We start from the raw sequence: 144,179 nt of genomic DNA, 5'->3' as shown, positions 1-144,179 counted from the left end.
ACCTCGCCCCTGTGGATAAACCATGTATTTTCTCATCATCTTGCTAGACAGAAAACAGATTTTGATCATGACTCCATGCCCAATGGTTTTCCTCCTTTTCTCGTCAATAGATATCTAAAAACAAAATCCTTTTGAGCTTACTACCTAACCTAATATCCTATTTGTTGATTAAATTAAGTGAGAGAGCCCTCTCCAGGCTAGAAGGGCTAGATTCTAGCCTAAAGTGGTTTGTGGTTACCTCTGCAATATTCCTCCTTAACCTAGGAAAACTACGGAGTGCTAACAATGGGTTATAGTAGGTTATAATCAATTTATAATAGCTTATACAAGTTTTATGATAGGTATTACCACAAGTTGTAACAAATATGTAACACGCATATGATAGGTTTGTGATAGTAAGTGGCAAACTTATGACAGGTTATGACAGGGACACAACAGGGTTGTAAATAGGCCATAATGGTTGTTATGGCAAGATCATGACAGGTTGAACAAGTTTTATGGTAGGCCATAACATATATATACAACATGGATGTGATTAGGATATTCCAGGAATTACAACAAGTTGTGACAGTTTGTAATAGGATCAACAGGGTCATGATGTGTACTTAGCATTAGAGGAAATTTCAGCCTAAAAGTTCCCATGAAATTTTCACATAATTTCCATGTCATAATATGTAAACCAATCAAAATCCTTTAAATTTAAAAAATGGTACATGTAAATATTTTAGAGGGAAAATAAAAAAGAAAAAGTACTTTTTTTAATTGTTTTCTTCTTTTCCTTCCAAAATTCATAACTCTTATTTTATTATTTTTCCTTAGGAGACCACTTCTAGGCTAAAATTTCCTCTAATGCAGGATTATGATCACTCAAATAATGGACTTTGAGTAGAGTACAATGGTTAATTTGGAACAAAAATATATAAAGTGCCTTAATAAAGGCACTCTATTGAGATTGCAATATTGAACTAGAGAGTTCTGGTTTTTTGCACTGCTAGGGTGGATATGTATGTCTAGGTAATAGTGACAAGGATTTGTATGGTAAAGTAGTTCTTTATGTGAAATTCACATGGGTGCAATATTGTCAAGGACTGAGTTAAGATGATAGTTGGTGTAACATGTTGGGATGCATGAAGTCCATTAATTGTTTCCAATTGAATGTGATGAAGCCAGAGGAGAAATCCATAGGGACTCTTGGCTTATGGAGGGAGAATACGAAGTTCTTCAAGGTAACCCTGACAGGTACAAGAGAAAAGGAGGCAAATAGAAAAGTTATTGAGAGTTTAAATTATTTGATGTAGTTTATTTGGAGTAAATGATGAAAGAAAATATCTGTAAGTTGAATATTGATATAACTCTTGTTATGAGTAATAGGAGCAAGGTAAGAATGTATAAATACATATTTTTCAGAATACATATCTCTAAGCATAAAAGGAGGGTGTGTGACATAAACCCTCATGATTAATGCAAGATAGTTGAGGTATCGATAGGTTGTAGATATGCGAAAGTATGGTGACAACCACGTGAGATACACATAACTCATAAAGAAAAAGTGAAGTGATGAGACAAAACAGTTATGTTGTTGATTTCTATGACATGCAAGGGGATGAGAAGGAAAGCACTTTAAACCCTTCTCATGTTGATGATTATGAATGTTCAATGTGATGTATTTTCCAGTAAATGAATGTTGAAAATTCTCGAGATTAACGTGGATGAAATATGAATGGGTTGATATGTACACTAAGAAAGTATGTAGTGTGTGTATGTGGTATATTGAACAAGTGTATGTGGTTATCACTGTGACTAACAAGGTGGTATGCAATGATTTTTTGTTGCCATAGAAAGAAGCATAGGGATAATTAGGAGCATATTACTTAGCATTGGAAGGGCTCAGCATAACAGCCACTGACATTGCCAACAGTGGCATGTCATATTTCCAGTGGGTGTTTACAAGTATAAGTTAAGTATTAGAATTAATCTAGTGATAAGGTGATACTAGACTTTTAATTCTGTTTCTATGGGAATGAACATGTATGTTGATTAAGAGAAATAAGAATACATGAGATTTTACATGGCCCGTGAGGCAAGGGATGCAACTTATAGCTTTTGTCCAGGTTGAATGTAATAGAATGAAGTGGTAGGTTCCATATACTTTCTTTTAATTAGGCATGGAAAAGTGATGCCACAATGAAATTCATATTTATGTATGGTCATTGGAGCCCTTATCATTAATTGGACTAAAATCTTAACAATTTTTCAAGTTGCACATGATTTGGGAAGAAAATGACAAGAAAATATCTACAACAATGTGTCGAGTTAATATCAACAAAGGATTGTATTAATAAGTACCCTCGGTACTGGGTTATTTCTTTTTATCGCATGGAAAAGAATTATTATAGGATCAAGTTAATATAGATTGAACAGGTTGATTTTTATTTGAAATACAGATAGAGAAACAAGAGTAATGGTAGCTAGAGATGAAAAAATAGTAATAAAATACATTTATTTCATGTAAGAATTGTATACAGGAACAACAGTTAATGAGACTGTAATGGGATTGTATGTAATAATTATATGTAGAGATTGTATACATGAACGGTATATAGCATTTTCATGTAGGGATAGTGTTACACGATTGAGGCACGTGAAATTCAGCATTACATTAATTTTTCATATTTGTTGCACTGCATAAAAATTGTATTCCATATTTTATGAATGTTGCACATGTGTGGTTGTTGTTTCTTTCTGAAGGAAAGAATATATGTATGTATATGTCCTTATATATATTTATGTTGAATTTTCATTAGGCCCAAGATCTGTTCCAAGGCTAATCAACACATAAACACACTAGCAACCCTCAACCTTCTAGCACTTTGCATAGTGGAAATATTCAATAGTGAATACAATTTAGTGCACAGAGATTTGAGCCCAAAGCTTGATTATTTTATTAGTCAATCAATAAAAGAATCATGGGGCTCTCGTACCAGGGATCATGGCCCTCGGTCACTAGTACAGCAAGCATACATAGTATACAAATCTAGGGCTTGCAATCTGCTACTTCAGATCTGCAACCACACTAGAAAAATAGACAAGAAAAAATACATAACTTACTTGTTGATGTAGTCCTTCTAGATCAACTCTTTTATTACACTTTTGTATTAACACTTGGCAGGTCCTTTGCCTCCTTTGACTATAGAGAGACACCTCCTTGTACTCCTCTTGTTAAAAATATGTAGCAAGAAAGGCTCAATTTGACTTTAGCCTTAATCAAATTGAGTAAATCGAATTTCCATGTTAGCAAGACAACTTGGAGGAAATTAACTAGTGTGACATGGCTCTTGTCACTCATTTAGCTCAGTAAATTCAAGTTAGGGGCTTGGATTTCAGTCATGCATGTGTTGATTTATAAATTTTAGCAATCTAGTTTAGCTATTTTCAGTTGTATATTATTAACTGTCCTCTAACTATTGATAGAGTAAATTGAAGGTCAGTTGTGCAGTGGGTAAAAATCTAACTCAGAGATCTATCAGTTAACTCATCAATCAGCCCAAAATAGCTCATGCATGAATGGAATTAAAATTTCTCATCTGAGGTGGAGAAGATAAGGTCAGTGTAACATGAGTTGTATACTAGTTGAGTGTGCAGTTGTTGCATGAAGTTAGGATATCAATTCCTTGGGAATTGCGCAAGGAAATAGGGGGTTGGAAGAGCAGATAATTGGCTAAGTGTTGGCTAGAGTTCCTCATTCAGCAGAGAGAATAGTTATAGTTTTGCAGGTTGTGATTAGAGATGGAGAAAGAAATTGTAATAGTTTATCTATTCAACTAATTAAGGCAAAGAGGGTTGAGTGGTTTTTCCTACTTGGGTTCCCCCATAAATCATTGTGTACTTGTGGTCTTTCTTGTTGCATGTTTATGCATGTTGCTCTAAATTGTGATCTCTAATCCGTTGATTGGTAGAGTTGAATTGTGTCTCTTGCTTTTAGTTTGAAATCTTGGGTAGTTGCACTTTCAATCAAATTTCTACATGGTATCAAAGCCTTGAAATCACATTAGAACCATTATTTCGAACTTGTCCCTCCGGAATTTCAAATTGGCAGCTTCAGTGTAGCAATTTTTTCTTCAGGTCAGGAAAATGTCTTTCAACAGACTGAGATTGGAGTATGCCCTATAGGGTAGCTTGAATTTCATATCCTGTAATCATTGAATGGAAGCAGTGCTTGATGATAATGTTGTGTTAGAATATGTTAAAACCGACATTGTAAAACCCCAGCAGTCTGATGCACAACAATTAGCCGAATGGAAGAAGGATGTTGCAAAGGCTAGGAGAATTCTTCTGAAAGGTGTGGGAGACCATATGGTCACAAATATCCATGGAAAAAGGACACCATTTTTTATGTGGAAGACAATGAATGAGCTATTTGAAAATAGCAAAGACCATAGAAAATTGGCCCTGAAATACAAACTTTGAAACATTAGGATGCAGAAGAATGATACCATTCCATAGTCTCTCTCGAGATTTACTCAAGTTCGTGAAAATATTGGAGGGGTGGGGTGAATTTTGCAGAAGATAACTTGGTGAGCCTAGCTCTTCTACACCTTCCAAAATCCTGGCATAGTTACCATGACTCTATGAATGGAAGGGAAAAAATACCAAATTGGGAAAGGTTGTGGTCTTATTTGGTTCAAGAAGGGTTCAGGAGAAATACCATATATGGAACATCATCCAAAGCAGAGGATGAAGAAAATGTTGCATTGGTTGGAAAGGGGGAGAAGGGAAAAGGAAATGAGACCCAAAGAAAACCTAAATCCAGCCAAAATAATGGCAAGAAGAAAGACTTGAGCAAGATAAAATGCTTCCATTGCCACAAATAAAGGCACTATGCAACAAAATGTTTGCACAAGATTTCTAACAAGAATCCTTCAGGAGGAGGAGGTGAAGCATTGCCTTCACAATTCGAATTATACTTCACCCTAATAGAATGCATGGTCATCATTGTTATGGGGAGTGTGTGGTACCTTTATTATGGTGCCTCGTTCCATATGACAGGGTGCAAGGATTTTTTTAGTAGCCTAAAGGATAAGGATCTCCAGATGCATATTGAAATGGGGGATGATGAGAGGTACAATGATACAGGAATTTGTACTGTCACCTTTAAGAGGGAGAAAGCCTCTCCTCTTCACCTCAAATATGTTATGTTTGTACTTGGGCTAAAGAAGAACTTGATATTTGTAGCAGTATTGGAGGATAGAGGCTATGATGTTATTTTCAGTAAGGGAAATCCTTTCTAAGACATAGCTACTGTGAAAGTGAAGTGGATTGGAGTTCGAGTGAAGAACCTATACACACTTGAGGTGGTAGATTGCACTACATTGAGCATCAAGGCAAATGAGGTCCAGAGTCGAGATGTTGGAGAACTCTGGCACAAAATATTGGCTCGTCTACATCATGGTGCCTTAAAAATCATGAAGCAAATTACCATTGATCTTCCTAAAGGCTCCCTTGACCAGCAAGATGTATACAAGGGTTTCACTTTGGGAAAATATGTCATTTCCACTTTCCATGGTCAAGATAACATAGCAAATGCAATCTTGGAGTGATTTCACTTTGATGTTTGTGGAACCTTTTGTGCAACCTCCATAACAAAACATAAGTACTATGTTATTTTTGTTGATGATTTCTCTAGAAAATTTTGGATATTCTTCGTGCGGAAGAAGGATGAAATTTTCTCAAAAAAAATTGAATTCAAAGCATTGGTTGAGAAGGATACTCATAAGAAGGTGAAGGCTCTTAGGGGCGACAATGGAGGTGAATTTGTTTTGAATGCCTTCAAGGATTTATGTGCCAAAGAATGTATTCAAAGAGAACTGATAGCACCCCATAACCCACAGCAGAATGGGGTAGCTGAAAGGAATAACATGAGCATAGTGGGAGTAGCAAGAGCCATGTTGCATGATCAGGGGCTACCAGTACATCTATGGGAAGAAGCATGCAACACTGCAATCTACTTGCAGAACTGGAGTCTCATAGAATACTTGGTATGATCACACCAAAGGAAGATTTCTCTGGGATAAAGCCAGATGTGTCTCATTCCAGAATTTTTGGAGCTTCAGTTTATTGTCATTTCTCCAAGGATTTGAGGAAGAAACTTGAGCCTGCAGCAGAGTTGGGATTTTTTGTAGGATACACCGAAAATCCACACAATTACCGAGTGTGTTTACCTTCACTGAGGATGACAGTTGTGAGGATAGATGTCAAGTTCGATGAAGAGAAGGCTATGAGATGCTCTCTGGAACAAGAACTAAGTATCCCACTAGAGCAGTAGATTGTAGCTCCAAAGGAGGAGCTTCAAGAGGTTGTGGAGCAACCACATGCACTAAATCAGACAAGAAGCAGAGTGGACGCACCCATTCAACTACAATCTTCCAAAGAGGGAGAAAGAGAACTAGGGAAGTTGATAGATTGCTTTGAGATGCGAGGGAGAATGTGGGAGCCCCTACATCATAGCGCAAGCAGAGGATATCACTTGAGAGGTACATTCGTTACATGGCTCTCATGACAGAGCTCATTGAGTCAGATCCTTCTTGATTTGAGGAAGCAGATTCTCAACCTATTTAGGTTGATGTCATGGTGGAAGAATATGAATCCATCATGAAGAACATTGTACGAGAGGTGGTGCCAATACTACAAGGGAAATCAATGGTTGGTTCTATATGGATCTACAAAGTGAAGCATGCAGCTGATGGGAGCATTAAGAAGTACATGGCTATATTTGTGGCCAAAGGATTCTCACAGGTAAAGGGAGTGGACTATAACAAAATTTTGTACCAGTTGCAAGATATTCCTCAATCATATCCATTCTAGAATTGGCTATACATATGGGGTGGAAAATCCACCAGATGGATGTGAAGACTGCCTTTCTCAATGGCGTTGTTGAGGAGGAAATTTACATAGAGTAGCTAGAAGGATTTGAGGCATATGATCGGGAGTCACATGTGTGCAAAATCAGGAGAGTGTTGTATGGTCTCAAACAGGTGCCTTGAGCATGGTACACTTGGTTCGGAAGTTATCTCAATGGATTGGGCTTCACCAAAAGTGAAGCAGATGTGAACCTCTATCACATTATGGTATATTGTAACTTTCTTATTATTATTTTGTATGTTGATGATTTAATATTGACAGGTGATGCGCAGTTGATCCACTCTTTCAAAGAGGATCTTGCAAGGTAATTTGAGATGAAATACATGGGCTTAATGCATTACTTCCTTGGGTTGGAAGTATGGCAAGGTGATGGTGAATTGTTTGTCTCTCAGTAGAAGTATGCCTATGAAATACTTCATATATTTCACACGGAGAACTGTAATCCTATGGACACAACTCTAGCTATAAACTGGAGGAAGGAGAATGCCACTTCAGGTGAAGAGGTTGATGTTTCCATTTACAAGAAACTTATGGGATATTTGATGTATCTTGTGAACACAAGACCCAACATGTGTTATGCAGTAAACCAGCTTAGTCAAGCTATGGTGAGGCCTACCAAGCTATATTGCAAGGCAGCAAGGCATGTGTTATGGTAACTCAGAGTCACTACCAAGTATGGATTATGGTAGAGGAGGATAGAGGGAGTGAAGCTTCAAGGCTTCACCGACGCAGATTGGGCAGGGAGTCCATCAGACAGGAAAAGTACTTCACGTGTTATCTTTAGTGTTGGGTCTGCAGCAATTTCCTAGTACAGCAGGAAGCAGAGGTCAGCGGCACTCAACTCAGCATGGTTGAATACATGGTTTCAAGTCAAGCAGCATGTGAGGCCATATGGATGAGGAAAATACTTATGGGTATTTTCAATCAAGAGATGGATATGAAAGTGATATATTGTGATAATCGGAGTTGCATTTAGCTCTTTGAGAATCTAGTATTTCATGACAAGTCCAAGCACATTGATATATGGTATCATCATTTGCAGGACTGTGTGCAGAGGAGAATTATGTTTCTACATTACATTCCAACTAAGGAGCAAGATTTTGACATCTTGAAAAAGGAATTTTCAAGAGGTAAATTTGAATTCCACAAGTATAGGATAGGGGTGGTGAAAAATCCTATTCTTGCTAAGAGAGAGTGTTAAAAAAATGTAGCAAGAAAGGCTCAATTTGACTTTAGCCTTAGTCAAATTGAGTAAATAAAATTTCCACATTAGCATGACAACTTGGAGGCAGTTAACTAGTGTGACATGGCTCTTGTCACTCAGTTAGCTCAGTAAATTTGAATTAGGGGCTTGGAGTTCAGTCATTAATGTGTTGATTGTTAAATTTTAGGAATCTAGTTCAATTATTTTCAGTTGTATTTAGTCAACTGATCTTTAATTATTGACAGATTCAATTGAAGGTCAATTGTGCAATGGTACAACAATCTAACTCAAAGATATGTCAATTAACTAATCAATCAGCCCAAAATAGCTCATGTATGCATGGAATTCGAATTTATCATTGAGGTGGAGGAGATGAGGCCAGTGTAACATGAGTTGTATACTAGTTGAGTGTACAGTTGTTGCATGAAGTCAGGAGATCAATTCCTTGGGAATTGCACAAGGAAATAAGGACTTCCCTATTGTTTAGGAGCTCGAATTTTCTCATATTTGCTCAAGGAAATAGGATGCTGGAGGATCATATAATTGGCTAAGTTTTGGCCATAGTTTCTCAATCAATAGAGAGAACAAATATTATTTTGCAAGTTCTACTTAGAGATGGACCAAGCAATTGTAATAGTTTCTCTATTCATCTGATTAATGAAAATATGCTTGAGGGTTTTTACCCATTTGGGTTCCCCTAGAAATCACTGTGTACTTGTGGTTTTTCTTGTTGCATGTCTATGCATGTTGTTCTAAATTGTGATCTCTATTATGCAGATTGGTAGAGTAGAATTATGTCTCTTGTTTTCAATTTGAAATCTTGAGCAGTTGCAATTTCTATCAAATTTCTACACCTCAACTAGTTGCTCACTAAGTATTTGCTACTCCAAATACTCACATATATCATCTTCCAAGTAGATCTACTACTCAGTGGATTTTTCATTCAAAGTCATTGTACATTATCCCTTATAGCACATTGTTCACAACTTCTTTTGTGAGTGGACTTTGAGATAAAATGCTAAGTAATTATCTTCAGAAAATTACTGACCCTTAAACCCTTTGTTGACCTCTAATTAGGCCTAAACTAACTCAACCCTATGCATCCAATATTTTGAGGCCTCTCGACCTTGTAACAACCCTTCTTAATCCTCCTAATAAGCTTGCAACCCTCCTATCTCAGCCTGTGACCCTCTTTTTAGCTTTGTGTATGACCATAGGGAACTCAACCCTTTTTCCAGTAACATCACATCCTTACGGCCTCCCTATTCACACAGAAATAGGGCTACAAGCCTCTCCCAGAGAAAAATATTGCACTCAACCTAGGAAAAGATGCTTCATTACCTTTTTCTGATGCAAAAAATCATTCATTTAGCAAACCCATATTTTCTCAAATATGTGGCTTAGGGTTAGTAGTATTAAAAATATGAATTGAAATTAAGTTATCTCCATTCATGAAAACCCTTGCCCTCGGCCCCCTTCTTCAGCATTGTTTCATACTCGGCCTCCTTCAAGGTTTAGTAACATGGAAAACCTTGGCTTAGATGAGACCCTAAGAAAACTCGGCATGATCTCAGACCTTCATAACTTCAACTACCTACTTGCCTCTCCACCCTTGACTCGACCTTCCTAGAACATATGGTGGATCTGCTTCTTGGCCTAGATCAGGCCCTAAACAAGCTCGACCAAATATTAGCCCTCAAACCCTCAGCCCTATTGCTAATCTAGAAGTTGCAGCCTTCTCCATGAGCAGAACTCAGCCCTCCCAGGGCACTCTTAGCACAAGAGAGCTTACATCTCTCTTGCACACCATGTGTGAGACTTCACCTTAGGTGTCCTCTATTCATCCTTTTCCTTGAGTCACTTAGGAAACCTTCTAGATCTAGTTTTTTTTCCTCTTGACCCTTAGAATAAACAATTATTTTTATTTTCATCTTAAACCCACACTTTGGGTCCAAAACCCCACTTTTAGGTAAATCTCCCAACAAACTCCTTTTTGGTGGGTTTTCCTCTCTCAGAAATACCTTTTGAGCTACCAAAAATCTAACAACTTATATATGTGAGAATTGTTGCATATATTCATGTCATATGTTTGATGTCCTCTAGGTGTGATGATGATGGTGTTAGGAATGCATGCTCATCAACATGGGGAAAGGACATCCAAAAATTGTTCATGTGCAGATTGCACCAAAAGCATGGAGGATGCCCAAGGATGAAGCCATGGATGAGGACATGGAGTTGCAGCTACATATTGTGAACTCAAGTCACTTTGTAGCAGCGTATTCAAATTATGGACATATGATGCACTTAAGATAGTGCATAATTAAGGGGGGGGAGGAATGTAATACCCATGCTTGACCCATGTGTTGTACATGTACACATGTGGTTATTGAGTTTGGGGCACCATATACATATGATATAGGCTAGTGAGCCGAGTTATATTATGTGGCATGTATGCCCATGTAGATATATTAGATATATCTTGGGGCCATTATGCCTAGGTATATATGTCATTTTGATTGTGTGGCTAGAGGCTCGAGATTGTAAATGCGATGTAAAATTTTGTACATATATTTTAATAATAAAATAAGTTGGTTGTAAAGCCCACTCCATGCTCAATACTATGGGGGTTGTGCATCTCCACAGTGGCAAAGGAAATGGGATGATGTGACAGGTGTTGGTGAAAAGGACATAGGGGGCCCACGTGGCCTCAAGGGGTGCCACATGGCAGAGAGAGGTCGTGAAGATATAAAGGATGAATATTTTTCCTATGAGGAGTTAATAAAGCATTATTTTTAGGCCTTGGTGGCTCTTGTTCATGGCTCTATTGCCATGGAGTTCTAATGGAACTCGATTCTTGGTGACCAGTCGGTGAGTCTTGTGCTTGGACTTTGTAATTGAATGGGATTTGTTTCGGTTCTGGTAACCAATCGTTGAGCCATGTGCTTGGGTTTTGAAACTAATTCGGAGTGTTTCAGTTTAGCCTAGAAGGGATCCTGAAAGCCCAGATATCAACATGAGATCCTGGAAGCCCAAATTTGAGACCATACTTGGTTGGTCGTAAGGCACCTTGGAAGGTGGGAACCACTGAGGTATTGTTGGGTGCAGAGAAGGGGTGTGTCATTGGGGTGCAAGTCAAGGGTGAGCATGAGCCTTTGTTTAGAGTAGTGGCTATTCGATTGGTACCTTGGTTGATGATGTGTTAATGGTTATCTAGTTTGTATCATTTCCTGTGAAGTTGTAGCCCTATATCGGGAGTGACCCGTGGTTGATATTTATGAACCATGTGGTCTATCATTGGGTGGAAATTAAAGAGCCCAAGACCAATCAGCCATTTTATTTAAATAAGTGTTTAATGTGTATGATGTTATTCTTATGTGTATTTATGTGTCGTGATAATAGACCCTAATTTGGGTATTTGCTATATTTGTTGAGTACTATGCGATGCAATTGTATGTATGATTATGTTTACAAACCCTAGTTAGGGTTTAGTGGTTATGAGCATAATATTTTGCTTAGTGTATTCTCTTATGTGTATGTCACTGGTTCATTGCATGAATTTATAATTAAATTGCAAAGGGTACTCAAAGTTGGGTAGTGCATGTAAATTGTTTGTAATAATTGTAACCGAATTAATTAATACCAAGTACAAGATTTTTCCCTGACAGAGTTGGCACATATATGAGGACATATTTAGAATGTAGAATTGACTACAAAGTACCAGCAGTGAGCTAGTGGGGTCTTAGAGTCTATCAGGACATGCCATGGATTTCTAAGCTCGCATTGTATCTCACATTGTTCATGTGTTTTTTTGAATGATGACTTTATGTTGAAACCCTAGTTTCAAGGTTTTATGTTAATTGTTTTTAATTATATTGTATTTTAGTTGTAAATTTATGTGTATGTAATTTATATGTGATGAACACTGCATTGATGGAAATTTATCGCTACATACATGCTAACCAGGAACTACCAGTTGCAAGAACGACCATGGAAAGGTTATGGTTTTCTCGCTTCTGTAGTAGAATTATACAGTTTTAAGCAGTGCGAGTGTAGTAGCATAGCCCAATAGCAGGTTGGGGATGTGACAAATTTCCTATCACAAACCACATCAAGCAAGTGGGAAGCCATGTGGAATGAAGAAATTACAATTGGATTGTGGTTTTGTGCTTTCTAAATTCTAATACTGAGCTATTTGGAAATTATAGTTCCCCAACTAAATATATTTCCATGGACTACCACTATTTGAGACAAAGAAACCCATGCTTCAATAAATTGAGAGATAATTTTCTCCATATAACCTACATAACATGACCATGATGTATATGTAGGGTTCCTCTAAACCTATCAGAGTATACCAACCTCCAAAGTGATTGAAATATTTTTGTCTTCCTTTCACTAGTTGGCCAGAATTTTTCCTACATCATACTCATCATGAAACTTGATCACAAAATTAATGTTGAGTAGTACCCATGATTCTTGGAACTTCTAATATTTGGTAACCTCCTATAACACCTCCTGTTATGAAACCAGCTCACAAAAAGATAGAAAATATGGATCAACACCTTAGAATTCAGCCTCTTCAAGGGGGAAACCTCCTTTACATTACACAGATGAATGATTCTTTTATGATTCAAATGACAAAACCTCCTTTCTATGTATAGGAGTCTAAGGAGTCACAATATAACCTAGCCGACCTAGAAATAATAATATAAAGGCACAAAAATAACAATAGAGGGATTCTATGGGGCACAATAATAACAATAGGGGCACAACAATATTAATAAGGGATACACTTACAATAGTAATGAGGCAATCACTAGTATTATAGGGACCTAACATGCCCCTCTCCTTCAAAAAAGTGTTGTCCTCAACGCTTGAGTAGTTTTGGATGCTTCTGCATAAAATTCTCATCCTCCCATGTGGAATCTTCAGCGGATAAGTTCTTCCACTTGATGAGATACTCCGAAATTGATCGATTTCGTAGCTGTCAAGTTCTTGTTTCTATGACTGCTTCCGGTTCTAATATAATTTTTCCTTCCTCATCAAATTCTGGAAATATTGTTTGAACTGGGAGCTTGTCGCCTATAACCTTCTTTAAACAGGAAACATGGAAAACTGGGTGCACTCAAGAAGCTGCAGGAAGTTCCAATTTGTATGCCATAGTACCAATATTTTGCAACACCTTGTACGGACCATAACACTTTGGTGATAATTTATTATCCTTCTTAGCTTGCTTGAGGGACATTTGTTTATATGGTTGTAGCCGTAGGAATACCCAATCACCTACATCAAAACTTCTTTCGCTGCGATGTTGATCTACCTGTTGTTTCATTCTATTCTGCGCCAACACGAGGTTATCCTTTAAGAGTTGGAGGACTTGTTGTTGATGATCGATGTGATGTTCCACTGCTTGAACCTTAGAATTTTCTCTTAAATATGATGTGATGGATGGTGGCTGATATCCATAAAGTGCCATAAATGGGGTCATTTTTGTTGTTGTATGGAAGGAAGTGTTATACCACCATTCAGCCAAAGGCAACCATTTGACCATTGTGTTTTTTTATCAGATACAAAGCAACGAAGATATCCTTCCAAACATTTGTTTACTATCTCAGTTTGCCCATCAGATTGAGGATGATAAGATGATCTATGAGCTAACTGAGTACCGAGACAAGAAAATAATTTTGTCCAAAAATTTCCAGTGAAAATGGGATCCCTGTCACTTAAAATAATCTTTGGGTTTCCATGTAGCTTTTGAATTGTTTCCATAAATGCAGTAGAAACTGTACTGGCTTTAAATGGATGTGATAATGCACAAAAGTATGCATACTTGGTAAGCCTGTCAACTACCACCATGATGACACTCTTTCCCTCAGACTTGGGTAAGCCTGTGATAAAATCCATTGAAACCTCCTCCCAATGTTGGTTTGGAATGGATAAAGGTTGTAATAGACCTGGGGTCTTAATTGTTTCAACTTTATTTTGTTGGCAAACCAAACATTCCGCCACAAACTTTTGAATATCTGATTTAAGGCCATCCCAAAAAAATTCCTTCTTAACCCTGTGGTAAGTTTTTAAAAATCTTGAGTGCCCTCCTAAGGGAGAAGTGTGCAATTCCATAAGAATCTTTTGCTTGAGTTGGGAATTCTTACAGAGGTATAAGCGATCTTTGTACCATAACGAATCATTTTTCCAGCTAAATGTATCAGATGTATTGGAATCTTGTTGTAACTTTTGAATAAGTGCCCACACTTCTTAATCATTCTTCCATTCCTCCCTTGCTTCGTTTATCCAATATAGTTGGATAATAGAAATGGCGCACAACAATGCTTCCACATCCTCATCCTTTCTTGAGAGTGCATCTGCCACCACATTTTCTTCCCTTTTTTGTAGATGATTTCAAAGTCATAACGCAACATCTTTGTGACCCACTTTTTTTGCTCTTCAGAGGACAATCTTTGTTCTAAAAAGTATTTAAGGCTATCATGATATGTTTTTACCTTGAAGTGTCTTCCCATTAGGTAGGGTCGCCATTTCTTAAGTGCATGTAGTATTGAAAACATTTCCTTCTCATAAATAGCTTTGTGTAAAAACTTTCCCTTGATTGGACGAATTTCAAAAGCAATGGGTCTTTCATCTTGCATTAAAACAGCACCAATTCCATTTCCTGAAACATCACATTCCACAATAAAGGTTTTTGTGAAGTCCGGTGTAGCTAAGACCAGTGCTTGGCACATTGCGTCTTTAAGATGTTCAAAGGCCTTTGTTGCTTCTGGAGTCCATGAAAATGCATCTTTCTTCAATAATGTTGTTAGAGGTGCTGCTATTCTCCCATAATTCTTAATAAACTTGCGATAATACCCTGTCAACCCGAGAAATCCTCGCAGATGCTCTATGGATGTGGGGATTTTCCATTCCTTAATGGCTTTAATTTTTATAGGGTCTACCTTAACTCCTTCATGAGATACATTATGACCCAGATATTCCACCTCTTGTACTCCAAAGAAACATTTGGATCTTTTTGCATATAATTTTTTCTCCTCCAATAGTTGTAGCACCCTGTCAACATGTTCAACATGATCCTTCCAAGACTTACTGTAGATTAATATATCATCAAAAAATACTAACACAAATTTTCTAAGGAAGGGTTTGAAAATGGAATTCATCAAACCTTGAAATGTAGAGGGTGCATTGGTAAGGCCAAAAGGCATAACCAAAAATTCATAATGACCCTCATGAGTTCTAAATGTTGTTTTCGGAATGTCTTCAGTCTTCATTCAGATTTGATGATATCCTGAACGAAGGTCCAACTTGGTGAAGTAAATTGATCCATGCAATTCATCCAGTAATTCATCAATGACAGGAATGGGAAACTTATCTTTAATAGTGAGCTTGTTGAGCTCCCGATAATCTGGACACATGCGCCATGATCCATCCTTCTTGTGCACCTATACTACTGGAGCAGAGAAAGAACTTTGACTAGGTTGAATTATACCAGCCTCTAGCATTTCTGCAACCATACGTTCAATTTCACTCTTTTGGGCATAGGGATATCTGTACGGCCTGATGTTTGGAGGAACACTTCCTGAAATCAGATGAATAGCATGATCATGATCACGAATAGGTGGGAGACCTTTCGGAGTCTCAAATACCTTGGAATGATTGTCCAAAACTTTTTGGAGATCTGGAGAAATAGATGATTTCGATGTGGAAACATCTAGCGAACATAATTGTGAAATTACACCTCTTTGTTCCTTTTTTAGAAGCTTTTTCATACCGTTAGAGCTGATTATCTTTCTCGGTTTCCCTATAATACCCCTTAATTCAACTTCCTTTCCTTCCGCATAAAATTTCATGAAAAGTTCTTGAAAATTAAAATCTATTATACCCAAGGATTGTAGCCATTGGACTCATAGTACAACATCAGCACCTCCCATTGGAATGGAAAGCATTGGGCTAGTCAATACATATTCTCCCATGGATAGCTTGATATTATGGCACTTTCCAAAGCAATTTATTGTTCCTCCATTTCCAACCATCACTTGACACTCTAGTGCTGGATATAGGAAGCAATTCAATTATTTTGCTACCTTACAATGAATAAAATTGTGGGTACTTCCTGAATCAATCAACACTATTACATTTTTCTTCTTGATTTCTCCTTCTATCTTGATGGTTTGAGGAGTGGTAATTCCAGCGAATGCATTACAAGATATGGTCGGATTCATTTCTTCTTTATCTAAGCTTTGTTCCTAGAGTATATCCTCTTCTTTTAACTTTTCTTGCTCATTTTCTTCTTCCTCTTCACAATCTATGTAGAATACTTTCTTCTCAACACACTTATGACCTTTAGTGTATTTGCTATCACAATTGTAACAAAGCCCTTTTGCTATTTTTTATTCCAATTGTTGTGGTGTCAACCTTATAGGTTGTGGAAGACTAGGGACAAAAATGCTTCCATATTTATAGTTGTGAGTGGTATGCTTCCTGGTTGCCATAATTTTGCTTTCCATTTTTCTTGCTAACCTGAATGCCTTCTCTAATGAATCAGATTCCCAAAGGTGAACATCATGTTGGATATTATCCTTTAAAGTCCCTATGAACACATTAATCCTATGCTCCTCTGGAATATTTTTTACCCTTATGTTCAATTTTTGGAACTCCTCAATGTGCTCCATTATTGAACCCTTTTGTTTGAGACTTATCAATTGGATAAAAAAAATGTTTCTTTTTGTATCCTCATAATGTGCTGTCAAATCTTTCATAAAAATTGCCCAAGTGATAATTTGTTTACGACAGCAAAGCCATTGATACCATACAAACTGATTTGGTTCCAAATATAAAGTTGCAATACGTACCTTTTGTGTGTTTTGCACATTATTGAGATCGAAAAATTGCTCCATCTGTAATATCCATGTTGCGGGATCCTTGCCATCAAACTTCCTCATATCAATTTTTGGAATATGGTGGGTCTTCGATCCAACATTAGAGTCTATGAAATCATGATTAACATTTCTTTTGTTCGCATCATGAGCTTCCTTTACTACCCTTTCACCATTAGTAACTATTTCTTGTAGAAAATTTGTCAAATTTGTCTTCAAATCTATCTTCAAATCATCAATCTTAGCTTCCACGCCATTCATCTTAGCTTCCACGCTCTTTATCTTAGATTCCACGACATCTATCTTAGCTTCTGTTAGCTTTTGTGACAGTGAAATTTGTTGCACTTGGTCTTGTAATTTTGATATATCAGGTAGCATTTCTTCATCTTCTTCATGAGTCATGCTAGAGATTTCAGGTTGCTTACTAGATGTTTGCATTTTCTTTCCTCAGGGAATTAGTTACCAATAATAATTCTCTACTATGCCTTTTGAATTCCTTTAAAATGATTTTTCAAACCAAGATTAAGCAAAAATTTAAAAAAATTCTACACACATTTTTTCACTTTGTAGGAGCTCAATATTGCCTCTGATGTATCTCTGTAATTTCATATCATCCAATTCTAAAATTGTGACATGTAGTATCCCTCTGTGTCCTCTTTCCAATGCCACCAATCTGATCCCAATGGATTCTCCAAGGAAGAGTTATGCCAAATCTCTCACAGTGACCTGATTATAGACTAGTTCAGTAGAGCAAACTTGTACGACGTGCCATTTGTCCCTGTTACGACTTTTGGATCTGAAAAATATATAGAAGAAACTACAATTCGTTCTCTTCTTGTACCTTCTTATGAAATTTCAATCTGATGCTCAGAGAGAAAGTTATGATGATTTTCCCTAGGTCACCTGTTTGGAATGTAATTCAAGAGTCGGCAAAAAGACCAACTTCCTTAGATCATATCTATGCAAATATAGTGCGAAAAGCTTTGAATTTTGGACCCGAGCTTCAGTGCGATCTCGTCTCAAATGGGTTTTTTTTTAAGCTTCTGAAATGTCGCAGAAAAAAAGTTATACAGAAAATGCCACGATGACCTATTTGGAGCAGCGAAACCCTAGAATCCAAAGCTCTGATACCAAATGTTATGAAACGAACTCGTAAAAAGATAGAAAAAATAGATCAACGCCTTAGAATTCAGCATCTTCGAGGGGGAAACCTCATTTACATTACATAAATGAATGATTCTTTTATGATTCAAATGACAAAACCTCCTTTCTATATATAGGAGCCTAAGGAGTCACAATATAACCCAACCGACCTAACAATAATAATATAAAGGCACAAAAATAACAATAGAGGGATTCTATGGGGCACAGTAATAACAATATGGGGATAATAGGGGCACAACAATATTAATAAGGGATACAATTACAATAGTAATGAGGCAATCACTAGTATTATAGGGACCTAACACCTCCAACGCTTAACTGTAATATCCCTTTTTCTAATTCCCCAAGTTTTGTAATGTAATTAAAAGATGATGTTGTTGGAGAAACAGCATCGATATGTAGCCAAAATATTTGATGTAAATATTTGTTTTTATTTTAAATATAAACTGCTAAAGTTGAAGAAGAAGGATCAGCATATACATATCTTGATTTCTGGGAGGATAGCTTACTTAGGAATCATGTGAGGGAGATTGGGAATTTTTCCAATCTTCCATGAATTTAATGTTCAAACCCCCTGAGGTGTTTGTTGAGATACCATTTTCCCCAAACAATTATGAGGCATGGAAAAAATGTACAGTAGCTAACTAGGTAGGGGTTGTGTACCTCAAAGAAACCTAAGTTGAATCTAGACCCTAGGAAAGGAAATTAAACCCCCTACATGAAGCTAATGCTCGTGAGGAAGGTTTTCAATGCGGAAAGAGTTTGGAAGTAGACGAGTTAGTTTTCGAAGCCATAGAAAGGATCATTGCAGTGATTTTCGAGATAGATAGAAACCTTAATAGTGCATAACATGGATCATTGAGAACCCTATGAACCTATAACATGTGTGTGGAAAACTAGACTACATAGTCTAGGTTTGTCTAGTGATAGCTAGGGAAACTATTAGTAGAATCCCTCTGTCTAAGTCAGGTTGAGGAACTCAACTACGCGATTATGGTTTGCATGTGAAGCACTTGAAGAGGGAGGACTATTGAGGGACCATAGAAGCAGAGAAGAGAGAAGCTTATACATTTTGATAGGGAAACTTTTTCAAACATTAATGGATTCTCAAGAGCATGTGGAGTCTCCTAGGAGCACATTCAAGGAGAATAAGATTCTGAAGAAGGACAGTGCCAGGACAGAATGGACTACTAGTTTCAGGTGGTTCTTCAGGAAATACCTCCATCGCTATGAGGGACTGTTGAATTTTGTAACTAAAGCAAGTATCTTTTCATAGATCTAAGTGTCCAGGCATGCAAAAGTCTTCTAAATCACCCTTAACCTTAGCAAATTACTCTAGTGATTAAAGTAATTTTTTTTTATTAAAGAAAAGTGAGTTAATCCAATAAAATCCAAAGCTTTCTACATTAATAAATTACATGAATCTCAACTATCTATCTCAAGTGAGGTGAGATATAATCTCAATTGTCAGTCACTTTGGAGATTAGGGTTGTCGATTCAGTCATAACTCAATCTTATAAAAGAAAGGCTATGCCAACGAACAAGACACAACAATGAATTAACATAAGCATTAGGGGAACTTTGAGGTCAATAATGGGCCTCAAAAAAAACAAAAATGTACTAACAAAATTCAATGTAAAAGAACCAACAATATTCAACATGATGTTATCCCCAAAGGAAAATATTTTGGAGGGAAAAGAAGAAAATTATTATTTAGTGATGCAGGAGCATCGGAATAAGCCAGCGATGTGAAAAATCTGTTCACATGTTGTGGCTTGACAATTCATTTACTGTTTGGTCAATTTTAGTTACTGTGGGGTTTTATTTTGAAATAGTTTGTTATTATTATAATAAGGAGACTGTTTTATTTAGATTTAGTGATAAAATCTGTTTGAACAGGTGTAAGCGAGAGTTAGAGATAGGAGATTCTGTTAAGATCTTTATTAATAAATAGAATATTTCTGTTAAGCTATTATTAGAAAATTAATGTGATAGAGGAGAAGAGTTAGGCGAGGTTTTTGTGGAGCGAAAAGCTCAGATTAGTGGGGGTAGTTATGTTAAGAATCGAACAGATATCGGTCTCAAGGGATGGGTGAGCAAGACTCTGTTTTTTCATTTTGTAATAGCAAAACTTTGTTTCATTTTTTTATAAATACAAGTGTGGTTTGTGTAAAATCGAGGGACAGATTCTGTAAATTCGAATCTGGTTGATCAGATAATTTGAGTGAAGTGGATTTCGATTTGTGTTCTATTGAAAATTATATGAATTTTGTGTTTTATTCAGTCTCGGCACTGTCACATTTTGTGAGTTTGGAAAAGTCATTAACATAGAAATTGTGAGTGAGTGAATTCTTATTGGAACCGAGTGATAGCACAGAGTGATACGAAGATCATCAACGTGGAAATTGCTTCAGAATCTTGATCAAAGGAAAATAAATGGTGTTTACTGTATCGATTCTGGGTAATTGTCATCGGAGCGGGAGAAATTGCATATTCCATCATATTGCAATAAAACCGGAGGCGAAGATTATAATCAGTTTTGGAATGGAATCGATTCCAGAATTGTGGCATCGACGATGTGAACTATGTGAAATTTGTGTGAGATATCATTCCGGCAAGTGGTGATCCCAAATAGAAATTGCATCGGCGTTATGGTAAGAAATTGATATTTGAAGAGTTTGCCAAGAGCGATTTAAACCCACCGATTTATAATACAGCTGTGTAGATAAAACAGGGGAGAGTTGCGGTGTTTATGTATAGATCAACCTGTTATAAAAGCGTTTTAACGCTAATGTAATTGGTTGGGGACACTTATTTTTATTACGACTTGAATGAAATATATGTGCACCTCAACTGTGTTTTAACGTTGTTTCCATTTTGTTTAAAGTATTATATTGGCTGCGCTCTCCTTGAATACTCAAGAAATTTGATTATGGTGTTTTGAAAACGAAAGTTTCTATTTGTATTGTTAATCTTCTATTGTAATCTATTGGGTTGCGCCAAGCTGTTGCTGCATCATTTAGTTGTATTTTTTACTTATCTCGTTGTAGGTTCACTCAAATTTCAAGAGTAGACATTCATTGAATACGGAATTAAATTCCACATCCAACAAGTATCCACTCAACAAACTTCTAAGTGGATCCCCTTCAAAAAAAATGAAAATATATGAAAAGTGTGTTGAACACTTTTTGTATGCTTTTTCAATATTTTCGATGTAGATTTACTCAAAAGTATGCATAGTGGATACTCGTTAGATGTGGAATTTAATTATGCATCCAACAACTATCTACTCTTTTCATTTGACTAAACCTACAAGGAGATCAGCTGAAAATGCAATCAAAAGAAGTAGTTTCCTTTATTTTATTTTATTTTTATTTTTTTAGGAGTTGTTTTTAGTGCGACTTTTTGGATTTTCTAGTGTTGGAATCCAACGGAAAAAATTTGAGGTGAAATCCTTATTTGTGTTATTTAAACTGGGTTTTTTATTGTATATAAGGATTCAGCATCGTGAAAAATCCTTAGGGCACTTTGATTGTGCAAGAATTACCCATCAAGCTTGTGATTTCAATAGATTCTTGCCAGATTTTAGAGAAATTATACCAGAAAAAACCTACTGGAAAAGCTTCAAAAAAGTCGCACTAAAGACAACTCGATTTGTTTTTATTCCGTAAATCTTTTTTTATTATTTTAACTATTATTTTATTATTTTCCTTAGTAGGCCCATTTTAGGCCTTAAAATTCCCCTAATGATATTGAGAGGAGGACATCTTAGTGATGGGGTTGGGAAGAAATCTCATCCAAGTGTGTCGGATTCAAGAAAGGTGAAAGGAGAAGCAAGGGATATCCAAATCAACCAAGCTTGGTTTGATCAATTGGATCAGATCTAAGTTCTTATTCTAATTACTTTTCCTCAGTTGACCATATTCCTAGCAAGGGAGCCTAGGTAGGTTACGAAGTTATTTTAAATGAAGAACTATTTAGTTGGGTAGAGAACTTTTGTGTAATTTGTGAATGACATTTGTTGTGCGTCCACTGAATATCTTTGTTTATGTTTCGATCTCAGTCAGGCTTTTATTCATTATATTTGTGATAAATTTGCTAGGAATTTAAATTTCTAGGTTACTGGATTCAGTAATTAGCAAAGTCGACTTTCAAAAGCTACTCGTAGAAATCCCAATTTTAATACATTAAGGATAGCATAGAATATGCCCCTACAAAATGTACTAGTAGTGCAAAAAGTACCCGCAAAAGTTACATTGGCCTATAAAAATCACAATTTTGACTGTTTCTAACTAGAATTTTCCATAAAGTGAAAGCAGTTGAAAGTGGACATTTCTAAACTTTAATTTCTATTCTCAACCTTGATTTGGTTTTCATTAACAACTATTTTATGACTAAGTTGAGGTAATTTAACTACTATTTTCCCTATAAATAAAGGCTTTAGTTATATCCATCTATCCATCCATCCATAGTAGGTATTTACAACCAAAATCACACTAGATAACTTAAGGATCCCTCCCCCTTTATAATGCTTTGGATTTTCACATTACTTACGCACTCAACCAAGGAGGGGATTTTATTTATTAACAAGGTTCAACTTTGTACCAAGAAACTAATTCATTCTAAAGATTGATATGAGGAAGTTTTATGGTAAGTATCCTATAACATGGATATTCTAGATGGAGCAATACTTTGAGATACACTAGGTGTTAGCCTTACAATATATAACTATTATATCCTCGTATTATAGAGCAAGATAAATTTGTTTCATACCAATGGATTTGTGAAAGAAAAAGGATTATATTGTACCTTAGCCCATTTTTATGGAGGAATTAATATCACATCATGGGTATATTAAGAACAATATATTCTTTAGTCAATTAGTAAATCTTCGGGAAAAACTCCAATTACAGAGCACATTCAACAATTCCAAAACTTTTGTCTTAGAATAAAGAACATTACACAAGATAATTTGTTAGACATCTTTATGGAAACTTTAAAGGAAAGCATCCAACATGAGATGCATCTATTTGAACTTAAATCCCTATATAAAGCTTTCAGACTAGCAAGGAAAGTTGAAAGTAAAAATATGGCTACTAGAACAGTGGTCACTATAAATTATAGATAACATAATGTTCCCTCTCCTAACCTCGCTCAACCAACAAGGTTGACAGCTCAACAAAAAGATGAAATAAGAGAAAAGGGACTATGTGTAAATTTAGATACCAAGTATAATGAGGGGCATAAATGTGATAAGAATAAGTTATTCTACATAAACTATGAAGAGGAACAAGATCAAGAATTGGAAACATCACAACATCTAAAGCTAGAAGAGACTACTCCAACAATATTTTGTCATGTTTGGTTGGAATCAGTACTCCACAAACCCTAAAGATAGAAGCATATATCAAAAAGAAAAAGGTAACAATGTTGATCAATTCAAGTAGTGCCCATAGCTTCATCAATTACAAATTAGAAAAACTTCTCAATCATTTTGTATTTCTAGCACTAGAATTTCATGTAATGATTGCATATGACAGTACCATAAAAATGAAATATGGAGCAGTATTTCTTAGATAGACCCATGATAAAAATCCAAATGGGTGGTGTTGATGTTTTAGTAGGGATCCAATAGTTATAATAAATGGGAATAGTGGCCCTTAATTTTCAATATATTTTCCTCGAAAGGAAAGGAAATTCAGTTGAAGTATCCAAGGGAAACTCTATAAAGTGATAAGTTCTAACAATATGACACAATTACTCAAAAAGGGGCAACATGATGTAGTTGCACAATTGTATACATTAGATGTGCAATCCTCTATATCCTCTGGTCTAGTGGATCTTCAAACAGTTATCAACAATCATTCCAAGTTATTTGGAGATATTCCTAAGGGTATTCAACCTGCTCGATATCGTGACCATGCTATTAATTTTGAAACCATGAAGTGTATCACCTAACATCAGGGCTTACATGTATCCATAGGCATAGAAGACTGATATTGAGCATCTAATTCAAGAAATGTTGGAGCCAACTAGCTAAAGTGATTTCTTTCTCTTCACCAATGGTGATGGTTACAAAAGAGGATGGGTCAGGGCATATGTGTCCAAATTATAGACAGCTCGACAAAATGACCATGAAAGAAAAGTTTCATATTCCTTTCAATGATGAATTATTAGATGAATTGCATGGAGTAGTTTTATTTACTAAGTTTGGTCTTCGTTCAAGATATCATAAAATCATAATGAGATAAGAAGACATTCCCAAAATATCCTTTAGAACACATAAAGGTCATTATGAGTTTTTGGTTATTACATTTGCAATTACTAATGCACCTTGAACAAGTGTGCCTTTGGGGTTCAATTAGTGGAATACTTAGGTCATATTGTATCCCATGGTGGTGTCAAAATGGACCCTAACAAAACTAAAGCTAGGATGGAATGGCTAATCCCAAAAACCTTAAAGAAACTTAGAGGATTCTAAGGAATTCACAAGATATTACTTCAAGTTTGCTAAGAATTATGATCAAATAGGAACACCTCTAACAACATTATTTAAGGATGCATCTTCTTGAACTTAACATGGAAAAAAACTTCTAAAAACTTGACGAGATGTACAACTCCTATCCTAGCCACACCCAATTACACAAAAACCTTTGTCGTTAAGTGTGATGCTTCAGGACATGGCATTAGTGCAATTTTAATGGAAGAACAGGGGCCCCTTTCCTTTGAAAGCAACTAACTTAAAAGGAAAAACATGCTCAAACACACTTATGACAAAGAAAGGTTGGCCATACTACATGCGATTACATAATGGCACTCTTACCTAATAAGAAGACATTTCAAACTAAAAATAGCTCATGATAGTTTGAAGTACTTATCAGAGAAATGATTATCTTCATAAGCACAACAAAATGGGTTACAAAGATGTTATGTTATGACTTTAAAGTCATCTACAAAAAAGGAAAACATAATATGGTGGTAGATGCACTTTCAAGGAAAGACGGAGAAACAGAGGGTTTATTGTGTGTCATTTCTATTCCACAATTTGATTAGGTGGAAGAAGTAAGGAGATAATGGAAGCAATATTAGAAGACATGTTAGATCATTAAACAACTCCAACAAGATACAATTTCATTAGATAAAATTGTGTGGAAGGATGATGTGTTATGGTATCAAGATCACCCATATTTATGTAAGGATTCCCATATCGAAAAAAGGTCCTTTTGGAATTGCCACTTCTCCTATAAGACGACATTTAGGGTTCATGATTACCCTAGGATCAAGAAGGATATTTTCTAAGAATGTCCTAAAATTTATGTTCAAAATTTTGTAGCAAAATGTGTGGCATGCCAACAAAATAAGTAAGAGACAATCAATACCCCAAGTCTCCTACAACCATTAGCTATACCAAGTCAATGCTAACAAGAAGTTTCAATGGATTTTATTATAGGTTTAACCAAAGCAAAAGGAAAGAATGGCAGTGTGGTAGTAGTAGATAGAGTGAGAAGGTATACAATTTTTTTCTCTATTTCACGTCATTTTAAGGCAAGTATAGTGGCAAAAACATTCATGGAAACAGTCTAAAAGCTACATGGAATCCAAAGATTATTTTAAGTCACAAATCCAATTTTCACTAGAAATTTTTGAACTAAATTATTTCATTGTTTGGGTATTGAATTGGATCACAGAGCATCTTATAATCCTCAATTTAATGGGAAAACTAAGCTTGTGAATAAATGTTTAGAAGAATGTCTTCATTATATTGTATCTAATAAATAGATACAATGGATCAAGTAGTTTCCTTGGGAAGAATGGTTGTGTAATATCATTCCATATTTCATCAAAATTGTCCCCATTAATGGCACTTCATGGATATCATCTTCCATCCATCACATCACCCTTAAAAGTGGCTACAAAAGTTCAAGCAATGGAAGACCACATAGGGCACCGACAAGATTTTCTCAAACTATTGAAGGAAAACTTGGTTATAGTACAAAATATGATGAAACAATAAGCAAATCAACATCACAATGAAAGGGAATTTGAAGTGGTGTATTGGATATTTTTGAAGCTATAACCATATAAATAGATGTCCCTCAAGCAAAAAAAGGACAATAAATAGAACCCTTACATTATGGCCCTTGTAAAGTGTTGCAAGGGATTGGAAGCATGGCTTACAAATAAGGGCTTCCCCCGTATTTACGCATACATCTAATATTCTCTGTTTCTTTCGTAAAAAAGGTAATCGGTGACAAGATCTTATTTCAAACACCATTTTACCATAGATTAATGATGAAGAAAATGTCATACTATAACTAGAAACAATCTTTGAAATAAAGATTAAACCGTTGTGAAATTTAATAAAGATAATGCACCCTAAGGTTCCATTTGAGGTAATTAGAAATAATAATGTTCCATTTGTTGTAATTATAAATAATAAGGGATTAATCTCATCAACGAATACAAAAGCAGTTTATTTCCTTCAAAATAAATAAAAAATATGGAGTCTAATTCGAAAATAAAATAAGGAAGATTCTCCTATAAAGGTATTCCAATTGTAAATTATAAATTATTTACATTGCAAAGGTATATCCAAAGGAAAGAAATTAACATTGCCATTAATCCAAACATTGAAGATAATTACATTAATATTAGTTTGGCAAATCAACTATTAATTCTGGAGCCAAATATAGGCCAACGGGAAGGTTTTTTTGGCGGAAAAGAATATGAAATTAATGATTTACAAGTGACAATTGATCATTATGAGTACATATCTCAATTTTGTGTCGTAACTATGCTTGACAAAGAGGTTGACATAATTCTCGGTCGACCTTGGTTCAAGGAATTAGGTACGTTCATTCTAAACATAGAAAACAAATTCTTGATGTTCCCTTACAAAAAGAAGATGGTCATGTTCCAAGACATGACAACAAAATCAAAACTGATAATGCCTTCAGCGAAAGATCTTAAGGATATTTCAAAACTAATGTTTCAAGAGAATCCAAAAACAATATCAAAGAAGCAGAAAGGGTATGAAGTCATATCCAACAAAAATAAGGAAAATTCATGTTTGAAGGAGCATAATCAAAAGCTACTTACACAAGTAAGAAAATGTAAAGCTAAGAAACACCAGTGAGAACAAAAAAATGAAATTTCTGAAAAGAAACTCAACAAAAATCTATAGGAAAAGATGAGGAAAGTTTATGCCTAAAGAACCTTAACCAAAGGTTATTAGAACAAATCAAGTGTTTAAAAACTAAGAAGCTTGAATACCAAAATAAAGTTGACTCAGAAAATGAGGAACTTTTATGTCTCAGAAACCATAATCGAAGTCTACTCACTCAAATTAAAAAACTTAAGGATGATAGGAAATCATTGGAAAATAAGTTAGAAGAACTTATCACGAAAAAAATGTCGAAGTTGTCAGTCCAAGTCCGAGATAAAGGAACGAATACCTATCCAATGAATATCCTAACTCAAGAAAAATGCAAACTAGTTGAAAAAAAGACACACTTAGATGTTGCAGTTCAGATGATAAACACCCCAGGTGAAGATTCTGTAACCAACTCAACAACATCATCACCTAAAGTAAATAAAAAAAAAATCTCACACTTAATAAGGGAAAATCAAACCAAAAAAGTTCTCTATCGACATCTGAATCATGAGAGTAGACAACTCAACCATGCTACGTATCGAGACCATTCAGAACAGAAACAACAAACTGATGTTCCATAGAAGAGTAATGTAACCTCAATCCAGTCCTATGATGACAAGTCGTTACAATATTCCAGTGATCAGAATATTCCATAGAAGATTAATCTAGGATGGTCTGATCCCTTCTCAATGCGACAATTTTGTTTGTCACTAAGAAGATCATATCAACTTGTATCGACGAAGATGACTATTACGAAATGAAAAGACATTCGAACCTGAAAAAGAGATCAAGCCTTTTTCATCAACAAGCTTTGAGGACAAAGCTTTTTGAAAAAGAAGGCAATGTTTTGAATAAATATATAGGAAATAATGTAAAATAAAATAAATGATAATAACCATAAATAATTATTAGTTAATTGGTAATTAGGTGAAGAGTCATGTCTAAATAAGACATGACTCTCCATGAAGAGACACCTACTTGGTATATAAGCAAGCCTCTCTCTCATTGTATCATCATTCTTATTCATACATTTTAATATATAATATTTGAATCTTCATGGATATCTTTATATTCCAAGTCTTTTGAAGTAATTAATCTATAGAAGGAATTTTGTTCGCTTCAACGCATATCTATATTTTATATTCCTAAGAGTCATTTTCAAAGGAAAAAGATACTTAGCTCGCATGGCTCTGAATTGATAGTGAATGGTTGCACCATTAACGCACTCCCTGCGATAGGTCATCGATTCAAATCCCTGTGGATAATCCCACCTACCTAGCCTTACCTAAGGTTATAACCCAAAAGAAAGACTAAAAAAACTCAAAAATGCACATTTGCAATTTTCACTTTAAAAAATCTAAAAAGAAAGAAGTTTGTTTAAAATATCCTTTAGATATTTTCAACCTCAAATAAAATGTCAAACAATTAAGAAATAATCAAGATAAAAGTACAAGACTATAACACCTTTAATATTAGAAAATCAAATTAAAACAGATCAAATTTCAAGATTAAAGAATTTTATTTTCACCTATACAATAGGATCACTAGTTTTTATGTAGAAATTTATGAGCATATTGGTTATTGAGAATAATCATAAGAGAGGTAGAATAGGTAATAGAATTATTAGCTTAGCAATTCAAAAATTTATCAATAATAATGCAAGTGATGAACTAATGACACCGTGCATAAACTAAAACAAACTTCTTACTAGATAAATCTCAAAGGACCAAAAAAAACCCATAAAAGTAGAATTCAAAGAACTTAATAGTCACCATTCTTGTTGATGAGAATTTTACCTACCCTAAAGTAGATCCTTGGTGAGTGGATGGAGCTCATGGATAGAGGGAGAGACTGCTACTTATCTCTCCCTAGGGTTCACATTCATAAATTCAATGATGGAAGCTTGAAAGTAGGGACATCAATTAACTTGTTAAGCAAGATGGAGAGATGTTTCAAATTCGAGAATGTACAAGACCCTTGGAAAATGAAATTGCCAATAACCAAGTTGAAGGTAAAAGAGAGATTAGCATGCAGTGGCAATAAAACAAAATTTGGCACGGGATGAGGTGGCTGCAATGATAGATATGAAGATTCCATGCAGCAAGTAGAAGAAGACTCAAAGAAGACAAAAGAGAATATTCACTGCGTAAATATCAAGAGAGAAACTTAGAACGATACAGAGAACAAGGAAGACAAAATAGTGGTTCTAGAAATAGGATATACTGTTATACATGTCAAAATGGAGGAAATAAATCAATTGCGTGCACAAAGATAGGGCATGCACAAAAGTGAGCAAAGAATGCAGGGTAGACAATGGCTTGCAGCACCAAGAGATCATGGAGAGAATGCAATATGCCCAGAAGAAAGATCATGCTAGAGAAGCCGCAACAAGCACTGAAGGAAGATAGATGGTTGAGGAAAAATATCCTAAAGACAAAATGTAAATTTGGAAGTAAACGTTACAAAGTTATTACTGATTTTAAGTATCACAGAAAATACGATCATGGTAGAGATGGTCAAGAAACTTGACCTGGTACAATAGAAGCATTGCTCCTGCAAATAGTGTTTTGATTTTAGTGAGGGTACAAAGTCATGGTTACAAATCAATGTTGGTGTTATTTAATGCTCTAAAGAACAAAGATGGAAGTTTTCTACAATGTTATACCCATATGCTTCTCAATTGTTGTATGGAGACCATTATGGCAGTATGATAGAAGCATCATGCATGGAAGGACACCTACACCATCATGAAGAAGGGGTGGATATTTAAGTCGTTGCTGATGAAAGACAAGGAACCTCAGTATATATATCATTTTTGTATACACTGAAAGTAATGTGTCGAGATGCCGTAACATGCCAAGGTAAGAACAAAGTTGCATAAAGCAGGAGTGTTTTTGAGAGGCAAAGCTTCAGGAGCATCATTTTCAAAAAATCTTTGGAAGCTAAGCATCCCGAAAACATCTAATATATATATATACCGCATTTATATTCAAAAAAATAGAATGTCAAATTAGTTGCAGAATATATGAAAACAAGTATATATGTATATAAATCAAGATAGAAATGGCATCCATAGTACATTAATGATTAGTTATTCAAGCATCAGCCATCTAAATTATGGCAATTACAAACAAACATCAAATTTTTAAGCGAATAATAGAAAGTAGACCAATAAATCATTGGAATAGCTTATATACCTAGCAACTGTCAACATGACCAAACAGTGATTTTTAAAAAATAGAACATCTACACACTGAAGTAGGAAGACTGAAAAGACCAAATTCAAAACACTAATCTATCATCTATCACAAATAAAGTAGTGAATCTATCTACTATTCTACCAGAACCATGATAGAAGTGTGCCAAAACTATGTGCTAGACTGGCAAGCATGACAGAAACATGCTGAAACCATGTGCCCGACCATTATCCCACATGCCAGACCGTGTATGGAACCGTCGTGGCTCCACAGTGGCAAGAAACACAGAAAAAAATAGGAAGCACAGTTCCAAATTTTCAGACTACGAATTACATGTCACTTCATAAGCAGTCCTGTCAAAAGCAAGGTTCCAGCCACCCGACCGGGCAGGGGTGGGTGCTTCCTGCAACACTAGTTAAGGTCCTTGCAAATGTAAGGAAGTTAGAGCGCAAAAATGGCACATGAAGATTTGTCAAACGGATTACCACCACAGAAGAGGTATATTTCCAAAGAAAGAGACTTCATTGCAGGGGTGACATGCCAAATCAAATAGCACATATGTGGGGTCCGATGGAAAGCATGCACATAGAGTGGCAAAAGCAAAAGCCTAATAAGTTTGAGAGATCATGTTTGTGCTAGATAAGAGAGCATTCCTGAGGCAAGGAATAAATGTGAGCAATATTTAGCCAAATCAAAGGACAAGTCAGATGCAGAGAACACTTGGATTCTTTAGTGGGACTACTAGAAAATTTGGAAGTGGTAGGCAAAAGACAAATACATTGAAGATGAGGGAGCAACAACATATAATTCCCCTATTAGGATGAATAAGCGATTCCCCTATTAGGATGAATAAGTGATTGGGGGCCAAGTGCAAATCTTGGGTAATTCTGATGAAAGAAAGAGTAACCTCCTGTACTAGCAGATTAGCTGAACAACGTGAACGAGGGGCCACTTGTGGTGTTTGATCTCTTCAGGCCAACTGTAACACTTCTCCTAGATTTAAGGGAAGCACTTTCAGAAAATGAAAGTTTTATTTAGCTTGAGCTTTATTATTGCCACGTTAGTAAGATTAGTAAAATCAAAAACCTAGGGATCACAGAATATTATCTTTTAGTTATTTTGAATTTCAATTTTACTGTCAATTTACCTTTCAAAAGCTTCTGCATTTCATATTAGTCAGTAGCTAGTACTTCTGTATTTCAATTTTCAAAAGTGCACTTGGACCAATGTATTACAAAAGATTGTAATGATTTCCCACAAGCTGTTTGGTAGTAAACTCCAAACTTTTCACAAGGCTTCCACAACTGCGACTAAATAAGCCACCCATAACAAACAAGTTCAGCTCACGGGGACCCCTGCTTTAGCTCAAAATATATTTTTATAGGTATAACAGACAAGCAAATAAATTTTAATGTGGAAGGTACAAACAAATACATCATTATAGATAAGCCCTAGAAATGGTAATTGACCAACACTATACTACATTTTCTTATCCTAAATTCGGAATTTAATCCAGTTAAAATCCAAACAAGCAATAAAGAATATACAAACAAATAGTAGTTTAAAGCATAGTCACTAATCATACTTTATCAATTGTACCAGCCTCTTTGTGATGGTCCAGCAGTGCTGCTGTTCAATCTATCTAGCACAGTATTCATATCCACTGGCTGACCATTCTCAGTCAATTGTTGTATTACACCCCGTATTTGATCTCTTGGAAAACCCATCGTTGCTACCTGTTCAACGAACTGCTCATCATAAGCCAGACCAGATGGTAAATGACCTCCACCAGAATTAGACACCATATTCCCAGTTGTTTCTGCGTATTGTTGAGCTTGCTGAGCAGATGGAAATCTAGTGTAAGTTCCTGGAAAAGGATTCATTTGTGGGCCCGTAGAAAATGTTCCATATGGATTAGTAAGAGGCCTGGGAGGCAAATTATAGGTTGAAAATCCATGCATTGGATGAATAGGTGGGAGTGGCAATTGACTAGAACTAACACTGCTATTATCACTTGTTTGAGATCCACCTTGACTAAGCTGTGGACGTAGTGTCTGTGTATGAAGCGGCCCTTGTGAAGATGGCGGGATAGTCTGAGTAGGATTTCCATAATTATATATTGAAGGTTCAGATGGAATACCAGAAGTGACCCCCTGATAAGACAGCTGTGTCTGTCGGTGTGGAGTTGCAGGAGTATAAGAAAATGCTTCAGGAGAAACTCCATTAGTTTGGCCTTGATAAATATTCGGGCGCAACTGAGCCTGTTGTTGAAAATGTGGCTGTTGAGAAAGAGGCTGTGGTTGCATTTGTGTTTGTTGCTGTGGCAATTGTTGCCCTTGTGACCGTGGAATCTGTGGTTGTACACTTTGGTTTGGAATGTTATGAATATGTGGTGCTTGATTCATATATGGTAGATGCTGAGCTTGTTGTGGCGGCAGCTGTAGAGACTGCTGAATATGTGGCAACTGAGTAGTAGCCTGTGGAGCATGAGGAGACTGATGGATCTGCCCCTGCTGTTGTGGTGACTGTTGATAGTATGACTGCATCGGCATTACATTAGGTTGCTGTTGGAGTTGTCCTACTTGCTGCTGTGGTAAGGACGTAACCAGAGACTGCTGCGCCATATTTGCTTGAGAAGGTAGCTGCTGCTGTGGTGGAGTCTGACACTGATCAGAATTTGGCAGAGGAGGATGGGGGGTGGTCAGTTGCTGAGGTGAGGGTAGAGCAGGCAGAGCAGGAAGCGAAGGTCGAAGCTGTGACTGAATACTTTGAGGTTGAAAAGTGTGTTCCTGTTTTCCCTCAGATAGAGAACTAGATGCACGAGATTTATCTTCTGAACCATGCAAGTTGTTGGATGATTCTTTCCGTACAAGCTGAAGCTTCACTAATTCTGTCTGTGCCTCTGTAATCTCCTGCTTATCGCGCAGAATTTGTATTGCCCTGTGAACCTGCTTTCAGCATTATCATAGATAGTTTAACTAACAAGTTGAAGATCTAATAATGTGAAGCACATAGATAGCTAATAAAAATGAAATATCAAAAGAAAAGCATGTGCTTTTTAAGTCAACGAGAGATTAAAGCTAACAAGGAAAAGCATGTGCAGCCAGCGAAGGGCGGGTATACCCAAAGATTTATAAAATGAAACAAACTGTAAGACACGATTTGGTGAATATTTAAGAAACATTATCTGTAAAAAGCACCAAAAAATATCTCAATATGCCACTTGCTTCACTCGAAAACAAAATGAAACAAAACCTGAAACAGAGACTGCTTTAAAAACTTCAAAACAAAGAAAAAGGATTTGGGAGAAATCTCTCATGGATTGATAAAACACACCATGCAACATACAGTGAAAAGAGATATATGAAGCTTCACGGAATTGCCACTTAAACTCCATCCCTGAATAACAAAAGAATTAAACACAGATCAAAAGTTTTTATACTATCACATATGTCTTCCATTTGCAAAGAAATCAAAGCCCACTCTTTGCCATGAAATGGAGTGCCATCTAACTCACAAAATGCAGTCCCACATAACCTTATGACTTTGGCAGGTGAGAACTTGGGATGGAAGCACTAACTAGAAAAGCACATTGATGGGCTTCACGAGATTGCTAATAGAAGGGACTTTGAACTTGATGGCTTCCTTCATGAGTCATAAGTTCTATAAAATTATGAGAGACTGGACTTGACATATTTTTGTTCAAATTGTATAAGAGAGCTATCCAATCAGAACCTCCTGAAACATTATAGACCAAGAAAATCTCAAACCATGCCCTCACAAAGGAGAAAAATATTAAAGCATTGAGAAGAAATCTGTCAAATTTCCTAATATTTTGCATGGGAACATCTCAAAACCATGTTAAATGGACCTTAGATATAGTGGAACCATTACAAACAATACCTACTGAAGGAATATGTATCTTGAATAATTTGATTGAGTTGTATGAACATATGGAGTGGGCATAAACATTGCTCAAAACATTTTTTCATAAGGACAGACATCGCCAAAGCATACGATAGAGTAGAATAGAACTTCTAGCCTTTTGGCATTTACATGATTAAAACAGTAAAAGGCTAAAAGCAATCTTCTTTGATTCTTGTTCAATATTAATGGCCATCAGCATGCAATCTAACAGACTAGCACCTAGCACCAAATCTCTATTATTCTGTAATATAATGGTCTTTGACTATCTCATTGCTTACCAAGCTAGCATAAGAAATATGACAATTTTTTCTTCCAGGCAACATCAAACTACATTGAATCAGTGAGCTCTTTGTGGACTGCCTCCCCATCATCAAAATAATGAAGATTGGAATACAATCAGATGCAATCAAACTTTCTATAATACCTCAAGTATTTTCAGTGTGCAAGTTAACTTCCAAAAAAGCTGGCACTTGCAGAAAATACCATTTGGCTTGAACTTCTCACTCATGGTGCTGAATCACTCCACAGATATAAATAATCACTAATTAACGTATATTACAACAACGACAAAAAAAAATGGAACATGGCGTTAGGCTTGCAATCAACCACCCTTTTCTAAGTTTTAATTCCAATCTTTCCTTATTGATTGCTGGCCTGGATGGACCTGAAAAGTGGCAGCCCTTGTCATAAGACTTGACAGGGAGCCATTGTGGAAAACTCTCAGCCTGATAACTCTATAGTAAATACAGAAATCACAAAGGACTCTGGCAGTGATAATGGTACTTCGAAAGGCATAGAGGAAGTTTGTTCTAAAAGTCAATCGTGTAATGACTCTTACCCATTAAAAGTGGCTAACTCATAGCAGAAATAAAATTCTCCACATTGGTCAGCCAGCCAGCCACCAGCTCTATGATGATCCACAAATAGCTTTACTTCAGGGCTCTCCACATGTGCTCCAGTCAGTGCTCACTCCCATCCAGCATACTTTTTGAAGGAAGGTGAGTCATCTATAAGAAGTTACATTAACCATTTCTGTAATAGTGTGCTTTCATTTAATGTTTGGGGCATACTAATATGGATCACAGGCCAAGCTGTATGATTGACTGCTCTTGATTGTACCTTTGCTCACATACTTGGAAGATTATCCTTTGTCCCTAGTCCAATGTGACCTCTGTTAAGGCCCTTTTCTTCCACTATTAGGAGGGGCACTAATAGGAGGCATTGATTGATATAGCATGCCCAAGGTAATCTATACTTACTACCTTCCATTTCTCCCTTATATCCACTTCCATTATGTGGGTTGATTGTCATTGGTCATTGAGACCCGCACCCTATATCCTCATCTCTAAGACAAGGCCCAGAAAATTTGCCCTAAGAGGTCGATGCAGCTGAAAGAATGATAAAAGCATAAAGCCTCAAAATGAAAGAAAATGAAAAATGCAAAGGATGGTTGGAACATGTAACAAGCATGTGGGCAAAATCCTAACATGAGCTCTACCCCCCTCAATAGCCATCACCCAGATCTTAAGCATTTCATGCTCTCTCTAAATAAAGGAACTTATGAATGTCCCAACCCCAATAAATGATAAACTACTAGATCTTTAAGGGGTATTTGAAAAGCATAGACTAAGTTGGGTCACCTAATCTATGCATGAAAGAAAAACAAATCATTAAGTAAAACACGGACCAGAGGGGTGGAAAAAACAGGTTGAGAAAAGGGCTAACTCATGCCTCCATAATTGCTGCCTCTTATCATTATTATACTCGAAATGTTGGACCTCTTTCAGCTGATACCATGGCTATGGCCATCTTCCTTGAAGTCTTTCCTTTACCATGACTACATTATCATATGCATCTATGGATTGATGGGCTTAGCTAAGAAATGTCTCTCCCCTTAGGGGCCAGAAGTACCTAATAGACTAACTTCATAATCATCCCTAACATAAGTGTGATAACTTGCTTACAAATCATTAGATAGAAAGACATTTCAAGGAAAAGTTTGTGTGTGTGTTTTTTTGTGCCCCTAACATTGAATATGGTCCACTATGATTGTTTAAAGGTTTTTATACCTAATGAGATTTAATCTCACTTGATCTTGAGAGTATGTTTTACGAGGTTTCAAACAGATACATTGAATGTCCCTTGAGGGATGACTTGTCAATTCAAGCCTCACATGGATGTATAGCCCCCTTCTTCAACTCCAAATGCTGAAACACTGAGCCATAAATCAAAGATGTTAGCTTGATTGATGATGTCCCCAGAGGACCTAGGATGCCCCCAAGCTAGCCTTATACCTAATTGATGGGTGTTTCCATGTTTCAAAACCCAGAAGAAGATGGAAATCACTTGAGATGATTTGGGAGGGATGACACACTCCTTTTTTAGTCTAATTGATAAGCCCCATGTTAACCCAAAGACCCCTTACTAAGCCCCAACTATTAAGTGATTACATTTCTATTGTTATATTGTTATGTAGGCTAGGACCCCTCATGGTCCCATTTTATTATATTTGTACCATTTGTCTCCTATATATATAGTATATACCAGTGTTGATAGTATCGATATTGGCAAAATATCGGCGAGGGTCCAGAAAACATCTTATCAGCAATATCCGCGAAAATATCGGCAAGCACAAAAAATGCATAATATATTCATTTTTTTCAGATTTTTAAACATATAAAGCAATAACAACATGAACTAAACACATTGGCACATAAATATGAAGAAAGCACTGATATATATGATGTCAAATAGAAATCATACATCAAACTTCAAAGGCGATACCAAATCTTGTTGATCCCTAATAATTGTCCAATCAAGGACTCAAACAAAATAATGTCACATATCCTGTTGTTCCCTGATAATTGTCCAATCAACGACTCAAACAAAATAACATCACATATATAAAATTATCTCATCATCATGAGTTATAAACTTACATGTAGCAAAATAAATAAAACTAGCAACTATCTATCTAAGACCAATGCCCTCTACCTAGCAGTTATCTCTCTGTCTTGTTCAGCAATTGCTTCAAGAGCTTTTTGTATAACCTCCGCACTAGAAACCATACAAGGCATTACATCTGCATCATGTGCAGGGAGTCTAGCTAGATGGTATTTCAATTGCGTAACCCCTCCTGAAATCTTGGTCCCACACAATTTGCATGATATATATGCCCGATTTGCCCCACCAACAGGCTCCCCATACTCCCAATATGGGTCCAAGGCTTTTGGCATATTTGACATTTGTAGTGAACTAATTCAAACCTAGGGCACAAAAAAAAACAAAAAATTGGCATTAAACCCCCCAACACAAAAAATAATAAGTAATAACCACCTCAATTAAAAAAATTACTACATTTGCTTTTTGCAATGTGAATGAAAAATGGCAATAAAAGGGTGCATAAGAAAGTTGAAAAAAAAAATGAAGCTTCTTGTCCAAATATGGAGAAAACCCCTGCATTGGCTCATGGGCATGAAAATCATAGCAAATGGAAAAAAACAAAGAAACAAAATGTTGGTAGGCAAAGAGGCAAGCAAGCATAACCTTAAATCTATGAAAAAATCATTAACATAGGGGTTTTTAAGAACATACCCGTTAATGGAAGAAATGAAGTTTGTCTCATTGTTCTTCAATCTTTGATCCACAAAAAAATCTTACTTGGTGGTGAAAATCGTTGTTTGATCCTCAATTCCTCCTTGACAACCACTACAAAACTCTTCCCCTTCCTTCTCCAACACTCAGAAACAGAAATGAGAAAAAAAAGACAAATTTCCCATTTCCTAGCCACGGCTTAGCCTGCTCGGCGATATTTTTTATCGCCGCATGATATTTTGCCGAGATATCGGCGATATCTCGGAAATATCTCGATATTTTTGGGAGCCAAAATATCGCGATATTTTCTCAGCGATATTTTGGCTTGCCGAAAATATCGCGATATTTTCGATTATTAGCGATATCTCGCTAATATTATCATCACTGATATATACTAAGGAGATCTAGTCTTAGGAGCATCAAAAATTGTCGTATTCATTGTATTTATTGTAAAAGGAGGTTGCCCCTCGAAGTGGACTGTAATTATTGGTTTCATATCATTTTAAGGCACAAGGATCATAACTGTCAGGCCACGAGTAACTCCATGAATGAATTGATGTTTTGCATTAAGATAGAAGATGAATATATGCATGGAGAGAGAGACTATTAGGTTTCATCTCCTAAAGTCTCTTCGTCTTCCAATTCCCTTTATTTTGCTATTTACAACATTTAAATGGATTTACCTAATCCCAAAGATTAGGAGTCAACATTCCCCCCTTAATCCAAAGGGGTGTTGGTGAGTCCAAGCATCATTCTGAATCTTTCAAACTTTTCCCTTCCAAGCGCGTTGGTGAATATGTCTACAACCCGCTCATTTGTGGAACAATGTCGTAGGTGGATTGTTTTGGCCTCAACATGATGTCGAATCAGATGGTATTTTATATTGGTGTGCTTGGTTCAATCATGGAAGTTTGGGTTCTTGGCCAACTTTATTGCAGAATGTTTTCAATCATAGGAAGAGTTGAATGCACCTGTTTCTCCTGAAAATCTTCCTGAATTTTCATGACCCACACAATTTCCTTCGTTGCCTCAGTTGCTGCCACATATTCTGCCTCAGTTGTGAAGTCTGTTGGAACTAATTTTTTGTGTGGCCTCCAAGAGACAACTCCTAATCCAAGACTAATAACATAGCCTGTATTAGATACTCCAATTTCTTTATCTCCATCGAAATCTGAATCACAGTATCCAATGAAGTTGAAGTCACCCACCTGTGTATATTTGAGTCCAAGGTCTTGAGCTCCCTTCAAGTAATTTAGAACCCTTTTTGCAGTTGACAAATGACCCTCACAAGGCCTTTGCATAAACCTGGAGAGGATTCCAACAGCAAATGAAATCTTTGGTCTGGTGGTAATCAGGTAGTTGAGACTTCCTACTAGTTGTCTGCACTTTGTTGCATACTCAAATTATTTTCCTTCAAAGGATGTGAGCTTTAAATTTTGTTCCATTGGAGTAGTTAAAGGATTGCACTCAGCCATGCCAAACTTGTTTAACAAATCTCCAATGTACTTCTCCTGAGAGAGGAATATAAACATTGGATGTTGGATCACTTCAATACCAATATAGTAGTGAACATTGCCCAAATTTATCATTTCAAAACCTTTCCTCAGTTCCTTCTTTATGGATGCAATGTAGTTCTCATTGTTCTCTATCATCAAAGGATCATCTACATACACGACAAGATATACAACTTTTTTGACAAACAAATTTGCATCATCAACATCATAATGTTTGAAATTGAGTTTCAGAAGATGCTCAGTTAATTTCTCGTACCAAGCTTGCGGTGCTTGCTTGAGGCCACACAAGGATTTTACAAGCTTGCATACTTTGTGTTCCTGATGCTTCACAACAAATCCTTCTGGTTGAGACATAAAAACATTATCTTTCAAATCTCTATTCAAGAAAGCAATGTTTATATTCATTTGATGAACTTTCCAATCGTTCTGAGCTGCCAAGGCAAAGAGTGTCTGCATGGTAGCCCATTTTGTTGTGGGGGCAATGGTTCCTCGTAATCGACCCCTTCCTTCTGTGCAAAACCTTTTGGCACAAGCCTAGCTTTATGCTTGTCAAGTGAGTCATCTGCTTTATATGTGTTCTTGAAGACCCACTTGCAGCCTATTGGTTTGGTTCCCAATGGAGGATCAACCAGTGTCCAGGTGCCATTCTTTATCAAAGCATCATATTCTTTTTGCATCACTTCTTTCCATTCATCACGAAAAGTGGCTTCTTTGAAGGAAGTTGATAAGAAATCCGTAGACAAATTCAGTTCACAATTATAAGAAACATCCATATCAACAGGTGAATTAGGATAGTCTACATCACCTCCATTTTGTCTGGTTGAGCTTCTTTTACCTATCTTTCCAACCTCATCGAGAAGAACAATTTCCAGTGTCTTTGTCAGCCATTTTGGAGGACCTTTTTGAGATGGCCCAGGATGCTCTATTGACTGAGAGGGGGGCTAAATCAAGATTAGTCTCCCAATTATGTCAATCACATCACTCGAAGTGTCATTAGTGGTTGGAGCTTCATGCGGGGGAGAGAGTGCTTCAGAAGAAGATTCCACAGATTGATCCAGTATAGGGATCCCCCCTTCAAGATGTGGAATCTCATTATCAAACTCTTGAAAAGACTTTGCATGTCCGAATCTATCCAAGCGATTATAATTGTCAAGCCATGCGTAACTCCACGAATGAATTGATGTTTTGCATTAAGATAGAACATGAATATATCCACACACAGAGAGACTATTAGGTTTCATCTCACAAAGTCTCTTCGTCTTCCAATTCCCTTTATTTTGACTATTTACAATATTTACATGGATTTACCTAATCCCAAAGATTAAGAGTCAACATTCCCCCCCCCCCCTTAATCCAAAGTGATGTTGGTGAGTCCAAGCATCATTCTGAATCTTTCAAACTTTTCCCTTCCAAGCGCGTTGGTGAAGATGTCTGCAATCCGCTCAATTGTGGAACAATGTCGTAGGTGGATTGTTTTGGCCTCAACATGATGTCGAATCAGATGGTATTTTATATTGATGTGCTTGGTTTGATCATGGAACATTGGGTTCTTGGCCAACTTTATTGCAGAAGTGTTGTAAATCAAAAGAGGATTTGAATGCACCTATTTCTCCTGCAAATCTTCTTGAATTTTCATGAGCCACACAATTTCCTTCGTTGCTTCAACTGCTGCCACATATTCTGCCTCAGTTGTGAAGTCTGTTGGAACTAATTGTTTGCATGGCCTCCAGGAGAACTCCTAATCCAAAACTAATAACATAACTTGAAGTAGATACTCCAGTTTCTTTATCTCCATCGAAATCTGAATCAGAGTATCCAATGAAACTGAAGTCACCCACCTGTGTATATTTGAGTTCAAAGTCTTGAGCTCCCTTCAAGTACTTTAGAACTCTTTTTGCAACTGACAAATGACCCTCACAAGGCCTTTGCATAAACTTGGAGAGGATTCCAACAGAAAACGAAATCGTTGGTCTGGTAGTAATCAAGTAGTTGAGACTTCCTACTAGTTGTTTGTACTTTGTTGCATCCTCAAATTCCTTTCCTTCAAAGGATGTGAGCTTTAAATTTGTTCCATTGGAATAGTTAAAAGGATTGCACTCCACCATGCCAGACTTGTTTAACAGATCTCCAATGTACTTCTCCTGAGAGAGGAATATAAACTTTGGATGGTGGGTTACTTCAATACCAAGATAGTAGTGAACATTGCCCAAATCTATCATTTCAGAACCTTTCCTCAATTCCTTCTTTATGGATGCAATGTAGTTCTCATTGTTCCCTGTCATCAAAAGATCATCTACATACACCACAAGATATACAACTTTTTGCCAACTTTTTTGACAAACAAAGTTGCATCATCAAGATCATAATGTTTGAAATTGAGTTTCAGAAGATGCTCAGTTAATTTCTCGTACCAAGCTCGCGGTGCTTGCTTGAGGCCATACAAGGATTTTACACGCTTGCATACTTTGTGTTCCTGACACTTCACAACAAATCCTTCTGGTTAAGACATAAAAACATTATCTTTCAAATCTCTATTCAAGAAAGCAGTGTTTATATTCATTTGATGGACTTTCCAACCGTTTTGAGCTGTCAAGGCAAAGAGTGTCTGCATGGTAGCCCATTTTGCTGTGGGGGCAAAGGTTTCCTCATAATCGACCCCTTCGTTTTGTGCAAAACCTTTTGCCATAAGCCTGGATTTATGCTTGTCAAGTGAGCTATCTGCTTTATATGTGTTCTTGAAGACCCACTTGCAGCCTATTGGTTTGGTTTCCAATGGAGGATCAACCAACGTCCAGGTGCCAATCTTTATCAAAGCATCATATTCTTTCTGCATCGCTTCTTTCCATTCATCACGAAAAGTGGCTTCTTTGAAGGAAGTTGGTTTGAAATCCGTAGACAAATTCAGTTCACAATCATAAGAAACATCCATATCACCAAGTGAATTAGGATAGTCTACATCACCTCCATTCTATCTCGTTGAGCTTCTTGTTCCTATCTTTCCAACCTCATCAGGACAAACAATTTGCAGTGTCTTTGTCAGCCATTTTGGACGACCTTTTTGAAATGGCCTAGGCTGCTTTGTTGGCTGAGATGGGGCTGAATCAAGATTTAATCTCCCAATTATGTCAATCACATCACTCGAAATGTCACTAGTGGCTACAGCGTCATGTGGGGGAGAGAGTGCTTCAGAAGAAGATTCCACAGATTGATCTAGTATAGGGATCCCCCCTTCAAGATGTGGAATCTCATTATCAAACCCATGAAAAAACTTTACACGTCCAAATTTATCCAAGCGATCAAGTTGACGCTCAACAACATTGTTAGTCTTTGAAGACTCAAGAAATATCACATCACTAGATATTATAAACTTCATATTCACTTCATCATAGAGACGGTATGCTTTGGAGGTATTTGAGTACCCCAAGAAGATACATTTTCGACTCCTTCCACAGAGTTTGTTTCTATGTTCCTTAGGTATCAAGGCATAACAGGTAGAACCAAAAACCCTGAGATGCCTCACTGAAGGAATGTGGGCATACCACATTTCATAAGGAGTCTTGTTATTGATAGCCTGATATGGACACCTATTCTTTATATACACAGCACATAGAACTGCAACACAGCCCAAAACATCAACTTAACATTCTTGAAAAACATCATTGGACATACCATATTTAAGATTGTCTTGTTCATTCTTTCAGCTGCTCTGTTCTATTGGGGATTATAAGGCACACTTGTTTGATGTTTGATCCCATGTTGGCGAAGATGGTTTTCAAATTCATTTGAAGTACATTCTTTTCTATTATCAGTACGAATAGAGTCAATATGAGATTGTGCATCATTTTCAATCTATGCGTGAAAGTTTTTGAATGTTTCAAAAGCTTCAGATTTGTTCTTAAATAAATAGACCCAACACATTCTGGTGTAGTCATCAATAAATGTCATCATATGTTTATTACCATTTGCAGAAGGAACACACATTGGGCCACATAAATCAAAATGAATGAGTTCAAGTTTTCTATGTGCTCTAGAATGAGAATCATGAAAAGAATGTTTGTTGTGCTTTCCGAAGATACAAGCATCACATTGCTTAAGTTTCCTAGGAATAGTTGGCAAACTAGTAACGTCATTTTTCTTCAACAAACGAAGGTTGTCATAGTTCAAGTGTTCAAATCTAGCATGCCATAAAAGACTTTATGGAAATGTACCTTCATCATAGTGAGAACTGTATGAAAAATTTTGTGCACGAGCAGAGGTTCCTCGCATCTTCAGAAGTCTTTCTTCTTCTATCCCAGTCATGAATGGAGTGTCCTTGCTAGCAGATGTGGACCAAAGACAACAAGTTTATCCTTAGCTCCGTGAGGTATAGAACATCATGCAGAAGAAAATCTGGAAGACCAAGCAATTTGAGCCTGATGGTGCCAAGCCTTGATGGCTTGATTTTTGACTTGTCTACAAAGTAAACTGCTCCATCAACATTATCAATGAATTCTTCAAAGAAATCTCTTCTAAAGTCATGTGGCAAGTTGCTCCTGAATTAAGCAACCAAGCATCTTTCCATGAAGCAAGTGAAGCATTGAATAAGTCTTCAGTTACTCCAATGTTGTAATGTGCCACAACATAATGAGCAGACTCAGGTGCTTTTCCTTTCCCTTTACTAGGTGTTTTACCCTTTTCTTCATTTCTTTCCTGCTCGATTTTGTCCCAAGGTAGCTTACATGTGGAAGCATCATGTCCATCTCTATTGCATTGTATGCAATGAATATCAGACCTTTCTCCTTGGAAATGTCTGCCCCCCTGCCTCTAAAATTCTTCCTTCCTCTTCCTCTTCAACCACCTCTTCCTCTAGAAGAATTTTGTGCATGATTCTTCTCTTTTTGTGCAAGGCATACAACTTCTTCAGAAGACTGAGGCGTTGTCTTCTTCCCAGAATCCTTCTCTCTTTCAGTAAACTTCTTCTCAAGGAAGTAAAAGGAACTCTCGTTAAGTTTTCCACTTGCTTGCAATGACTCAAGATAATGTGAATAGGTGGGATATAGTGCCTTGACATAAGTTATAAGATATCTATTTCAACACCAATGGCTTTTATGTAATGCATAAAGGTTCTTACTTCTAATGCTAAGGCAAGAGCGTCATCATTTTCAACACAAGATTGAACAATTTGATCATCAATTGAACAAATTCAAGTTTAGAGTGTGAGTCATACAATTCCTTCAACTTCTTTAAGGTTTCAAAGGCATTTGAAAATGGAGAAATATAACGACTCACCTCTTCATTTACTGACGTTGCAATCAAGGCATAGGCCTTTGTTGTTCTTGTTTTCCCAAACGGCAAGCTCCTTATCTGAAGTAGGTTTTCCAGGTGCATTGCCTCCTCCTCCTTCACAAACCCCTCAGGTTTTTAATGAGCTTGTTTTCCACAGCTCATTAAAAATTAAGGTGTGTTTTATCTTTCAGGACCACTCATGATAGTTCTCTTTGCAGGAGAGAACCATTCCAACTATAGAGATTAATGAATGCATCTTCAACAAAAGTTTTCACTCAAGAAATTAGGAGAAAGTGATAAATTAAACCACAATTATTATTTTTTAATCCTGGAAGTGTATAATAATGCAGATACTCATGCTCTGGATGTTTTTAGTAGAATAATTTGTATATACAACCTCATTCTGACCCACTTCTAAATATAATATTAGCATATATAACTAAAACACAAAAACAACAGTGTGCTCTCTCTCTCTATATAAGATGGCATCAAATTATTTTTTATGAAATTCCATCACTTCATAGCACTGAAAAATGTGACTTCAATATCATTACAGAGTTCGTTTCACCTGTTGAAATCGTTGTGTCAAATGTAGTATTGAGGAAGCACTAAAACTTGGGCCTGAAACTAGTCACACCTCATAAACCAACGGTCAGACCAAAGGTAATTTCTTCCTCTCAAATCGCATCCAACGCTTCAATCATCCACACCAACTAAATCACCTCTCAGAAAATCCCACAATGTTTCAATCCTCTCAAACCGGAGGTGGATTACAAGTGTGTGTTCTCGAATCACTGCATTTCAGGTTGTAGACCTCTGTGTGGATTGATTACAGATGCCAATGACCACAAATGACTGCAAAATGTGGGAAGAGTATTGTGAGTCGAATGCATCTCCAGCTAAGTGTAGATATTGGATGCAAGATTAGAACTGTGGTAACATAATGTAAATATGCAATGGATGTGGAAGATGTAGTTGGGAAGAAAGTTCTTGTTACAGCAAATATAAGTTCAAGGGATTGTTCTTTATCGAAGATTAAATTCATTCAATGCAAAAAAAAGTGCAACACAAGCTCAGCGTAAGGAAAAGAAACTCTAGAGACGGTGCCTCGATTAGGAGTGGACTCCAACAGAAATATGACATTGACCAGTTTTCATGGAGGAGCAGCCAACATGCGTTGGGAAATACAGAGAAATGCTCATCAAAAAATACAGGGAAACGGTATCTAAAACCAACACACAAAGCTTTGGATACCAATTGACAATCTACATGGATTTACCTAATCCCAACGATTAGGTGTCAACAATAACACTTGGTATCAGAGTTCCTGATCTAAGGCCTTCGCTGTCTTCAAATAGGTCATCGAGGCATTTTCACTATAACCCTTTTTTGGAGGTTTCTGACAGTGAAACCTAGAGAAGATTGAGAAAACAACTCGGGAAATCTCTCGTTCAAGTTTCAGATCTTAGTTCGCTATATTTTCGGAGATATGGTCCAAGGAAGTTAGGGTCACTGAATCTCCTAAATTCTATCTCAATTAGTTCGCCATTTTCGCTATAACTATTTTTTGTGAGGCTTCATCCCATGAAACTTGGACCACATTGATACAAAATCGTGAGGAACATATGGTTTAAGTTACAGATCTTGGTTCGCTATATTTTCGGAGATATGCTCCAAGGAAGTTAGGGTTTTTTCTCTAGAAATCAGTCTCAAACAGGTCAGTTTGGCTTTTGTGATGTAACTTTTTTTCTTTAAAGATTCATAAAGTGAAAAATGGATCACGTTAAGAAGAAATCTCAACAAATAGTTGGTTCCATTTTTAGAATTTGGTTCGCAATATTTTTGGAGTTATACTCTATGGAAGTTATGATCATTTTTCTTAGGGCTATATTATTCTTTGCTTTGATAATTGCATTTCATTATTTCCATATTTAAATTTACCCCATAGCATCATATCATTATTCAGATTTACATCATTATTTGGCAACATATGCAACTATGTCAAAAGAACAATATCTTCATCAATGCAGCGGAACATAAAGGAACAATAGAAGAAAAACGTTCACATTGAGACACCAAGATTGGTCAGAGACTAGGGCAAACCCTTTCAAATTCTTCTTCTTATTAGATTGTCATTGAATGATTCAGCAAAAGAGAGTACAATGATCCATACCTTCATCCATACAACTATCTAGCATAATCAACTAAACAATATCCATAAGATGAACCCAACCATGTTAATAATCCAAAAACACTAATTCAGAAACCTATAGTCAATTGTCACTGTCAGTAGTCAACCACCAAACTATGCGGTCAATAAGCGAAAACTTCAGTCAACTGAAAAATTCAACCTTTAGGTTCCAGTCGTAGGGAAGATGTGTCATGCATGCAGCTAAAAGGCTTTGGTCGAAATTGCTCCATGACATGCATGTTGCTGCAGTGGAAATTTCTACATGACATGCTTGCAGCTGAGACCTAAAACCTTAAAAACAAAGATGCGAACTTCGGACCTTGCAATTTCAGACTTGTGCAAACCAATCTCCGCGAACTTACCTCAAACCTGTGCGAGCCAAACCAAAGAAGAGAATAGAAGAATGTTTCATGATCATGTCCAAATGAGGTTGAGTTCACTTGTATTTATAGCCTTCCAAGAATGTCCAATTTGCTTTAGGGCCAACCTGATCATATATGCACATGTGGGCTTTAATTCAAAAATACACCTTCCCTTGTCCAAATTGAGCACTTCAATATTCAAAATTAGTCCTTTCGAAAAGAAGAATCTCATCCCATGTGTTGAATTTGTCACTAAGCTACCAAATTAACACTCCCTCTCAGCTAGGAAGAAATTCCAATGCAATCATGTAATCATCGCAAGTATCTTGTCATCAAATCATATCCAATCTCAAGTATCTCATTATCAAATGTCGTCACTATTCATCTCGATTCATCTTTGTTTCTCCCTGCTTATCTCTTGATTGTCTTTGCTCACATGTTGAACATTCTCGAATCTAAAAGAAGAAGAATTTGACATTGGAGGGGAGCCTAAGCTACCACCCTCTATCACATCGGAGAACACACCTCAATCCGAAACAATATCAGGGAGCACATCTCAACCTGAAACTACATCGGGGAGCACAACTCAACCCGAAATCACTGCCAGCGGGGAGCTTAATGCTACCACCAAAGAAACATCAAAGATCTTATCATCAGAGAGCCTTGCTCAACCTGGAACCATATCAGGGAGATCAATCTCAACCCGGAATCTCATGGGGGAGTTAGACATCTTCAACTCTATATTGCGCAATAGGTGATGGGGAGCACATTTCAACCCATCCTATTGCCCACAGATCTTCCCAACAATGACCCTCAAGAGTCATGTGGTAAAACAATTGCATCATAATTCGAGCTTGGGTGAGATACCCGACTTACCAAAGGTAAGGATCACACAATCCCAAGCCTCCTCAACCTGTTGGCTAGACAGGAAGGGACAATCCCAACAAGCCCAGCTTGCGGGTATGATGCCAACTGGGATATACTCTGCATACACCAAGATAAGGGAAGATACTTGACTCATCAAAACGAACGAGGATCACACACACCCTATAGGTTACAATAGGGGAGATACCCGACCTACTACAAGAGTAGGGATCACGCACACCTATTGTCTAAAGTTCCCTCAACCCCGGGAGCCCTCCATCTCCATTCCTCACCGTGGGAGCTCAGACAGGGGGAAGAGTTGGCTCAGTGTTCTCGATCAGTCCTGCTCTCTGTAAATTAGAGACATATCGCCATATGCTCATATCTAGTAACCATCATGTCTAAATAGCAGCGGTCTCATGTTCATACAGGACATCAAATCAAATATTATATTAGAACAAAAATATATATATCACCTCTCATGGAAGCAACAACCACAAGCCTAATCTTGTCTCATACAGTAGCACAGTCTCAATATATGAAGGTATCTTGGTCCCAGCAATATACGAGATTCTCTGCCAATCAAATCCACCTCATTAGTATTGCAATGTATTCCTGTCATATCCAGAACATGCTCAAACAACTCTCCAAAGAGCTTCCTCATCCTGCCTCACAGTTAGCCACGCTAGCAACATCGTACTCAACCTTGGCGGCTTCTCATCCAAAATATCATGGCAGATCTCATAGTAAGGCAACACACAAATGTGCTTATATCATCAATCATGATCCTGATCAGCGTCAGTAAATCCATGTAGCCACATATCATATGAAGAATATCTCAGACCAAAAAATTGATCGTCCCATGCAAATATCTCGAAGTGTGCTTCGCAGTAACTCAATGCGTATGAAGCAGCTCAATCATGAATTGATTTAGATTCTATGCAAAACATATATACGGACGAGTGTTCACACGGAACATCAATGCTTCAATCAACTATCGGTTGCCAAATCAGGTTCAACAATATCTCTTCATAACTTCTTGAAAATCAAACGGAGTGTCCAAGGATTTGCATTTCCACTTTCCAAATACTCCTCAACAGCGTCACGATACAGATTTTCTTTTCCAAACTTCAGAAAGTGATTCATCATGCCATGATTCATTATTCTAAGCTTCAGAAGCCAACTCCCTCTTACTTTGATCATCAAAGGCTCATTACCTGTCAAGAGTAGACCAACATATAAAACCAAAATCAAAGTCATAACTTGGACCCCTTTTGAAGTAGAGGTTTGAATCGGCACATCTTCCTGGCTTCACCAAATGACTGTCAATGTGGGCATATCAAGCTCGGGGAGCTTACTTCATACAATGCTTTCTGCAAACATAACACTTTACCAAGCCAATATGCTCATCCTTACATAAATCAATATTATGCAACCAAATCAACTAAGTCAGCTTATCAAAGTTTAGATGTCAGATCAAAACTAATATCATTGTAACAAGTTCTTTGGACTAGGTGACAGGTAGAGTTGACATCCACATATCAAGTTATGACTTCATCTATTTTCATGCCAACAAATTGTCATTTACCAAGCAATATCAAACCAAACTTCATCAAGTCATCCTCATGATCATAATATAAATCATTTTTGTCACTAGATGCAAATGCATACACCAAGGATAAGTCATGCAAGTTCCATCCATTTATTGTGAGATTACTTCATACTAAATCACAATTGTTTATACTTCAACCATTGTGCCAAGGACAATGAGGCCAATACAAAACCATTATTGAATACCAATATTAGTCATTGAAAGTTACTATGCTCACATAGCACTGTCATCAAGGCAACTCATCAGATATCAAGTCAAAACCCTAATTTGTTATCACAATGAGTTCAATTAGTCCATAACCCAAAAACATATGAAGCATCATGTCAATGTTCTAAAGCATATTTATGAACTATCAAGCATCATGTCATTGTTCATCTATATTAATCAGCCAGATCTTGTCAAACCCTTGCAACTATTATCAAATATTGTCATACACTAGCTTCAATGATCAAATCAAAATAACATACTAATATGCATATTTCGGTCACCTGCAAACACAAGTTTAGTCAATACATTCACATTCTCTATAGTAAGTCAAACATTCAAACTTCCTGCTCATGGAATTTTTTGATGTCTGCTCCATATCTGAAGGATTGTCATACTATTGGTGCATTCTTGATTTTATGCATAAGGCTTTAGTTTTGTGACCTACAAGCATAACTGCACCCATAGGCTTTCTTCCGTGCGGTTGAGAGGTTACAACCGCACCCTCAAGCTTGCTTCCATGCGATTGAGGCTCGGAGTAAGGAAAACCCTCTCTTCTTAAACCAAAACTTGATGCAGACCACCAATATCATATATTTGTTTATTTATGTCCAGTAAACACACTTCAACAGTAAAAAATCTTCCGTATATTTAATGCAAATGATAATAGGTGAAAGGATCTTATGAAGAGTCTCCCTCTTAATGAGCAACCACTTTAGACTTCATCATTATCAACCTGTCTATAATATCGTCATGCATCAGTAGGAATGTTAGATCATGTAATCAAACTATATCAAGTTCTCAAACATATATCCATCATGGTCTTAACATTTTAACATCAGTTATCTCATATGAACATGACACCAAATTTTCATCAAGAGTTAGAGTCATGTGATTAGGGCAGCTAACAAGTTTATCATCATACTTCAAATATCATAATTCCTACATCACTTCTTTATTATATTATTCAATCATCGGGATAAGACATCTGGATTTATCACATTGTTCAATTCACTAAGCTTATCAAAACAAGGTCAACAAGAAGATCTCGAGCAACAATCTTATTGTTATACTTCTATCATCATGGTTATCATGCTTGTCACAAGCATTAACAATAGTATCAAGTCACCATATCAAAAACAATGTATCTAGCTTGCTTCATAAGATCTAGAAATTCATCATGTAAGATACTTTGCCAAGTATACCAATATATCAAAAATCAATGTTTCTAAGTAGTTTTACCATGACTTAATAGAATGTAAGATACTTGTTCAATACCAAGTGCATTGTCTCATCATAAGTACCATGAATCAAACTTTCATATGCATGAGCCATTTGTGAAGGTGACATTCCCATTATACCTTAGGGCTTACCTTGACATCCTATATTGCAGCTATAACCTTGAAATAAAGCACCATGCATACCTTGAGTGCTCAAATATCTATCCACCTTCTTATTTTACATGGGCAATTGTAGCACTTTGTCAACTTTTCATCATGTGTCTCTTTTCCTTTTCCAACGCTAGTTCTTCTTTTCCTGCACTAGCCATGATCTTTAAGAAGGATCCACTTATCACAACTCATCAGGAGGTTAGAAGCATCCAAATACTCAAATATGCATGCAAGAAGTATAATTTATAATCAAAGCAATAAACTCAAACAGGAATAGAATCACAAAGAGGTAACATAAATCTAAAAGGTACTTATCTTAATGAGAGGTGAGCTCTCCCTCTTGAACTAGCCTTCAAGAGTCATCACTATCCATTGACCATATAACATTGTAGCCTTGAATATTTCAACCAACTTCATCAGCGACCAGGCCTAATAAAGACTATCCCATCTAGGGCTTCATCAAATCTGACACAAGTGCTTGAACGTCTTCACATTAGTCATGCTAGGGTTTCTAGATTGCATATCGCAAATCTTTGCCATAAACTAGGGTTTGGAAGTTTATTCCAAACCCTAATCTCATAATATCCATCAAACCCTAATAACCAAATTGCCTAGAGTTTCCTCAAACCATAGTATTCTTTTAGGTCTCCTCCATCTCCTCTTACATCCATCAAGGGTGTCTTAATAGGGGCGATCTTCAGCCCAGCTCTAAAACCATGTTAATTTTTCTTAAGGCTATATTATTCTTTGCTTTGATAATTGCATTTCATTATTTCCATATTTAAATTCACCCCATAGCATCATATCATCATTCAGCAACATATGCAACTATGTAGAAAGAACAATATCATCATCAATGCAGCGGAACATAAAGGAACAATAAAAGAAAAACATTCACATATAGAAACACTAGGATTGGTCGGAGACTAGGGCAAAACCCACTACAGAGAAAACCCTTTCAAATTCTTCTTCTTATTAGATTGTCATTGAATGATTCAGCAAAAGAGAGTACAATGATCCATATCTTCATCCATACAACTATCCAACAAAATCAACTAAACAATATCCATAAGATGAACCCAACCATGCTAATAATCCAAAAACCCTGATTCAGGAACTTGTAGTCAATTGTCATTGTTAGTAGTCAACTACCAAACTCTGCAGTCAACAAGCGAAAACTTCGATCAACTGAAAAATTCAACCTTTAGGTTCCAGTCGTAGGGAAGACGTGTCATGCATGCGGTTGAAAGGCTTCGGTTGAAATTTCTCCATGACATGTTTGCTGCTGCAGTTGAAATTTCTCCATGACATGCCTACGACTAAGACCCAAAAACCTAAAAACAAAGATGCGACCTTCGAACCCCGCAATTTAGGACTTGTGCGAATCAATCTCTACAAACTTGCCACAGAACTGTGCAAGCCAAACCAAAGAAGAGAATAGAGGAATGTCTCATGATCATGTCCAAATGAGGTTCAGTTCACTTGTATTTATAGCCTTCCAAGGGTGTCCAATTGGGCCGACCTGATCAAATATGCACATGTGGGCTTTAATTCAAAAATACACTCTCTTGTCCAAATTGAGCACTTCAATAGTCAAAATTGGTCCTCTCGAAAAGAGGAATCTCATCCTACGGTTGGAATTTATCACTAAGCTACCAAATTAACAAGTTAGGGCTTGTAAACACACATGAATAAATTTTAAATAAGTCAGCTTGATATTTTTGATATATCTTCTTGTCTGGAAATTTTTGAAGTATGAAATTTTTAGTTATTTCAGGAGACATATAGAAGTACTTAAAGTGCAAGTTCTAGAATTATATTTCAAGAATTGGACGTGTGGCACGCTATACAAATTTGCTCATGGGTAGAAGCAAAAAAATCAACAAGTTTTGGGAAAGTTACTATAACTTTCAATTGGCATGTCAGATTCAATTCACACCTATGGAATTGCAAAAACCACATACCGAAGTATTACAAAACAAATTTTCAAATCCAGAAAGCCTCAAATCTCAAAAAGATATATCAACAAAGCTCTAGGCATTAGATATTCTCCAAATTAAGGTACGTAACTTACTAGTGACCTAGCTATTCATTACAAGATCCATTTTTTTGTTGTGATAAAGAGGTTGGCTATTATTATTTACAAACATGCCTCCAAAGAAAGCTACCACACTAAGTAAATCTACTAAAGGCCCATCCTTTACTCATGAAGAAAGTGAAGACTTACTTAGGTTATCTCAATTAGAGAAGAAAGTTAATGAAATGGATGGTAGTATGTTGAAAAAGGGGGATTTCCCAAGTTCTCAAGAAAAGCTTAAAAGAAAAATGGAAAAAAAGATGAACAAAAATAAGGGAGGGAGTTGGAGACCGAAGGAAATCATGAACATAAGAAGCATGTTGTTGAGAATCAATCTCAAGTATGCTATCACAATTGGGAAGAAAAATTTTGAATCGCAGAACCATAATCATGAATTTTCAATTCAAGATTCACAACATTAGAGCTTCAAGTCAGCATTAAGGAACCACTACATTCTGAAGATTGATATGAGGAACTTTGACGGTAATGATCCTGTAACATGGATATTTTAGATGGAGCATACACCAAGTGGCATCCTTAAAATAGGTAAATATTGCATCCATGTTTTTAGAACAAGACCAACATGTATGTTATCAATGGCTTTGTGAAAGAAAAACGGATTTTGTTATATCTTGGCCCATTTTTACAGAAGAATTGATAGCACATTATGGGGATATTAACAGCGACACATTCTTTAGTCGATTTACCAAAAAGGTCCAATTACATCTTTGACAAAAAGGCCCAGTTACAGAGCACATTCAACAATTCCAAAAGTTGGATATCAGAGTAAAGAATATTCCAAAGGATAACTTGTTAGCCCTATTTATGGGAACTTTAAAGTAAAGCATCCAACACAAAAGTTGAAAGTAGCTATAGAGAAAATCATGCTCCCTTTCCTAAACCAACAAGGTTGACTCCTCAACAAATGCATGAAAGAAGAGCAAAGCGACTATGTTTCAACTGTGACAAGTATAGTAAAGGCCATAAATGCAATTAGAAGAAATTATTCTACATAGACTGTGAAGATCAAGAAGATCAAGAACTAAGAGCTTCACAAGGTCTAGAGCTAGAAGAGGCTACTCCAAAAAATTTCTTGTCATGCATTAATCGGCATCAGTACTCCACAACCTCAGGATAGAAAGATATATCAAAAGGCAAAGGATAACAGTATTGATTGATTCAGGTAGTACCCATAACTTCATCAATTACAAATTGGCAAAACTTCTTAATTGCTTTATATATCCAACACAAGAATTTCAAGTGATGATTACAAATGGAGGTACCAAAAATTGTTTAATGATCTAAATTGGATCCAAAAAGAGTTATCAGAGAACCATGACTGTATCAGGTCGGGACAGACTTCAAAGAATTAAGAGCAGCAACCAGAAACACCTCTAAACAGTGGCAGTTAGCAGCCAGTGTGGAATGACGAGGACTTCGGTCAAATCACGTTGACCGAGGCCCATGGAGACTTCGCCGAAGGCGAAACTAGCCCCTGGGAAGCCCGGATTTGGAAAAGGAGGGAAAAACCCCTCAAGGAGAAGAGGCCCCGAATGCTCGGTCGCATGAAAGCCAGGAAAACCATGGGGTAAAGGCTAAAGGCAAAGGTGGGACCCGCGCTCCAAAAACCGGCAGTATTTATCGAGGGCACCCTTGGGCGGTAAGCAGTTTTGGCGAAAACGGAGCGATTCCACTCAGCGCCCGACGCGTGGCAAGTGGAGGAGAGAGAAAACCGCCACTCATCGCGCGCTAATAGTCGAGCAAGTCAACCGCGCGAAATGTGCAAATGGCGTCGAATCTGGAGGCCCTAGATCTAACGGCGGACATCACACCCAATAGGAAAGCCAGAATCGACAGGGGATTAAGCCACGATCTATAAGAATTTGATGTCCGATTTGACCGACAAGGTGGCAAATGACTCATTCCACGACGTAACGGAAAAACCAAACCGACGAAGCAAGTTGGCGCAATTGCAAGAGGACAAGTGGCCACTCCCTGTGAGCCTGATGATGATGCCGAGACAGGGAACTCCAAGCGAAGCTGTAGCAAGCGATCCGATGGGAAGTGGAAGGGGAATCAAACAGCCATGAGCTCGAATGGCTTTAAAGCCATGAACAGACGAAGCAGAAGACACCGAACACCGAGAGGAAGACGGAGAAGAAAAGGAAAAAGACAGAGAAAACAAAGAAAAGACAGTGAAGCAAAAAAAAAGCAGAAAGTAGACAAAGGGCCGAGCTGACCAAAGGCAACGTTGAGCACCAGAGAGCTTGAGAGATTCAAGCCATCCCTGAGATCTATCAGGACTGAGCACCACATTGGGCTCCTTCCATTAAAGACCAGAGAGGTCAAAGAGCTGGTAAGGAAAAGAGTATGTGCACTTTAGTGGCTTGGGGCATCCAAGAACCACCCTGCCAAGCAGATTCTGTTTCGGGAGACTCACATTGAGCTCCTTCATTGTAATTCTCTGCTTCAAGACACAATAAAAGAAGGCCACCACTGAGAGCTGGACCGGAGATGTAGCCCTGGAGGATAGAGTGAACTCCTTATTAAATTCTTGTGTTCTTGTATTTGCTTACTGTATTTCTCTGTTGTTTTCCATTTCAAGTGTCTGTGTATTTGCAATCTGATCGATCTGTTGCCTAAATAACATAGACACACACAAGCACATGAGTCTATAATACCTTCAATTAATACTTCTTAACTGAGATCACTCATAGGGGGATTTTCAGATCAAGTGGTATCAGAGCTTTAGGTTGTAAGGTTAGACAAGCTTGTGTTGGTTTAGCTGTTGAATGCTCACTAGATCAAAGCTCAAATTAGGAGAAGAGAGTTGGTCGAAACTAATCCTGAAATTGGGAGAGTCTATCCTCGGAAGACAATGTCAGAGGAAGGTTCTGTAGGACCAGACCCTCAATTCATAGAAAGTTTCCTAGCCATAAAGTCCATGGTAGAAGTAATGTATAAGGACTTTAGAAAGCATAAGGATGAAGGTTCATCGGGTTCTAATCAAGATAAATAAGAAGATGAGTCTCACTTCCAAAAGAAAAGGGAAAGAGGAAAACTTTCTCACACCTCCTAATAGCCGTGTGCATAATAAGAAAGCATATTTTATTAAGCTAGATGCTAAATTTGATTTGCCTATATATGATGAGAATTAAATGCTGAAAAGTTGGACAATTGGATTAGACAAATTGAGGTTTATTGCAGAGTACAAAACATCGACTCGGACAAGAGCAAAACTTAGCTAGCAAGCCTACGCCTAGGAGGCACTGCCTTGGTTTGGTGGGAAGACAAAACCCAAGCTAATAGGAAAAGACATGGTAAGACCATCTCTGACTGGAGTGAATTTATTTCTGCAATCAAAAAGCAGTTCTATCCATTGGCCTACATGCAACAAGCCATAATGAGTTGGCAGACTCTTCAGCAGTTGAAAGGGAAAAGTGTGCAAGGGTACACTCAAGAATTTAGAAAGAGAGCATTGATTCTAGGAATCTCATTAGATTCGCCAGAGACTCTTTTGAAGTACATTGGTGGTCTACACAGCTACATGAGGCATACCATCCTCATGTTTAATCCCACTATTATAGATGAGGTATCTGTACAAGCTACTCATCTAGAAGCTAGAGTTACGAATGGAAATCCAGAAGTTCACGGACCATCCCAACCCACTGCAAGCAAGAGCAAGGAGAAAAGAAAGCATAAGTGGAGAGCAAAGAAGGCTAACACTGCACAGAAAAGCAAAGGTTCATGCACTCACTATAAGGATGGGCATGATGATGAGCATTGTTGGATTCTACATCCAGAGCTGAGACCTAAGAAGTTTGAGGGCAAGAAGAACACTGTTGCAGCTATTTAGAAAGATTTGGGGTCAGACTCGAGAGATGAAACAACAATTGCAGCCACAGGTATGAAAGGTAAGAATTCTGAAGCATCTACTAATAATTCTGCTCAATCGGTTATTGATGAAGAAAATGAGAGAAAAGACATGAGCTTTTCCATATTCGAGTTGTTTCCAAATATCAAAAGATTGATACTTTGTTTGATTGTGGCTCACAAGTAAATTTAATTTCTGAAGCAATTGTAAAGAAATTGGGATTAGCAACTACACCTCACAATAAACCATACCCATTAAGATGGTTGAATGATAAAGCACAACTACAAGTGACTAGACAGTGCAAACTCAAGTTTTCTTTTGGGTCAGCATTTGTAGATGAGGTTGAGTTAGACATAATTCCTTTGGATATATGTGGAATTGTTTTAGGAAGTCCTTACTTGTATAATAGAAAAGCTATTTTCCATAGAGCTAAGAACAAGTATCTGCTTGTTAAAGATGGAATCGAATACTTTGTAAGAGCTCATAAGCTCAAGAATAATTATACTCTCATAAACTCAGGGCAGATGAAAAGAATGATAAATTCATGCAAACAATTCTTATTGATGGTTGTAAAGGAAAAGAAACCTAATAAAACCAATGTATTTGAGGGTTGTAATGCTAAACAGCGAGCTGATATAGAAAAGGTTGTTTCAGAGTATAATATCTTGTTTCAAGAACCTAAAGGTCTGCCACCCAAGAAGGAAATAGTATATGATATTATTTTGCAGCAAGATGCTCCATTGCCTAACATTGGAATGTACAGGTTGTCTGCTTTAGAGAATGCTAAAATCAAGACGCAGGTGTAGGAGTTGCTCGAGAAGGGGTTCATCAGACCTAGCACATCACCATGCGAGTCACCAATCGTTTTGGTGAGAAAGAAAGATGGCTCGTGGAGAATGTACATTGACTACCGAGCACTGAATAAGATAACAATCAAAAAGCGTTATCCCCTTCCTCACATAGATGATCTTTTAGATCAACTGAAGGAAGTTATTTATTTCACCAAGCTAGACTTGCACAGTGGATACCATCAGGTCAGAGTTGCAAAAAAGATGCATGGAACACTGCTTTCAAAACAAAGCAGGGATTGAATGAGTGGCTGGTTATGCCTTTTGGCTTAACTAATGCTCCTGCTACTTTCATGAGATTAATGAATAATGTACTCAGACCTTTTCTTGATGATTTTGTTATTGTGTATCTGGATGACATTCTGATTTTTAGTAAAACGTGGGAAGAACACTTAAAACATGTTAAGCAGATACTAGATGTTTTGAAAAGAGAAAAACTTCATGTTAAACTCTCAAAATGTGAATTTGGCAAAACATCTGTAAATTATTTGGGTCATATAGTAGGTGGTGGTGAATTGAAAATAGATCCCTCTAAAGTGGCAGTCATTGTAAACTGGCCCAAACCTAAGTCTGCTACAGAAGTGAGAAGCTTCTTAGGAGCAGCACAGTATTGGAGGAAGTTCATTTCTAACTTTTCCTCCATTGCAACTCCCCTACATGCTTTAACAGGATTGAACAAGGTGTTTTAGTGGGGAGGCAAACATCAAAAAGCCTTCGACACCTTCAAAGAAAAGATTAGTACAACACCTGTACTAGCACTGCCTGATCTGCAAAGACCATTTGAGATCCAAACAAATTCCAGTGACTATGCCACAGGAGCAGTGTTGACACAGCACGGTAAACCCATATGTTATGATTCTAAGACTTTTAATCCTGCAGTAGTCGACTATCCTACATATGATAAAGAATTGTATGCATTAGTTCAGAGTGTGAAAAAGTGAAAACATTACTTAATAGGCAAAGAGACAGTAGTACATACTGATCATCAACCACTTCAATATCTACACTCCCTAACTAAGTTGTAGCAATCAAGACTTTACAGATGGATGGGTTTTCTACAACAGTTTCATTTAATCATCAGATATAAAAAGGGCATACATAACAAAGTTGCAGACATGTTATCTAGACCCATTATAAATGCATCTACTATACTTAAGCATAATTTTGTGCTACATGAAAGCTACATTGAAAAATATGCTGAAGATATCGACTTTAAAGATGTATATGCAACTTTGAGTCAAGGCAAACGGGTAGAAGAATTGGATTATCATGTAAAGGACCAACTCTTATACCATTGTTGGAAACTCTGCATTCCACAAACTAAGAGAGTAAAGATAATTAGAGAAGCACACACTTCTCTGATATCAGGTCACTTTGGGGTAAGTAAAACAGTTGAACAGCTGCAAAGATTTTGTTATTGGCCAAAAATGAATGAGACAATTTCTAGATATGTAAGAGGGTGTACTATTTGTGCTAAAAGCAAAAGCCCAGCAACAGAAAATAGGCTTGTACACTCCATTACCAATGCCTTCTCACCCTTGGGAAAGTGTTTCCATGGATTTTGTTGGAGAACTGCCTAAACCTAGAAAAGGTCATGATTATCTATATGTTGTTGTGGATAGGTTCAGCAAAATGTGTATTTTGATACCTTGTAATAAACAAATTACAGCGGAACAAACTGCAAAACTGTTCTTTGAACATGTATGGGTTCATTTTGGATTACCCACTTCCATTGTATCTGATCGAGACACCCGATTTGTGGGAAAGTTTTGGTCAAGTCTGTGGGAACTGATGAACATCAAACTAAAGAAAAGCACAGCTTTTCATCCACAAACTGATGGCCAAACAAAAGTAGTTAACAGGACAGTGATCCAGTTACTCAGAGGATATTGCAGCAAACATCCTAAGCTTTGGGATGAACACTTGTGTTATGTGCAGCATGCTTACAACAGAGCAAAACATTCCTCCACACAGAGATCTCCTTTCGAGACCTATTTTGGTTTCACACTAAGGTCTCCTTTGGATTTTGTCTTTGGTAAAAATACCACAGTTGATGGACACAGTAATGTGGACAACGCCACTAGGTTCATTGAACAAATCCAGAAGATCCACTAGGTAGTACAGGAACAGCTGGAAAAGAGCCAAGCCAAATACAAGGCTAGGCATGACAAGCATCGAATGGAACATAGTTTCCAAGTTGGTGACCAGGTCTGGCTGTATATCAGCAAGGACAGGATGCAAGGTGAAGGTAAGAAGCTAACGCCTATCAGGTATGGACCTTTCAAAATACTTGAGAAGATTGGTGAGAATGCTTTTCGCCTTGATCTACCAACTTACATGCATACCTACTCAGTCGTAAATGCAGATTGCTTGAGATTGTTTGAACCCTCACTGATTGAGGATCCTAAAGAGCAAAGTCAGTTGCCTTCTATTTATGACCTGCTACCTCAATATCTTAATGAATTGCATGAAGAGTCAAGACACAGTGTTAGACAGGAAGGTGAGGACAACGTGCAGAGGAGATGTTGAGTACCTCAGAATAGGGCTCAAAGGTTCGAAGCCGAGCAGTGTAAAGTGGATTGAGATTGGACAAGTGAGAAAACAGTACCCTCACTTAGTCGATGCTTGAAAAACCAACTTTTGGTGGTCCAAAAGCTTTTTCAGTGGGAAAGTCGTGATCTGAATTGGATCCAAGAAGAGTTATTAGAGAACCATGATTGTATCAGGTTAGGACAGACTTCAAAGAATTAAGAGCAGCGATCAGAAACACCTCTAAACAGTGGCAATTAGCAGCCAGCGTGGAACGACGAGGACCTCGGTCAAAGCGCACTGACCGAGGCCCATGGAGACTGCGCAAGATGTGAAACTAGCCCCTGGGAAGCTTGGATTGGGAAAAGGAGGCAGTTTTTGATACGCGATTAATCGCGCATCGCTGGGAAAAACCCCTCAAGAAGGAGAGGCCCCAAGCGCTCGGTCGCATGAGAGTCGGGAAAATCGTGGGGAAAAGGCTAAAGGCAAAGGCGGGATCTGCGCTCCAAAAACCGATGGTATTTATCAGGGACACCCTTGGGCGGTAAGCAGTTTTGGCGAAAACGGAGTGATTCCACTCAGCGCCCAACACGTGGAGGAGAGAGAAAACCACCGCTCATCGCACGCTAACAATGGAGCAAGTCAACCGTGCGAAATGCGCGAATGGTGTCGGAGCTGGAGGCCCTAGATCTAACGGTTGAGATCGCGCCTGATGGAAAAGCCGGAATCGACAGGGGATTAAGCCACGATCTATAAGAATTTGATGTCCGATATGACCAACAAGGTGGCAGATGACTCATTCCACGACGTAATGGAAAAACCGAATTGACGAAGCAAGTTGGCGCAGTTGCAGGAGGACAAGTGGCCACTCCCTGTGAGCCTAATGATGACGCCGAGACAGGGAACTCCAAGCGAAGCTGTAGCAAGTAATCCGACAGGAAGTGGAAGGGGAATCAAACAGCCATGAGCTCGAATGGCTTTAAAGCCATGAACAGACAAAGCAAAGACACCGAACACCGAGAGGAAGACGGAGAAGAAAAGGAAGAAGACAGAGGAAACGAAGAAAAGACAATGAAGCAAAAAAAAAACAGAAAGTAGACAAAGGGTCGAGCTGACCAAAGACAGCGTCGAGCACCAGAGAGCTTGAGAGATTCAAGCCATCCCTAAGAGGATCTGTCAAGACTGAGCACCACATTGGGCTCCTTCCATTAAAGACCAAAGGTTAAAGAGCTGGTGAGGAAAAGAGTTTGTGCACTCTAATGGCTTGGGGCATCCAAGAACCACCCTGCCAAGCAAATTCTATTTCGGGAGACTCACATTGAGCTCCTTCATTGTAATTCTCTGCTTCAAGACACAATAAAAGAAGGCCACCACTGAGAGCTGGACCGGAGATGTAGCCCTGGAGGATAGGGTGAACTCCTTATTAATTTCTTGTGTTCTTGTATTTTCTTACTATATTTCTCTATTGTTTTCCATTTCAAGTGTTTGTGTATTTGCAATCTAATCGATCCGTTGCCTAAATAACATAGACACACACCAGCACATGAGTCTGTAATACCTTCAAGTTAAAAATTCTTAATTGAGATCACTCATCGGGGGATTTTCAGATCATTTAAGGAAGTATAATAATATTAAGTTGAATATGGGGGAGTATTTATTACTTAGTCACATGATTGCAATCCAAATGGGTGGTGTTGATGTTATATTAGAGGTTCAATGGTTACAATCATTAGGAACAATGGCCTTTAATTTCCAAGATTTTTCTCAAAGGGAAAAGAAATTGAGCTTAGAGGTATCCAAGGGAAACCAAGTACAGTGATAAGTTATAATAGCGTGACAAAATAGCTAAAAAAGGAACACCAAGCTGTAGTTGCACAATTGTGTTCATTAGATGTTTAAACATCTATATCCTCTACTGCAAAGGATCTTCAAAAGTTATCAACAATCATGCTAAGGTATTTGGAGAATGCCTAAGGGTCTTCAACCTATCCAAGATCATGACCATGCTACTCATTTGCAACCTGGAAGTGTGTCGCCTAACAATAGGCCTTAGACATATCCACATACACAAAAGAGTGAGACTAAGTGTATTGTTCAAGAAATTTTAGAAGCAGGCATTATTCACCATAGCCAGAGTCCTTTATCTTCACCGGCGGTGATGGTTATCAAAAAGGATGGTTCGTGGCATGTGTCCAGGCTACAAACAACTCAACAAAATGACAAAAGATAAGTTTCCTATTCTTGTAATTGATGAATTACATGGAGCAATTTTCTTTACTAAGTTGGATTTTTGTTTTGGATGTCGTCAAATTAGAATGAGGTATGAAGACATTCCCAAAATAGCCTTTAGAACACATGAAGGTCATTATGGTTTTTTAGTTATGCCATTTGGACTTACAAATGCAACTTCAACATTTCAAAGCTTGATAAATTCTATTTTCAAACCCTTCCTTGGAAAATTTGTGCTAGTTTTTTTATGACATACTAATTTATAGCAAATCTTGAGAAGAGTATATACAACATGTTGACAGGGCCATCACATTATTGGAAGAGCAACAACTATAAGCAAAGCCTTCGAAGTGTGCCTTTAGGGTTCAAGAAGTGGAATATTTGGGTCATATTGTACCACATGATGTTGTCGAGGTGGATCCTAAAAAAATCAAAGCTATGTAGGTATGGTCAATCCCCAATACATTGAAGAAACTCAGAGGATTCTTAGAATTGATAGATCTTACTGCAAATTGGTCAAGAATTATGGTCAAATAGAAGCACCTCTAACAAAATTACTAAAGAACCAAGCATTTTCTTAGACTAAAGAAGCAACCAAAGAATTTGAAGAACTTAAAGAGGCTATGTATACAACTCTCGTCTTGGTGACACCTAACTTCACAAAAATATTCATTGTGGAGTGTGATGCCTCAGGCCATGGCATTGGTGCAGTTTTGATGCAAGAAGGAAGGCCCCTTTCATTCAAAGTAGCGAACTTAAAGGAAAGAACGAACTTAGACCCATCTACGAAAAAGAAATGTTGGTCATACCATATGCAGTTAAAAAATGGCATCCATGCCTAATAGGAAGATACATCAAAGTAAAAACAGATCATGATAGTCTGAAGTACTTCCTAGAGCAAAGACTATCTTTCAAAGGGCAACAAAAATGTGTCACATATATGTTGGATTATGATTTTGAATTATCTAAAAACAAAATATTGTGGAAAATGCACTCTCAAAGGAAGAGGACGACACAAATGGTTTTTTATGTGGTATTTCCATTCCACAAATGACTAGGTGGAAGAAGCAAGGATAGAATGGCAACAAGATGAGAAGACATGCAAAATCATTCAACAATTACAGGAGGACCCCGATGCAGTAGAAAATTTTACATGGAAAAATTATTTGTTATAGTATCAAGATCGCTTATACTTATGTAAGAATTTTGTCCTATTGGAATTACACACTTCTCCTAGAGGAGGAGGACATTCAAAGTTATTGAAGACATACAATAGGACCAAGAGATTTTTTTTGGTAAGGTCTTAAAGCATATGTGCAAAAATTTGTGGTCGAATGTGTGGTATGCCAACAAAATAAAGGAGAGATTATCCAGAACTTGAGGCTCCTTCAGCCATTAACCATACCAAGCTAGCGATATGAAGAAGATTCAATGGATTTTAATATAGGTTTACCCAAATCTAAAGGAAAGGGTGTCATTATGGCATTGGTATATCGAATGACAAAGTATGCCCACTTTTGCTCTCTTTCTCATCCTTTAAAGCAAGTATTATGGCAGAAGCGTTCCTTTTAAAGCAAGTATTTCGGCAGAAGCATTCATGGAAACAATCCAAAAGCTACATGGAATACCAAAGATTATTGTAAATGATAAAGATCCAATTTTTACTGGAAATTTTTGGATTGGATTAATTTCTTATTTGGGAATTTAATGGCTCACAACTCATCTTACCATCCTCAATCTGATGGGAAAATTAAGATTGTGAATAAATGTTTAGAAGGATATTTACATTGCTTTGCATCTAATAAACAAACACAATGGGTCAAATGGTTTCCCTTAGCAGAATGGTGGTACAACACATCCTTCCATACTTCATCAAAAATGTCACCATTTATGGCACTTTATGGATATCATCCTCCATCCATCACATCACCCTTGAAAGGGACTATAAAGGCTCAAGCAGTAGAGGACCACATACAACACCAACAAGAGGTTCTCAAACTATTGAAGGACAACTTGGTTATGGCACAAAATAGGATGAAACAAGAAGCAGATCAACATCGCAATGAAAGGGAATTTGAAGTGGGGGATTGGGTATTTGTGAGACTACAACCATATAAACAAATGTCCCTCAAGCAACAAAAGAAGGACAATAAATTAGCTCTAAGGTATTATGGCCCCTATAAGGTGTTGCAGAGGATTGGAAGTATGGCTTACAAATTGGAGTTGCCTCCATCTTCACGTACATCTAGTATTTCATGTTTCTTACTTAAAGAAGTTAATCAATGATAAGATCCCAGTCCAAACTATTTTACTAGAGAATAATGAAGAAGGGAAATCAATACTGTTGGAAAATATGTTAGCCATGGTCGGTATTTTCATCTTTAAAAAGAAATAGAAATTTGAATTTTTAAATTTGCCTCCATATTAATTAAGGTCAGTTGGGCCCCTAAGAGGCACCCATTCGACCCCCACTTGAAGACTATATAAAGGAGATCATTTCTCCTCATTTGGACACATCAATTTGGTCTCATGCATCTTTGATATAGCAAAATTATCGGATGGCCGAAATTTTAGGAGGTCAAAATTTCAGGAGGCCGAAATTCTAGGGAGGGCCGAAATTTCAGGGACTTGGATTTTGACATGACACTTGATCATAATTTTTGGTTACTAGTTTGGCTATTATTTTGCTATTTGTTATTTATGATGTACTAATAAATCTAGAAAATCTCTCTGCCTCTCTCTCATAAGGAAGAATTTTTACTGGGTTTTCCCCTTGTGGGTTTTGCCTTGGCTATATGCCTAATTTTATTTGAGCTTGTCTATTTGTTTCATGGTTACTTTACTGCTCTTTCATGTTTATTAGTTGATGTTTTTCTTCTGAATAACTGCATAAACGATATAGAATTTAATGTTATGTGAAACTAACGTTTGATCATTGAAGTAGTTATCAGGTGAAGAAAAACTTAATTCTAGCAGGTGCCCTGGAAAAATCAACATGGTATCAGAGCAAGGTTAAGAAGATCAGAGAGCATTTTGAAGGATCTAAAGAAGGACGCATTCATAAAGATTTGTTTTGGGCTAATTCCTGTAATAAATTTGTGGAAGGCTAAAGTAAAATCAAAGTAACACGGAGAGGGTTGAAACCCTTTGTTGAGGCGGCTATGATTCAAGGCCAAATCTAAGCCAAACCTTCCCTAAGAATAGCGAGGAGATTTCAGAAATTGGTAAACCTACTGTGATTAAAGACATGTTTGTGATACAATGCTCCCTGTGGCATTACATCGCTGCATCAAAGTCTAGGCTCTATAGTGGCTCGTTCAAGCCCACTTATGACATCAAATCTTTGTTTTACGTGCAGTCCTAAGCCACCAAACCCTCTTAGATATGACCAAAAGCCCAATAAAAGATAAGCGAAGTTATGAGGCTAATTGTGCAAAAAGTTCTGAGGTAAGTATCTTTGTGGTGTGTACAAGTTTTATTTTAATGCAAGCTTCTATCTTTTGTGAAAAGTTGCAACAGTATGGCACCTTATCTTTGAATCTGATATGTGGGTGATCGAGTTATCTCATTGTTTACCAAGTGATATGATGTAACTCTTATGGTTGAGTCTTGTAGTGTTGGTATTTTTAACCAAGCTAACTATGGACCTCATCTATATGACACTATTATCTATTGTGGAAATATTGCGATCTCTGAGGCAAGTATTAATATGGTACTGGTATTCAAATGATGAAGGTACAAGCCTCCTCCCTGATATTCTAGAAATTTCAGAAGTATGATTTAGAGGTCGAAATTCCTAAGGTTGATCCTTGATGAATCGAATTGAGACTTTTCAAGTCGAACATTTGACTAATGAAAAATTTGTTTGGAGTCTAAGGATATCCTCTTTGTTTCGAGACTGGCATAGATTAAATATATCTTGTGATGAGTTTGAATCCTTGTGATAGACCGAAAATCTGTTCAATGGTTACTGTGATGAAAATCTAAAATTGCACCTCTAAAGCATGATCTGAATCTAAGTTTTCATTTCTATGACGTTAGAAGATTGACTTGGTTTCTAAGCTCTGCCCTATACATAGGAGATGCACGTCTTTCATTACTAAATAGCTGACCTCCCTGAATGATGAAGCAATACATTGATGTTAAAAGAAGCATGAGGTCGTGGATATTGAATCAAATGGAAAATTATTAAAGCTTGATCAAATTGTAGATAAGACTTTGATTCAAATGTTTGGGTTAGAAAATCTCTAGTAAAGGGTTTGAAGATGTAAGCCCTAGGGTTTGGGAAACTCTAGGATCACTGATGTTGAAAATCATGAAGGAATTGCAAGGGTGATAGTGTTGCAAAAAGTGCTTTGAAGATAATAAAATTCAAAAGGCAATATTGTATGTAGAATTGAAGTTTGATTATAATATCGATTGCATCATCTAGGGTTTGATAGTCTAATCGTCCTAAAAAGGAAGCTCTAGGGTTTATGTAGCCTTAAAACTGTGGATATTAAAATTAATAAAGTCCGAGTTGATTAAGATCCAATCTGATGATTGATCTGAGTTAGAGTTTTTTATTCTTAACCCAAACCTAGAGCTTTGGAAGATGACCTGTATTCAGAGAAAAGTCAAATCTCGTAAAGATTGACCTTAAGGTTATTACCCTGATAGGACACACTATAGTGCATTCTTGATCTTATGGCAGGGGAAGAAAGTTTGAAAGTTGATGGCATTATTTGGCTTGTCTCTTATTCTAAACTTTTCACCAACAAGAAACTCTCGTGATGCTTTTATTGGATACTTGCTAGGGTTATGAGTTGTTGATAGTTATATTGTAGGGTTTTATACTAATTAAGGATAGAATGTTACTTAAATGTCATGTACAAACCCTAAGATTACTTTCTCTTAATCCCTAGCTTCTAGATCTGACCCTTTTGATGATAAGGATGGTTTATAGGTAGAACTCAAGAGGGCTAAAGATCAAGAGGGAGTTGTCTTGATCAGAAAAAGATAAGTATCTTGTGTCTCGTTAATTGTTATAATTATTACTAACATTGGATTGCTTTGTAAACCCTAGGTAGGGTTTTGGAGAAGAAAGCCTAGGGCTTATGAATCAAACCCTAGACCTAATTGCTTCCGCTTAAGAAGATTTGCTATCTTGTTGTTAAGGTTGATTTGCAGGGTGAATGCAAAATGACTAAAGATTAAGAGGGAGTTGAAAAGATAAGTATCTTGAGTTTTTTGTTTTACTTTTAAATCGTTGCTAACGATGTGAACTCTTTACAAGGAATCTTTGTTGATGATATGGACTCAATGATAATGATGTGGACTTGTTGATAATGATAACGATGGAGGCTTGTTGATGATGCAAACTCGTGATGTGGACTCACCGATGATGTAGATGAAGTGAACTCATTGATGATGAACTCTTTGATGTTGCAGACTCCTTAATGTGAACTTAATGATGAACACCTTGATGATAAACTCTGTGGATATGAACTCTTTGTTGATGATGATGTGAACTCCTTGACAATGTGGATGATGGACTCCTTGATAATATGGATTCATTGATGATGAACTCCTTAATGATGAATTCCTTGATGATGTGAACACCTTGATAATGTGGACGTGAACTCATTGTTGATGTTGATGTGAAGATGTGGATGATGGACTCCATGTGAACTCTTTGATGCCGATATGATGGATGATGATATGGACTCCTTAATGATGATGAAGAGTACTCCTTTTTGTGGACTCCATGATGATGATGTAGATTGAACTCCTTGAATGAATTTCTTCATAATGATATAGACAAGGTCAACTTCTTGATGATGATATGATGATATGGACGAGGTCAACTTCTTGATGATGACATGGACTCCGTGATGATATGATGATTATGATTCATCAATGATGTGGACTACTTGATGATAATGAAGATATGGACTCGGTGATAATGTAGATTCCTTAATGATGATAATGATGTGGACTCGTTGACGACATAGACTACTCGATGATGATGATGATATGGACTCCTTGATGACTTGGATTCTGTGAACTCTTTGTTGACGATGAGCACTACTTAATGATGATGTGAACTCTTTGATGATGGCATGGACTCCTTGATGATGTGATGAGATTGACTCAATCTGAGAAGGCTAAGATCAAGAGGGAGTTGACACACTCTCAAAAGATAAGTATTATCTTGATTGTTTCATTATGAGTCTCTTGGCTTGCTTGGTTGTTCTTGTTCTTCCATAGTCACCTCGTGAGGATTGCAGGTACATAATGAAGATTGCCAAGGTGTGACACATCATTGGATATGTTGGAAGAACAATATGAGAAAAAGACTAGAGATAGGCTCCATACTCAAAGAGAGCAAACAAGATTACCCTGATTGAAGCACGTTTCTATGAAGATGACTAGAAGTTTTAAACACTGATGTTGATCCAGATATGCTAAAGATGAGCCCGCGATTTTTTTGCTATGTAGAGGACTTTCATGTAAGAGGGAGTTCCTTTTGTAAAGGCGTAAGCCTAGTGATATCTTTGGCACAATGGACTGCAAGTACATCGACATCTCCTCAATGAATGATTTGAAGAAGCTGTAAGACTCTGATATTGACTTGGTTGATTCTATGATTTCAAGAAGGACAATAACAAAAGAGGAAGAGAAGAAGCCCATATCACCGAGGAAGTGGTTTGTTGATCTATCTGATGACATTTATTTTTGTTGAAGTCTATTATTATCTATTGGATTCGAGTATGGTTTGTTGAATTCTACTATGGTTGTTGATGTCTGCTTTTGTATTGTTGGATTCGATTATGGTTTGTTGATGTCTGCTTCTATGAGAAGCCACTTGGTATCCGTTAGATTCGATTATGATCTGCTAGATTCGATTATGATCTGCTAGATTCGATTATGATCTGCTAGATTCTACTATGGTTGTCGATGCCTACTTCTGTGAGAAGCCACTTGTTATCTATTGGATTCGATTATGGTCTGCCAGATTCTATATCTGCTGGATTCGATTATGATCTGCTAGATTCTACTATGGTTGTCGATGCCTACTTCTGTGAGAAGCCACTTGTTATCTACTGGATTCGATTATGGTCTGCTAGATTCTACTATGGTTGTTGATGCCTACTTCTGAGAGAAGCCATTTATTATTTGTGGGATTCAACTACGGACACTGATATTCACTTTTGTGGTTGTCGATGGTTGTTTCTATGAGAAACCACTGCTGAAATCTATTATTGTATGTTGATGGTTGTTGATGGTTGCTTCTGAGAGAAGCCCTGGCTAAACAGTTGAATGTTTGTTGTTTGTTGAAATATTTGAGATCCACCATGGCTACATTTCTGATGATGAGCTAGTTGTTGATGTTTATGTGAAGAAACTCAAATGACTAAGAATCCCCTTGAAGAGGGAGCACTAATTACATAGTATCATATTATGGAACATCTCTTGTAGGTTGTGTCGTGAGACCTTGTGGTCCAAGAGATGTATTGTTGATTCGTCCTGTAGGTTGTGTGTCGGGAGACCTTGTGGTCTAGGAGATGTATTATTCCTCCAGTAGATTGTGTGTCGTGTGACCTTGTGGTCTGAGAGATGTATTGTTGATTCCTCTTGTAGGCTGTGTTGTGAGACCTTGTGGTCTGGGATATGTATTGTTGATTCCTCCTATAGGTTGTATGTAGTGAGACTTATGGTCCGGGAGATGTATTGTTGGTTCCTCCCTTAGGTTGTGTGTTGTGAGGCCTCATGGTCGAGGATATGATTTGAGATGGATGTTATGTATCTTAGACTGATGATCTTCACCTTATAGGTTGTGAGATGCGAGACCTATGATTGGTTAGGTAGATTGATCCTGAGAGAGAGAGAGATTTGTATTTGCGATCTCTTCCTTAGGTTGGTGGTTGTGAGACCTATGATTGGTTGGGAAGATTGATCTTGAGAGAGAGAATGAAAAGTACCTCCCTGGCTAAGAATAAGTGTTGGAAAATATGGTAGCATGGTAGGAATTTTCATCTTAAAAGAGAAATGGAAATTTGATATTTTAAATTTGCCTCTGATTTATTAGCTCAGCTAGGCCCCTAAGAGGAACCCATTCGACCCCCACTTGAAGGCTATATAAAGGAGATCATTTCTCCTCATTTGGACACATCAATTTTGTCTCATGCATCTCTGATCCAATGAAATTACAGGAGGGTCAAAATTTTAGGAGGCCGAAATTCAAGGGAGGGTCGAAATTTCAGGGACTTGGATTTTGAGATGGCACTTGATCATAATTTTTGGTTACTAGCTTGGCTATTATTATGTTATTTTTTATTTATGATGTATCGATAAATATGGAAACTCTCTCTCTCTCATAAGGAAGAACTTTTACTGGGTTTTCCCCTTGCGGGTTTTACAATGGTTGTGTGCCTAATTTTTTGTGTCTTGTCTCTTTGTTTCATGGTTACTTTAATGCTCTTTCATGTTTATTAGTTGATGTTTTTCTTTTGTATAATTGCCTAAATGATATTGAATTTAACGTTATGTGAAACTAATGTTTAATTGATCATTGAAGTAGTTATTAGGTGAATAAAAACTTAATTCTAGCATGTGCCCTAGAAAAATCAACAAATACTAGAGCCAAAAACAATTTTGAAAACAAGGACTAAGTGGCGAAGAAAACGAGCAACTACTAAGCACCTCATCAAATGGACGAACATACCAATGGAAGAAGCGACATGGGAAGATGAGTTGTTCATGCATAAACACCCACAAATACTCAAGTGTTGAGGACAACACTTCTTTGAAGGTGAGGAGCGTGTTAAGCCCTATATAAGGCTTCAGCCCCATGTAACCCAAAAAACCCTTATTAGGCCCTAGATATAGGATGATTACATTTCATTGTTATATTGTTATGTAGGCTATAACCCCTTATTAGGCCCTAGACATAGTCTTAGTAGCATCAAATATTGTCTTGTTCATTGTATTTATTGTAAAAGTAGGTTTCCTCTATTACTTTCTTATTATTTTTAAGGCAAAAGGATCATAACACTAACATTTTTCCCTAAGGCTGCCACATCACCCATATATGCCCTAGGAGGATGACCAAAGCTCTCTTGACAATGACGTCTCAATTGACGCGTTACTTGGAGATGCACCCATGAAATTTGATAATGTCCATTGAAGTGAGGAGCACTCTTGGACCCACTTTGTCACTCGCTTGATGGAGATGCTCATTTATGGAGGACGACATCATGTTAGAGAGTTTTTCCTCCCACACATGTCATGGTTTTATGACATTTTATTGTGATTTATCTATTTGTACAGTTATCTTTTAGGTGTTGGAAACTTGAGTAAACTAAGAGAGGGGGGGGTGAATCAGTTTAGTGCATTCATGGACATCAATTTTTGGTTTACTTTTCTTTTTAACATTTATCTGAATTGTTTAGTGAGCAACAATACTTCATACAACGAGCAGATGTAACATATAAACAACATTCCATGACAGCATAAAATCAGCACATAAAAGCAACACATATGGACACCAGATATAAGTGGAAAAGCATAAAGGGAGAAAACCACAAATTTGTTGTTGTTGTGATGCAAAGGCAAGCTCCAACATCCTCTCTTACATCAGCATTTTGGAGGCTCCAACCTCTCTGCTATTCTCCAAGCTACAACTTGCTGGGAAGCTCCTACTCCCACTTACATAAATTTTCTGTGGGCTACAACCCAAAGGAGGCTCCTGCGTTAACAAACTCCAACCTGTTCTTTTTCAAGCTACAACTTGAAAGGAGACTACAATCCCCTGAGACAAAAAAAATATAATGTGTTGGGTTACCCGAACAATAATTTTGAATACCTCCATCTCTGTTTCAACTTCTCCTCCTTGTCAAATCAGCTTCACATCTGGTCTTCTACCTCTATTTCTTTGTGTCAGGTAACTCGCGAACAGCAACTCAAATCTTCCCCATACTAACATTCCAGACTTCCAAAATCACATATTTTATAAACAAACTTTGTTGGTTGTTAGTATCCACACAAGAATATGAAATGAACAATCTTGTCTCTTTGCATTCCAAGGTTGTCTCTTCGTTTCCAAACTCATTCAACTTTTGAATTTTAAAAATACATAAGATAAATTTTGAAATATTCAATTAATATGCATTAATAGAAGCCACTTTAATGAATACACAGCCAAAGCCCTCTTGAATCACAACATTTAAGCACCTCTAATCAGCCTTTAATCAACTTTGCACATAAATTTCCCATCGGAGTCCCAGTTCCCATGCCTCACTTCCATTAATGCCAAATACACATATCTTTCATCCACCATTTGGAAAATTGCCCTCCAGTCATACCTCCACTACACCAGCACCACCTCACGTTCCCTAGAAACTAGATCTCGTCCCATGAACAAGTGGTATGACAACAAATGTAAAAACCTCCACAGTTAGTTCCAACAAGCCTTTGGCTCACTCTCACACTTCATACCACCAACTTAAGCCTTCTTATCACCACCTTCCTAAGGTTGCTTTATTCCAAAGACTTGGAGGCATTGGCATCACAGAGACCTTAATGTAAAATCATGCACCTGTATGAATCGATCTTTAATCGTCTACACACGGCGCATGGGATTTCAAACTTCATCCAAAGTACCAATGGAGTCAAACCAGGTTGCCCCCTATCCCATGTTGTTTTGGATCTATATTGACAAGCCAGAATCCTTGCATGAACACATCCAGCATGGGGGTGGGTGCCTTCTCCATTAGGTTCTGATTTCTATCCTATTATTTGTGGATGATGTGATCCTTCTAACCTCATCTCCCAAAGTCTTGCAAAGAGAGTTTGATGTCATGGCGCTCTTTTGTGACCTTCGTCAGTTGACGCTCAACCTAGGTAAAACCAAGGTTATGATCTTCAACTAGTCAAGGAAGATCCTCTTAGATCATCATTTCTTTTTCAAAGGAGAGGAGATTAAGATCACCAACACATATACTTACCTAGGGGTAATATTCATAGGTCCTCACCTTAGTTTGTGACATGCACTCCGTCCTCAAGTCAATATGGGATTTGGATCCTTAGCCCTTCTTGAGAGGCAATGCTTCCAAAACCATTTTCAAGGCATATTATCCAAAATGTCACTCATGGGCACTCTTGTTAGGCCCACAATTCTATATGGTTCCAAGGTTTGAGCACCTAACTTGCGAGAATTTAATTGGTCTTCAACAAAGAGAGTATAAATCATCCTTCACCACATCATCAAATGCAAGTAAATAGTTCCTCAACCCAACATCCTTCAAGAGTTTGGTGCTCACCCCTTCAGACTTGAGACTGTGTTCAACCTCATCTCACTCCTACACCATCTTCGAAGCTTTGTTGATATGGCGAAGAGGCAAGATCAACCTCAAATTCCATTGCATCGACTAGTTCTTTGATCTGGTCTCAATTTCGGTACACAGGGGTCTCAGATCTCTTATAGCATCTATTGATATTATTATAAACTAGCTCCCTCTATTTACATATTCTTTGAGTGCACCTAGCATCCTCCTACCAACCAAAGAAGGGATAACCATCTAAGAGGAAATCTACAAGCAATATGTAAAGGCCACTTGGAAAAACCCTTAGGGTGGGATACATCTAAAGATGGTCTTTTATGCTAAGTACTTCATGGTTATGAAGAGTGGGCTCATTGTTCAACCCTGTTAAACACTTCACCATTGGATGCATGCTCTTTGGATCCTCTTGGGCCAATTCAAAGTTGATTCTCATAGATTGTAGATCGAGACTAACCATCAGATTGATCAATCTAACAAGATATGCTCGATATACCATCTCCAATAGATTAAGTTGAAGAAGCACTTCATCTTCTATTGCCCAACTTACTAAAGGATTCAAGAACAATTCCACCATCTTTTCAGAGAGCATAAGACATTTCGCAACTTCTTTAGATACCTTGACTAGAGTTGCTTGGCCTTATACATGCAAGAGGCCCTCCATCTCCACTCTTCTATCCACCGGCCACATCTACATCCTAGACCAATGCCCACCCAATGGATTACCTTTTCATAATGCTCAAAACTAGGGGCACTAAGTGACAAATGGGCATAGATGACAACAAATCAATAAGACCATGCGACATTATTTCTACCTTTGTGAGACCACAACAGCGTCATCACCTCATAGTAGTAGACAAACTAGTTTCCAAAGGGATCTTGTAGAGCACAGTGATAGGACCTTCCTTCTAGAGATCATCATAGCACTCATGTTGAGCTATGGTAGCTAGGGAGGTATTCTTCACTAGCTTGGTGCCTTAGATTGTGGAGAACATTAATCAACCTCGTGGATCCTTACTTAAGTGGAGTAAGTAGTTATTAAACTCCAAGTACATTTGATATGTTATATTCTTTTGTTGACTTATTGGGCCAAAGTCTAAGGTTATGGAGATAAATAATTTAAGTGACCAAGATCTAATTTGAGCCATTGATCTCAAGAGATGAGAAGAGGGATGATCTCAACCCTCCATCTCTTTGGAGCGCTACATTTTGATTGGGAGGCTCAAGGGAGTTTGATATAAGTGACATCTATGAGGTGAAAGCACACTTTTGAGACAAACCAAATTGGGCAGATCAATTTGTTGAGAGAGAGAGGGACTTCTTGGTGGAAGACGTAGGAATTTACGGGAAGATTTATTGTTAGTTTTTGTAGCATCGAATGTGTTCTAGCCTTGAAATTTTGTGGAGAGGCTAGAATACATGAGATCTCGAAAACCCAGAAATTGTTTCCGGAAATTCTGCCTAGAAATGAATTAATTAGACTATTAACCAATTTATAAATATTTACTAAGTCTAAACTTAGGGAATATGGTTAATTAAACAATATTAATTAAGTCAAGGTGAGAATCATCTAGATCCAGAGATAATCCTAAGTTTTAATCTTGGCCACTGGTGCTCCATAATGGATTATTAGAGGAGGTCGATGCAGTGATGGAGAAAACACTTCTGCAGTTCGATTTTCTTAGCAAATCGATCTCCAGAGTAGCAATTGTCAGTTGCCAGAGAGAGAGCTAGAGATTGAAGCACTGAGAGAGGGGTAGGGTCGGTGACGCTGGAGGAAGGGTTCCAGTTCCAGTGAGTGCATTTGCAAAGAGGCAGAGGAGCCATAGTGAGGTTGATGAAGAGCAGCGCAGTAGCCTCAAGAGGCAATTTCGAAATTGCTAGGGAGAAGCAGAGTTTCAGTGCCAAAAGTTGGGCAGAGGTTCCAAAGGCCGAGAGAGATATTTTACCACATAGCAGCAGACCAGACGGCGTGAGGAGAAGTTGTTCCGAGCTGAGTCAAGAAGTGACTGTGCTAGGGTGACGCAATGACTGCACAAAGCCAGTTTGGATGGCTCAATTTGCATTGAGATCAGAGCCTGGATTTGCTTGTGTAGTGAGGAAATTCCTCACTAGATTTTTCTTGCCAGTTTTTCTCTATAGGATTGCCAGCTTCGACATCCAATTGTACTCAGATTATTTCACTGCTGCATAATAATAAAAACCTCAATTGTTGCACCGGTTTTCCAAAGTTGGATTTTTCCGAGGGCATTGGTAACTGTCATTTTATGTGTGTGCTAATATTTCTTCCAGTGTATATTTCTTCCACAGTTTATTTGTGTAGGTTGCAGTGTGATTGATTCAGTATTTGTTGTAGCAAACAGTAAATAAATTGTTATGAATTAATTTAACAATTAGGAGAATTATTTCAAGTTGTTGCAATAAGATTTGGATTCCCAAATTTTCACATGGTATCAAAGCGCAGAGGATCATCTAGAGAGCTTAGTAACGAAGGAAGAGTGAGTCTCGTTGTTCAGAGAGGGAAGCAGGTCGAAACCAGAGAGGCAGCGCACTCACCTTGGCCAAGAGGTCGAATTTCTTGAGGAGGATCGATTTTTCTAAGAGGGATAGAAAAATTCGATCTCTCTAGATCAAGAAATTCCAGAGGCAGAGGGAGCAACCAGTGTTTTTTCGTAGAGTAGATCTCTAGCTGGACACAGTAGTTTCGCAACAGTTTGCTAGAGCACAGCTACTGTCGGGAGGAGGAAGAGCACACACTAAGGCAAAATTTTCCTCATGGAACTTCTAGTCTCAAGAAGTTCAATTTCCCTTGCAAATCAGCAGTCGTTGTGAGCAAAGTTTCTCACTCCAAAAGGGAGTGTGAATAGCCTAGCAGCAGCTAAGAAAAAGGGAATAGGATATTTTCGACATCATCTAAAATGACCACTGTTGGACTTCGAGATCAGGACAAGTTGAATGGTGCTTCCAACTTTTTCATTTGGAAGGCAAGGATGTCCTTCCTTCTGCATGAATATGACCTGAAACCATTCATAGATGCAGTGGTAGCGATCCCCACTGATGCAGATCAGTTGAATGAGTACAGAAAGGAGATGGCATGGGCAAAGAGGTTCAATATCACATTTTATCACACATAGAGGCCAAAGGGATGTGGGATACACTTTCCACGTTGTACCAGGGCACTTCCGAGCAGCGGAAGATGTACTTAGAAGAGAAGCTGAGATGCACCAGGATGCAGAAGGGGGAAGGCATAGACCCCTTCCTCACCAGCATTCAAGAGGTTCGGGATCAGTGGTCAGTTGTTGGAGCAGTGCCTCAACCCACAGAGCAGTGAGATTGGCACTCAACAATGTCTCTGAGGACTGGCAAATCTTTGTCCAAAGCATATTAGGTAGAGACAAGTTACCAGACTGGGACAGGATGTGGGCTAGAACTAAGGCGAGCTCTTCTAAAGAGCTTCATCAGTGGCAGCAACAACGGATCGACGCAGGTGAAGGAGGAGGAGAATGTGGCCCTCGCATCTAACGGTCCCATTCAAGGACAGGGGGAGCAGAGAAACAAGTAGAAGGACCTGTCAAAGGTAAAGTGTTTCAAGTGTGGTGAACTTCGTCACTACAGTACCCAGTGTCCTCTCAGGAAGAAGGACAAAGAGGAGAAGCAAGACTCGCATGTAGCTTGTTGCAGTTCGTTTGGGTGAAGGGCGCACGCGAGCGGGCGACGAGCTGGAGGAACCGGCGAGTTGGGCGCACCTGCACGATGCGACGAGCCGAACCAAACGAAGGAAAACGCGAAGTCATGTGGAAGTGACTAAGTGTTGATGCGACGGTGAGTTTATATGGTGGGGTGGTCCCAAGGGTGGGCGTCCTCACCATGGACCGACGTGAGAAAAGTAGCAAAGTAACCAAACAATGGGTTGGTTGGGCTAGGCTGACACCCCCATGTTGGGCGAGCTGCCATATAAGCACGTGGGAAAAGTTAGAGAAAAAGCAAGAAGCAATCTTCAAGCATTCTACGAGCAGAAGTGCGAGCTAGGATTTGGAGGTCTGAAATGTAAGGCGAAGGTGCAAGCAGAGCTAAGGGCCGAAGCACCTTAGCCGTAGAACCGGGTAAAGCAATCGGCTGAACGAGGGCGTGCAAGGGCATCGATTGACAGGCCGAAGAAAATTTCGTGCGAAGGCGTGCAAGGGCCTCGGCGGACGGGCTAAACGAGATTTCGTGCGAGGGCGTGCGAGGGCGTGCAAGGGCGTCGGTCGACGGGCTAAACGACATATCGTTCAGGAGATCGGGCGACGGGCTAAACAACGAATCATTCAGGAGTTCGGTTGGTGAAATTGAACAAGTTTTCGTGCGAAGGTGCTGGAGGGCGAGTTGAACGACATATCCTTCAAGAGTGTCAAGCGACGAGCTAAACGAAACAGTGTTCAGGTGGGTGAGTTGAACGACAGAATGGTTGGGCGTTCGGGTGGTGAGTTGAACGGGAGATCGTTTGGGCGGGTGAGCTGAACGAGGGCGCGTTTAGGCGAGCAGTCGAACGACGAGTTGAACGACATATCGTTCAAGGTGTTTGGGCGATCGAAACGACGAGTCGTTCAATGGACAATTGAACAGTTGGGCGTTCGATGGATCGGTTGAACGTGCGACAAGCGATCAACATAGTGAATGGGCATGGTTGGTGTGACTCGGCCGAAGGGCAAGTCGGGGTGAACGGAGCACTGGGCAGTAGTAAATGAAGGCGAGTCAGGCTACCGAGCGAGCGACACGATTGGCAAGTGCAACGAGCTGAACGGTGGGTCGTTCAGGTGAGTTGGCACGACGAAACGGTGGGCGTGTGTGGAGATGAACGACGAGCTAAGTAAACCAATGAAAACGGTGAAGGAGAGGCACAGGCAGTTTGAACGATGAAGTGTCGATTCTAAATGACAGATTGGTCGAGGCTGCACGGTGGTGCAAGCCGGGTGTAAATTTTGCAGGCTGATTGTAAAATTGTAAAAACTGAAGATTATCATTATTATCAGGCAGACTCTTATTTGCAAGGTGTTGCCCCTCCCGAGTTATATGTTGTGCACTTGTGGTTTAATAATGATAATGTGTGTATGAAGATGTTATAAATGTTTCCGTTGTGTTAATAGTAGGCGTAGTCCACAATCACAAGTATTGTTAAAAAGAAAGTGGTTGGTGGTGCCGCACCCCCAATCATGCGATTGGAAGAGTACCGCCAGGGTAGGGGCATGACAAGTGGTATCAGAGCCCTGATTCAGTGGAAGTGCATTTGCAGAAGAAGCTGATCCCACTATCACTTCGTGGCAGTTGGTATCAGAAGTCTATATTCCGCGGGCTTTGGTGATTCAGGATTGAAGAAGTTGATCCCACTGTCACTTCGTGACAAGTGGTATCAGAGCTACTGATACGAAGCAAAGAAGACTGAAAACTTGGCAGGTGGTTCAAGTTTTGTGGGTGACTTTGGTGGATGGTCTATACAAGATCACAAAGAAGGCAAATAGCAGGAATGGCGAAGGAACCTCGAGTTGTAATAGGTGAATCTAGCAAGGATGCTGGTGAAGCTTTCTTTGACACGATATTGAATCGTATGGAGGAATTTGCTTCCGATATGGCTTCGATGAAAGCTGAGAACGTACAAGCGAAAGGGGAGCTGGAAGACCTCAAGATTCGATACAAGTATACTGAATGGCAGTATGCATGAATGGAAGAAGAAGTCAAGAAGATTGGTGAAGCAAGAGATCAAGATTTGGCTGAAATCTTGAAGTTGCGGCAAGCTCTTGACGATGCTCTAAATGAGATCACGATTTTGAAGAGGGTTGTGGGACACAACTCAGGTGGAGGTGTGGCTCATGTCAAAGTCCATGAGTCAGATTCTTATGACGAGACAAGGAGTGCGAAGACTCTTGGTAACTTTCTATGGGATATGGAGCAATACTTGGAGCGCTTGGGGATGAACAATGAAGAGTCCAAAGTGAAAGTAGCTGCTCAATTCTTGACGAAGGATGCTAAGATGTGGTGGTGAAGGAGGATGGATCAAATTGTCAATGGCAATGCTAAAGAGTCAAGACAACTTCGTGGGATGACATGAAAAAGGCTTTGCGAGCCCATTTCATTCCACAAGACGAAACGTGGGATGCAAGGATGAAGATAAAATATATAAAGCAAATGGGAAGTCTACAGGCATATCAGCGAGAGTTCTCAAGTGCGGTTTTGGAACTTCCAGACATGGCAAAAAGGGACAAGGTGTTCAACTTTATTATTGCGCTAAAACCGGTTTTGGAACTTCCAGACATGGCAGAAAGGGACAAGGTGTTCAACTTTATTATTGCGCTAAAACCTTGGGCGCGAAATGAATTGAAGAGGCAAAAGATTAAGACACTTGAGGAGGCATTTGTTGTTGTGGATTGTTTGGTGGAACACTATGATGAGGGTTCCGATGAGAAGAAGAAGTATGACAAACCGAAAGAGAAAACTGTGAAAGAGGAGACTTCAAGATCGAATGACAAGGCAAAGACGAAGAAACCATTGAAGTGTTGGATTTGTGAGGGACCACATGTGGTGAAGAATTGTCCTTCAAGACCAAAGGTGGCTACCCTGGCACAAGCCAATACGAAGAAGAAAGAAGAGACTTTTGTAGGAGTTATGCAGATTTTGGGAGTTGCAGTGGCTACGGAAGCGATCTCACGAAGAGACTCGGAAAGAAACAAATTAGAGTATGTCGAAATGAAGGTTGGGAGTGTTGATGTACTCACTATGGTGGATAGTGGGGCAACTCACAACTTTATGAGCGAGGATACTGCGAGAAGGATTGGACTGAAGTTTGTACCAGTGCAGGCACAAATGAAGGCAATGAATTCTCCTCCAGATTCTGTGATCAGTGTAGCTGAAAAAGTGGATGTGACACTTGGTGAATGGGCTGGGAGAGTCGACTTCACTATAGTGTGAATAGATGACTATGAGGTTGTACTGGGCATGGAGTTTATGAAACAATTCGAAGTGATGGTTGTTCCCCATTTGAAGAAACTGTACATTTACGACGGACGAGAGGATGTACCTATCAGTGTTCCGATTGTGGGAGTAACTAAGCCCGAATGTAAACTAACAGTGATGAATATGGAGAATGGGAAATGAGATGAAGAGGTCTATAAGCAATCGTCTGTTGCAGAGGCAAAGCTTATGGATCAATCACAAGTTATCAGGGCATTGTCGGATAGCATCTTGGATCTATTTAGGAGGCTGGAGGCAGTGGAGGATGATGATGACAAAGAGTATGTGAGGTCGAATGTTCAGGTGGAGGATCGGGAGGCATACTTGCAGAGAATGGAATTGGAGGATCCGGATAGGTGGATTGAGTTGATGAGTGAGGGAGAGCCTTCAAGCTCTGCTCCCTCCTCATCTACTTAGATTATCATGGGGATGAGGCTCATTGTTCGCTACTCATGGCAGTGAGTCTCCAACATTTTGAGCAGGCATCTAGGGGTGAGATGACACAGATTGACAGGTAGCATGCAATGGACAGTCATGATGATGTAGGGGCATGAGTTCTTGTGGAGGTGATGCATGGTTGGATTAGCTACCCAACTAATCACTGACATGAGGGGTACCAGCACATGATTCCTTGCAGAGCAGTGGCACATCTATGGCGTGAAACATGGTTGAATGGTGGACATCTGGATTACCCATATACACAGTTGTGTGGATGGTTATCTTAGCAACAGGTGATAATGACTTGAGGTGGGGGAGGATGTAACGTCCCCGAGTTTCGATTTGTTTGGGCGAAGGGCGCACGACAGGCGAGCGGGCGACGAGCTGGAGGAACTAGTGAGTTAGGCGTGCCCGCACAGTGCGACAAGCCGGACCAAACGAAGGAAAACGCGAAGTTGTGTGAAAATGACTAAGTGTTGATGCGACGATGAGTTTATATGGTGGGCGCCCTCACCATGGGCCGATGTGAGAAAAGTAGCAAAGGCACCAAACAGTGGTTCGGTTGGGCTAGGCTGACGCCCCCATGTTGGGCGAGCTGCCATATAAGTACGTGGGCAAAGTTGGAGAAAAAGCAAGAAGCAACCTTCAACCACTCTACGAGCAGAAGTGCAAGCTAGGACTTGGAGGTCTGAAACATAAGCTAAAGGTGCAAATAGAGCTAAGGGCTAAAGCACCTTAGCCGCAGAATCGGGTAAGGCAGTCGGCTAAACGAGGGCATGCGAGGGCGTCGGTTAACAGGTCGAATGAAACTTCGTGCAAAGACATGCAAGGGCGTCAGCGGACGGGCTGAACAAGATTTCGTGCAAGGGCATCGGTCGACAAGCTGAACGACATATCTTTCAGGAGATCGGGCGACGAGCTGAACGGCAGATCGTTCAGGAGTTTGGTTGGTGAAGTTGAACGAGTTTTCATGCGAGGGTGCCAAGGGGCTAGCTGAACGACATATCGTTCAGGAGTGTCGAGCAACGAGCTAAATGAAACAGCGTTCGGGTGGGCGAGCTAAACGACAGAACGGTTGGGCCTTCGAGTGGTGAGTCAAACAGGAGATCGTTCGGGCGGGCGAGCTGAGCGAGGGCGCGTTCGGGCGAGCGGTCGAACGACGGGTTGAACGACATATCGTTCAAGGCGTTCGAGCGGTCGAAACGACGAGTCATTCAGTAGACGGTTGAACGGTTGGGCGGTCGAAACGACAAGTCGTTCGGTGGACGATTGAAAAATTAGGCGTTCGGTGGATCGGTTGAACGTGCGACAAGCGGTCGGCGCGGTTGGTGTGACTTGGCCAGAGGGCGAGTCGGGCTGAACGGAGCGTCGGGCAGGAGTAAACGAAGGCAAGTTGGGCGACCGAGCGGGCGACATGGTTGGCGGGTGCGACGAGCTGAATGGTGGGTCGTTCGGGCGAGTCGGCACGACCAAACGGTGGGCGCATGCGGAGGTGAACGACGAGTTAGGTAAACTAGTGAAACAGTGAAGGAGAGGCACAGGTGGTCTGAACGATGAAGTGTCGATTCTAAACAACAGATTGGTCGAGGCTGCACGGTGGTGCAAGCTGAGTGTACATTTTGCAGGTTGATTGTAAAATTGTAAAAACTGAAGATTATCATTATTATCGGGCAGACTCTTATTTGCAGGGAATTTCCCCTCCCGAGTTATATGTTGTGCACTTATGGTTTAATAATGATAATGTGTGTATGAAGATGTTATAAATGTTTCCACTGTGTTAATGAAATATTTTACTTGATGAAGTTGAAAAATAAACTAGGTATAGAAAGTAGGTATAGTCCACAATCGCAAGTATTGTTAAAAAGAAAGTGGTTGGTGGTGCCACACCCCCAATCGTGCGGTTGGAAGAGTACCGCCAGGGTAGGGGTGTGACACAGCTTCTGCAGAGATCGACAGGCTTTCCTCCAGGCTAGAGGAAGTCTTCGCGATGTTTGTTGGTATACCTCCATGAGAGAGGTGGGGTGACTTGGTGTTGTAGCCCCAGAGAGCTACAGTTGGGCAGGATCCTTGAGGAATCCACCTCATGGATCAATACCTAGTTGTGGGGGCCCACAACGTTCAGTAGCAAGATGGATCAGTGACAGTTGATGCAATCAGATGCTAGAGTGACAGTTGCAGAGACTAGTAGCAGTACGATGCTGGGGAGCGTAGTGCAGAGTTGGCAGCAATGCAGTTGGCACAATGCAGAGTCAGCAGCAACGCAAATTCTTCAGTGACAGTGTAGATACTAGCAACAGTTAGAGACTCGGGTGACAGATGCAGTATACTAATCATAGTTGATTCAGTATTTTGGATGCTTTTCAGTTGCAGATGTTGCAGTTGCAGTAGCAACAAATGAGCGGGAGTTACAGTGCAGATGCAGTGTTGGCAACAGTACAACAGGGTCAGCAGCAGCACATATGCAACGTATATCAGAGTTGTGCAGTGGTTGGTGGGTAGTATGGCCAGACATTAGTCGCGTGACAGGAGATGATGCAGAGACAGGGTGTTGCTACAAGGTGTGTAGTAGCACTAGAACACATTCCTCGCTAAGAGGGAGTGTTAGTATTTGTAGCATCGAATGTGTTCTAGCCTTGAAATTTTGTGGAGAGACTAGAATACATGAGATCTCCAAAACCCAGAAATCGTTTCTGGAAATTCCACTAGAAATGACTTAATTAGAATATTAACCAATTTTCAAATATTTCCTAAGTCTAAACTTAGGGAATATGGTTAATTAATCAGTATTAATTAATTCAAGGTGAGAATCATCTAGAAACTCACATAGATCAATCCAGAGATGATCCTAGCCATTGATTAAGTTTTAATCTTGGTCGTTGATGCTCCAACAATGGATTATAAGAGGAGGTCGATGTGCTGATGGAGAAAACACTTATGCAATTCAATTTTCTTGGCAGATCAATTTCCATAGTAGCAGCGATCAGTTGTCAAAGAGAGAGCTAGAGATTGAAGCAGTGAGAGAGGCGCAGGGGCAGTGAAGCCGGAGGAAGGGTTCAAGTTCCAATGAGTCCATTTGCAGAGAGGCGGAGGAGCCACAGTGAGGCTGACGCAGAGCAGTGCAGTAGCCTCTAGAGGCAATTTTGAAATTGTTGGGGAGCAGCAGAGTTTTAGTGCTAGAAGTTGGGCAGAGGTTCCAGAGGCCAGGAGAGACATTTTCTCACACAGCAGCAGACCAAACGGCTTGAGGAGAAGTTGTTCTGAGTTGAGTGCAAATGTGACTACGTTAGGGTGATGCAGTGAATGCACAAAGCTAGTTTGGACGGCTCAATTTGTGTTGAGGTCAAAGCCTGGATTTGCCTCTGTAGTGAGGAAATTCCTCACTAGATTTTTCTTACCAAATTTTCTCTGTAGGATTCCCAGTTTCGGCATCCAGTTGTACTCAGATTATTTCACTATTGCATGATAATAAACCCTCAGCTGTTGCACCGGTTTTCCTAAGTTGGGTTTTTCCGGGGACAATGGTCGAAAAATAACTGTCATTTTATGTGTGTGCTAGTATTTCTTCCAGCATTTATTTCTTCCACATTTTATTTGTGTAGGTTGCGAGGGAAGGTCCCACAAGTCCACACTAATACAAATTAGTGCCCCTTATAAAGGGTAGCACTATTAAGGAAGTGATCCACTAGGTAGCGTCTGGTCTAGTAGAAGGCTAAATAAAATGGACTCGAATTAGCACCTCCAAATTAGAACTCACTTTGAACTAGCCTAGGGGAATCCAAAGAGCATGAATCCAATGGTGGAGTGTTTATTATGGTCAAACAATTAGTTTGTCTCTAAGCTCCAAGAAGTTCTAAGCGTAGAAAGCCATCCTTGGATGTAACCCACGCTAAGGGTTAATCATGTGATCTAGATAAATTGCTTGTAAATGTCATCCCTAATGATTTTGTTCAACTCCTATCTGGTAGATAAGAGGTGGATAGTGTGTCCAATAAATATATTTAACAGAGGGAGGCAATCCATCTAAATGCCAACAGACTCTAAAAGATCTAAAAACCCCACGAACCAACCTTGAGACTAGCCTGAATCGTTATATAGATCAATGATCTCAGAAGAAGAATAAGCCAAGTACAACTAGCAATCTCACCCCTTACTTAAGTCAACAAAGCTCCAAATGAAATGTAAAAAAGAGACTAGTCTGACCATTGTCTCAAATCAAAAGGGTCAAGCCCCATACTTTTCTAGGATGATGTGTGTTGATTTTTCAAGTGCAATAGACACAAGCATTATTTTTGAGAACTAATAATTACTTCTAATGATATAGATATTCTTTTAGCACTCTCAGTTTGCATTAAGCAACAACACTTTAGAAATTCAACCATAACAACAATAGGACATTACAGGTCACAATGCACAAAGACAACACAAGATTTACTCTACGAAAACTCACTTGGGGGAAAACCCCAGCAAGTTGCAACCTTTTCTTTAAAGATATTCTTCATTTCAACAAGAGATACATCTCTAATTCTTCTTGATCTGAAATGATCATAAACTAAAAACTGATGTAGAATTGATTAACCATTAATGATTTGAATGTTAACTGAAAGTGCGGAAATCGAGGAAAACTTGCTTGAAAAGAACACTTTACGACAGTTGATTAAACATAAAATCTATGCATAATAGTAGTGCAAACAGTAAAAACACAGCGATACCAGACAGCAAAATTGATGACGGAGTGTTGAAATTTGGTACCGGAGGACAGGTGGTTCCCTAAGGCTTTGATCTTTGGCCTAGGGAAAAGTGTCCAAAAGAATTTAATTTTTCTCCTAAAGTAACTTTATAATTTTTATAAAGTTAAATCTAATTTGAAAGTGACTTTAAGTGATAAAGTTACTAAGTCTAATTTTAAAGTGACTTTTATAAAGTCAATGAAAAATTAGAAAGGAAAAGTGACTTTGGAAATAAATGACTAAGTGGGTCTTTATTAAAGTGGGGTGAATTAAAAAAATAGAAAGTGAGATTTAAATGAGCATTTAATCTCAGCCATTGATCTAAATCTATTTCAGCCGTTGGATTTAGGGATCACCCAAAAGTCATTTAGGGTTGGGTTAAGGGAGGAAAAGGAGAAAAAGATCGTTCATTCTTGCATGAGCAGATTGGGAGAAGGAGAGCAAGAGAGCAAGGGAGATTTCTGGACAAGGAGGAGAAAGAGGCAGCAGTTTGGCACACATACAGGCAGCACTTCAGCAAATCCGAACAGCATAAAGAACAAGCAGAAAAAGGCAGTTTTTGTGAGCAAAACAGTGGAAAAATTAATTTTCAGCACGAATATCGAAGCGGTGATTTTCTGCACATTTTTCGAGGTCTGTCCGTACAAGTCCGTACGGCCGTCCGTACAGTCCGTACGTCCGTACATCCGTATGGTCCGTACAGCTCGTACAGCACTTTTCAGATTGTCTGTTGGGCTGAAAACAGATAAGTTTTGCTTGCTGGAAATTTCTGTTTTTGCTGAAATTTATTTGCTGAAAATTTTCTCTGTAAAAAGGCATTTTCCAGAAATAAAGAAGAGCTCTCAAACTGGTTTTCCCCAACAGTTGTAGGGGGTTTTTCCAGGGTCAAGTTGACCAAAAATATCAGTGTTTTAATGTGTTTTAATGGCTGTTTTTAATTGCTGATTTTTATTTCTGCAATTTCCAGCATTCTGAAAAATTTCCAGAATTTGTGTTTTCAGCAATATTTATTTTTTTCAGTCTGTTAAATGTATGGTTATGGGAATGGGCATTTAACTACATGGGAGAAATAAGGTGAAACTGAAAACTGGGGTGGGAAACAGAAAATTTTACATGGTATCAGAGGTTGGTTGCTGAAGGGCAGTTTGGGACAGCAAAAGGAAAAAATACAGCTGCTGATTTTTTCACTCAGAAAATTCCAGCAAGCTGATTTTTCATAAACAGCAGTTTTATCTTTACCACAGCAGTGCTATTTTTCAGTTTTAGGACAGCAAGATGTCATTGGGATTGAGGGTGGAGGATAGGTTGGATGGGCATACAAATTACAGCGTTTGGAAGGAGAGAATGCAGAGTATCTTTGAGGAGGCAGAAGTCTGGGCTATCATGGTGCATACAGCACAGCACCCTGTTGTTGTGCCTACTGATGCTACTCAGTTGGCAGCTTATAATAGAAAGAACAACAAGGGTAAGAGGCTGATTCTAGACGGAATCAAAGACCATTGCATTCCTCATGTGAGAGGAAAGAGCAATGCCCATGAGATGTGGACAGCATTGTCCAATCTCTACCAGAGTACCAATGAGAACCGGAAGATGGTCCTGAAGGAGAAGTTGAAGAACATTAAGATGGGGAATGATAGTGCAGCTGGATATCTCACAAAGATTACCAATGTGAGAGATGAGTTGGCAGCGATTGGAGAGGCCATTCCATCCACTGAGTTGGTGCGTATTGCAGTGAATGGCCTCCCCCGTTCATGGTTGAACTTTGCTGATGGGGTTTGTGCACGTGAGACCCTTCCCACGTGGGAGAGGTTTTGGGATGATTGTATTCAGACAGAGATCAGGAAAGGACAACTTGGGGCAGCCAAGCTAGTTGAGCAGGATGAGGACGTAGCACTAGTGGCAGGAGGCAAGAAAGGCAAAGGGAAGAAGCAGGCTTCCACAAGCGGTGGTGGAGGCAAAGGCAAAGGTAAAGGTAAACAGGGTAACTCACAGAAGGACTATTCCAAAGTGAAGTGTTGGAATTGTCAGAAGATGGGACACTATGCAGTTGTGTGTCCGGAGAAGAAGAAGAAGAAGGGGAAGAACCAGGATGTGGCAGCTTCAGCTGAGATTGAGGACTTTGCAGGTCGTTTTGACCGGGAGTTTGCGTTCACTACATGTGAGTCCTCTGGTGCAGGATCACCTGCCACACAGGTTCAGAGGGAGCATGCTTTTCCCTCGATTAGCGGAGCATCTACAGGTATCTGGTATGTGGACAATGGGGCTTCACGTCACATGACAGGAGTCCGGGAGTACTTCTCAGAGCTTTCAGAGAGTGGCACTGATATTGAGGTAGTACTCGGTGATGACAGAGTTGTTAGAGCAGTCGGGGTGGGTACACTGACATTTCAGAGGGAGTCCAGACCTCCCTTGAAAGTGTCAGATGTTCTTTATGTGCCGGGGATGAGGAAGAACCTCATATCCGTCTCAGCTTTGGAGGACAGAGGATATGAGGTACTGTTCAGGGGAGGACAGGTGTTGATGTATCCCAGGGGCACTCCAGCTGATTCAGCTAGAGTGATAGGTGTACGCCATGCAAAGGTGTACAAGTTTGCATTCCAGCCCCTTTTGGCATTGAGCAGTAGTACCGACAGCAGAGCTAGCAGTTCTGAGCTGTGTGAGATTTGGCACCGCAGGATGGGACACATGTATCATGGAGCCTTGAGGACATTGCGGGAGATCACCACAGGTGTGCCAGATTTCAGTACTGATCACTTTGATACTTGCAGAGGTTGTGCAATGGGCAAGTTTGCCAAATCCCCTTTTCCCAGCAGTGACAGCAGAGCGACGGGGATACTTGATTTGATTCATTCCGATGTGAGCGGTCGGATGTCTCATGTTTCCTTGAGTGGATATGAGTACTATGTCTTATTCATTGATGATCACTCCAGGAGGACCTGGATTTATTTCTTGAAGACCAAGAATGAGGTCTTCAAGCGGTTTCAGGAGTTCAGAGCTCTTGTGGAGACTCAGACAGGTCGAAAGATCAAGTCCCTGAGGTCGGACAATGGAGGAGAGTACACCCTTGGAGAGTTTGTTGACTATTGTGCGGAGGCAGGCATTAGGAGGGAGTTCACTGTTCCTTACAACCCCCAGCAGAACGGGGTTGCGGAGAGGAAGAACAGATCCATCATAGGGGCTGCCAAAGCCATGTTACATGATCAGGGGTTGCCATTGTTCTTGTGGGCAGAGGCCTGCAACACAGCTGTTTACTTGCAGAACAGGAGTCCGCATCGTGCCTTGGGGCACATGACTCCGGAGGAGGCTTTCTCTGGGAAGAAGCCTGATCTTGGTCATCTTCATATCTTTGGATGCATTACATACTCCTATATACCCAAGGAGAAGAGGACCAAACTAGAGCCCACCGCAGAGAAGGGTATCTTTGTGGGCTACAGTGAGACCTCAAAGGCCTTTCGGATTTACATTCCTGCACAGAGGAGAGTTGTTGTCAGACGGGATGTGAAGTTCGAGGAGGACAGGGCCTTTAGGAGGTCACGGGAGTTAGAGTATCTGGATCAGCCAGACCCTCAGCAGTAGTTGAGTCAGTCGCAGGGATCCAGTGGGCAGGGATCAGGAGGATCCGGAGGTACATCTATGAGGATGTCAGGTCCATCAGTGAGCAGTGGCTCGCCGAGCCAGAGGGGTGGTGCTCCGGGCAGCATGCAGAGCAGTTCACAGAGCAGTTCACTAGGGAGTCCACTGATGGACAGTTCACACGGTACCTCAGCTTCTACAGGTTCAGGTGCAGGCAGGAGGACAGCAGACAGACAGTCAGGAGTTCAGGCTACTGATGGTGATGAGGAGGAGGAGTTTCATTCTCCTATGGGAGAAGCATGCTCAGGGAAGAGGAAGCCCAAGTGGCTTCAGGACACCTTGAGAGATGCCACATCTGTTGCTGAGCCGAAGAGGCCGGTCAGAGAGAGTAGACCACCTGAGAGGTTTTGTAGTTATATGGCGATGGTTACCAGCATCCTTGACTCTGAGCCTTCTAGCTATGAGGAGGCAGCTAGCCAGCAGGTCTGGAGAGAGGCCATGCAGGAGGAGTATTCTTCTATCATGAAGAATGATGTTTGGGAGGTGGTGCCGAGGCCTGAGAGCAAATCCGTGGTTACTTCCAGATGGCTTTACAAGGTAAAGCATGCTGCAGATGGCAGCATTGAGAAATTCAAAGCGAGGTTTGTGGCTAGAGGGTTCTCCCAGGTAGAGGGAGTTGATTATGAGGAGACCTTCGCTCCCGTGGCTCGATATACTTCGATCCGCTCCATTATATCGATAGCAGCAGAGATGGGTTGGAAGATCCACCAGATGGATGTGAAGACCGCATTTCTCAATGGCTTCATACAGGAGGAGGTGTACATTGAGCAGCCACAGGGCTTTGAGGTGCATGGGAAGGAGTCCCATGTGTGCAGATTGAAGAAGGCCCTTTATGGCCTGAAGCAAGCTCCCAGAGCTTGGTACTCCAGGATAGATGCATACTTGCAGGGGATGGGTTTCACAAAGAGTGAGGCAGATCCGAACCTTTACTTTATTGTGATTGGTGAGGAGCCTCTCATTCTGGTGCTGTATGTGGATGACTTGATCATTACAGGTGCAGAGAGACTCATAGAGCACTGCAAGAAAGATCTTGCGGCGGAGTTTTAGATGAAGGACATCGGCTTGATGCATTACTTTTTGGGTTTGGAGGTGTGGCAGAAGGAGGGGCATTTCTTCCTGGGGCAGGGGAAGTATATTGTGGACATCCTTAGCAGATTCCACATGGAGGATTGTAGACCCATGTCGACACCGATGATCACCAACTGGAAGAAGCTTCATGCTTCGGATTCCGAGTTGGTGGATCCCACATTGTACAGGCAGCTGATTGGTTCCTTGATGTATTTGGTCAACACTAGACCAGATATCTGTTTTGCAGTCAACACGATGAGTCAGTTTATGTGTGAGCCTAGGAAGGTTCACTGGGTGGCTGCAAAACACATTTTGCGGTACTTGCAGGGGACAGTGGATTATGGTCTGGACTACAGGCAGGGAGATGGAGTGAGATTGGCAGGATACACTGATTCTGATTGGGCAGGTTGTGCTTCTGATAGGAAGAGCACTTCAGGGTGTTGTTTTGGGTTGGGTTCAGCAGTAGTGTCATGGTTCAGCCGGAAGCAGCAGTCAGTAGCACTGAGTTCAGCGGAAGCAGAGTATATGGCAGCCAGTCTAGCTAGTTGTGAGGCCATCTGGCTTCGCAAGATGTTGTTTGGCTTATTTGGTCAACCGTTGAGACCTTCAGTGATTTACTGTGATAATCAGAGTTGCATTAAACTCACAGAGAATTCAGTATTTCATGACAGGTCAAAGCATATCGGGATCAGATATCATTTCATCAGAGACTATGTTCAGAAGGGAGCTGTGAAGCTTGAGTATATTTCCACTGATGAGCAGGTTGCAGATATTCTTACCAAAGCCTTACCACGGGGCAAGCATGTCTACTTCAGAGACAAGATGGGTGTGGTGAGGAACACCTTCCTCGGTAAGAGGGAGTGTTGAAATTTGGTACCGGAGGACAGGGGGTTCCCTAAGGCTTTGATCTTTGGCCTAGGGAAAAGTGTCCAAAAGAATTTAATTTTTCTCCTAAAGTAACTTTATAATTTTTATAAAGTTAAATCTAATTTGAAAGTGACTTTAAGTGATAAAGTTACTAAGTCTAATTTTAAAGTGACTTTTATAAAGTCAATGAAAAATTAGAAAGGAAAAGTGACTTTGGAAATAAATGACTAAGTGGGTCTTTATTAAAGTGGGGTGAATTAAAAAAATAGAAAGTGAGATTTAAATGAGCATTTAATCTCAGCCATTGATCTAAATCTATTTCAGCCATTGGATTTAGGGATCACCCAAAAGTCATTTAGGGTTGGGTTAAGGGAGGAAAAGGAGAAAAAGATCATTCATTCTTTCATGAGCAGATTGGGAGAAGGAGAGCAAGAGAGCAAGGGAGATTTCTGGACAAGGAGGAGAAAGAGGCAGCAGTTTGGCACACATACAGGCAGCACTTCAGCAAATCCGAACAGCATAAAGAACAAGCAGAAAAAGGCAGTTTTTGTGAGCAAAACAGTGGAAAAATTAATTTTCAGCACGAATATCGAGGCGATTTTCTGCACATTTTTCGAGGTCTGTCCGTACAAGTCCGTACGGCCGTCCGTACAGTCCGTACGGTCCGTACAGCTCGTACAGCACTTTTCAGATTGTCTGTTGGGCTGAAAACAGATAAGTTTTGCTTGCTAGAAATTTCTGTTTTTGCTGAAATTTATTTGCTGAAAATTTTCTCTGTAAAAACTAAAAGGCATTTTCCAGAAATAAAGAAGAGCTCTCAAACTGGTTTTCCCCAAGAGTTGTAGGGGGTTTTTCCAGGGTCAAGTTGACCAAAAATATCAGTGTTTTAATGTGTTTTAATGGCTGTTTTTAATTGCTGATTTTTATTTCTGCAATTTCCAGCATTCTGAAAAATTTCCAGAATTTGTGTTTTCAGCAATATTTATTTTTTTCACTCTGTTAAATGTATGGTTATGGGAATGGGCATTTAACTACATGGGAAAAATAAGGTGAAACTGAAAACCGGGGTGGGAAACAGAAAATTTTACACGGAGTTCGTCCCTGATGGACTACGTCTCCGGGTCCACTTTTAAGATGGGCAATCGTTTTTATTAGGAATGAATAGAAGAATTTGTTTACACAGAGAAAAGACCAGACTGAATGTGCACGTAGGCACTTCTGATCATTGTCATCAGATAGCCCTCTGAACCAGCTTTCCAACGCTTCTTAAGATTCCCAATTCCGACTCCGGATGCTCCCATAACACTAAAAACAAAACCGCCTATGTCCTCCAGAATCTGCATACAAAAGTCAAAAACCACTCTAATGTCCTCCATGGACAAAACTGCCTCTTATAGGCCTGTGGATACATAAAAACCACCTTTGGCTACATTTGAGATGAATTTGGTTGATTTTGGATATGGTTTGGCTTCGGTCTAGTTGTTTTTTGCCACCTAGGGTAAGTTACTTGGTCATCGCTTAGTTTGAAAACAAACTGAACCATAAAAACCCAAAAATACTTTGTATTGAACATCTAACCGCTAGCTGGCAGCTAACCAGGCGGAAGGTTGTAACCGCTGCATGTGAGCACCGACAGTCTAACCACCAAATGCCACCTCTGCGGTTTCCCCCGGCGGTTCCGGCGACGGTTGCGCTAACTGTCCATGTGTGACCATTGTCCAGTGGTTACACCTAGCGGCTTCCCCGACGCGGTTGTAGTTCTGGCGGTTAACCTGATAGTCTATCCAGCTCTGATCACATGACCTCCGCTGCGGTGAGAACTCCACGGTCAAATGGCGGTTACTGCTAACCTGCTGTCACGTGAACTCTGCGATTAACACTGGCCTGTTCACATGTTACCTGTTGCGGTTTGAAACCTTCGACGCGGTCAACTGACTGTGGTTAAACCCCAATGTTCTACATAACCCTGTCACATGTGCCTAGACCTCTGATGCGATTAGTGCTAGCAATTTAGGACTGTGTATTTGTTTATTGTAATGTTTTTGTGTTTTAACATTTTAATATAGCCAGAGAGTTATATGGTGAGGTTTTGGTCCATGAAATTTAGGTTTTTAGCATAGGAAAATAGGTTTTAGGTCTTTAGCGTTAGGTTTTCAATGATAGTACATGGATTTAGCATAGGTTTGTATTGTGAATTAGGGTTTTGCTATATGGTTTAGAGCTTAGGGTTAGATGTAGATTAGGGTTTGTTTCTTAGATTTCATCAACACCCATTCCAAACATTCGTCGCTAAGTGACATTAGCGACATTTGTCGCCTAATGACGAACTTGTCGACAATGTGACATAAAACCACACACATCGTCGACACCAGCTACCTTTGCGACGACAACCCTGACGACGAACCTATGCCACGTACAACACAACCATGTCGACACCAAATCCTGCGAGTCAAACAACAAGACACATGTCGTCGTTCAATCCTGGCGGATCTATCGATGAACATAAGTCGACAGCCAGGTACAAACCCGTATCAACTGAATGCCATGAAAACCATATTACCTGAACAACTTGAAGGTTGATCCATAACTAACATTGTCAAATTGTCGAGGATGAACTGAAGTGACGACGACACTTTAACACTGATGACGACACTTGAAAACTTGTGCAATTGAATCAACGGAATCCTCCTGGATCACTTCTAGTCAAATACAAAGTCAAACTAACCAACAATATAAATCTAGTCAAACCTATTCAAACTTCCCACAAAACTTGGCCCCAGCAAGTCATGTGCACTTCCTATTACTCATGTGCACTTCTCGTGACTCGTGTACTTCCTGTGGCTCATGTGTACTTCTTGTTACTCACGCACACTTCCTGTGACTCATGCATACTTCCTATGACACCGAGCCTTAGTGGCTCAACATCAACATCTAGGGGTACTCAAGTGAGTCAAGTATCATGTGGAACCATCTCATAGCCCAATGCTCTCCTCTAGAGGGGCAATGTTGCATCATCAAGGTCAGAATTGCTCTCTAGACGGGTAAAATGACCTCTTGAAGTTACGCTGAATGGGATGAGAATCATCTCTCAAGAGGTCTTTATTGTTGTGATGACACCACACCACTTGACAAAACCCTCTCAAGATCAAGTTAAATCATAACCATAAATGCATCATAGTGGACCATACCTAATGTTATAGGCACAATAATACTTCACACAAATCACCTTCAAATGTTTAACTAGATCAGGTCATGTAAACAAGTTAGCTCACTTATATTAAGGATGATTAAATCAACAACCCTAATATGTACTTCCAACCCCCAAGGGGGGTGGCATGTCCTAGATTAGCCCATCAATCTATAGGTGTGAATGATAATGATGGTTGCAAAGTGGGAAGGACTTCAGGGCAAGGTGCCATAGCCATGTGACCAACAAACGAAGATCCAACATCCTGAGTGTATAGAAGCAAGGAGGGAGCAATCACGGAGGAATGAGTTGCCCCTTTCCTCAACTCACTTTTTCCACTCCTCTAATGTGCCTTTGAAATTTCCCATTACCAATTTAAGATGAGGCATTTTATCACTCATCAAGGTTGGGACATACAAGAGTTCTTTGTTTGTACATGAAATCATTAAATGCTTGAGGAATTAGGTGATGGCCAGTGAGGGAGGTAGGGCTCATGCTAGGCTTTTTCCCACAGACTAAATAAATATCCCAGCCATCTTTTGCATGTTACATTTTTCTTTCGTTGTGGCTTTCTCATGGTTTTACGTTTCTTTTAGCTACATCAACCTCCAAGACTAAGTTTTCAAGCCCGAACTCAAGGATGAGGATGAGAGGTGCCAATCCCAATGACCAATATCCACCAACCCAAAGGATGGGGATGAACAAGGGGAAAGATATAAAGTAGTAATTATGGAACACCTTAGACACATTACTTCAATCAGTGCTTCCCCTTCCTAAAACCCTAAGGCCTCAAAGGAAGTCCCACTGGACTAGAGTCAAAGACTAACCTCCCAGGTGAAGCGAGGGAACAAGAATACAATCAAGATCGATCAATTATCCAGTTTACCCCTTGATCCATATTAGTATGCCCATAACATTTAATAAAGGCACATGATTGCAAAAATGGTTAAAGTACTTGTCAATTGTTAACACCACACCTTCCTTTAAGAAGGAATGTCAGACGGGAGAGAAAAGTAACCAGAGCAAGATGTGGAGGATCATGGCATAATGTTATGTGCTAATCATATCGGGCTATTAACAGAATGTCCATCCAAAAAGGAGAAAAGTTCTCCTATGGGTTACCCAGTTTTTGGTGGATAACAATCCATAGTCACACTTCAGTCAACCTTCCACCCCACCTTAAAGGAAGCTTCAACAAAGACTTGAGAGTGTTGGGGCAAACTTCTTCACTAACAACAATTAGGTTACACATGCACGCACTTCATTTCTATATCTTCAGTTGTGTATGTCGCTTATGTGTTTCTCTTTCCTTGCTCGTGCCTACAAAGAGGAGATCAACATCAAAGATATGTAGATTATGTTTTTAACCCTCCTTTGTTGCTTGTTTGTTTCTTCTCACAATGCTTGTTTCTTCTGCCAATGCAAGTAGCTTGCCATTTCTTTTGGATAAAATGATTCAACTTGGAATAAATATGTAAAATAATATTACATCATCTAATACCAAAATAATGGATCATTCAAACCAACGTTGCAATAACCGCGATCGGGATTAAATCGGCAAGGGTCCGAAATCGGAAAAAAATCGAAAAAATTGGGAAAAAAAATAGTAAAAATCGACAAATACAAAAAAAATCATTTTTTCAATTTTTTTTAAATCTAAAGCATCCACAACATAAAATAAATGCATTAAAACATATATATGAAAGGAGAACTAATATATAAGGTGTGTAATATGTCTAGTGCTACATCACACTTAACAGTGAATCATGTCCTGAATATTGAGTCCTAAGTCTTGACTCAGCGTCAAAATATCAACAAAAAATATAATAATGTATCTCATCTCCTGAGTCATAATATCATATACAATGAAATGAACCAAGAAACTAGTACTATTGATTTGCTCTACTCTTGCAAGAAAATATAACAACTTTCCCTCTAGATGAAGAAGACCCTGGGGCTGGCAGTGGACTCTGCTATGCTCTAGAAGTTGAAGAACTAGGAGCTATAGGAGGTAGACCACGTCCTTTACTTGTGACCATGGTAGGTATTGTCACCTCCTCCTCTTGTTGCTCCTCCCCCTCCTCCTCTGCAACTGCTACCCCTTCCACTACCTCCTTCTCCAAGCAATCAAGGGTCGACTCCATGATAGGCCTCTCTGCCTCAACCCTCCTCCATTCAACGGTGGTGTCAATCCCATCCAATGAGATAGCCTCCACATCAGGTGTCCTCTCAAGTTGTCTCACCCACAATCAGAGATTGTAGTAGACGTAGACCATGTCATTAAGGCGTTGGGACTCCAACCTGTACAAGGGTCATAAATTAATAATTATACATAATAAATTAATAATTATAAAAAATAATAATAATAAATTATATTGTTTATTATTTAATGAATTCATAAAATTAATTAGAAAAATTTTACCCTATTACGCTTCTTGGAGTGTATTTTTTCAAATACACTCCAGTTGTGCTTGCATCGGGAGGAGTTACATGTTTGGTTGAGCACTCGAATGGCAAGCCTTTAGAGATTGGGTACTCTGCCACCGTAGCTTCTCCACCGCGCATCTACAACAAATAAGTTAAACATAAAAATAAAATAAAATTTAAAAGATGAAGCAAAGTATGAAGAGAATGAAATTTGAGACAAACTAAAGCTTGCATTTTAGTCTTCCTATCCACAATAGCCATGTCAAAGCTAAATGTGTCAGCTGTCATCTTATATATCTCCATTCCTTTGGAGATTTTTGCACGTTTTGCTAGAGATGACACCATCTTCTAAACACTAGTGAAGAATCCATCCATGACCTCAGCATCAAATAAGAAACCACAAGAGTAAGAAAATGTGGGGTTCAAGTAGATCCCTGAATCATGAATGAGACGGTGGAGTGTATTGTTCCATTGCTCATCAATCACTTCCCATATCAATTGTTATTTCTCAAACCCCTCATCCCCTTTATCATTATAATAGTTGTGAATGGATTCCTTGCCCCTATCCATGGCCTCATACAAGTAGCCCATTGTAGGCTTATCTCCATCAACTAATCGAAGAACTTTTACCAAAGGTTTAGTAATGTTATACACCTCCTGCACTCCCGCCCGGAAGCTTTCCTGGTATGAAACTAGTCTGCATATGGCCTCTCCCTCTGGTTTGTTGCTATATGACAAAGCTCACCACTCCTCTAGAAGAAACATTTTCTTCACATCCCACATAGAATTCAAGAGGGATTGAAGAGATATGAAGCTAGTGGCAAACCGTGTAATGGCAAGGCACGCCAACTCCTTATTGTTGGTGAATGTTCTCATCAAATGAAGCACAGATGCATGACTATATATAAATTTTGTAATGTTTTTTGATTCAACAATATCCTGAACAAAAGGAATTTTTCCTATGTCCTCCAACATCAAGTCAATGCAATGTGCAGTACAAGGTGTCCAAAATTAGTTAGGATGCCTCTCCATAAGCCTCCGGCCAGCAACAACATAATTTGCAACATTGTTCGTTATGACTTAGACAACGTGTTGTGGACCCACCTCCTGAATGAACAGTTCAACAAATCACATAATAGTCATGCATCTTTGATATGTGCAGATGCATCAACATATTTCATAAACATTGTCCCCTTGGGACAATTAACAAAGAAGTTAATAAGGGTTCTACCCTGTTGATCAGTCCACCCATCTGACATCACAGTGCATCATGTGTGCCAATAAGCCCCTGAACTCCTCTAATCTCTTAGTGCAGTCAGCCTTTTCATTCTGAAGAATACGCCCTCTAAAGTCATCATAGGAAGGGGCTTTGTACCCCGAGCCAACAATAGCAATAGCATCAATCACGAGCTGGAAAAATGGATTGTTCCTGGCAATGTTGAAAGGAACATCACTCCAAAGAAGACACCTTCCCAACAGCTTGTCAGCTTCTTCCTTCTCCCTTTTTTTAAGAGCTGAGGTGATAGATGGTTGTGCACTAGGTGTGGTTCTAGGAAAAAAAAACGAGTGTTGCGAACATCTCGATAACATCCTAATTTTATCTCGAAATCACAATTTTTTGAGCTAGCCGATGTTTGCTGATTTTTAAAGATATGATGAGAAAGTTGCAAGATTGACTACAAACACTGATGTTGAAGAAGAAACAGTACCACTCTCACAGTCACCTCCCAATCTCACCACTCTAGCTCCTACCATTTGACTCTTCAAAGTTGCCTTGGTCACTTTGGTTGTCTCTATTTCTTCCAATGATTTGAGGGCTCTATGAATGATTTCTGGATTTGCTTATGTGCAAAGCCCTACTTCATGTCCAAGAATTTGTGCAAGGTGGTATTTCAATCGGCATACTCTCCCCCTAATCATGTGGTGCCCACATAACTTGCAAGTCAAACTTGATCTGTCAAAACCCCATCAAGTTCACCAAATTCCCACATAAGGTCCGATTTCCTTGGCATGTTTGTAACTTTGTTGAAATCTTGAGTTTTAATGTAAGATTGAATTTTGAACCTAGGGCACAAGAAAAATTGCAAGTTAAACAAATGAAATTAAAATTTAACATACAATATTTTGAATTTTTTACAAAAAAAAACCTCAACTCAATGCAACAATAATGGCAAAAAAAACACATTCAAACCCAAGCAAAAATCATGGAAAAAAACTAGGGCACAAGAAGAATTTAAACAAATAAAACTAACAATCAAGATTTTGCATTTTTGACAAAAAAAATCCTCTCCACTAAATGCAACAAAAATGACAAAAAAAGACACTCAAATGCAAGCAAAAATCATGGAAAATATATGGATGACTAAAACCTAAGGAAAAAACAAAAAAATAGGGCCAAGTTTGATATCTATACCTGAAAACCACGCCTTGCTGAAGAAACTTGGTCCAAACTCGAAATTTTTTTGCTTGGGATGCTAAATTTTTTCACTTTTCTCCTCTCTTGCCCTTGTAGATGAGTTCTCCTCCTCCTTAGCTCTCACCCTTGCCCTTTGTTTGCAAAATGAATCAAAAAAAAACAAAAAAGCCTTTAAAAATTGATTGTCGGGCGGCCTTGCGATTTTTTGAGGTCAGACTGCAATTTTTTCGAAGCGAAAAAATCAATGATTTAATCACCACCACGAAAAAATCATGATTTTATCGCGATGTTCACAACATTGATTCAAACGATTGCCATAAGAACTAGGATGAGATCAAAATTTGTCATATCATATCAAAAATTAGCCACAAAGAGCCAAAAGAGAAGTACCATCAAGACTACATAGCCCACTGTATCAAAGATAATAAGGAAGTAGCATAAGTTGGCTAGTTGTCCATCTCAAACAATTACGTAATGCCATAGTGAGCACATCACGAGGAGGGTCTTTGTTTTGGGGGCCCATCCTCAAGCGTAGGATCTACAAAATTGGCTCCCATCCATCGTTGCCCTACTTGAGCTCCACCGCCTACTCTAGAACATCAATATCAAAGAGCACAATCGAATATTTGATTATTATAACTTTAAAAACCTGAATTGAATGTCAGCGTCTACTTTGTTCCCAACACTTGTAAACAACTCAACCTCCTCAATGTTAAGGTCATTAACCAGTAGAAGTTATAAAAAAATTGAACACTCTAAATATTGCTTGTCTAGGTGGTGTGGTTGGTGGGGCGGGTGGCGACATATCCATCCCCTCCTCCTTAGTTTGCGCCTAGATTTACAAATGTAAATGAGCACAAATTAAGGAGCCATCATGCTAAGTAAAAGATGTGTTGTGTTGTGACTTTGTCAACAAGCATGCATGCAATGTTTTCCAAACGTGATAGACAATATCAACTTTGATCAATATCCATGTCGTGTGGATTTCAATGAGCCATAAGAAAATCCCATGCATTCAGTGTTTTCCAAACCTGTTAAACAATATCAACTTTGATCAATATCCATGTCATGTGGATTTCAAGGAGCCATGAGAAAATCCCCTAAAAGGGTCAACTTCCAACAAATAGTAGTCAAGAGCTACTAGCTACAAAACTTAAGAGCCTAAAGCCAGGAAAAGTTAATAAAGCTACAACACCAAAACAAGCATTCATGGTGTCACTCTTCCCACACAAAGGACATTTTTGTTGTAGAACCCCTAGATACTTTAGTTTTTGGCTCACAAGCAAGCCAGACTAAATTGAGGGCTATGTAAAGTAGGTCTGCTTAGGTTCGAAAGGAGCTTTTCCTAATGAACTTCAATCCATATAACCATGTATTTTGCTTCTTTAAGTTATTGTGTTTCAAATTCATGCAAGTAGATTGATTAGACCACATATAGTAAAGGAAGCAATTCATCTCATTTCTTTTGCTTTGCCTCTCTCTCTAGTTAATTTATGTGTTGTTTTAAGCAGACTAATAAACTTATGTATCAATCCTAAATTACTATTTGCAGGTCATTAAACATTAACCTCTTAATAACTTCTCCTTCATTGCTTACCCTCTTCCTAGTTTTCTTGATTTTCTCCCAAAATTTGGCTGGTGATTCCCAACCTTCCAACCATCCTTAGCTTGGCCCATCCTTCTTTAGGTGGTGTGGTACTTCACTCTTCTCAACACACTACACTTCAACTCTAATTATTATTACAGCCCTCCTTAAACATCCTGGAAATGCAAAATAAGCTGTCCTTGAAACACTCTAATTTGCTGTGGCCTAAAAAGAATATAAAGACTTTGAACACTCCCTCAAATCCAAAGCAGGATTTTCTTCACTAACAAATAAGCACATTCTTTTAGAGTGATAATATTGAATTATAAGCCATTCTTGTATTATTGTATATGTTAATTAAGTGACCAATGTAACATTGAGGTGTTAGGGTTGGTTGTTAGGTAGTTAAGCCACCATAACCAACCTAAGGTGGGAGATATATAATAATGTAACAATTGATGATTAATGTGTGAGAGAGATGTAACATTCCACCATTTCTAATAAAGACTTCCATCTAATTTCTCCACCATATTTATGATGTATGTACCCTACTTCCATACACTTTTTATTTACTGTTCTGTGGTACCCTTAGACCACTCCTCATCTGACGTAGGTTAAAAAGTTTCTCACCTAGGTTTCGTGAGTGCATGTTGATGGTTTATACTCAAATAAGTGACATTCTAGAGATAGCTAAATCCCCCACATCAGGCAGGGCAACTGAAAGCAGGCCTGGGTCAATCCCTTTCTTAACTGATACTTTTTCTTATGGTTATGATAGAAAACCCTAGAAGCCTATTTTTATCTTCTATGTTTTGTGAACCATTTTTTTCCCTAATATGGCCATGATAACGTCATATAAATCTGTCCACTTCTATGTCTGGACTCTGCACCTACGTGCAATGGACACCTTATGCCACCCAAATTCTATATATAAATGACACTTTTCATATCTATGAAAACTCACCTGAGATAGTAAAAACTTACCTTGTAGCATTAAAACTTCAACATAAGAAACAGTTTTGAACTGTATGATTTAGCAAAACAATAACTACACCAAAAGAAATCTTATATAATTAGAGTAGACAATGGCATACTATTTTGAAGTGGTGCGTTATCAAACTTTTGCATTTGACAGAACTTTAAACAGCCACGCTCTGATACCTTTACAATGACAAGCACTAAATTTAGCCTTGTGAGCAAAGTGTGATAATTTCACATAACTGGGAGTAACTAGAAGATGGGGAAGTAAAACTGTAAAATAACTTCATATTGTCTTGACTCTTATTCAATGTATAGTCTGAGATATCACTCTGACCAAGGCCAGTCAACTCAATATCGGCAGCAATGAAATCATTGCTAGGCAGCAGTCAATTCAAAGTTCAAGCTGTTCACATAAGAGCAGCTGAACAAACAGGCCACCAAGTCTCCAAGACGAATCAAAAAACTAATATAATAAATTATTATATGATAGTCTGCAAGCACAACAGTCGGCAAAAATATCCTTTATACAGTGAAGATTATTAGTAATATTTGAACAAGAAGATCACAAATTATCTTAAATAAGCTGGAATGATGAAATTCAAATGAGAACTAAGGAATCAGATTAGACTTACTTCTTGGATATGGTTGTCCAATAACCTAAACCTTTCATCTGCTTCACTGTGGTTGTGAGCCACATCAGCCCGCATTTCTTCTACTGAGCGTTCAAGCCTTTGATTCACTAACTCTAGTTGAGCTAACCGTCCAGTCATACCATCCAAGACTTTTAACAGATTATCCGCATACTTTTTCATAGTCCGTTCAACGGTTGCAACAACCTCACTGTAAAGGTTATCATCTTCCTGCATCTGCTCATTTGAAAATTGCTTCATACTTTTAGGCTCCCAAAACTGCCATTCAAACAAACAAAATTGATAGGAGTTACTTCAGAAATAAGAGGAAATGTGCCAAATTCTCCAACTAACAAGAAGGTTCAATTATTCATATTGAGGAAAAAAGAAAATGTAAATACCAGTAGGTCCAGAAATAGTCTTAAATAATTTTATGAGACAGAAATACTGTTTGTCAAAATCTTCTGAGCACTGCCAGCAATTAACTATTACTTGGCATGATCAACAAGAAAAGAATTTCATTACAGCATTACTTGACCAAGGGTGCATGATGCACAAGGAAAATATTTTGTATCTGATAGTATTTACTTATCACAAGAGTAAAATCAAACCTTATGCAAAAGAACCATCTTAACCCCATATCTACCAACCAAGATGGATCAAAAAAAAAACCAGGTGTAAATAAGTGTTATCGGAACCGAGCAGGAACCAGTGGAACCAGCTGGTCCAACTGTTTTGATGCCGAAACCAATCCGACCAATGGCACAGAACAAGAAAAGGTGTTAAAATTGGCAACTAGGGCCAAACTCCATGTGGATCATCTTATTCATGGCAGTGGATATTTTTATTGGATTCCTCTCATCGAGAGGTGTAGGATTCATCTAAAGATCATCCGATTCTGATATGTATTCATGGAGATATGAATTTATTTGTGTTATGTGACAATTCGTCAAGGTCGGCCAGCAACCAAATTACCCCCATCTATCCTCAACGTTGCACTATAAATAGAGGTGGCTTGCAAGTCATTTTAGACACACCTCTTGTGATCTCTTCCTCTCCACTTGTCTTTGGGTTTTGGTGGGAGGAGAGATCTAAAGAGGATACGCTGCCCTAGAGGATGCCCTAGACCTTAACGCTGTCATGGAGGAGGCTTTAACGCAGTGAAGGAGGCCTCCATAACGCAGCAAGGAGAGATCTAATCACTGGTCTAGAAGAGACCCTATCTGCTGTCCTAAAAGGCACCTATACGCAGTCTTAAGGAGAGACCTACACGCTGTTCAAAAGAGCCCTAGCCGCAGTTCTATTTGTGCCCTAGCCACAGTCCAGATACGCCCTAACTGCTGGCCTTATTCCGCACTAGATGCTGCCCTACATCCGCAATTGAAGAAGGCTCTTATACGCTGGAAAGAGGAGGCCTTAACTAGCCCTAGACGCAGTACTCTAATACGCAGTCTCAAGAGGCCTCTATGCTGCCCTAACCGCAGTCCTCCAAGGTGATATAATCCACAGTCAATGAGGGTTCTATGCAGCAAGAGGAGGATTCCTATACGCTGGAAAGAGGAGGCCTTAACTAGCCCTAGACGCAGTCAAAAGGAAGTCTATTCAAGCATGCCCTAGCCGCAGTCATACCACAGCTATATGATGCCTAATCTGACCTCTGTTTTGGACAGGGACAGCGTCAAGCTTCAGGCAGACAAGGAAGGTCTGAAAGTGGCTTGTATGACGTGGAGAAGAGTGCTGAAAGGTATGTGTTAAAGTTTGTCCAGCAAGGCATGCTTGGACAGCATATGTTAGGGCTGTGTTGACATAAATGCAAGGGCATAATTGTTGTATGTTGCAGACCTTGATTCAGAAGCTATGTACAGTCACTTGGATGGAGCAAGGGGTGAAGGCTATGAACAGTGAATGTAATCACTGTGTTGAAGACCTTGGTTGGAAACCTTTGGAGCAGCAAAAAGGGACTGTTAGAGGGAAGATTAATATAGGCCTATGTTCAGTAACCTTGGTGGAGCCCCGTCATTGATAGAAGGTAGATTGATGAGCTGATCATGTATGAAGGTACAGACTTCCTTGTGAGCAGCAGAGGAAAACTGTGTGTTAGGCCGCAGGCCATAACACCACAGTCAATATTTCGTATGGGTATTTGAGGGCCCAGATCATTAGCATAATACATGGAGCTGTCATACTGCTGAAGCCATTAGAGGGCTGAATGATGTTGCTGCAATATGAGATGGGCAGTGCCATTGTCATGGGTTGGTATTATTGCATTGAGGATCAGACTGCTAGCTAGGTGCAGCATGGTGATGGAATCACCTTGGAGAATCAATTGAAGAATGTTTGTCTTCACCCGAGTTCAGAACTGCAGTCCTTGTTATCTTCATGGTGAAGATCTCTGATGTTTGATCTTGACAAGTCAGAGTGTTGACTTCTGATGTATATGTACTATCTCTCTCTCTGCTGAACTATTGAAGAATATAAGAAGAATTGATCAAAGATTTCCCCACATTAAGGTTTATCCCTGGCTGGTGCCACATCTTGTGTCCTCTTGTCTTGGCTTGTTTTATGATGTTTATGTTTATGTTCTATCTGCACTTTACTATCATGTTGATGTGATTGCTAATCTGGAATTGATATTGAGCTAAAATGGAAAAATTGAAGTAAATTGCTCTAAGCATAAAACATACCTAAAATTAACAAAAGGCTGACTCCATACCAAAACGGCCAATTTTGTACAATGCATCCAAAAACCCTCCAAGTGCAATGTTTTTTTTAATAATAGTTTATGAGTGGGGCAGCCTGCTATTCAACCCTAGGACCCTACTAATGATCCAAAAGGATTTGTAAATGTTCACGGATTCGAGCGAGACTAGCGCCATTGTGTAAAGCTCGAAAAATCAGTTCCGGTGCAATTTGAATGGACTCAAACTGAGTTTGTATGTGAAAGTTATTGAAATTTGAATTTTTGGATCAAAACAGGGAAAAAGTCAAAGTCAAATGTCAACAATCAATGCCTAGTCAAAGACCACCACAAGGCCCTGTCGGAGAAGGACATGTGGCTTTGGCAAATGGGTCAAAATTTATTAATCAACGGCCTTGGCGAGGATCGAACACCTAACCTCTCAACAACAAATTCTCTGTCTTACCATTATAGCACAATTCGTTGTTTGTTATAAAAAGGCTTCAGGTTATATTTATTGTGATAAGGTATGTTACACGCAAAAAAGGGTTGGGCCAGATAGCCAAATGTATAACAATTAAATTAAATCGTGGCATCATATATATAGTACGTAGGTTTGTTATTATTGGATATATATGATGGGATAAGGTTTATATTATAAGATATGGTGGGATGGTTACGATATGGTGGTTAACCCATAGTTTTAAAAATCGGTCGGCTTGAACTGGAAACTGGGAGGATCAATGCAGCAACCGGGAAAGTTGACGCAAAGGGCAAAAGCCAGAACTACCATGAACAGCCGAAACTGCCGGGAACTATTGGAACAACCGAGAAAGCTGATGCAGAGGGCAAAAGCCGGAACTGCCAGGAACAGCCGGAACTGTCGGGAAAGCTGACGCAGAGGGCAGAAGCAGGAACTACCGGGAACTTCCGGGACTGCTAGGAAAGCTGACACAGAGGGCAGAAGCCGAAACTGTCAAGAACAGCCAAAACTGCTCGGAACTGCGGGGAACACTGATGCAGAGGGGAGAAGAGGCTGACGCTGGGGTTTTTCGTGGGGCAGATTGGAGCCGAGGAGTTGTTGGAGTGTTTATCTGGGGTTTCAACCGAAGCATCTGTCTCCGAAGGAGAGGTACTACTGCCAAGATTTTTCTCTGTTGGGTGAGCCGGATTTGGCACCCAAATTGTATTCTGAAACTGCTTAATAAATCAAACCCTCAGATAGTTGCATCGTTTTCCTGCATCGGGTTTTTCTAGGGACATTAGTCCAAAAATAACGATGTCATTTGTGTGCTTGTTTCTGTTTCCTTCAGTTGATGATTTGTATTGTGTTGAGCATGTACTTGTGTTTATTTTCAATATTTACATGGTAAATAACTTCATTAATCATAACAAGTAGGAAGGAATAAGTCAGAAAGTACATGGAGGGTTTCTAACTGTTAGAATTAGAAACTTCAACATGGTATCAGATCGTGGTTGCAAATCACAGGAGAACTGAGAACATCAGCCGAGCAGCGCAACAGCAGCAGAAAACAGTTGTCCCGAGTGACAAAAGTTGTTCCTAGCAGCAAAACCACAAGGAAGGGGTGACGTAGTGCTTGCATCATCAAGTTCGGGCCAAGAAGAGGCTGCGCAGAGGCTAAGGAAGGCAAAGACCGGCTCACGCAGAGCCATGCAGAGGCCAAGAGGGCTGATGCAATTGGCTTAAGGAGTTAGTTTTCCGATGCTGGGACTATGCAGAGCTTAGGAGCTCTCACCTTCAGGTTGTTGGGGTTTAGAAGGTTGTGGATAAGTTGCAGAGTGGAGCTTGTGGGGTACTGTTGTCAGAACAGTACCTAACAGGGCAAGGCCAAGAAGGAGGGAGTTGCAAACGAGGGTTTCTAGCCGAGAAATCTGGATCAGTGGTGCGGTTGCACAGACAATCAAAGTAGGGGGCATCTCGACATCGGCAGAAGGATTTCCAGGAGGGAAATCGAGGCTCAGAGGGAGTCAAGTCAAGAACTTCCAGGAGGGAAGTAAAAGAGCAACGGAATGGCACCACACGAAGTATGAGACCAGGACAGACTGGACAGAGCCTCAAACTTCGTAGTCTGGAAGGCCAGAATCTTATCCGTACTTGACAAAAATCATGTCAAGCACTTCGTCTTGAAGACAATAGCGGTCCCAGTTGACCCAGCGAACAATGATAGGTATGAGGAAGCAATGGCGAGGGCCAAGATTATCATTCTTGACGGGGTCAAGGATCATATAGTACCACATATTGCCGAGAACAATACCGCACGGGAGATGTGGGAGGCCCTGACCAAGTTGTATCAGCATACTTCCGTGCAGAGGAGTAGCAGGACTGGCGGATGTCGGTAGAGACGGATGAGGATGGAGCAGCAGAGAGAGCTACAGTGCAGGATTCCCAAGACAACACGAGGCTAGCAGGCTACAACAGTGCGAGAGGCACAAGAGTGTTGCACCAGTGCAGGATGGCACAAAGAGGTGTGCAATGGTGATAGATGCAGGGAGTTGTTGCAACAGCGCAGAGGTCAGAGAGGGGGCACTTGTCAGCGACAAAGACAGCTTCAGCATCGGGAGTGTTTCTAGCCTGACAAAGATGTCAGAGTTGGGAGATCAATTACTTACTTCTCAGTAACTGAGTTGCAGTGCAGCAGTTAGCAGTGGTGGTGCTATGGGCAGCACGATGGAGCATGATGAGAGGGGATACAGGGCAGATGCAGCAATGGCAGTGGCAAGGCCATGGGCAGCAGCACAGATGCAGAAGGAGTTGTCGTACAGATGCTGTAGTGGTAGTTGCAAAGCCATGGGTGGTAGTACAAGATGCAGCAGTACAGATGAAGGGCAACAGGCCTAGCATCAGGGACCGATGCTGGATGATCAGAGTAATACTCAGTAAGGAGTATTGCTAGAGCAAAGTCCTCGCTAAGAGGGAGTGTTGATTTCGGGTAGCATCAGATGTGCTCTAGCCACGAAATTTGGTGGAGAGGTTGAGGCACATGAGATCTCCAATACCCAGAAAGGGTTTAAGCAAATTCTAAACAATTTGGGAGATATTAATATAATTAATATTTTTAATGGAGTCCCTAAGTCTAAACATAGGGAGATGGTCCAAAAGTCATGGATCACGCCAGATCTAATCTTAGCCGTTGATTAGGGACTTAATCTCGGTCGTTGATTTGTCAACGCAGAGGAGGTTTGAGGGTCACTTGGAGAACACACCAAGAGATCAAGGTTTTGACTTTTTGGGGCTGGGTTTGCTGAGAAAGTTGAGAGAGTGATCTGGAGTTGCAGCTGAGAGGCAAAGATAGTGTCAGGAGGATCAGTGCAGCCGCTGGGAAAGTTGACGCAGAGGGCAAAAGCTGGAACTGCCGGGAACAATCGGAATTGTCAGGAACTGCCAGAACTGCCAAGAAAGCTGACGCAGAGGGCAGAAGTCGGAACTGCCGGGAACAACCGAAACTGTCGGGAATTGTTGGAACTACCGGGAAAGCTGACGCAAAGGGCAAAAGTCAGAACTATCGAGAACATCCGGAACTGTCAGGAACTGTTGGAACTGCCAGGAAAGCTGACGTAGAGGGCAGAGGCCAAACTGTTGGAACTGCCGGGAACGCTGATGCAGAGGGCAGAAGCCGAAACTGCCGAGAACAATCGAAATTGTCGGGAAAGCTGACGCAAAGGGCAAAAGAGGCTGACGAAGTGCCTAGAGGCTGACGTTGGGTTTTTCGTGGGTCAGATTGGAGCTGAGGAGTTGCCGAAGTGTTTATCTAGGGTTTCAGCGGGGGCATCTGTCTCCGAAGGAGAGGTACTACTACTGAGATTTTTCTCTGTTGGGTAAACCGGATTTGTCACCTAGATTGTATTCTGAAACTGCTTAATAAATCAAACCCTCAGATAGCCGCACTGGTTTTCCCACATTAGGTTTTTCCGGGGACATTAGTCCAAAAATAACGGTGTCATTTGTGTGCTTGTTTCTGTTTCCTTCAGTTGATGATCTGTAATGTGTTGAGCATGTACTTGTGTTTATTTTCAGTATTTACATGGTAAATAACTTGTTAGTTAATCAGAACAAGTAGGAAGGAATAAATCAAAAAGTACATGGAGGGTTTCTAACTGTTAGACTTAGAAACTTCAACATTGCACACACCAGAAACTCTAATGAAATATATAGGAGGATTACTAAAGTATATTCGCCATAATGTATTCATGTTTAGTCCTACTAACATGGATGAGGTGGTTGTTCAAGCAACTTAAACTGAAGCACGAAAAACTAGGGTTGGTGTATAAGCGGAATTAGCGTCAAGAAAAGAAGGCAAGAACAAGGGGAAAGCAAAGAAAGCAAACTCAAATGTGAAAGAGCATGAGAAGCCCTCTTTGTAAGCACTGAAGAAGAAAGGGCATGACAACGAGCAGTGTTGGCAATTGCATCCAGAGATGCAACCGAAGTGGTTTAAAGAAAAGAAGGGGAAGCAAAAATTTGCAACAGCAGCACAATCGTTGGATTTGGGGTTTGATTCAGGTGATGAGGCTCAAACCGCAACAATAGATTTGGCAGGTAAACTTAATGATGGTAATGATTCTGATAGTTCTTGTGATATGAAGAGATGCAAAATATTTCACATAAGGGTCATTATAAAGCATGCTAAGATCGACACTTTGTTAGAATAGCGGATCTCAAGCTAATCTAATTTTTGAGGAAGTGGTTAAGCAATTAGGATTAAAAACTAAAATGCATCATAAACCTTACACATTAAACTGAATGAGCAAAAATCATAAATTGCGGGTAACTAAGCAATATATCTTACAATTTGCAATCACATCTCAATTTGTGGATAAGGCAACATGTGATGTAGTGCCACTAGATAAATGTGGGATGGTCTTGGGTAGCCCTTATTTGTATGATCAGAAAGCAATCTTCTACAGGGAACAGAATCAATATCACTTGTTTAAAAAAGGAATCAAATATATTTTGCACTCTCATCCTATTAAGGTAAATAGACCTTTTCTAACAAGGGAACAATTAATCCCGGATGCGGGTGACTTCGGTGCATGAAAGGCAGGTGGCTCGTCACATGGGCAGGTGTCAGCCCGGACGAGCCACGACGTACCAGGACGCTGGCGCAATAAATTCGACGAAAGGTGCAGTTATTTGGGTTTTAAGGCTGGTCCAGTCGGCATTCAATGTGCAGCAAAGAACGAGGAGAATGGCGCTCAATATACCCCAACCCCATGCCGCTTTTCTTCATTCCTTCAAGCGGTCCGAGCAGAAGCTGGCAGAGACGGAACATTCTCTGGTCCAGTGTAAGTTTTTACAGCGGAATTCTTGTCTGGAGGATAATCGGAAGATGCAGAGAGAAAGGCCCAGAATGAGCAGTCGTCGTGGCAGTTCCAGGGGTCGTTCTGCTACTCAGCGGCCAGTCATTTCGCCTTCCTCCTCGGTGGAAATCACTTCCGAGCAGAACAGAAACCCAAGCAGACTTGCAGGCCGCAGCAATGTGCGTGGATGGGGAGAAATTATGGACTGTGGCCATGCGGAGCATCCGGCTGTTCGCTACCGGATCCCCTGCACTCTGGAGAACAACACTCTCATTGTCTCAGTCTCGGTGGAACATTGCAGCAGTCTCAGGGGGCAATTGGAAGACCTGAATGTGCCAGTGGTTGACATGCAAGTTCCTACGGTAGATATGAGGCGGCCTACCAGGGCAGACACTCCCCAAGCCACACAAGCTGTTGTTGCTGGCCCCAGTGAGCCGGTACAGAGGTCGTTGCGCTCGGACATGGAGGAATCTCAGAAGCTCAAAGGTCAAATGCAGGATGAGCCTCACACAACCGATGAGGAATAGCTCAACCGTCACTCTGTTTTTCGCTGCCAGGAACGCAACTCTCTGTTCGTCTCTTCTGCTCTCTTTGTCTGTGTGTTTAAGTGTCCACCATGACGGTTTATATGTCCACCGTGTCAGTTTATGCGTCCACCGTGTCAGTTTATGTGTCCAACGTGTAGGTTTATATGTCCACCGTGGCGGTTTATATGTCTACTGTGCCGATTTAGATGCTGGCTATGTCGGAAGGATGAAAAGCTGATCCAATTTTGTAATGGTGTTGCTCTGAAAGGTCCATCATGGGGAAAATCTCTCTGGAGATGCAGGGCCATGGCCCAGATGTAAAATTTGCTGTAATTTTTGAATTTTTTGTAATATAAATAGCATAGTCTTACGGAGAAAAAAAAAACAAGGGAACAATTAAAGAAGGCAGCTTATGCAAGCAAGAATGTCACACCTATGTTTGTCCAATCTAAAGCACTTAAGCATGAAACAGTTAAAATAAATCATAATCAGAAAGTTGTGCTTAAGGAATCAGAAATTGTACAACAACAAGTGTCAATGCATGATAAGTTGAGTTTTTTTCCAATTATGAAGGATAAGCAGGGTATGGCTTCATTTATGTTAGTGTATTCAATGTTGTTAATCAGCTTAGGACTATTTAGCAGTGTTTGGTTATTAGCAGTAAACATGACTGTAAATGTGGATGGAAAATGGCTCAATATACTTTGCAATTTTTGTGTCATACTGATAATTGTCTAGATGAGTCCAATGTACACGTTCAAAACAGGTTGGCCCAAAGATACAGGACAGGTGGAGAAACATTGTCTTCACCTTAAAACAGTGTAAATAGCCTTTTGGAGGTCCAAAAGGTCTCAATGGCGAGGAATGATCCAAAAGGATCTATAAATGGACAAAAATTCAAAGTTCTCAAGCAAGACTAGCGCCATTGTGTAGAGCTCGAAAAATCAATTATGGAGCAATTTGAATGGGATCAAACCCAGTCTACATGTGAAAGTTATTGCAATTTGAAGTTTTGGGTCAAAACAGGGAAAAAGTCAAAGGTCAACGCCTAGTCAAAGACCACCACGTGGCCCTATTGGAAGGTACCACCTTGCCCTATTAGGCGCCACATAGCCTTATGGGAGAAGGACATGTCGCTTTGGTGGATGGGTCAAAATTTATTGGCTGACAGCCTCGGTGGGGATCTTACCACTATACCACAATTCATTGTTTGTTATAAAAAGGTGTTGGGTTATTATTTATTGTGATAAGGTTTGTTAAACGAAAAAAGAAGGTTGGGCAGAGCCTGCCATATCTGGCGGCTCCACCATAGCCAGCACCCCCTCTAAATGTATAACAATTAAATTAAATCATGGCATCGTATATATAGTACGTAGGTTTGTTATTATTGGATATATATGATGGGATAAGATTTATATTAGATACGGGAAAAACCTCTGCAGCCTCGGCCGTGCCTGAGAGCGATTCGAGCTGCTTCGGCCCTTGCAGGTCGTCCCCTGCGCGATCTGCTCCCCCAGCGGATTGAGCAGGCCGCTTTTCCGATTTTCGACCCCTTCTGACGGTCAAAGCGACGCCTCTGCCATCCTGATATCTGATCCGGATTGCAGGTCCTGGAGTGCTCAATCCGTGAGCGTCCCCAGCCCTGAGGGCGGATCCGATTGAACTTGTGGGTGTTTATGGAGCTCTTGCCAGGGTCTGACCTCAGCTAAACTTGAGATCATGGAGACTCTGGGCTCCCCCCAGGGTCCATCCGCTCCATCATCCCTCTCGCCTGCGGAGGCCTTCATGCAGATTCTGGCAGGGCTGCCTAAGAAGAAAGCCCCAGAACCTTCGAAATTTGTGAAAAGATTGGAGGATATCCCGGCGATTTCCCTTCCGCCTGAAACCCCGATTCAAGTCGCTCTGTCGCTGTCCGATCGAGCCCTCGTTGGTCAGTTTACGGGGCTCTGGCCGTCCCCTAAAACTACGGAGAGCTGGGTAACCAGAAACTGGGCGCCGTTGATCAGAGAAAGCGTCACCTCTTACTTCTTGGGGAGAGGATACTTCCTCTTCGAATTTACAGCAAAGGAGGACAAAGAACTGATCTTCCGAAACGGCCCCTATTTCATGGGTCCTCGGGGTCTGTATCTTAACAAATGGACCCCGGACTTCGATCCTGCAGTCGATGTCCCTAACGCAGTCCCTGTGTGGGTCAGACTCCCGCACCTCCCGGTCCATTGTTGGAATTGGGACTCTCTGCGGCATATTGGAAACGCTCTGGGTAAATTCATTGATCAAGCAAACAACAAGGATCAATACGACTGCGCCCGGATATGCGTAGAAGTAGACCTGGAGGTAGGGCTCCCTGAAGCCATCACGATAAAGGTTGGAAGCTGGACGCATCTGCAGAAGCTGGATTATGAGCAGTTACCCTTCAAATGCCGGAAATGCCACGAGTATGGACATTTCGCCAGAGGCTGCCCATCCAACGCCGAGGCCGCACAGGGAAAAGATGATGGATGGAACCAAATCAAGCGCCACAAACCCAGGAAGACGGGAGGACCTAGTAGCAAAGGACAACCATCTGCTCAAAATACTGCACCTCCCTCAGGGAATCGATTTGATCCACTCATCTCTCAACAAGAGAAAACTCAGGATGCTGAGATCCAAAAGGAGAGCGAGCCTACAGAGGAGACTGGGAAACAAAACCCGGATTCTTCAAACAAAGGTTCTCCTCCAGCCTCCAACAAAGACACAAATGAGGAAACCCCTAAAAGCAAGAAAGATGAAGACAATGAAGAAGAGCAGATCACAGATGACTCAGAAGAGGAAGGAGAAATAGGTGAGTCTCAAGCCTCGGTCAGAAGATCCACGAGAGGCCGGAAAACGGATAGAGAAAAAAGAGAGGAGGAAACGTATAAAGAAAAACTACAAGGCAGCCAGCCCACTCTGGAAAAATTGCTAGCCTCCAAACCCAGAATGCCGAAAAGCCAGCCCCATGGCTCCAAGGGAGCCCACCAAAAACACAAATAATGAAGATCATCTCCTGGAACTGCAGAGGTATGGGGAGCAAGATCAAGGAAGAAGCCATGCGTAGTCTGATAAGAACAGAGACCCCAGACATACTTCTCATCCAGGAGACGAAGCTGGAAGACTCTGTCTTCCGGCAAACAAGCAAGAAAATATGGTTCAAAAGTGAAGCAAGAGCAGTCTCCGCAAGGGGAGCCTCGGGAGGCATTGGTACTCTTTGGATTGAAAACAAATATGCAGTCATCACTGAAGCCAGCAACACTCATTGGTTGCTGTTGAAAATCCAGGATCTGAACACTAAAGAAACTCACTGCATCTTCAATGTATACTCCCCAGTCAATGCTGGGAAAAAAAAGCATGCTGGGATTCGATAAGACTTCAAGCAGACCTCATGAATCTGGAGAATATCATCATTGCCGGAGACCTCAATCTTACACTCAGTTCGTCTGAAAAAAGAGGTGGTAGCGCTGTTCGTGATCCGGCAAGAGAATGGGCGGAGGACCTCATGCAAGACTGGGACCTGATTGACATCAAACCCTCCTCCGGTAAGTACTCTTGGACCAACAAAAGAATAGGTCCGGGGCATATAGCAGCTAGATTAGACAGATTCTTCATGCAAAGCTCTTATTTATTGCTGGGAGTAGAACCAAGAATGTGCATTCTCCCCAACAGTATCTCGGATCATAAACCCATAAAGCTAGAATTACTTCCTCAACTTGACCTGGGTCCTATCCCCTTCAGATTCAGCCCAAACTGGATCAAGGAACCAGACTTCATGCAGCTTGTCAAGGATTGTTGGAATCAATCTATTACAGGATCCCCCTTCTTCATATGGGAAGAAAAGCTCAGAAGGGTAAAAAGAGCTCTAAAACAATGGGCCAAAACTCTACCCAAACCGGATACTGAAAGAAAAAATATCAAAGTAGCCCTTGCCAAACATCAAACTCATATGGAAGATTCTCCAATCACCAAAGATCTGCTTGACCAAGAAGCCCAACTCCAACAACACTACAATAAAGCCTGCCTTGCAGAAGAGGAATATTGGCGATTAAAATCTAGAAGCCTCTGGCTAAAATCAGGGGACAGAAATACAACCTTTTTCCATAAGCAAGCGCAGAGCAGAAAATGTTATAACACCATCTCCGAGATCAAGGTGGACAGCGAAACATTCAAGGAGTTTACAGACATAAAGAAGGCAGCCCACGCCCACTTCCTAAAGTTATACAGCGAAGAAAAGGTACAGCACCATGCTTCAAATCTTTTAGAAACGATCCCAGCCAAAATTTCTCCAGGTATGAATGAAACCTTGGAGGCCAAAATAACCAAAGAGGAAGTCAGAAAAGCATTAAATGACATGGATCCGGACAAGGCCCCTGGGCCGGATGGATTCACTGCCAGATTTCTTCAATCATGCTGGCCCATTATTGAAAAAGACCTGATTAAAATGATCCGAAAGTCTCAGAACTCCCAAAAAATAGGTGGGAGCACAAACTCTGCCTTCTTAGCCCTCATTCCAAAGGAAAAAGGGGCCAGCAACTTCAGCAGATTTCGGCCGATCTCCCTATGCAACATTGGGTATAAACTAATCACAAAAGTCATAGCAAACCGTTTGAAGCACATACTCCCCAAAATAATCCCGGAGAATCAAGGCGGCTTCATCCAAGGGAGGCAGATAGTGGACAACTTCATCCTTGTCCAAGAGGCAATCCACTCAAGTCTCCACCGTAAAGAGCAAGGTATGATAATTAAACTTGATCTAGCAAATGCATTTGATCGTGTAAATCACAGTTTTTTGCTAGAAGTTATGAACAGGTTTGGGTTTGGATCAAACTTCATTAGCTGGATCCGGGCCTGCGTTTCGGAACCATGGATTGCCCCTCTTGTGAATGGAAGAGCCACAGACTTCTTTAAAGCTTCAAGAGGACTCAGGCAGGGGTGCCCTCTCTCTCCTCTGCTTTTTGTCATTCAAGCTTCAGCTCTCAGTTTCCTCCTGGAAAAAAGAATGCAAGAACAAGAATTAATGGGACTGCGTATAGCAAGAGGAGTCAAGAACATCAATCACGCTTTGTTCGCGGACGACACCTTGCTCCTGGGCGCTGCCTCCCTCTCCACTGCCTCCAAATTCAAAGATGTCCTGGATGAACTCAGCATGGCCTCTGGTAGCGTTATCAATAAGAACAAATCCCACATCTACAGTTGGAATACCCCGCCCAGACTTCTCACAGATATCTCCAGGTGCCTTGGAATCGCAGCCTCCACTTCATGGACCTCCTTCAAATACCTGGGCCTCCCGGTTGTACACAAAAGAATCTCCAGCAAAGATTGGCTTCCCCAGCTCGAAAAATTTCAAGCAAAAATTCAGGCTTGGGGCTTTACCTGGCTCAACTATGCTGGTAAGTCCGTCCTCATCAAATCAGTGCTCACTAGTCTTCCTATTTTTCAATTTGCAGGAATGCTTGCTCCTTCAATCATCCTAAAAAAAATGGACGAGCATATTCGGAGATTTTTTTGGAAAGGTGGAAAGCAGAATGAAAGAAAAATCCCCCTCATCAGCTGGGAAACTATTTCTAAGCCTCTGTGGGAGGGAGGGCTTAACTTCAAAAATCTGGGCCATATGAATGTAGCAATGGCGGCAAAGGTCATTTGGAGAGTTATCGCGCCCAATCCTGGTTGGGCTCAGACAGCTCTCAGGAAAAAATATCTCCGAGGTCCTCGCTCCAGCTGCTTGGACCATGTTATTCGACTGCCAAACTCGCCTTTTCTAAAACTCTATGATAAGGCCGCCTCTCTGATAAAAAATTATTGTTATAGAATTCCAGGTAACGGCAAGAAAACAAAAATTTGGTCTGACAGAATCCTATCCTCTGTCCCGATCAGCGACAGAGCGCATTTGGGCGAGCTCCGGGAGTGGATGGAAAGAAATAACTTAAACACGCTCTGGGATATCTCCGATTGGAAAGGCAGTGAGTGGACTGGCTGGAAGTCTGTCGATTTGCCAGATCGCCTGGCCGCTGACTGGGCCACGCTGATCGATCTTCTACACGGCCTTGCGCCCTTGAACAGGTATACTCATGACGCTATCGGCTGGGGAAATAAATCCAAAGGGTATACGGTGGCTGAAGGCTACGTTAAACACAGAGAGAGGCCGCACGTCCCCATCAACCCAGCTCCATGGCAAACGATCTGGCGAACTCAGGCGTGGCCCAAAATAGACATGTTTGCGTGGATGCTGTGCCATGGCAGAATCCTTACCTTTGACCGTTTGCAGAAGCTGGGATTCAACGGTCCCTCCATATGTCACCTATGTAGCAATAGTGAAGAAACAGCTGCGCACATCTTCCTGGAGTGCAGATTTGCTAAACAGATTTGGAGCGCGCTGTTATATGTCTTGGATCCCTCCTTTCACCTACCGAATACAATGGCTGACCTCTTCGCTAGCTGGACTTCAAATTACCCAGGGCCTTCTCCTCAGAATCAGGTAATCAAATCAGCCTGGGCCATCCTCCCAAAGGTCATTTGCTGGCAGTTGTGGCTGGAGCGCAACAGGAGAACCTTCAAAAATGACAGGCAGCACCAAAAAATTATTGAAGTAAAGATCAAGTGCCAATTAAAGGAATGTCTGTCCCAAATCAAAGATGATGCAAATCTCACCCAGCAAGACAATGTTTGGGGCGCCTTCCTGGGATTACATTTCCTCCCAGCAATCAGGAAAGTACCTCCTCTCAAAGAATGGCAAATCAGGAAAACAGAAGCTGACTTCCAAGACTGGATTAAAACTCAATCAAGCTACTTCCTTTTCTTCGATGGAGCAGCTAAGGGTAACCCGGGCAGAGCAGGTGCTGGAGGGGTCATCCTAAATCCAACAGGAACAAAAATACGCTCATATGCTTGGGGGCTTGGACATATGACCAGCACACAAGCTGAGGCCTTGGCCCTTCTGCAAGGCCTCAAGACCCTAAAAGAGCTGAAAATAAAAGAAGCAACGGTTATAGGAGATTCTCAAATCATAATAGGTGCTATGATCTCTAACTCCCCTGCAGCAGACCTCAATCTAGCCAGAATGATCTTCAGAATCAAGGCCCTTGAAAGTGACTTCCAGAAGCTGAGCTACTACCATATCTTGAGAGTCCACAATAAAGAAGCTGACAGCGAAGCAAACAAAGCAGCTCTTCTATCTGCCGGGGTCAAGATGAAAGAAGGAAAAGAGTCATGGGAAGCTATTCCTTAACTTGCAGTTCGCCATGTTTTACTGCTTGATTCAAAAAAAAATTGTATGTATATCCAAGTGGGGGAAAATAGAGAATATGGAATCTAAAGATCTTGATGCTAAGGGGAAAATCACAAGTAACATCAACAGCCACGCTTTCATAAGTGAAACTCCTCAGGATCCAGGCATCCTTATTGTACACAGAAATTTGGCATTCAAGCCAGGAGGAATATAATCACAATATAATCGTTTCTGTCAAAAAAAAAAAAAAAAGATTTATATTATAATATATGGTGGGCTGGTTATGATATGGTGCTTAAACCATATCATAAAAAATCTTTTATATATTAAATGTAATGCGAGGTATGGGGAGGCAGTTTGACCGTTGACCTCCCCCATTTTATTATAAAATGTTACCAACGCACCACAGCAAGCAAGGCTTATATTTTTATGCAAAACAGTGATTTTTATGTAGAGACAGGTTTTTAGACCAGCAACTTTGGAGGCTAATTCCAGGAGTTGTACTCACAACCTTTTTCAGTGTCATCTGTCGCATTGGATTTCTAAGGTCGAGCAGAACACAGCAAGAGCAATCAGAAATCTACTTTATGTACTTTTGATATACTTTGATGGCATTGAAAAGTTAATAAAAGAGGCCTCCCCACTGAAGACTAAGGGCCCAGAGATTTAGGCCTTTCAAATAAGCCGAACTCTGTTATCAATTCTCATTTTATGTTTTGTTGAAAATTTCTCCACAAGCAATTTCACATTTTTATTAAGGCTTTAATTGGTAATTTAATTCATGCAACATACTTAACAATTTTATGAACCAAAGCATCAAATTTTAACGATCTGGAATTTCAAATCAACTAATGCCATGTAATTAATGGTAATGTTAAATTCTCACAGTAAAATGATGAAAGAAAGTAGAATTTTAGATCTCACTCAAAATCCAGCAGAATTAACAGCTTTTAGGATTTCAAGATTGGGGGATTGCAACGCTTCTATTGGATTATGCCGTGTACGAGGGTATGGAACTAGCATTGACTCAAGAGCACCAAGTCCTCTATGTACCTTGATGTTAGTGCCATTGATTGTTGAACTCCTCTATCATGATCCTAGTAAAAATGTACCCATCACTCAAACAAAATCCTGATTTGACATGTTAAGCTTTCGATCTTATTTTAATGCTTAGAGGATGATATTGATAATGAGGATCCCAATATAGGCAATGATTTTGATGATGTGTAGGTATTTGTTGTAGCATGTTTTTATACACTAGAGGCCATCTAGAGCCTCTTTGTTGATGTACTTTTGGTTCAAAGATGTGTTGCACTAAGTGTTATTTTAGTTATATGCACTCTCACTTGCTATATAAATGTGAACTTTTGCATATTTGTGTATGAAAGGTTAAGATTTATATGGATGCACAGGAATGTACATGTTTTTCTTTAAAATTGAATATTTTATGTATTTTTCGGTCAACCAATTTTTTGGTCCAGCCTTTTTCCTATTCTAGACCAGTTCCCAATTTGGGTATGCACTCTTACTTGCTATATAAATGAAAACTTTTGCATATTTATGTGTGAATGGTTAGGATTCATATGGATGCACATGAATATACATGTTTTTCTCTAAAAATTGAATTTTTTTTTTTTTTGGTCCAGTTTTTTCCCAATTCTGGACCAGTTCCCAGTTTGGGGGGTAAACCAATTTGATGACTAGTTTGGTTCTAATAACATTGGTGTGAACCTCTCCACGTTTAAAAAATACAGGTTTAAAATAGATCTATGCTACTTTTATCTTTTTTATTATTTTTTAGGTCACCCTTTTTTTGAGTCTTTCAAGATCACCTTTTTTTACATTAGAGGCCAGATTCTAATTTTTTTCCATTTTGGTTTTAAGCATGTGACACAAACACAGACTATCTCTTCTACCATGGTATGTAAAGTACACCTTCCTTCTCTTGGTGCAATATGTCCATTATAATTGAACTGGTTACAATGAACGTAAACTACGATAAAAGTTTAAAACTAAACCACCACCATAAATTTTGATTTCATAGAAAACAAAAAATTCATTTCACATGAGTCGAATTTATTCCTCTATAGCACTGACTTTTTGTTATGTAGGTTGTAACTTATGTTCCTTTGCAAATCCAATCAAATCTATTCTATCGCTTTAAAGGGCATAAACACATAAACATACCACAGGTTACTTAGAAAGTAGTAAAATTTGCAAATACCAAAGGTTACTTAGGAAGTAGTAAAATTTGCAAATCCAGTCAAACCTATTTTATTGCTTTAAAGGGCTTTAAAGGGTATAATCACATAAACATACTAAATATTACTTAGTACTAAAATTTATTTAGTTACATCCAAAGTATGTTCTATAGCATAACTGACCAATTTCAGGTCAAATATGTGAGTATCGACCGCTTTTGGGCCTTGGCCCAAGAGATAAAACACTAAAGATAAAGTAACATCTGACAACACAAAAGCAGATCCTAACAATTTGAAGCTTGACTAATAGCTGACAAAGAAAGGAAAAATTCACGGAAGTAACTCTGAAGTTTGACCAACAGACAAACTCAAAAGCAACAAAATAGATCCTAAAAAGTTTGAAGCTTCACAAATATCCGACAAAATAAGGGAATACTCACATAGATGCAACTGTGGTTTCAGCAGTAGCATCTGACAAACAGAAAAGCAACAAAAAATATCCTAAAATTTTGAAGCTTGACAAATAGCTGGCAATGTGAAGAAAAACTTGAAGAAGTACTCTGAAGTTTGACCAGTAGCATACCAAAAGCTAAAACTAGAAAATAGTAAGACAAAACATCCCACAAGACTCAGAAAATGTGGAAATAAACAACAAAAGCAACAAGAAAATAAAATCTAGAAATCTAAATTCCCCACCATTATAAAGTTTCAATGCAATCCTTACATTCTAGGAAGACAAGAGACTTTGCAGGATTTTTCTAGACCCCGTCCCATCAGACTAGATACCTCCTTTCTTTTGGCATGTTTCCACACATGGAGGGGTGCTAAGTGCTGTGCAGAACCACCAGAGTTGGGCACAGTAGATATAAGATCAGTGAGATTATGCACCAACTCACGATTGGGGTCGAGCAACCCAACCCCACAAGGACACAGAGGAGTAAACATTCTCAATGCATGCCTACTTGACAATCCACCACAAACTCGTATCACTAAATTCTTTCCATCGGCCTCAAATATTAGGAGAGCCTCAACTGATTGTTCCCTATGCCAGGCCCTCAAAACCCTAAAAACTCTCTTCTTTACTATCTCTTCCTAATGATATACAGTGGCTTTATTTTCTTTATTGTATTACTCAGTCGGTTATATTTTCCTAGCCTCCACAGTATCCTTCTGCACTCCTATGGTTTGATATCACTGTTTGCATTTTCTAGTCCCGATAACCTACTCCTTTGGTCATTCATGAATATTAAAAAATTTAAATCTCTTGGCTAATGCAAATTGTATATTTTCCTATAGTTCTATGTTTCGCAGTTTCTGCCAAGTCACCAACACTTTGAGGATAGATGAAGCTGAAAACAAAGATGTACAAGCAGTATAAGAAGTGAAGGAAGAGATGGGGAGACTTACCCTGTCAGAGCGGCTGCTTGTCATATAGGCGTCTGTTGAGGAATTGCTCATTCGAGAAGGTGCAACATGGTGCCCATCAGAGAAATTTTGCTTCTTGCTATAGTCATAGTTTGATAAAATATCATCCGAGCTAAAATCAAACCTTGAGACAGAACCTTCGGCTGCCTTGTAACCACTACGAGAAATAGCAGGATTTCCATTGGCTGAAGATTGTGAATTAGACGATCCAGTCAGCGTGGAAGTGAAGAAATGCTCCTTTCCTTCACCCCGCTCATGGTGATCCATCGAACCAATTATTTTCCTTTATGGATACTCCAAGTACCAGATATCCTTGCTTTAACAAAGTACTTGTACTGCGAGCTTTATTAAATTAGGTACACCAAAGTACTTGTCCTGCGAGCTTTATTAAATTAGGTACCAAAACAAGTCTGACTGCCCCAATTATCCTAGGGTATCTTCTTCTTTGTTTAATTAAAAATATATATATATATGTATATATCCTTTTTCTGCTGCTCCTATGCAATCAGCGCAAATCCTTTGAAAAATTCTTCAATATTTCTAATAAGTTGCTTTAATAATGCAATGAGCATACATTCCTCCACAAAGTCTTCGATATTTCTTCTAAGTTGCTTAAACAAATCAGTCAAAACAGTTTCAATAGAACATTGAATCACCTAAATCATAATCGACATATGAAGAAGTCAGATTCCAGAATGCTGTATCAAATAGCTATTTAAAGAATAAAAATAAATCGTTAATTTATATCAGTCAATAGAAAAGAATCCAGGAGTGGCTTATTTGGATCATTCGTGGAAATAAATCTTAAAAGCTAAAAATTAAACCCTTATTCGACCGAATAACAATAAGCTGCTAAATTTTCAGAATCAACCAGGAAATTATGCACAAAATAGGTTAAATCAATTCAGAAACAAACCCTTATATCCAGATTTTGAGAATTGAGGCTTGAATCAATAAATTACCAGAAACCAAACTCGGGATGAGCCAACGTTTTTTGACGCAAATAAAAAATGAGATTTATCAAGGTGTATCAAATTGCTTGAGACTATAAAATTTAAAACCTACGAGACGAGTGGACTCGCATAGAAACCTACCTGATCCAGTGTTGGCCTTTGAGAAAACCAGTTTCACTATGTGAAAAACAGATGATGCGATTTCTTCTTTTGAATGAAATTCCCCACGGCCACGTCGGAGGATATAAGCCCATTTAAACATTTTTTAGTTTTAGCAGGTCGTCGGGCACAATGGTAGGCACCACCGCCGACGAAGGATGAATGTAACAATAAAAACGTATGTAACAATAAAAACGTCGCTGTCATTTGATCAAAAGCTTTCTTTGCACGCATCATGAAAAGCGCGAAAGAGGGATGGAAGTTCCTTCCTCCCTAAGGCATGTGATCCCCTTTTTCTTTTGTTTCACCCTTGGAATTATGGCGAGGGAACAAAGACTCAAGCGGATGTAGGTGGGGGTAAGATCAATAATCACCTTTATTTTATGTATTTTTTTATTAAAGTAGTTTATTATTGGTTGAGATGAGTGGATGTAGGTGGGGTAAGATTAATAATCATATGTATTTTTTAATGAAGTAGTTTATTATTGGTTGAGATGGTTTGGATGGTTAGAGGTGAATAGTTATGCCTAATTAGTTAATTAGTCACAAATTCATTTTATGAAGTTCGGAGAGATTAAGTGGAAGAATTCATTTTATGAAGTTCGGAGAGATTAAGTGGAAGAATTCATTTTATGAAGTTCGGAGAGATTAAGTGGAAGAAAAATTTGTATTTTAAGATTATAGATTGGAATTAAGATGGACCTAATTTTATTTTTTAGTTTAATTTTTATTTTTATATAATTTTATATAGTCAAATTGTTTTAATTAATAATTTTATTTTTATTTTATGTAATTTAATTTAGTGAAAATGTTTAGATAACATAATATAACAATATCTCTATATTTAGATGGAGTGTGTCTCTTTGTCAAAAATGTAATAAAATTAAATTTAAAATATATATATATAATATTTCGATTGTAAAATGAGAGATGGTTTTTGGGCATGTGGTATTGATGAGCCATGGTATTGGTCCATGGTATGTTATGGTTAATAATATCCATGGTAAAGTGGACTGAGTATCTATGGTTAAAAATCTTGAGTATTATTTTCATGGTGAAATGAGAAATGGTTTTTGGGCATGTGATATATGGTAACAAAATTATTATTTTAATTTATATGGTAAAATGGATCTTAATTTATAGTTATTATTTATATCTTATATATTTTAATGTGATAGAGGGTGTAGATAAATGTGCAAAGTAATTATTATTTTTCTTTTAGATTTAATTAAAAAAAATGTTATAAAATTAAATTCAAATAAAATATTTATAAACTATTTTGATTGTGAAATAAGAGATGGTTTTGGACATGTTGTATTGATGAGCCATGGTATTGTAACAAAGCCTATCTACAAGTTAATAATATCTATGGAAACGTACACGTGAATATCCATGGTTAAACATATTGTTATATTGTAAATATTCAAGTTGTGCTTATCAATTAAATTTAAATTTATAAGGTAAAATGGATCTTAATTTATTGGCGATACTTACATGTTCTATATTTTAATGTAATATGTATATTATGATCATTATAGCTAATTAACAATGGCTTGGGGTTTCCAAGACCTTAATGTCTACTATCCACTATCATGGCTTGTACGGATTTTGAAGTGAATTTGTCTCCTTGATACTTACATGTTCTATATTTTAATGTAATATGTATATTATGATCATTATAGCTAATTAACAATGGCTTGGGGTTTCCAAGACCTTAATGTCTACTATCCACTATCATGGCTTGTACGGATTTTGAAGTGAATTTGTCTCCTTCCCATCCTCTCATGTTAGGGCATAGTGGGGAAATCTTGGGTCTAAAATGGGCCACTTAAGGAAAATTATAAAATATTAGTTAAAATGATAAAATAGTAGTTATAAAATTTTAAAGAAAGAAAACTATTTTTTGTTGTAATTTCATCTTATTTCCTCAAATATGAAGTATATGCACCTATTAGATGTGGAACTTAATTCTAAATGAGCACACCACTTGATGTTAAAAAAAATAGTTTTCTTCTTTTCCCTCCAAAACTATTCACCCCTAGGGATGACATCATCATCGTGAATCTTACTAATTCTTTTAAGGTTGATTTTGTTAGTACATTTTTTGTTTTAAAAGTCATTTTTTAGTCTAGATATGGGCATTGTAATTTCTCTCTAATAATCCCCCATCATCACCCACTATTAATAGCGAAATTAACACATTAATATTACATGAATTAGGGTTGGGGGTCGATCTAAGGTCTGGTACTGAACTCATATCCAATATGTTAGGCTTAGTGCCTCTACGAGTATAAAAGTACAAAAGCCTTTACTCCATGCCTTTCACAAATGAGCTTAATTATGACACTCAAGTTGTCACCTCTCCAACCAATTATGCGAAAGAAGGTATTATCTTCTATCTTAAGGTAGCACTCCCTCCAATCTCTTTCCTCTACAACCCCTAGCCATCCTCTACTGAATCTCACCCTACATATTCCTTAGTTGTCCCTTTATTAGAATGTTCCATTGGATGTATCCTCTCCCAAGAGACCCTCAGCAGTTGTAAACCAACTCAAAGCTTCTTCCCAATAGATCACTCCCATGGATCCACCTATCAAGGAGTCTCCTAAAAAGAATGTGTTAAGCACAAGGATGAGGAACCTCGCCTAATCCTAGGTGAAGGTATCAATTTGAGCAACATCCAAAAGATGGAGAATGTTGCTCTTGTGGGTTGTTTTTCTAGCAAGTGCATGACAATGGAAGTCCTAAAGAAATGAATGGATGAGAATTTATCTAGCATTATGGGCTACTCTTCTTATTACATGATTCTAGATAAAGGATGGATGGTGTGGATCATTGCATTGAGCAAGTATGCTCATGGTATGGATCAATGCATTTGGTGAGGACTCTTAAAAACTTATTTTATCCCATTGATTTTGGGGTTCAGAAGCACTCTACCAAAAAAATGGAAGATAAATTTTGATGCTCGGTCAGAAAAACTAGAACCCTGATCCAGGCGGATGTTGGTGGCCACCCACCTATCCCACTTGGACCCCCACAATTGTCTCTTTCAATTTTTCATTTTCCTTAATTGTAGCACAATTTACTATTTTTAGCAATTTTTTCAGGTCTTGAACTTCCAGAGCCGTTTTGAGGCCCTAAACGACGTTTTTTAGGAAATCTGGGAGCAACATGGGTCCATAGATTGATATTGCTCTTCCCAAAGTTGTAGTACTCAGATAGATCTTTCTAACGAGCTATGGTGCACGTCAAATGGAGATCGTATGCCAAATTTACAACCCCGAGAAGTTGATGTACCAATTTACCCAAATGGGGCCCACAATTTGGCGTTTCATCTTCTAGGGTTAGGTTTTTGGATGTTTAGGGTTTTCCATTATTTCTTAACAATAAATAGGCCTTCGAGCCTCATTGTAACATAGTTCAGAGGCATGTAGCCGCCACATCTCTTCTGAGAGATAAGCTACCATCATCCTAGTTGGTTTATTTCCATTTCTGTTTGTAAGCATATTTCAGTATTTTACATTAATGAAATGAAGTATTATTTCCGTTGCATCTCTATGTATATGGTTATCTTTGTATTTTGTTGCGTTCATGTTTAAATCTAGATCAGTGGTATCAGAGCGGCCTGTTTTTTCTTTGTTTTTCTTTGCATGTCCCCAACGAGGTCGGGATATAAGGAGTTAGGGCTTGAACTGGTCGAACCTTTGCAAGACCAGCCTCGCAAATCCCGATGGCCTCCCATGGCGGATGAAATGAAAGACGAGGGGGCAGGAGGTCCTATCAAAATCTTGCTCAAAGAGGCCCTCGAGCGGCAAAGGAACACGATGATGGATAGCTTTGCCCAGATCCTTCAGCAGCTACCCAGAGGCGACACATCGGCTTCCAAGAGCTACTCTGGAAATGCCACACCCTTTAAGGTACAAGTTAATTTTGAAATCCCCATTTTCGAGGGTCAAATAGACGCAGATGTCGTAGATAAATGGTTAAATCTGTTAGAAGGGTATTTTTATGTTCATGATTTTTCCAGTCGGGAAAAGATTATTTTCGCTCTTCTCAAAGTAGCCCCCCACGTCAAGGACTGGTGGGAAACCTATTGCAAGCAAAAGGATGAAAGTGTGGGCTCACTATTTTCAACTGCACCCACTTGGAATTCATTCCAGGATTCCATTAAAGAGCAATATTACCCTGTCAAAAGCTATGAGGACAAATACATAAAGTGGACCACGCTACGACAGGGAAGGGACCAAGATGTGTCGGAGTTCACAAACATTTTTCATACCCTTCGCACACAGTTGGGTATCAAGGACTCTAAGCTGCATTTGCTACTCAAATACTGCGGTTGCCTAAACAGATACATCCAGGAAGAGATGGAGTTCCTAAACATCTCCTTGCTCGGCATGGCATACCAATACGTTGTCAAAATCGACTTTTTGGAAGCTTTTCCGGTGGATTTTTCTGGTCTAATTTCTCTAAAATATGGCAGAAATTCATTGAAATCACAATTTTGATGGGTAACCTCCGTAAAATAGAAGTGCCCTAGGGGTTTTTTAGGGTGTTTAACCCATACATATAATAAAAAATTAGTTTAAATAACACAAATCAAGATTTCACCTGAAAAATTTATGCCGGATTCCGACACCAGAAACTCCAAAAAGTCACACTAAAGACAACTCCATTTTATATATATATATATACTTGCTTCCTATTTCAATATACATGTAAATCCTATTTCAATATATATGTAAAAAACCATCATATATATATAATCCCTTATCTACATATAAGAGATGATCACAATGTCTACTTATCATTCATTCATTATTTATAGGTCACGTTTTCCTTAACAATTACAGACAATGTTCAATAATTTCAAATGTCACCATTAAGCATAGGAATTAAGAATAAAGTAACTATATTACCTTTTAAAATGATAGTATATTTTACATCATAATTATTTTTTCATAATATTACATTTTAAAAAAAAATCAAAATATTGCTAAGTACGAGTCTAGATCCATCTTAATTTTAGATTTGTCGGGTGTTAAAAGGGATCAAATCTCTTAAGGTGCAAACTTCTTTTAGAGCGAAAAAAGATTTGATCCCTCTCAAGACTTGGTAGATCTCGAGTTAAGATGGATCTAGGCTAGTTTAATTATTAATTATAATTATAATTATTGGTGGATGTTCATAATCCCCATATCATTTTTATTCAAGAAATTATGTTATTAGGTGATAGGCCTCCATTTTGTTATCTTCTTCCATGCGAGGTTGAGGATTCCTTACTATTAATGTTGTTGGCAGATTAAGTGGATTGATCTTTGGTTGGAGGATTGGTGGTCTAAATCTCGTTAGTTCCTGGTTGATTGAATTAGGTCTTGCAACATGGTTCCACTTTAGGGACCTAGACAAGAACTTTCTTTGTCTCAACATACATGGGCCCTATCTAGAAAGAAAGAGTTTTTGGGACTCTACCCTAAAATCTCCTTCTTCGAGAAGGAAGGGTAATTATTGGAGGCTATGTCAATTTTACATTAGGGGCCAACTAGATTTGGGGCCCTACTGCACATCTTGATCACATCTTAGATTTACTCCTAAATTGCATCAAAGGAGTAGGTATTCTCAATAGTCAACCTTTGAAAAATGTCTTCCTACTTAGAGGGACAAAAGGACTAGGGAGCTCAAGATTTTGAAAAGGTTGGATAGACTTGCCCTAGACCATTTTCTGGAGGATAGTCTTAGAATTTGCCAATGGGTCTCATTTCGAGGCAATTTAGACCACTATTCTATTATTTTGGAAAACATGTTCTTGCATGCCCAAGCCCCCTAACCCCTTTCAACTAAATCGTTGTTGGATTTATGATCCCTCCTTCATTAAAGCACTTAAAGATGTTTGAAGACATAGCTATCAACCCCTTTGATCATGCTTCTCCCCCTATCCAATTCCAAGAAAACGTAAAAAGATCAAAATCAGCTACTATTTTTTGGGCGAAGCAAAAAAGAAGAGAGAGAGACAGATACAGAGAAACTTGAAGAGCTAGAAAAAAAATATGTGAATGTTTAAAAGGAGAGGGTGAGGATTGTTTATGAAACTGACACAAAGGCCTCTTGAAATAATTGGAGGATTGAGAGAGGAAAATCTTGCTAGACAGAGAGCAAGAGTTGAGAATAAAAAGCAAAACTTTATGCCTCCAAGTGGGAGATGAGAATATTAAAATTTTCCATATGTATGCCAACCATTAAGAAGCCAAATCCAAGCCATCTCTAAGCCTCGTGGATCTCATGATGAAAGTTTTCTTGAATTGGTTGATAAAGGTATTAAATTCTCTAAAAACCCATACAAAAAAGACTCAAGGGCTATTATTAATGTTATTCTTTAGGTCAGCTCCCACTCACTTAGTTTTAAAGATCACGAAGGAAATGATTGAATGAAGGTTTTGTTTTCCAAGGAGAAACTTCAAGGGGTTTTCCATGACTTTAAAACATACAAAAGCTCAAGTCTAGATGGGCTCTTAGTTGAACTTTTTATTGGATGATTCGAGCTCATGGGAGATGACCTACTCAAAGTTATGGAGCGCTCCAAAACATCTATTTAGATCTCATCCCTTTTCAACTCTACTTTCATTGCCCTCGTCCCAAAATTTGGAAATCCCTCCACCTTTGAGTAATGCAAACTTATTTCCCTTTGTAACTCCAATTACGAAATAATCTTTGAGATTGTTACCCTTTACCTCAAGGACATTCTCTACAACGCATATTTCCCTAAAGCAATTTGGATTCTTGAAGGGAAGAAAGATCCATGAAGTAATTGGTCTTGCCAAGGAAAAGTTGCATTCCATTCACACAAGGCATCAAAAAGCAATGGTCTATAAAGTTGATCTATCAAAAGCTTTTGATAAAGTTAGTTGACTTTGTATTTGATTGCTCCTCATCCAGTCAAGCTTTTGTCAGTTATTCATTTCATGGGTTCTAAACTGCATAATTTCATCTTCATTTGCAATTATCATAACAATGCAACCATTTCTTTTTCCCACACTTAAAGAGGGTCGAGGTCGTGTTTCCCCCTCTCCCACTTCTTTTCCTTCTAGTGGTTGAAGGTCTTAGCAAACTTGTAAAAGATGCACTAAACAGGAACATTTTAAAAGGTCCGGAATTGAAGCAGGGCGAAATTGTTTCCTTTCACATCTCCTTTATGTTGATGATATATTGATTTTCTGTGAAGGAAGCTTGAGGTATCTCGAGTAGATGGAGGCCCTTCTTAACACCTTCTATTTGGCCATAGGAATGCCAATCAACAAATCAAAATCATCGATGATTTCGTGGGGATTGTTTTGTTTTTTGTTTTGTTTTGTTTGTTTTGTTTGTTTTTTTTTTTTGGTTTTGTTTTGTTGTTGTTTTTTGTTTTTGTTTTTGTTTTTTGTTTTTTTGTTTTTTGTTTTGTTTTTTTTTGTTTTTTGTTTTTTGTTTTTGTTTTTGTTTTGTTTTTTGTTTTTGTTTTTTTTTTTTTTTTTTTTTTTTGTTTTGTTTTTTATTTTTTGTTTTTTGTTTTTTGTTTTTTTTTGTTTTTTGTTTTTGTTTGTTTTTGTTTGTTTGTTTTTGTTTGTTTGTTTTTTTTGTTTTTGTTTGTTTGTTTTTTTTGTTTTTTTGTTTTTTTTGTTTTTTTTTTTTTTTTCACGAAAATGGTTATAATTTGTATTAAAAGATTGGTAAAACCAGCTGGCAGATTACATTCAAATAGCCCAAGGACCGACTATCCTCAACAGATAAATAAACTATTACCATAGTCCTAATGTTCTGGATCTTCTTAATACCGTCAGACGAGTCGATTTCCAGAATTTTCCCAAGCTTGTGGATACAGACAAACTGCTGAAGTAAAAGACAGTGGAACATGAGAAACAAAATTAAGGGATCGGATCCCAATCTTCAACCCCATCTCTTATCCGAGTGCCAACAGGGAGGAGGACAACTTTATTAGCTTCCGCATCCGCTTCCTTGTTATTCTGTCGAAGAACGTGAAAAAAGTTCACCTGAAGGAAGGAGCCTACTAGCTTTCTTATTCTGGTAACCACTCTTGCTAGCTGGAAATCACGAGGGGACGTGTTATCCACGAGGATTCTAATCAAGGATTGGGAGTCACCAAGAATAATGACTTTCTCAATGCCAAGATCCTGTAAGTGCTTAAGGCCTTGCAACAAGGCCATAGCCTCTGCTTGCATGTTGGTACTATGACCCAAGCCCCAGGCATACTTGTGCTCAATGCTTTCATCTACATTCCTGATGACACTTCCAGCCCCAGCAATCCCCGGATTGCCTTTGGAAACCCCGTTAAAAAACAAAGAGGAGCTAGCGCGCTTTTGAAGCCACATGTGGAATTCGTCCTCAGCAAGCCTAATCTGCTAGTCTTTCCAAGTGTTGTTCTGTCTCTCACCATTAGAATACTGGAGACCAAGCACACTCCCCCACGCCAAGTCTTGTGGACTTAGATTTTTATTCTCCAGCTTCCCAAACTTCTCACCAAGAGACTCCTTGAGCAGGCCGTTGGCTTTTGTCAAAACTAGCTTATAACTCTGCGCTTTCTCTTGAAAAATTTTGTGATTGTGCTCAATCCAGATGTGCCAGAAGATGAATTTCGGATAGGCCAGCCAAGCTGCCTTGAACCATTTGTTCTTGGGGAACTTCTCGAGATAGAGGTGAGCCCAATCGGCAAAGAAGCCAGAAATAGTGTTGGGCAGAGTAACTGTAGATCCCCATGGGGAAATTGCCTCTTCCCATATACTTTTGGCAAACCTGCATTCGATCAATAAGTGAGAGGCATTTTCCTTGTTTTCCAAGCAAAGGGCGCATCTGGAAGGGCCAAGGAAGCCTTTCTTCTTAAGTCTGTCATTTGTTAGAATGTTGTTGTGACACAATAACCAGTTTAAGTAGTCACTTTTTGACACACACTTTTGCCTCCAAGGACCTCTCCAAATCGCAAGGCAGCAAGGAACATGAGGATTTTTTTTGAGTTGTGCATAGCCTTGCACAACTGTGTAAAAACCAGTCTGAGAGCCCCAACCTCTCTTGTCTTATTTCCTGGTATTACTCGGACCCATTCCTTTCAGCTTAGTCAATAGGAAGGACCACGCATGATCAAGAGCGATCAGAATTTGAGGCTTCTTCCAGCCTGCCCATGCATTGCCCTTCCAAATAGAAATATCCCACAAAGTTTTAATGTCATTATTCAACATCCAGCTTCGAAGCTCAGCGAGCTCTTGGACACCACCTAATGGTTCTTCATTCATAATTTTGTCATTCCAGATATTGATGAGCTCGCCATTACCCGGGATCCAAAAGGAATGCTTTTGTATCAGAGGTAAGGCCTGCATGCATAGCCTGTGAATTTGAGATCCTTTAATGGTGGGAGTAGGATCATCCAAGCTCCGTAACCTATGATCCCTGAAATATTTCTTCCATAGCGCCTTTTGAGCCCAGCCAGGTTTCGGGGCTATTTGTCTCCACAGAATCTTAGCCCCCATAGTGATATTATGAATCTGCAGGTCCTTGAAGTTCAGACCTCCTTCTAGCAAAGATTTAGAAACTTTGTCCCAACTGACTAGGGGGGTCTTCCTATCATTCTGCTTGCCACCCTTCCAGAAAAACCTACGAATCCACTCCTCCATCTTCTTGAGAATGTTGATGGGTGCCAACATGACTGAGAATTGGAAAATAGGCAGGCTGGTCAGAACAGATTTAATAAGCACTGTCTTCCCAGCAAGATTTAGCCACGAGAAACCCCAAGACTGGATTTTATTCTTGAATTTCTCAACCATCGGGAGCCAATCTTTGCTAGAGGGACTCCTTTGGAAGATAGGTGTTGGCCCTCAAATTTGGTCTATTTTTGCTTAAGGAAACTTACTTAATCCATATATTTTCCATCTATTTTCCACTATATCTATCCCATTTTGATGTAATTCATGTATATTCCAGTATTTAATTTTAATTTTGCAAATTCTAAAAATTTTATGAAAATTTGATTTCAAGTGCAAATTTTGACAGATTAAGAAATTCCCGTAATAGCTATGTGGATGACATGTTTACAGGACACTTGGGCTCGAGTTAGATGCATGGATGGACAACTTGGGAACTAGGTCTGAACTAATTCCACTTGGTTTGGTCAAAACAAGCTTTATTAGGCCCGGTCAAGGCTGCTCAAACATGACTAGTCACCCAGAAAAATCCCTAGGAAATAGGGCAATTTTGAGATTTTATGGGATTGACCATATTTCCTGGGATGGATTGGACGAGTTTGACTTATATAGGTGGATATGAGTAGATATGATTGTTAGAGAGACTATAGATCAGTTTGTTTCATAAAACTTCTATTTAAGCCAAGACTTTGATGGCTTATGATATGTAACTTTTATATAATTTTATGTTGAGACATTTGGATCTTGAAGATTAATTTGAAGAACCTGTTCTAGTTTTTTGTTGTTCATTGATGTGGATGAGTGACTGAAGCTTCAGCTTTTGAAATCAACTTCAAGTGTGCAAAGCAAGGGTGGAGGGGCCTCACTCCAAGCTAAGTACACTTCATTGTTAGACTACTTTCATTTTCCATAAAATGGTCATCTTAAAACTTGATTATATGCTTTGTTTCAGGTTTGCTTATGAATTGATGTGTGATGATTTATATTATTGGATCTTAGTTTGTTTATCACTTTAGTAAGATGGGATAACAAAGTGTTCAAGTTGAATTCTCCTTCTATTAAATTGATAGATCAAAACTAGGCTTCTCCTTTGTTACATGCAAGCAGTTTTTCTTATGTATTTTCAATTTTCAAATGATAGCATAATGATGAATGAATTGTGATGGAAATTACCCAAAGATCTATTAAGTTAAAAGTCTCCTTCATTGTTGATTTATGCATCTTAAGCTATTGTTAATTCATAGTTTCTGATTTCTATTCATCAAGTAATAATTGAGAGAGAAGAACACAATTGGACCTCTTAAGTTAAGGGCCACTTCATCTTTCTTTCATTGCAAAAGTGAATTAGAAATTGTTAATGTAAGCTTATATTTGTAATAAGCACTTCTTTAGTTTCTAAAAGCTCATCTTTTAAGCTTGAATATACCCGATATCCATATATTGTGGACTTGCCTCCAAGTTTTACAAACCCGGATTGATAAAGAATACTTGTGTTAATTTGTGTGAATAAATTAGCTCAACAATAAGAAGGCCCAAATAGTTGAAAGAATTCCAATTAGCAAATCCAACGAAGCCCAAACATCTGGATATTGAGGAGAGATCGTTGTTGGAGATATTCCAGCCATAGAAGTGGCATTTCCCCTGGTTTAATTTACTGCCCGAAGTCCAACAGAAGTCATCCAAAACTTTTCTGAACCTGGAGGCAAATAGAACAGAGGCAGCACCTAGAAAAAGAGAGTCATCGGCAAACAATGCATGATTAATATCCTTGACACCTCTAGCAATCCTAAGGCCCATAATCTCTTGATCCACCTGACATTTTTCTAAATAAAAGCTCAGAATTGAAGCTTATAAAATGAAAAGGAGAGGGGAAAGAGGGCAGCCCTCTTAAGGCTTTAAAAAACTCCGTTGCTCTTCCATTCACCAAAGGGGCAACCCAGGGCTTAGAAATGCAAGCTCGGATCCATCTAATAAACTCCTGACCAAAACCAAACTTATGCATCACATCAAAGAGGAAATTGTGACGAACACGATCAAATGCGTTAGCTAGGTCCAGCTTGACCACCATACCTTTTTCTTTGCGCTGCAAACTAGAATGAATGGCCTCTTGCACGAGGATTATATTGTCCACGATCTGCCTACCCTGAACAAACCCCCCTTGATTTTTAGGAATGAGAGAGGGCAAGAGGACCTTCAATCTGTTGGCAATCACCTTTGTTATGAGCTTGTAACCAATGTTGCAAAGAGAAATCGGACGAAACCTGTTGAAAGTGTTGGCACCCTTCTCCTTTGGGATGAGGGTGAGGAAGGCAGAATTCGTGCTGCCTCCAATTTTCTGGCAGTTTTGAGATTTTAAAACCATTCTATGCAAGTCCTTCTTCACTATTTGCCAGTAGACTTGGATGAATCTGGCTGTAAAGCCATCCAGACCAGGAGCTTTGTCCGGCTCCATTTCATACAACGCAGCCTTTATTTCCTGTCTAGTAACTTTAGCTTCCAGCTGGTGATTCATGCTTAAAGAGATCTTGGAGGGGACAACATCCAAGAACCTTGTGCCCTGGCTCATAACCTCGACTTCACTGTAGAGTTTCTCAAAATGGGAGAAGGCAACCCCTTTGATGCTTGTGAAGTCCTTGTGGGTAACGAGGTCTTCCTTTATTTCAGATATAGAGTTAAAGGACCTTCTAGCTTGGGCTTGCTTGTGGAAGAAGGAGGTATTCCTGTCTCCCGCTTTCAACCACAGACTACGGGATTTCTGTCTCCAATATTCTTCCTCTTGCAAGCAAGCTTTGTGGAAGCTTTGCTGCAGATTTTCTTCTTTGGATATAGAGTCCTCCGAGGGGTCCTCCTCTTCCATCTGCAGTTGGTGCTTCTCGAGGGAGGCATGGGCCATCTTCCTTTCATCAGCTGGATTGGGAAGAGATTTAGCCCAGCTCTTCAGGACAACCTTTACTCTTCTCAATTTTTCCTCCCACACAAAAAAGGGAGACCTTGTGACGGGTTGATTCCAGATTTCTTTAACCTTATCCATAAAGTCTGAGTGCTTAATCCATAAAGGACTGAATCGAAAAGGGATGGGCCCAAGGTTTCTGTGAGCTGAAAGCTCCAACCTTATGGGTTTATGATCTGAAGTACTGCATGGCAGAATGAGCATCCTAGCTTCTAAACCAAGGAGAAGATAGGAACTTTAAACAAGAAATCTATCTAATCTCGCAGCAATATGGCCAGGACCAATTCTTTTATTTGACCAAGTATACTTACCTTTCAAGGGCTTGATGTCGAGCAGATCCCAATCTTACATGATGTCCTCCACCCATTCCCTTGTTGGATCCCTTACAGATCTGCCACCTCACTTCTCGGAAGGGCATAAAATTATATTGAGGTCACGTACAATGATAATATTTCCCAGAATTTCTTCCTCGGCCATGAGTTTGATTGAGTCCCAACACTGCTTCTTCTCCCCTGCATTTACCGGCACATAGACATTGAAAAGACTAAAGGTCTCCCTTGTTTCTCGGCTTATGAATTGCATGAGCTGCCAGTGAGTGTTTTGTTTTCCTTTGACCAATTCCAACTTCGCTTCATAACAGAGAGCTCCTAACCCTGCCGATGCTCCTTGGGCTGAGACAACCTACCCTCCACTTTTCGTCCAAAGATTCCTGCTTACGCGGAGGAAGATCTTCTCCTCCAATTTGGTCTCCTGGATCAGTAGGATATCTGGGGTTTCTATCCTAATCAAGCTTCGCATAGCTTCTTCTTTTTGCTTGCTCCCCAACCCCCTGCAATTCCAGGAGACAATATTCATTATTTACCTTTCTGAGATTGGGTAGCCCCTTTGGGGCCCTGTCCCTGACTTCTTGTAACCTTTGGTGTTCTTGCTAGAAGCTTCTCCAGCGTTGGTTGACTACCTTGGAGCTTGTCTTTATATGTTTCTTGCTCTCTTTTTTCCCGATCAGATTTCCTTCCTCTTGTCGATCTGCGGGACAATGTTTGAGAGTTGCCTATTTCTCCTTCCTCCTCAGATTCTTCTGAATCTTGTTCGTCCTCTTCCATCTCTGTAGCCTTTTCCTTAGGGCTTACTGCTGCACTCTCACCTTTCCTGGAGTTTTCGGGGACCTCTTTCTCATTTGCCTCCTTCTGCTGCTGTCTTGTTTCTTGCACTTCAACTGAGGCTGAGGAAAGGGGATCGAATGCATTCTCTTGGGCCTTTGGATGTGTATTATGTTGTCCTTGGCTACTAGAAGGAAGTTGCTTCCCTTTTCCCTTTGCTGCTCCAGGAGGGTTTGAGGGCTTGGGGTTAGTCCTTGTTCTTTTGACCTGCTTCCAACCTTCTTCCTTACCTTGCACCGCCTCTTCATTTTTGGTACAGTTCTTGGCGAAATGTCCATATTCCTGACACTTGCGGCACTTGAATGGAAGCTGCTCGTAGTCAAGTTTTTGCACATGAGTCCAACTCCCTACATTTATCTTTATGGCCTCCGGCAGCCCCACTTCTAGATCCACTTCGACACAGATCCTAGCGCAGTCGTATTGGTCCTTAGTACTTGCACGATCTATGAATTTTCCCAGCGCGTTGCCTATATGTTTGAGGGAATCCCAGTTCCAGTAGTGCACAGGAAGGTTCGGAAGCCTTACCCACACTGGAACTGCCGACGGAATGTCTTCAGCTGGGTCAAAGTCGGGAGTCCATCTGTTCAAATAGAGACCTTGAGGGCCCATAAAATATGGCCCGTTCCTGAAGATTAGATCCTTGTCTTCTTTTGAAATAAACTCGAACAGAAAATAGCCTCGCCTTAGAAAGTATGAGGTGACACTTTTCTTGATTAACAGCCTCCAGTTCCTGCAGATCCAGGCTTCCGTGGCTTTGGGAGAAGGCTAAATTCCATTGAACTGTCCTACCAGGGCCTTCTCCGCTAGTGACAAAGCTACCTTAACCGGCCCCTCCGGAAGGGAAACCACCAGAATATTTTCCAATTTTTTGACAAACTTAGAAGCATTCGATTTTTTCTTGACTGGCAGCGAAGTCAGAAGGGTCTTGAACGCAACATCTTCAGCAGAAAGGGAGGACAATTGGGAGAAGGGAGGAGCCTGGGACGAGCCTAACTCATCCATGGCGAAGGAGGCGTAGCCCTAATGCGGCCAAAGGCAGCCCGTGAGCGCACGTAGTGATACTGCTATTTCTCCTACTATGTAGTTTAGATTCCACAACCATTTTCGTGGGGATTGTTAAAAGAGGAACAACAAGTTATTTCAAATATCATGTCTTTCCATATTGAAGATTTAGGCATTGTAATCAAGTATCTCGGTTTTATTCTCAAACAAAACAATTATAAAATAACTAGATTAGTTGTGGATCATGGAAAAAATTGAAAAAATAATTCACATTTGTGCAACATATAACTCTTTAGAGCGAACTATTGGATACATTCAAAGTAGTTATGGAGGCTATTCTAATTGATTGGCCATCTCTAGCATGGATTCCAAAAGGAATCCTAAACAATTATGACAACTCTCCTTCTATTTCTTCTAGGAAGGATATGAGGAAAAAACGGCAGTGTTGTTAGCATCCTAGAAATCACTTGTAGTTCCAAAGACCTAGGGGAGATTGGGCTTAAAACAATCTACCTTTTCTCCAAGGTACCAATAGTCAAAATTGTCTAGTGTTTAATTTAGGGAGAGGTCATATGGGCATGGATTACAAAAATCAAATACTTGAGTCAAACTTTAGTTATGGATTGGATTAAGATTATGGTGAAATATTCTTTGAATGGCTCCATCACTTGGAAGGTTATTATCCAATATTTCACATTCATTAGTCAAGGGCATCGATGGAAATTTGGTGATGGTCCTCAAGTGATCATTCATAGGGACCCATGGATCATCAATCTAGACAACCACCTCCTAAATCAATTGACTTGTATAATAAACAACAATGGCTTTCTAGTTTTAAATCAAGTATCTCATAGGAACATGGTTCAAGGTCCTACTAGAGAGGTTTCTAGTTTAGACCTTCAATTAGAAGGTGGATCTAGCTTGATCATGGGATCATTACATGTGTGCTCTTTATAACACCTTTCTGGCTCTTTCTAATGAACCTAATCAATTAATTAGGTGCAAAATTTGACTGGAGGTTACACACCTAAAATTGGATACATTGCCCTTGTCTAGGATCATCAAAAGGATTGTGTACCTTGGTGTGGGAAGAAGCTTTGGAAAACTAAAATGTCCAACTAAGGCAAAGCTCTTTGTGTGGCTCATTCTCTGCAACAAAGCAGTTACGTGGGACATTATTTAGAAAAATATCCTTCCAAGGACCAAGAAATTTCATCTTATATGATCAAGAAACATATATTTTCCTTGTTTTCCCTTTCATTAAATCATTTTCAGGGGAAATTCAAAAGGATAAAGGACTTACATATGTATGGGAGGGAGACTCCATTGAAGAAGTATTCTTAAGAAGGTTAGCCTTGCAAGACAAAAAATAACATGAAGTTGTCTTGCTAACTGTTGCACGTGGGGTTTGGTTAGATTGCAATCAAGCCATTTTTTAGAAAAAGGCTCCTTTACCCCTCAAAATCACTACTCACAATATAATCTTTCTCGACTCATTTCAAAATTCTTTAAAACCATTGCCTCATCCATCTTGAATATATTTTCAAATCCAAATCATTCACTCCTAGGCATTTTTTGATGATGTAGCTCAAGGTCATCCTTCTAATGAAGGAGTAGGAGGAATTATCTTCCTCTCAACATCTCAAACAATCTCCTTTTACATGGGTCTTAGGATTGCAACAAACAAATTTGTTGAACTTATGGCTTTGAAACTTCTACTTCACTTTGGTAGAGAACAGGGGATCACTCATCTTCACATGTATGGAAATTCTATGCTAGTTATAAATTGGATGAAGTTGATTTCAAGGCTTCACAACAACTCATTTTAAGCAGTATTTCGAAATATTCATACTATAGTTTCTTATTTTCTCATGTCACATATGATAATGTATCAAGGGATAAGAACCAAGATGTTAATCGTCTCACAAAAGCTGGAATGGAATTCGACTGCAACATATCAAAAGAAATCATGATGGGATCCAATCAAAACTACTTCATGACTCTTGGCTCCAAATAGATGACTAATAAAATTAGAGGCATATATGGAATATTTATCGACCCTTTATATGCACATATCAGACAAGTTGTAAGATAAAATACTCTTTGATGATTTTTTGGACTAACAAATGATAAACTATATGATATTTCAGTTATGAACTCCTTTGGAATGGAATTTTTGTGCTCCAATATCTTTTTGGCCCATATTTAGTGGGCCTCAACCTCTCATAATGCCTTGAGCATCTATGGATGTAATTTTATTTCCTTTTAATAAAATTACATGTTTTTTTTTCTCTAAAAGAAAAGATCATTGGAGGTTTGCGCTGTTGTTAGTTAGGTTCAAAGTCTCAATGAGATTCTACCTTGTTGTGATAAGGTTAGAAGGGTAGTCATCCCCTTGGATAAGGGTCCACTCTAGTGTGCCTTGAGACACCTCAACCCTTGTTAAGTCACAAGTTATATGTATATTTGGCTTGCAAACTAGTGGATATATAACAACAACCAATTAATTTCATTGTAAACCCAACCCAAGTCAATTTAATGAATTATAGATTCCTATAATTACAAAATAAATAAAATTACCCATGGTTGGAAGAATAAAGATAATCTCATATATAACATTTCTTACCTACAAACATTTTGCAGCTTCTTTTTTTTTGCTTGCTTCCTATTTCAATATAAATGTAAAAGATGACCATCATCTTATATATATATATATATATGCTTGCTTTCTATTTCATTATATATGTAAAAAGCCATCATATATATATAATCCCATATCTACATATAAGAGATGATGACAATGTCTACTTATCATTCATTCATTATTTATAGGTTACGTTTTCCTTAACAATTAAAGACAATGTTCAATAATTTCAAATGACACCATTAAGCATAGGCATTAAGAATAAAGTTACTATATTACTTTTTAAAATGATAGTATATTTTACATCATAATTGTTTTTTCATAATATTATGTTTAAAAAAAATCAAAATATTGCTAAGTACGAGTCTAGATCCATCTTAATTTCAGATCTACCAAGTGTTAAAAGGGATCAAATCTCTTAAGGTGCAAACTTCTTTTAGAGTGAAAAAAGATATGATCCCTCTCGAGACTTGGTAGATCTCAAGTTATGATGGATCTAGGCTAGTTTAATTATTAATTATAATTATAATTATTTATATGTTATTTTTTGTTTTTAATTTTTTTAATTTTAATTTTTATGTAATTTGATAGAGTCAAATTTTTTTAATTAATAATTAATAATTACAATTTTTTTTTCAAGTCAAAATGTTTACATAACATAATAGGACATGACAACATCTCTTCCATACTGGGCTAGAGAACGCTCCTTGACGTAATAACTTCACTTCGAATTGAATGAAAGCCATGTTAAGCATGGAGAATATTTTTGTTGGAAGTTAGCCCATGGAGTGTTCTCTAGTAGAACATATGGTTTAAAAAGGATTTACCATTTTCAAATATAAGTTTTAAGAGAATAGTGGCATTAATGCATTTTTTACAAGTGAGTTGGAGTAAATATTATAGTTAGCTTAGTTCGAAATTTTGTGATATCTCTCATAATGTCTTTTTTGGGGGAGAATATATCTTATAATGATATTATAATGGTTGTTTTCTTTTAATTTTAAATTTTAATAAAATATTTATATTAGTTTTTTTGTTTTTTTGTTTTTTTGTTTTTTTTTTGTTTTGTTTTTTTGTTTTGTTTTGTTTTTGTTTTTGTTTTTTGTTTTGTTTTTTTGTTTTGTTTTTTTGGTTTTTTTTTTTTTTTTCACAGGAAAAAGCGATAACCTTTTATTTAAAAAATGAAAAGTTACACAAGCATATGCATTGAAGCATTTCCAAAAGTTGCCCATTGGGCTCGAGTGCTTTTGCACACAATGCGACGTAGCGAGGCTACCGTGCATTTAGAGAGAATGAAAGAAAAGAAAAAGGAAGGGAGGAAAGGACAGAAAAACTGGTTCTCGGGAGTGAGTAGAGGACTCACACCTCATGTTTTTCTCCCCTTCTTCTTTTCGACCTTGCGCCACTCTCCTTGGGTGGGTTCGATTGTTGCTAGAACTAACTGTGTTTCTGCTTTCTGTGGAGCTGTATCCTTGTCTGAGTCTGAAGTATCTGAGGGGTGATGCCGTTTGATCCCTCCCATACTCAGATCCTCGCTTGTCTTCTCTGCCTGATTTGAATGGAGTTGTGAAACCTTGTTGGCTGATATGTTTTCCTTTTGGGTCTCCTTTCCTTGGGTAGGCTCAGTATTCTCTGTGGGGGTAACCTCCTCCTTTGCTTCTGATTCATCGTCCTCTGAGTCAGGAGGGGGGAATTGCCACCCTTTTCTCTGCTTCCCTTTCTGCTTCTTTTTACTGTTTGCTTTCTTGGCTTCTGGGCATGTACTTTGCAAGTGTCCTGTCAGCCTACAGATTCTGCATCTGAATGCAGTGTTTTCGTAGTCTAGTCCTTGCAACCAGTTTTGTTGCTTGTATACCAGCCTTATACTTTCCGACAATCCTTTACTTAGATCAACTTCCACACAAATGCGTGCAAAGGTGTAGATCCTCTCATCAGTCCTCTCCAGATCTGTTTTGATATATTTCCCTATGCTGTTCCCAATTCCTTCCAGAACTCGTTCACTCCAAAAGTGAAGAGGAAGGTTATATAGGCGGACCCAGACCGGCATTTTGGAGACAGTCATTTTGTTTGGATCAAAATCTGGAAACCATGGGGTCATAAAAAGACCCGATGTTCCCCAAAACCAAGGCCCTGCACTGATGATTGTATCTCTGGCTTCCGTGGATGTGAACTTAACAATGAAAAACCCCTTGGAGCATAGATGTATATCACATTCCATGGTCCAATTGGTGAAAATCCAGTGAAATAGATCCATTGGCTTTGTCCAAAAATTGTTAAATCGGCAAATTAGGGCCTGTGTTTCATATGACTTAACGAAATCTTCTAGTCTTGTAGAATCAAAGTTGAGGGCTGGGGTTTGCCCTAGCTGATCTACTATGTATGGCCTAGGTGTATGTCCACCTTGATCTGGAGGGGACCCTGGATCTCTGTTACCCTGTAAGATGTTTTTGTAAGAGGAGCCTCCCTTGGGTTGTTGCTGAGATGTTGTCTTTTTCCCCTTGTCTCCTCCTGTGGTGCTTGGATGTCCCTGGGGCAGAGCACCTCCTCTCAGCCTAAGGTTTAAAACAATGGTTGTTTCTGGGCTTATATCGTAGTTTTTCAAGGTTCTGCTATCCTGAAGGGACCACCTACCACTGACCAAATGTTGGATCTGAACAGGGTATCCCATCAATGCCCATATTTGTTGTTTCAACTGCATAATGGTGCTTTCTGCATGTACCCACACTAGACTGGTTTTCCCCACAGGGGGTTTAATAAAGATCTAAAAACAAGTTGATATTACCTGTTGCCTGGGTTCTGGCTGTTCTAGCTGCCTATTGGGTATGAAGGAGTGATATGGAGAAGCCGTAATTGCCCTTACCGCGATAACGATGCCTTGAAGTATGCATGCTCTGGTCTGGTTAGCGATTTGGTTTCCCTCCTACCACACGATCACAGAAAAGGTCTGGGAACACAGATCTGGGCTGATCTCCTTGACGG

At 39.2% G+C, this 144,179-nt stretch overlaps 1 protein-coding gene across 4 annotated transcripts; it reads right to left on the bottom strand.

Moving 5' to 3' along the window:
* Nucleotides 1-31,878: 31,878 nt before the first annotated feature.
* On the bottom strand, nucleotides 31,879-123,926 carry LOC149222306 (formin-like protein (DUF1421)). Of its 4 annotated transcripts, none has more exons than XM_089385356.1 (5): nucleotides 123,744-123,926; nucleotides 122,632-123,031; nucleotides 103,267-103,542; nucleotides 33,856-33,918; nucleotides 31,879-33,467 (listed from the first exon to the last, which is right to left on the bottom strand). In XM_089385356.1, exons 2-5 carry the CDS (start codon nucleotides 122,914-122,916, stop codon nucleotides 32,109-32,111), a joined length of 1,983 nt encoding a protein of 660 aa, XP_089241482.1. In that variant the 5' UTR covers nucleotides 122,917-123,031; nucleotides 123,744-123,926; the 3' UTR covers nucleotides 31,879-32,108. The 4 variants fall into 4 exon arrangements, with proteins under 4 accessions (XP_089241482.1, XP_089241481.1, XP_089241484.1 ...); XM_089385355.1 differs by having other exon boundaries at nucleotides 122,632-123,024; XM_089385358.1 differs by lacking the exon at nucleotides 122,632-123,031 and having other exon boundaries at nucleotides 123,744-123,925.
* Nucleotides 123,927-144,179: the final 20,253 nt, after the last annotated feature.

Source organism: Pinus tabuliformis, chromosome Q (assembly GCF_031772625.1).
Source record: "Pinus tabuliformis cultivar Carrire ecotype Pingquan chromosome Q, CPIR1, whole genome shotgun sequence".
Lineage (NCBI taxonomy): Eukaryota > Viridiplantae > Streptophyta > Pinopsida > Pinales > Pinaceae > Pinus > Pinus tabuliformis.
Note: the sequence above shows the minus strand (reverse complement) of the source record. Positions and strands in the feature narration are given on the sequence as shown.

Coding starts and splice junctions, on each gene's coding strand:
- LOC149222306 (XM_089385356.1), bottom strand. CDS start 122,916: ATGGATCACCATGAGCGGGGTGAAGGAAAGGAGCATTTCTTCACTTCC. Junction 103,543..122,631: donor CAAGCAGCCGCTCTGACAGG/GTAAGTCTCCCC, acceptor TTTGAATGGCAG/TTTTGGGAGCCTAAAAGTAT. Junction 33,919..103,266: donor TGGACAACCATATCCAAGAA/GTAAGTCTAATC, acceptor TTTGTTATTCAG/GGATGGAGTTTAAGTGGCAA.